Raw genomic sequence first — 144,179 nt, forward strand, 5'->3', positions numbered from 1 at the left:
ATCAGTAAATTGCAAAATGCAGCTTTACTTGGAATAGTTTACATCCTGCGCTGATACCTTTAACACAAAGAAACGTCAACATCTGCCTATTCTGGGTCCTTTGGAAGGACTCAGTAGGTTGATAAAAACGCCAAATCCAGTCTAAACATCTGGCTGATTGTGCAACTAACCGTAATAATAATGGAAATTATATTGGGGATTTTACTTGAATGTATTTAGTAAATATATTAAGTTCCTGCAAGAGTCTGTACCTCAGAAATGTTCTAAGTGGTTTTCCATTAATTGTTTACTCTTCACTTATCTTCACTTCACTTATCTTTTATAGTACTTTAGTCTAGTTTTAGTTTTCTGTTGTAAAAAATGATCTTCTGGTAATACTCTATTCATTCATTTAGCTTTCATTTTCCTATCAAAGTCCATGGAATAAGTGAAAACTTTAAACTTTGTTACATTTCATCAAAAACACTTTAGACCAGTGATGGTGAACCTTTTAAACACTGAGTGCCCAAAAAATGCCCCCTGCCCGCTCCGCCCCCTGCCCCACCTGCCCACAGGGCCACCTACCCCCTCTACGGCCCACTGCAGCAGACCACCCAGGCGGCCCTGCAGTGCTATGGTGGCCACACCCTCTGCCCACACCCCACAGCATCAACTGCGCGTAATGAGGCATGAGGGCGGAGTCTTGTCCCTGCTGCCTGGCTATCATGTCCTTGGCTGCACTGCTCCGTGCAGACTGTGCCCGGGGGCAACTCTCCTCCAGGGCCGCTGCTGGTGAGGAGGGGGCCGTGGGGGAGGCGGGGCTGGGATGATGGCTCGCTGCCCACAGAGAGGGTTCTGAGTGCTGCCTCTGGCACGCGTGCCATAGGTTCGCCACCACTGCTTTAGACACTTGTATTGATTTTTTTTTGCCAAGTTGTGATTGTCCTCTCCTAAATTTCCAGTTACTCACTTGATTTGATATTTATTTCTAGATGTGTAATGTATAAACTTTACACATACATACTGTGTCCAGTTCATACATGCTAACTGCAAAAAATCATTCTGGATGTTTTAGAGATCCCTGCATAGAAATTACTATCCTGAATTTTATTTGGAATAGTTAGAATTTCAACTTGGCTAAAATGGGTAAAGTAAACTTCATTCAAAAATGTTTTTTTCCTGGAAAATGCACATTTAGAAATGTCTTCTCTATAAATGAACTTTGGTTTCATTTGATGGAATTATATAGTCTGTTTTATTAGTAATACAATCTATTTTCAGAGAAAAAAGGGACCAGAGCATAGTAAGGCATAATATATGAAAGATTTAACCTCTTGGTGATGATTACTCCTGTTCATACAGTTTGTCAGTCATCATTTGCTAAGTTTCATCTGATTCATTAGCAGTTAGTTCTTTTGTATCCTGTTCAACCATCACACCCAAATAGCAAATAAGCAAGACCAACTTTGCATTAAAAGAAAGCTTAACCTGGGTGTTGCCTGTAGAGTGATGGAGCCTTATGCTTTCATGCCAAGGTTTGTCAGTCTTATCCATTGTCCAGCTTGGTTCAAAAAAACTGTGGCTGTGCTCTTCATTAATGTTTTAATTAAAGACTAGCCGGGATGACATGGAATCCTGCCTACATTTCATGATTGACACTTGCAGAGGTTAGAAAAACAGTGTACTATTGGTGCACATGTAGTGTTACCTGGAGACAAGGGAAATACATAATTTGGTTTTGTGTGTACCCTGAACCTAATAATTCATACATAAAAAGATATGTTCTACCTAGTACTTACTTAGTGTTTAAATACTACATTTGCTCTTTACTTCAGCAAACAATCCCAAAGTCCTATTTAAATTAATTTGTATTTAAAACAATAGTAGGGAATACATGGCACGCAGTCTAATTTCAGGTGTTCCAGAGAGTTCTTTGTGGCTCTGCTTTTCAAATCATATCAAATGGGATTAAGTATGTATGTTGGGTGTGATGGAATCTCTTAATGCATGCCAACTGATTCATACACATCTATTGATTACATACACATACCTATTAATGCATGCATGTTTTCACATTGTAAGCCCAAATATTATTTGAAGCAGCGATGAGCTTTCAGCCTGGATAGCCATGGTCTAGTTTTCTTGTTTTAGAACAAAAGAAAAGGGGACTACAGGCATCCAGCCCAAAAGCTTAGCACTGCTTCATTGATGCCAGCCATGAAATTTTACACCATCAGAAGTTATTTTTTTGGTTTTGCCTTAGTAGATTGTATGAATCCAACCATAGTTGCTTAATCAGTAAAATATAGGTAAAAGAAACATATAGCACATAGCATATTTTAATGTGTGAACCTGAATTACCGTAAATACATTTCTCTTAGTATTCTGAAATGCGTGAATAAGAAAATATGTACCAGGAAGAGGAGGGAATATCTGACACTGTCCACTGTTGGCATTTTGTTTCAAATAGTTTTTCTCTGAGGAGTAAAGACTTTTGATCCAAGGGAATTGATTTGAAGGCCTGTGCGCTAAAAAGATATTTTGAAGTATTTGTTTTTGTTTCTTTCCTTGTTAACAAGTTGCTAATGTCAGATGAGGACAATTTTGTTGACTATTGACTATATTATTAAAAGTAGTGGTAGCAACAAGTATGCAGTTCTTTTTTTAAGGAAACAGCTCCATCTACACTTCCACACCCAAACAGATCTGATTCTTTGTTATTGCTCTCTTGTATATTTCATTATTTTGTAATGGAGTTGTTTTTGGTTTGTTAATTTCAATTGCTTAGAAAAAGTGTGATTTTTTTTATAGTTTTGTAAATCCTGGTTTGAACTGCAAAACTTTATCATAATCTGTCTACAAGTAAACATTTTCCACCTCACTGATTTCCGTTTGAAAACTTTAACCATGTTAAATAGAATATGCCCAGTCTGTATTGCCAGCTCTCTGTAATTAGAGATATTTATATTATGTGATATAGCATTCAAAATATCCATTTTCTAGGGAGAAACTATTATATATGGAAAGTTTGACCACATTCTTCCAGAGGAGGCTGAATTTTACTTTGTTTACAAAGGATCAGTACAGAAACATGTGGTTTTTGCTAAGCAAGTTACTGAAAACACTCTTCAGTCTATCATTCCAGGTGAGTGGCATAGCTCTGCTACGTTGTCCATTTGTTTTCCTATTGCAGCATTTTAATCACTTTTGGAAGGGCTATTACTTATTATTTAATTATTATCACAACAGAAGCCAAACAGCAACAAGAGAGGGACAAAAATTCTGTATTTTTGTTTCTCACATACAGTTGCTGGGCTAGGATGTAAGGTTTGTTTCCAGATAACTGGCTGAGCATAGGAACAAATGGCATTTGAGTTCCCCAAAATGTATAACATTTTCTTAGGAGTACTGCGTTCTCCACATTGCTTAGTTTCTTCTTCTTCAAGTCCAAGCATTATTTATGATCCTCCTTAACATATACCATTTAAAGCATCAGGAATAAAAACCTTTTATTTACAGTATTTATTCCAATCTAAAGCCTCATAAAAACATAACTTATAAAATTTGCTATTTTTTATAGTTTTTATTAGCTATTTCTTCAAGCATTAATTGATTGATTTATGATGTGCTATTAAGTCATTCTTGACTCCTACTGACCACATTGATAGATTTTTCTCCTTGAAAAATCAATCCTATGTTGTTCTGATGCATTATCTACCCTATTTTTTTTATCTTCTAGTAAAGGGGATATAGACCAACCTGGATTCTGTGGTTATCAGGTGCATGGCCAGGCAGTCTCAACCTGGCTTACTATATCACACTGGTGATCAGATAAAGCTCATGTAATACAAACCTTTGTGTTTGTATTCATAACAGCATCTTTGCTGATGGGGCAATTCTACGTATGTTTTAACATAAATTCCAGAATTCCCAGCCAACATAATGTGGCATGTTCTTCTGGCATGTTTTTCTGCCTGGACCAGTTGGTGTTCTGGCTGGATATTAATAACATTTGCATCCTAGTTCAGGGGGACAATGCAAACTGCACTGAATAATGTAAGGCAGACATGTCAAACACAAGGCCTGGGGGCTGGATCCGGCCTGTGAAGTGGTTTCATGTGGCCCGTGAAGCCATCCTAGAAACAGTGAGGGAACGGTCCCCACTGCCTTGGCCCTGGCCCAGAGACCCTCCTTCTGCCAGAGACCCTCAGATCTGTCCCACTCCTGCCCAGGCTCCCACAGGCACCCTTGATGTGAACGATGTAGAGCTGGCCACGTCCACCCAGTAGGCCATACGCACTCTAGCCACGCCCACCCAGTAGGCCACACCCACCCTGGCCACGCCCACCCGCCCCCCTGAGGGCAACCGCAATGCTGATGCGGCCCTCAGTGAAATTGAGTTTGACACCCCTGATGTAAGGCAACTGACAACTTAAAAAACTATCAACCTCTGAAAAATATATCAACCTTTCTGTTACTTCTAATGCTACTATGCATTACCTATGTATTTTTAGTCAAGTGTATATAGTATGATGAATGCTATCAATTGCTTATTTTTTCCTGCACATATAGTATATGAGAATGGAATCTTACTTTAATTCCAATTTCTCATACTTTAAAAATGGCAATAAAATATATTTTTGTAGAGGCATGTATTGAATATATAACATTTAATTGTTATACTTTTTCAGCTCATAGAGAACAAGAAGATGTTTCTGTCTTTGTGGTTATGTATGGAAAGGAAACTGAATTTCTCATTCTGGGCTCCTCATCTATAACCTTCAAGCATGACATTGCTTGTGAATTAGCGTGTTTTTTGGTGAGCCACGCCAACTGTCTAACTCCCTCTAGTCATCACACACTTCTCAGTCAGTTTGATTTGATTGAAAGAGATTTGCAGTCAATGGATCGTGATCTTATGCTAGCCATGGCCTATGAAGAGATTCCATCTTCCTGGAACATTGTTGGGAATAGTACAGAAGATGGTAAGTAATTCTCATTTAATTTTTTTATAGAGTGTGTAATTAGAATTAGATCCTGCCTTTTATCCAATAGTTTGAAGTAGAATATACAACACTCCTTCTTCCCATTTCTTCCCATCACAATAACATTGTGAGGTAGTTTGGGTGTAATATCTGTACCAAAATCATCCACAATTGGGGTTGAACTTGAAGCTGTGCCTCTACTATATCTCTACTGTTATATCACTCTTTTACTTAAGCTTTGCTTATTATTTTCTCCTGTATTCTGATTCTTATTGTTTTGTATGTATTACCAGCATAAAGATCAAAGACTAGTACAACAGAAATTAAATTGAAATTGTAAAATTAAATTAGGCACCAGAAATTAAACTGAATATTCTAAACTGGTTTGTGTCCTATTACTGCTAATAAATGAAACAGCCAATGAGCTAGGAACATTACAAAGAGATCAGATTTTTTTTATAGTTTAAAAAAAGTTGTTTCCTTAGTACATCTAATTCAATTCATGAATAATGCTTCACAGCAACTGATGACAATTCAAAGCCTGCTAAGAAGATTAATATGGTGCTAATACGATGTTTTCACTTTGATTACTAGCAGGTGAACCTTTTTTCTAATTTAAAACTGTTATGTAATAATACATTCTTATTATATAAACAAAAGGAGACATCCTTTGCATTGAAGTGGTAAAAAGAATGTTGTAGTGCAGGAATTTTGGTAACCAACAACACATTTATTACAACTCCTAATGCTTTGTCATTGATTGATTTAACCTTTACTGGATATGATTTGTGTTTAATATAGGTAGTTCTCAACTTACAACAGTTCATTTACTGACCGTTCAAAATTACAGCAGCAGTGTAAAAAGTGACTTATGACCATTTCTTTATACTTATGACTATTGCAGCATCTCCATGGTGATGTGATCACAATTCAGGCGTTTGTCAACTGACTCATTTATGATAGTTGCCGTGTCCTGGGGTCATGTGATAATTTTTTGTGACTTTCTGAGAAGCAAAGTCAATGGGCAAACCAGATTCACTTAACAACTATGTTACTAACTTAACCATTACAGTGATTCACTTAACAACTGTGGCAAGAAAGATCATGAAATAGGGCAAAATTCACTTAACATAAATTTTGGGTTCAGTTGTGATTGTAAGTCGAAGACTACCTGTAATATCATCATTATGGCACAAAATATAAATGGTTAGGTTTGGATGTTGAATTCAATTGATTTTTGGCTTTTTGTTTACGTATGGGAATTCTTTAGCAAAAGTAGATTCTGGGTTATTTGTATGTGCTTTTTAAATTGTTATCTTGCACTTCATCCAGAACTGAAAGCAATATACATGGAACTTCTGTCTTCCTGTGTGGCAGGTAAGGCTGGGAGAGAGTGACTGGCCTAAAGCTAGTCAGTGATTTCCATGATTGACAGTGGAGTTGTCTCAGTTCTCAGCTCTAGTCTAATACTTTAAAAGTTACAGATGTTCTTCTGGATAGTCCCAAAGGTGCTTTTTCAAGAGGCAACTGGACTTTCTTGTTTTTCTCTGAAGATGTTTTGCTTCTCATCCAAGAAAATTCTTCAGAAAATTCTGACTGAATTCCCCGCCATCCAGTCAGAGTTGAAGAAGCTTCTTGGATGAGAAGGGAAATGTCTTCAAAGAAAAACAAAGTCCAGTTGCGTCTTGAAAAAGTATGTTTGGGACAACCATAACCTGGATGACTGAGAATCTCCACAGACGTTCTTCTGGATACTTTGAGATATGCAATTCACAAATTATGTGGAATCAGAAAGGTTACACAAAGAGATCTTATATATGACCTTCTGAAGCTTGACTTTAAGTTTCATGCCAAGGCATTTCTCAGAGCTGGGTTTCTTTTAAAGTGATAGCTGCTAGTGACATTGGGCTAAGAAAGCACTTCGATTCTCATAAGGGTCCATAATTATGTCTAGTGCCTGCCTTTGTAAGAAAGTAAAGTCCAGTTTATTTAGGATTATATTAGGATTATAAAACGCTTATTGTTACACAGTATGATGTGATGAATAATATGGCTCTTCACCTCCCCATCTTCCCAAAGTGCAAGACCATGTTACAATGCTTTCTTTCAATTGGTTTGCAAATCGTCTCCAGGAATGCTATGAAATGAAACTGGAGAAAATCTTAATTAGTTTTGTGACAAACATTAATAAAGGCCAAACTAAAACTCCCTTTCCCAATGGGTTCCCTTCATATATGTTAGACTGCTACTTTCATGTGTTCTTCAGCTAGCATGATCTGTGCATGCTGTGGAGTTGTTGAAAGCTGAAATTCAAGCATCTTAGGACCATCCCAGATGCTCTAGAGTTCTGGTAGTCTTAACAGTAAAAAATGCAGTTTAAGTACCGTATTTTCCGGTGTATAAGATGACAGGGCGTATAAGACGACCCCCTACATTTCCTGTTAAATTATAGGGTTTGGGCTATACTCGCCGTATAAGACTACCCCTCTTCCAACGCACACCAAATAAAAATTAAAAAACATCAGATTTGATTTTAATATGGTAATTTTAATTCAAATGCTTATGACATGCAGGTACTTAATAGGAAAACTGTCACTTATAAACATAAGGCTGTTTGTCATCAAACATGTAAACATAAAACAGTGCAAGTGAATTAAACTTAATAATAATAATAATAATAATAATAATAATAATAATAATAATAATAATAATAATAATTAGTAGTAGTAGTAGTTGGAAGGGACCTTGGAGGTCATGTAGTCCAACCCCCTGCTAAGGCAGGAAACCCTATACCATTTCAGACAAATGGCTGTCCAGTCTCTTCTTAAAAACTTCCAGTGTTGGAGCATTCACCACTTCCGGAGGCAGGTTGTTCCACTGGTTAATTGTTCTAACTGTCAGGAAGTTTCTCCTTAGTTCTAGGTTGCTTCTCTCCTTGACTAGTTTCCATCCATTGCTTCTTGTCCTGTTTTCAGGTGCTTTGGAGAATAGCTTGGCTCCCTCTTCTTTGTGGCAGCCCCTGAGATATTGGATCACTGCTATCATGTCACCCCTCACCCTTCTCTTCGTTAAACTACACATACCCAATTCCAGCAACCATTTCCTATTTTCCTAATTCACTTTTTCACTTTTCCTAATTCACTCTAAAGCTTTCCCTGCGCAGAGCCTTAAGTAACACCAGCTGCCTGCAATTAGTGCAGGTTCTCATCCCACCAGGCTCAAGGTTGAGTCAGCCTTCCATTCTTCTGAGGTAGGTAAAATGAGGACTCAGATTGTTGGGAGCAATAAGCTAACTTTCTAATAATGCTGCTTGGGGGGGGGGAGGTGAAAGCTCTAGTAAGTGGGCATATACATAGAATGAAGGCTATTGCTAAGCACATTGATTTGTGCTTTAAATTGTAAGCCGCCCTGAATCTTCAGAGAAGGGCGGGATATAAATGTGATTTTTAAAAAAAAGACCAAATGGGAGATCCACTCCAGGTTTTCCAGCCAGCCCACCCAGTTCCTGAGTCAAATGTGTCCTTAGAGCTAAGCAGCTGCTCTGGCTACAGCATTCCCCACCTGCCTTTCAAGTTGCTCTTGCAGTCCCCACCTGCCTACAGCTGCTCTTCAACTTTAGAAGGAAAAACGCCCAGACCCCAGCCTGTAAAAAATCACAGACTGCAGCTTCTACTCCAATTGGTCCCGCTTTCCCTGCGCAGACTAAATGGAAGATCCGCTCCAGGTTTTCCAGCCAGCCCTGTCCCTAAAGTTTCAGCGTATAAGACGACCCCTGACTTTTGAGAAGATTTTCATGGGTTAAAAAGTCGTCTTATACGCCGGAAACTACGGTAACTCTAGTCTTTCTTAGCTAACCTAAATTTACTTATGTTTTCTTCTCTTAGGGTTGCCTCTCTCTGCTCAGTGCTAAAGTACTTCACATTACAAGTTTTGCCTTAAAGCTAAGGCATGTTATACTTTTCATATATACATTCACTATACATTTCGTTCCGTCTTGTAACTAAGCCTGAGTAATCATGTGGACAATAAAATAGAATGAAATGTGGGGGGCTCACTGATGGGTTCTTTGATGCCAAGGTGATTCAGACATCTAGCTGGTTAGGAAAGTATGCTGTGTGAGATATCCATCTATTTTGATTAAAAAAATATTTATAAAGAGCAAAAATAATATTATGATCCTTTCATTCCTTTTGGGTCAATCCAAGGTATGTACAGGAAACAAGTATTTCAGAGAAACAAAATTCAGTGTACTTGTGGGAAAAAGCTGCTGCCACATACTCTCCATACACTAGAATAATTGAAATGTAGGTAAAACAATACTAGTAAATCAATGTAAAAAAGTATCCTTTATAGCAGAATGTTTACAAATTTAATAAAGAAATAGAAAGGATTTATGTTCCTTGGCAGATCAGGATTTTTGAGATGAACGGCAAATGAGCTTAGTTATAACTGGATTCTTCCTGCCTTAGGAGCAGCGAAGCAAGTCACTTAAAATTTTTGACTGTGATCTAAATTGGGATCCCTGAAATATCTGTCCAAATTAAGAATATGATTTGGATAAAGTCATAACAACCATATACAGATTTAGACCTTATGATAGGTCACAAAAGAAATGTCCACAATCCACTTACTTGCTCCTATTGGAAGCACCAAGCAAAAGAAAAATGAGCAGCATGTACTAGCTCCGTAGTAAATCAGAACCTTTGGAAAATTATTTTATGGTAAAAAAGGGCCAAATGGGATTGTTTCAATTTAGGTAAAGCCTAACGGAGGCCTAGAGAATTTTACAATTGTTTAAACCTATGTTCTTGAATCTGAATCCAAGAACCTTAGAGATAAGAACTATAAGGGTTTTATATATTTTTTCAGGAAAACTGTAATGAATTTTCTACAATTTTATTCACAATATGTAATATTATCCAAATGGAGCAGATACAAATGAAAGAGAAACATTCAGCAGGCTGTTTTTAGGGGTTTCTTCAGATATTCTTACCTTTAATGAAACCTAACACATTTCACTCCAGTAGTGGAATCTGATCATTTAATCCTGATTAAGAAAAGTGGCATTTGAAATGTGCCTCTATAAATACATAGTTTTTATGTACTGTTTTTATGTTTTTAATATTTTATTTGTACACTGCCCAGAGTCCTTATGTAAGGGAGATGGGTGGTTTTAAAATTTGATTAAATAAATGACTAAATAAATTATTGAGTGCTCTCATTAGGATATTAGCATCTGGACCAGTAGAAAAGTCCTAAGCCTCCATAGGCTTAATTGTAGGCATCAGAAATGTTTTGACATCCAACTCATTCCAATTTTAATCTTTAGAGACACTTTCAAAAACAGCCAATCTTAGGTTTGTTCTGTGAAGCTATGTTTCAAAGTAGTTTTTTGGGCCAAACTGTTAATGCCAGATGTTAATGATCTGTATTTAATGCTGATCTTTAAAAGTATCTGGTTAGTACTTGAATGGGAGACCACCAGGAAGTTCCAGGGATGTACATTTGTGTGGGTGGTCTTAAATATGTCACAATTTGAAAGCCAATATACAATTCATACTAGAAATATTTTTGTTAGGATTGGTGGACAAAAAATGAAAATTACATGGTACTGTAGCAAGTTGTTATATATGATAATATCAGCAAGATTTTTTATTTATATGACCCAACTTGGAAAGATTTGATCACATCTACAATGGAAGAGTGATTGGTAAAGCTGATGGAGTTGGTTGGACTGGTGTAAATGACTGTTTTGATTAGAGAAAAGACATTGATTAAATTTATTACAATTGGAAGCATCTTTTGGACTTTGTGTGAGAAATGGGAAAAAAATGAAATTACGATATATAGATTTGATGACTAGCAATATTCAGAGACTATAAAAATGGATGTTATTTTTTTAGAGTAACAGTTGAACTTGTTTTGTTTGCATTCGCTATAAAAGGAGTCATAAGTCATTCTTTTTTCTGTATCTTTGTTCTTTTTATATATTTTTATTTTACTGTAGCTCTGTTTATTTTTCTCTCTATTCTCTCCTCTACTTTTTCCTTTCTTTATCATCATTTTTTGTTCATTTCTTTTAAATTTTTTACTTTGAAAAACTTAAAGCTTCTGGGAAAAAGAATCCCCAGAACATCATGGAAGAAATCAGTGGCAAATCTAACTCTGTATTGGTTCTAAGAAAACTATATGTCCATTAAATCATCAGAAGTCAAACTTGATCTTAAAAGACTTTTTCTCTTGGTGCCAACTTCCCAAACCATCAGGCAGTGTTACATTGATTGCTGCTATTATCAATCAGTCAAGTCATCCTTGCTTTTTGCAGATACGATTTACCTAACAGTATTGTGAAAAACATGCTGCATTTGGTTCTGTTGTTCTGTGGCCCGCCATGGTGCTAGATTTCCCCAAATTCAAGAACCAATGAAAAACCAAAATGTGTATCCCCAAAGAATGAATTTAAAAACTTGCTTCCAGTAGATATACTTTCCCCCTTCTTGTGAGATAAGCCTGCTAAAGGTAGAGGGGAAATGAATGACAACAAAGAACAGCTGAGACCACGTTTGCTCTGGCCTTGGTGAAAGATCCTAATGGTAGAAGGTCTGGCACAATTCATCATGGGCCTTTATGAGCCCCTGTGCTTTTGGCAGATCCCTCATGTTGACCCTGCCAAAATCAGATGGCTCTATGTTAAGCTTACTTTACTGACTGCAACTGCTTAATAATTTAGTTCAATTAAGTTCAATTAACCCTTCATTTTCAGATGTTGAATAATGCTTTCTAGGAATTATTATATTATGAAATTTGATTTTTGCCAAGCTTTAACATTTGTTAGCATTAATTTTAGACTCTAATTAAAACTGCATGTAGAAAACTTATTTAACTTTCAGAAATAGGAATTATTTCCTGTTTTTATTAATGCAATGTAAAGATTTACTCAAAGTGGATTAATAGTAATTTATTGCCCAATATATTTGTCATAGGGTTCTGTTTTTCTGCACTAAACATTGTATTAGCTTTATTTTGTTTCAATATTAACAAAGCCTTAAGTTCCATTTTTCCATAGTACTGCATTGCCTATCAAAAGAAACACAGTAGGCTGCATTTAGCACATTGTGTTGCTTTCTTAAACACCCTGATAAGAATAGTCGTCTGGGTAATGTGTAAATCAGTGCAATAATACAGTCCAACTATAAATAGCACTATCACTGAAAAAAACCCCAAAAGAAACAATAACAACAAACAGAAGCAGAGAGCCAGTGTGGTCTAGTGGCTGTGATCTTGGACTAGGAAGCCTAATCTCTCCTAAGCCAAGGTCACTGGGTGACTTAGGCTCATCACTTCTTCTGAGCCCAAATGACCTAGCAGTAGTCAGTGTAGATAAAACTGCTGTGTTTGTTTGTTTGTTTGTTTGTGTGTCTCGGTATGTTGCTTTGAATTATAATAATAATAATAATAATATAATATAAAGTTGGAAGGGACCTTGGAGGGAAGGTGACAATTAAATCTGACAAGCAAACAAGTGGAAATGCAAAGTCATATGCATGCAGAAAAAAAACCTTAACAGTAAAACAGGGCAAACTTATGACAGTATTAAAATTATTTTTAAATGCTTGGGAAAATAAAAAGGAATTCACAAGGTACAAGGAAGTCTACCGTATTGGTGGCTGATGAGCAAATATTGTGATGGCACTCAGTAATTAGAAGTCACCCTAAAAATCATACGGTGCTTTCTCAGTCAGAAAAAGAGAAAATCGCCTTTTAATGACTACTCTTGCAAACACAATATTGTCAAAGAGTCTGCAGTGGTTTTCAAGTGGCAATTTTTTCAAACCCATTCAGAGAAAAGTAAGTTGTTTGCTTGAAACGCATCTGCCTTACTGTTGACTACGTATGATATTGCAGTTATGTATTGTTTTCTGCCAGATGTTTAATTTTTATGGTTGATTGTTTTATGTGGCCTTATATTCTTTTTGGAAAATATTTTCTAAACTTTACAGGTTTAGAGAGGAAGCTATCTGCCTATGTTCAAAACTAAGACATCTGAAACTTAACTTATATAGAGGTTCATCACACCTCAGTACTAGATGATAGTTTCACTAAGGACTATACTTCAATAGTTCGTCAGTTTAAGGCTATTGATGACTTTCCTTTAGCTTAAATTATTTTGAGGCATTTAGTAGCAAAAAACATGCATTGATTCAAAGAAGTGGACACATTATTATGGTGTGTAAGTCATAGGTTTTATGTTTTCCTCTGCCAGCATTAATAAACCTTCATTGTACGTGTGCCATAACACTTGTTCTTAGATATTTTCTCCCCTTGCAGTTCAGTTTGTTTTAAATAAATCAGCAAAAGATAAATAGAACTTGAATGTTATCACAAATGTTTCAAAATATGGGTTGTGTGCCAGCATGCACAATTGTGGTTTGACTCATGGTAAAAGCATATGCATAATTTGTTTGCTAAGAACAAAAAAGAAAGTTGGCTGCAGATAGTATGGTGTGATCAGTTTTCAAGCACAACCTTGGCTTTGCAGAGTTGCTAAAGGTAGGAAATTATCTGCAGTATTAGAATCTTCAACTGATTTTCACAGGGGGAAAAAGATACTAGGTATGACAGCTTGTCAACACATTAAAAGTTTAAAAGATTAAGCCTGACACAACTGAAAACTGTAAGCCTGTTCTGATGCCATGTCTTCCCTTCTAGACACAGCTAATATTTTCTGCTTCCTTCCTGAAAATAAATGAGCTGTATCATCCAGGGACAACTTAGTCACTTCTGTTATGAGAATATTTGTTTTGTTTAAATAGCTTTGAGCAAGGAAAGGGATTCAGATGCAAGAAAGAATAGAATATTCATGTAATCGATTAAACAGACTCGTTTTAGCTCTGATATTATCCCTCAAACATTATATTTTGACTACAAACTAGAGAAGTGAAGCAAATCAAGGTCTAGCCCTCTTTAAAAACTTGACTGCTGATTTTTCAAGAGACAGTTTGATGAAAAGTAGTTCTTTAAAACTGGGAATCTTTCAGTTCTCAAATGAATTTGCTTGCTCCTTAATGTGAGCTTTCTACTCTTGTCTCATTTTGTTTTAATCATCTGCTGAATTAGAACAAATGTTCTTTGTTCTGATGGTGTAAATTTGAGAATGGGTTATATTTTGCTGAAACAACAGGCTTGTTCAGCTATTTATATTATGGACTTGAAGAACATTGGAAGGGGTTAGTATATACAGGAACCTTATTGGCTGCACCCATTTACAGTACATGGCTTATATTAGTAGTAAACTAAAAGAAAGATAAATCTGGATTTAAAGCAGATCCTTTATAAAAAAGATAATAACAAAAGGGGTAAACTTGTCATTTATAGTTACCAACCCCCAATGAAAACCTGAAGTTTTTTCAATAAATGTGTGCATGTGAACAACCTATGCAGGTTGTGGATATATGCAGTGCTAGAACCCATGATCGAAAAAAAGGTTAGAGCCCAAGCAAAGATATTAAATGAATGTTATTTGAATTAATGTTCGTTGTTTAAATTTGATCTATTTGCATATATCTGTTTTCTCTCACATAAACTCCTGTCCTACATTCACACAAATGCACAAAAACACACATTTGACTAGAGACAGAGTAACTGTCTGGGTTCAGTGAACATAAACCTATGCCTTCTCATTCTCTAAGAAGTCCAACTGAAGTCAGTGACCTTTCTCCTTAGATAAACATAAAAGTACTGCTTGTGTTTATTCCAGCTTATTCCTTGAAAGTTGGCATGAAAAATTCAGGAACGTTTGGCGGTATTGAGGTGTTTTTTGCCCTTTAGTTTACAACAAAGAATAGTTGCTTCAGGGCTGGAAGGAAAAAGAAAATTATTCAGGCCTTCAGTTTAGTTCCTTTTATTCCAAGGTAAATGTGTCAAGACTTCTGGTCATATTCAGTCCTCATGCTAGTTGCATTCTTTCCTCCTTTCCTTTGAGGGGCAGGATGTAAATCTCTGCAGTGGAGAGTTTCTCGACCATGAACCTCTCCATGAGATGAGGATCCTGATTTTCTGATTTGCATGCAGAACCGTTACTGATCGAGGAGGTTCTCCATTGCAAATACTCATTGTTCTCATATGCATGACAAGGAAGAGAGGTTCACATTAGTATAAAGTTTCAATAGAATCTTATCTTTCCTGTTCATTCACACACTTTCAAGAGCCTCTGTCTCTCAGCACACTGTCAACCAATGATACGGTAGATATACAGAAAATATAGTATGCTTCACAATTAACTTTGCTCTTCATTTTCCAAGACTGCATTTGTAATATCAGTTTTTAAACTAACATATGCTATTCATGTGAGCAAATGTTTATGCTTATGATGTTGTTCCTGAGGTCAGTGTATAAAAATTTCCTCCTGTTTTGGAGGGTGACTTCTGATTTTCCAACTACATCATCAGAAGGAAACATGCAGTATGTATAATCTCACTGCTGTCATCTGCATTTGCATTTGCTTATATTGGCTGAGGAAATGCCTGGTTGTAATATAAAATGTGCTGCTGTCTTTGTCTTTAGGGAAGCCCAGATTGTTATTTGAAGTCACAGGAGAACAAACATAAATGTTATTCTGTACTTTTATTTTCATTTTTAATTTGCTTTTATGTTAGGCATAAAACATACTTATGTTAGACCTGAAACCTATGCAACAACATATTGAGATTTTTCTGAATAAAATAGGCAGTTATGTCTCATGGTAAAAATAGGAAAGATTCATTGAATGACTTTATGCTGCTTCCTTTTTTCAATTTAGCAGAATTGTTGCTTGGGGGACAAATGGGAATTGCGAGTAGATCATTTTGCAATCCTGAAAAAAAAATGCAGGCTATCAGTGTGAGAAACAGCCAAATAAATATTGTGGGAGTTCTTACTCATCTTTTATCATAGACTCTGTATTGATTTTGGGCACCTTTATTATAGGATGGTCTCATAGTGGGATGCTTTTCTTAAAGGTATGCCCATAGGCTTTGGAGTTGACTTAATTACTAATTCACTCTCATTTACTTTCACTAACAGAAATAATGTCTATGATGTGTACTTTAATGTTTGATTCTACTGTCAATCTTCAGTATAGACTGTGAAGATTGTGCTCTGGAGCCAGTTTCATTCTATAGTCACATTTGTATGCAGATTCAGTAATGTGAATATTTTTCATCTTCTCAGTCCTTTAAAGTGGTTGGGCTATTTTAAATGCAATTATATCGCTTGATCTCAAAGTTGAGCTGCTAATTAGTTGAGAGCTGCTATTGTGATGGTGATGGAAGGATAGAATAAAAGAGGACAGGACTGAGAGAGGTAAATAGATTTTCAGGAAGAGACCACCAGGAAGAGATCACAGAAACCTTGGAAAGAAAGAAAAATCACAAAATGAGAAAAAGCAAGTTTTCAGGAAAAAGAAGCTGAAGTCATTGTATCAGGAGACTAACATAAAACAAAGTATTTTAAAAGTAGGCACAGGTTTACCATATTGAGCCTGGCTGAAGAGTCCAGAAGAATGTAGAAGAATATCTGCAATTGGCAAAGAAGTAGTAGGAGCAGATGTTTTGTAATTTTCACTAATGTTACTGTGAGAAAGGAATTTAGTGTCCCAAGAAAGGTGTATGTTTCCAATGTTCACTTAGTATGTGCAAGTATAAGTCTGAGTAGAGAATATATGGAAACAGGGTCAGGCAATCTGTTTTTAGGCTGAAGATTATTTTGGAAGCACGTCTAGTAACACAAATAACAAAATAGGTATTTGGGCCAAATGTTTTTCAGCTCATGTTTGTGATTTTGGCAACTTTGGTCTTTGAAGTGGAAAAGAGATGCATTTTGCTTTGTAGAATCTTAATGCATCATCTTCTACCCTTAGTTTGTCAAAAAGCACACACAGTCATATACTGTAGTCATAATCGTCCATTATACTGTTTACATTATGGTAATGTGATTGAAGGGTATACGAGGAGGGGTTACAAAGTAGGGAGATGGGAAATAATAATAATAATAATAATAATAATAATAATAATAATAATAATAATAATAATAATAATGATGATGATGATGATGATGATGATGATGATGATGATGATGATGATGGAAGGGACCTTGGAGGTCATCTAGTCCAACCCCCTGCTCTGGCAAGAAACCCTATACCATTTCAGACAAATGTCTGTCCAGTCTTTTCTTAAAAACTTCCAGTGTTGGAGCATTCACTGCTTCTGGAGGCAGGTTGTTCCACTGATTAATTGTTCTAACTCAGAAAATTTCTCCTTAGTTCTAGGCTGCTTCTCTCTATGGTTAGTTTCCATCCGTTGCTTCTTGTCCTGCCTTCAGGTGCTTTGGAGAATAGCTTGACCCCCTCTTCTTTGTGGCAGCCCCTAAGATATTGGAACACTGCTATCATGTCACCCCTCGTCCTTTTCTTCATTAAACTAGACATACTCAATTCCAGCACCCGTTCCTTATATGTTTTAGCCTCCAGTCATCTAATCATCTTTGTTACTCTTCTCTATTCTCTTTCTAGAGTCTCAATATCTTTTTTACATAGTGGTTACCAAAACTGGATGCACTGTTCCAAATGTGGCATTACCAAGGCATTATAGAGTGATATTAACACTTCATGTGATCTTGATTCTATCCCTCTGTTAATGCAGCCTAGCACTGTGTTGGCTTTTTTGGCAGCAGCAGCACACTGCTGGCTCATATTTAAGTGATTGTCCACTAGGAATCCGAGGACCCTCTCACAGTTACTACTATTGAGCAAGGAACCACCTATACTATACCTGTGCATTTGGTTTTTCTTGCCTAAATATGGAACCTTACTTTTTTCACCATTGAATTTCATTTGTTAGATAGCGCCCAATGTTCAAGTCTGTCAAGATCCTTCTGTATCTTAAGCCTATCTTCTGGAGTGTTGGCCATTCCTGCCAGCTTGGTGTGGTCTGCAAATTTGATGAGTTCCCCGTCTATCCCCTTTCCTAAATCATTCATGAAGATGTTGAAGAGCACTGGGCCCAGAACAGAGACCTGGAGCACCCCACTACTCACTTCCCTCCATGTAGATACCGTTCCATTGAGGACCACATGCCGAGTACAGCTGGTTAGCCAGCTATGAGTCCATCTGATGGTGATGCTCTGTCACCTACATTTTTCTATCTTAACAAGTAGTAGATTGTGATCTACTTTATCAAATGTCTTACTGAGTAAATTATATCCACAACATTCCTCTGGTCCAATAATTTTGTCATCTGGTCAAAGAATGCAATAAGATTTGTCTGGCATGATCTGTTTTTGACAAACCCATGTTGGCTTTTGGTAATGACTTTGCCTCTAGGTATTTGCTGATTCGTTGTTTGATTATCTTTTCCAGAATCTTCCCAGGTATCGAGGTCAGGCTGATAGGTCTGTAGTTTCCTAGATCCATTTTTCCCCTTTTTTGAAAATGGGAACTACATCAGCTCTTTTCCAGTCCTCTCGTAGTTCCCCAGTGCTCCAGGATCTTTGAAAGATATAGTTCAGTGGTTCTGAGATCACATCTGCCAGTTCTTTCAGAACCTTGAGATGTAATCCATCTGGTCCTGGTGATTTGAACTTGTCTAGGGTGGACAGGTGCTCACTTATCATTTTCTTGTCTATCTTAACTTGTGTTTCTAATCTTTTTTTTTACGGTACTGTTTTTGATAGGTTGGACTGCTGTTTTTTCCCTTTGTGTAACTACCGGTGCAAAAAACGAGTTGAGTAGTTTTGCTTTCTCCCTGTTGCTTGTCACTTTCTTGCCACTTTCTCCCACTAATGGACAAATCATTTCCTTAATTTTTTTCTTGTTTTTTCCATGTTGAAAGAAGCTTTTTTTGTTATTTTTTACTTTTGTTGCAAGCCTTAGTTCATTTTGAGCCTTAGCTTTCCTCATTTCATCTTTGCAGACATGGGCTATTTGCTGATATTCTGCCTTAGTTATTCCACTTTTTATACTTGTCCTTTTTATCTTTCAATTTATCAGAGAGTTCTTTATGCAGCCATGCTGGTTTCTTTTAAGAGCTGTTATTTTTCTTCTTTGTTGGTACTGTGCTAGACTGGGCTTTTATAATCTCACTTTTAAAAATTTCCCAAGCTTCTTGAGTTGTTTTCCCCTTGGGGATTCTCATCCATGGAATCCTTCCCAAGCTCTCTCTAAGTTTATTGAAATTAGCTCTCTTAAAGTCCAAGATTCTAGTTTGGCTGTGTTATATTGTTTGTGCTTGCACAATGTTGAATTCCAATATTGAATGATCACTCCCCCCAAGGTTCCTATGGCTTCAACACCTTCTATCATTTCACCTCTGTTAGTGAGAATTAAGTCCAATATGGTTGATCCACTAGTTCCTTTATGTATATGGATGTAGGATATGGATTACATTAACCCTACATGGGAGAATCTATAGCCAGATTCATTCTGTGGATATGTCTAGACATATTTGTGTGGGAAACATATTGAACCTGCTACCCAGTTCATAGCATTACTGGACACTGCCCTAATAAGGGACAAATAAAAGTTTGCATTTCCCAAAATGTCTACCTTGCAGCAGGAGGAATCAAGAACCTGGCAGAATGAAAAGCACTCAGTGGTTCCATCTTCTGATTGAATAAGGGATGGGTCCCATGCAAGACTTTAATCATGGCTGCTTATACCTTCGGGCTCTCTCAGCCATGCAAGAATGTTTGCAATAGAAAGTAAATAAGAATATATCAACATCTGAATTTTAATATTACAGTTTTTTGTTTGTTGGCAAAGTAGCTTGCTTTGGCTAATCTTAAAAACTGAGCTGAGTTAGACTGGGTTAATGTTTGGAAAAGAGATCAGCAGGAAATCACAGGCTAAATGATGAGGCTAAAATAAATCTTCAGAAAAGGCAGGGGCAAACCACTTTCATACTATTGCCAACTAAACCAGTTACCGGGGCCTGAACTGTTTGTTTGATACAGTGGAAGGCTCCTGCAGAGAAAATCCCAAATCCACATTGTTTTGAAGTATTCCCAAATCTCAAACAGATTTGTGGCCTGCTGGGGAACATGAGACTTGTTCTGTATTTGCTAATGAAATTTGTGCTGGGTCAATTAGCTTAAAGATTGCATTGTTAGAATTTAACAAATTGAAACATGCTTGTATACATTTAAAAATTGGAGAACTAAATTAAATAATTGCTTTTTCCCAAATATGATCTCAAGCATGCCTTCCTTCCTTCCTTCCTTCCTTCCTTCCTTCCTTCCTTCCTTCCTTCCTTCCTTCCTTCCTTCCTTCCTTCCTTCCTTCCATCTCAACAAGTGACTCTGTGTGACAAACAAAAATAAATTAAGAATAGTTAAAAACCAGCAATACATAATTAAAATATGTAGCAGGGATTGCTATAAAATTTTATTATTCCATTGAAATAATCTTTCTTTTTACTACCCTGTGTTAATAATCAACTCTACATTGTTATATTAAAAGATGCTTATAGTCCAGAAGAATGGGATTGCTGATTTTTAATGCAAAATCTATATATGTTTTTCTTTTAGAATCAAAATGCCAAGAAACACTTCTCCATCTTGCAATGAGATTGGGTCTGGTTCAACTTTCACAGTTCCTGTTATTCCAACCAGGTGGAACAGTTGCAGTCACTTTACTTAACGAAGAAGGATTGACACCCTTGGACTTGGCTTTACAGAATGGACATTTCAATCTTGTTGAAATGTTTTCCAAGTAAGTAGTATGCCTTGATATTAAATAATGGGAAGAAATAATAATAATAATAATAATAATAATAATAATAATAATAATAATAATAATAATAATAATAATAATAATAAATGATGATGATGTTGGAAGGGACCTTGGAGGTCATCCAATCCAACCCCCTGCTCAGGCAGGAAACCCTAGACCATTTCAGACAAATGGCTGTCCAGTCTCTTAAAAACTTTCAGTGTTGGAGAATTCACAGCTTCTGGAGGCAGGTTGTTCCACTGGTTAATTGTTCTAACTGTTAGGAAATTTCTCCTTAGTCCTACGTTGCTTCTCTCTGTGGTTAGTTTCTATCTGTTGCTTCTTGTCCTGCCTTCAGGTGCTTTGGAGAATAGCTTGATTCCCTATGTGGCAGCCCCTGAGATTTTTAAACACTGCTATCATGTCACCCCTCGTCCTTCTCTTCATTAAATTCAGTGACTATTTTTGTTTGTACCTCTGTTAAATTCAGTGAATTATTCTTTTTTTTTTTTAAAAAAAAGGTTTAATTGGTTTTTCAAATCTACATATTTAGAAAGCATCATGATGACTGGGTAATCAGAGATTCAGTAACAGAGTTTTCAGTACATAATTCAGGTTACATTTTCAAAACATCCTTCTCAATTTCCCTTAACATTTCATACTACCAGTTTAAATTAATAAATTTCTAGAAATAGCATGGTCAGTTGAAAAAGTTGTCAATTCAATTTCATTGAAATATATCTATGTCCTGTTATTAAAGTTTACCTAATTTTAATTTTAATTATATTATTCAAATTTAGCCTTTAACATCCCAAATAATATTCACAACCCAAATTTCTCTTATTTCATTACAGCAAAAACTATAGCATCTAACATGTACACAGTGGCTGAGTAGTTATGTTCTACCTAATAAACATTGTTTCACATCCTAATACATCACACATTACTGACAGGACCACAGCCTATATTTATCAATCTACAACTATTTATACACAAGCAGATTCTGTTTTAAATTTTAGCTAATTCTTAATTCTTAAATAGAATAATCAAACATCTTTTAACATCAAACGTAGGATCTATAAACCAAATTTCCATTATGTCAGTGCACAAATTATAATGTCAAAAATAAGCCTAATAGACACATTCTAGTTCTATCTCATAAACAATTCTATTTTAGATCCTGATAGATCACTGATTACTAAAAGGATAACCTTAAATGGTTCTCTAAGAACTCACTTTTTAAATCTAACTCTGGCTTTCTTTTTTTGCCAATCAGGTTTCCAGACCAAGGCTTTTGAATTGCCAGCTAGGTCTCCCTTCGCTCCAATACTTATTATTTGAATCAAAGGAGGCCATCTAGCCATCAGTGATCCTCAAAATCCAAACCATTTGTAATCATTATGTTGTTGCCGTGTTAGTTCTAGTCTCTGTATTTGCTCTAAAAACTTTATCTTCAGTTCGGTCTGGATTCCTCTTCCATCTGGGTTCATCTGCTTTAAGTAAAGAGTCTTAACCAATTTTGTAATTAATGCTTGGCTATCCAGGCTTTCAGGAAACTGTCTTTGTTGATCTTCCACATCCTCTATGTTAGCATCACTATCTTGTACATAGTATACTTCTAAAATAGGCTCTTTTGATGGAGTCAAAAGTTGAGTATTAAGTTTTCCCATGGTTTGTTGTTGGTCCTTAAGGTTATTTTCCATAGTGATAGTTCCTTGTACTTTTAGAGTTGTCAGTTCTTTGGATAGTTGTTGCTTATATTCCTCTGTCTCAATAGCAATATCTTCCAATTTTGTTATATTCTGAAGTATAAATTCTTTAGTTGCAGTCTGGGTTTCAATTTGTGACTAAAGGTTGGCATGTAAATTATTAAATCTGGAGATAGACATCTCAGTGACTCTGTAGAATGTTTCAAGTATGAGGTTATAGTCAAGCGAAGTTTGTGGCTGATCCTTCTCCATTTCATAATAATTATAAATTGTCCTTGGTGGAGGCTATTTTTCAAACAAAAATTAGTAAGAGTCCACCTTCACAAGTCTAAGCAAAATTCATCTCTAGCTGTTTCAGGTTTTTATCTTAATGCCAAGGTCAGTCCAAAATATAAGCAAGCTTGTTTGCCAATGGTATTCACTAGATATCCCCAGAGTACTTCAAATCCTTTCCAGACAGTATCCTTTTATTTATTTCTTTTTTTGTCCCCTTTTTTAGACTAATAGGTAGAATAGTCCATTTCTGTAAATATAGGAACTTTGGGCCAAAAGTAGAAAGGTAGTAAGTCCAATAAATCAGTATAATTTAGTAGAAGGCTTTTTCTTTTCTCTCCCAATGTAGACAAAGGCTGCTCTTAAGGATGGTGGGGGAAAAAATCCCTTCCCTCTCTCCTCGCAGGGGGAAGCAAATTCGAGAATCTTTTAGCAGGGAAAGTAGACAATTAGTTTAGTTTAGTTTAGTTTAGTTTATTAAATTTTTATACCGCCCTTCTCCCGAAGGACTCAGGGCGGTGAACAGGGCATATAATAAAAATACAGAAATACAAAAGTTAAGAAAAAATTAAAATATTGCCCAGATAAAACAGTAAAAATATACAAATATTAAAACCCTAAGTTAACTCCCCATCAGGCCAGGCCAGCTTGTTCAAATAAATGGGTCTTTAGGCCGCGCCGGAAGGAGCGGAGATCCAGTGCCATCCGGAGCTCAACCGGCAGTTGATTCCACAAAGCCGGGGCGCCCACAGAGAAGGCCCTCACCCTGGGGGCCGCCAGCCGGCATTCCCTGACCGGAGGCACCCTGAGGAGGCCCTCTCTGTGGGAATGCACAGGGCGGAGGGGAGTAGAATTAGGAAAACAAGAAGGCAATTCTCACCCAGTTTTCAAGTGCTTTCAAGTGCTTTGTTGTGCTTTTGGCTTCGGCAGGAAACGGCTAAATGATGGGCCATGGGAGTGGCCGATCCTTTCTTTGTCAGTTTGGAGAGTAGCTCCAAGCCGATGGGAGGGCCGCCACCCTTCTACTGCTGACTGGAGAGACCTCTCCCCCGCTCATTGCCCCTCCAGGGTGACTTTTGACCCCTTTACAGGGGCCCCCCATGAAAAAATCCAGGCGACACGAGGAGCGATTCCCTTGCGCATCTGGCTGCACTGAAAATCCGGAACTGGAAGCCAAATTCAGTGAATTATTCTATTGCAGATGTTTAAATGGAAATAATCTATCATAGGGTTTTTCAATCTTTGCAATTGCTCCTTGGCTTTCACCATCCAAAATTTCCCAGCAAACAAGGCCATTATTTTATTTATTTATTTGTTTTTATTATTTTTATTACATTTATATCCCGCCCTTCTCCGAAGACTCAGGGCGGCTTACAAGCTTAGCAGTAGCCTTCATTCTATGTGTATGCCTGCTTATTAGGGCTTTCACACACACCCCAAGCGGCATTATTACAAAGTCAGCTTATTGCCCCCAACAATCTGGGTCCTCATTTTACCTACCTCGGAAGGATGGAAGGCTGAGTCAACCTTGAGCCTGGTGGGATGCGAACCTGCACTAATTGCAGGCAGCTGGTGTTACTTAAGGAGGCATTAGCCCACTGCTCCATCAAGGCTCATAATTTAGAAGTCTGGGAATTGAAGTCCATCTGAAAATTGTCAATGCTGGAAAACACTGCTCAAGGGGAGTACAATATAATTTACTTGTTTATGTCTTGTTATATATTATAATCTCATATTTGGTTTACTTAAAAGTTTTATGTGAACCTTATTCTTACGATTTATGGGTAGATAATAATTCTGTAAATAATGAGTAAATAGAAAAGAAATAAAATCCAGCTAGATCTAAAAACTGATTAAAAGGATGGGCAACCAAAAACAATCGAAGTGAGATAAACAAAACAATTTCAGGTAAAACTGATTGACGCCTCTGTTTATATGTTCTTAGAGACTATCCAAAGTATTTAGGAAATATGCAAAGTATTTTTCTCTCTAATGTGGACATGTATTCACTGGATTTGTTGTATCTCTTGCTCTTTTTATGAATTTAGCTTCTCAAAAGGTGCTAGTTTGTAAGAGGTTAGAATACACTCTTACAGCAAAACAGCAGTCTTCTGTCACTTCCTTTCTTCAACAATTTAATTATTACCATTATTTTTCCTTTTCCTTACCTGGCTTGCTTTTCAACTACATATAGATTTCGCTCTGTCATGCACAGACAATCACACACCCCACTCACAAAGTTGCAGTGAAATAGAATAGATTTTAAGCTGTTCAAGAGTTCATTTCCTGCTGAAGTTCTGAAGCAATATGTTGTTGCTGATTAGACGGCTTGGCTGGCACCATCTATTGTACCACAGACCTGCCCTGGAGATCCTCTCCACAATTGACTTAGCAACAGGCCAGTTGTCTAATTTTATTTTAAAGTTGCCATGAAGGTCGTATGCAAACAGAAAGAAGTAAGCAAGGAGACTTGTGATTTATTTTTAAATATCCCTTTTTGGGATATTTATTGGGATTTTTGGTTTGTTGTGAACATACAAGGACACTGTACCACATATGGGCAACATAATCTTAAAATGAACAAGAGGGTAGTTTGGAGCCAGGATTCTGACAGTTGTTCAAATGCACCCATTCTCATTATCTAGTCATCATAGTATTAAATAGGAAAGAAAGAAAATGAACAAGAAAAAAAATCCCCAGTTTAGTTACTCCCCTTCCTTCAAATCTACACTGTTGTTTTGTTTCTAGTTTTACACAATATTCAGTTTATGAATTTATGCATTCTTTAGTTATCACACTTATTATGAATGTCACTTTTTTGGAACATTCAAACAATACAACTCTCTGGAGACTATTTTGTATTGTGGTATGCTTATGAGCTGGTATGCTGTTGCTTTGCCTATTGAATCTGATTTGTGATTAAATAGTCTGCGTTTTTTTAAAAAAGCCACAGAAAAAAAATCGGCTGTATGTTCTTTTTTTTCCATCAGAATTCTTCCAAGTTGGAATTGTTGATTCATGGGCAAAGTTCTTCAGGAAAAACTTTGTTTAGCCTGAGCATTCCATAATATTTTTTACATGAAATCTTTGTAATTAGTCAGATTAGAGTCTGAAATTATGGAATGCAGTGAGAGAGGGATTTTGCATAGGTTTGTGTTCCATGTTTCATTTGTCTGGCACTCTTACTCTAATCTCATAAATGTGTTGTTTCAGAAGGCAGACCATCCATCCTTTTGAGATTTCTAAAGTGGAGCTTGATGAAAATGCTGTCCTTCAATTTGCTTATTCATCAGGAACTTTGTTGCTGACATTTAATCACACAACAGACCATTCGTTAGAATCTGATGTTCAGCTCTTTAGGAAATACTTCTGGGATAGAACTTTTACACAAGAGGTAAGGACCAAATTGTAGTATAGTGAAATGTTATTTTCTTTTCACAGTTTAAGAAAAATGCTATTTATTTACATTTGATAGTTTCATTGATCATTTCCAAATAGTCAACAGGTCTTGCTAATAGGAAAAACTATGGGGAAAAAAGGAATCCTGTGGTGCCTTAAATGCAAACAGTTTTATTGTAAAATTAGGATTGTGACCTGGAATTTAATTTAATCTTACACAGTTTAATTTAAACGGTGTAGTCTAGTCAAAAGTTTATGTGATATCTGCTATCTAAATTTAGTTTCCCTGAAATGTCTATAAAATATGATGAAACCAGGCAATCGGTTTGGTTACTAAACCAAGAATTGTAGCATTTCACATTTAAATTCAAAGCTACCAAATTGTGATTTTCAAAACAGAATGCTGATGGAAATGTAATTACCGCTTGATATTTTTATGTTTTAAAAGTTATAATTGTTCAGTTTAAACAGTGAAATAATGTGCTCAATAATGTATAGAAAAATGGTGAAAATAATGTACAAAAATGCATCATATTAGGAGCAGAGATTTGCAAAAGTGCATGTTATGAAAATGCTGTATTAAGAAACATGCATAAAAATCCAATTGATTTTTTTATGAAGCTAGTTTTTATTTAAATTGAAAAGTGATGTGGAAAATGTTAAAAACCACATTCTAATTAAATGCTGTGTGTATTTTACCTAGTACATACATGTACGTTGTGTATATGTTCAAGCAACCCTTACAGAAAACAGTTAAGTATATGTACATTCGAAGAAAGAAATAAGCTATTTTATGTATGATTCAGCAATAAGGCCTTTGCAATACAAAATTAGAAGGAAATGTCTGAAGGAGTGCATAGTCCATAGAATAAACAGGATGTCCTGGGCAGACAAATAGTACAGAGGTTGAACAGAATTTGGAAGACAGATTATAAACAAATCTTAGTATAGCTGCAAAAGATTAGTGTAACCTGCTGAAAATTAAATTGTTCTTGAGGGAAAGCTAAAATATGCTAGAAAATTCAAGATGAATCATCACTTAAGAATGAGAACTACAGAAATGTAATAAACTTTGAACACAAAATACTTCTATAGGATATAATGCTATATATAACAAAGGCACTGTATAAAACTAATTAGAGATTATAAAAAAAAGCTGAAGATTTTGCCCAACATGTCCATGGTTGCCTTGAAATGGAGAGTGAAATCAATAAGGCATCCAGGAACAATCTCTTTTAGAAATACTTGATTTCTAGTGATTCTCATAGGCTGAATAAATGCATGTTCTACTTTTAACAAAGAGATGTAATTCGTATACATCCTGAATTTGAAGGAAGCAACCTGACTGAAAAATGTCAGTGCTTCCTCTAGACTTCTCTGCAGCTGAATCCCCCCGTCATAGGCTCAATAGTGTGCTGTAAAAAGAAAAAGTTGGGCAAAGCACTGCTGGATCTGGGGAGGGCCATTTTAAGAAAAATGTGCAGCACAGCTTTCTTAAGACTGTTAACACCATCTCTTTTCTGAAGTAGGGAGTTGCTGGTATCCCAACTCTTGTTGTTGCATCCCTATAATTCCATATAATAGCCAAGATATGGAATCCCTGTAATTCCATAATAGTCATGTGCCTAGTTGACAAATGGCAGGGGTCATAGCAGAAAGTAGTCTAGGTAATTCCTTGGAATCCACAGGACAAAAGGAGTCCCTTGCAGAAAGATCAATGTTCTTTCCGTCTTTGAGTTTGGGGAACTGAAGAGAAATACGATGATTACCTTAAGAAAGGAATACAAAACTATTAAGAGAAAATAAACAACAACTCAGTCCTAGGGAAAGAAGGAGACATGAGACATTGATTCTGTTTGGTATAAGAGGGGGCAGAGGAAAACGAGCCTTGGTGGAGCAGTGGGCTGATGCCTCCTTAAGTAACACCAGCTGCCTGCAATTAGTGCAGGTTCGCATCCCACCAGGCTCAAGGTTGACTCAGCCTTCCATCCTTCTGAGGTAGGTAAAATGAGGACCCAGATTGTTGGGGGCAATAAGCTGACTTTGTAATAATGCCGCTTGGGGTGTGTGTGAAAGCCCTAACAAGCAGGCATATACATAGAATGAAGGCTACTGCTAAGCTTGTAAGCCGCCCTGAGTCTTCAGAGAAGGGCGGGATATAAATGTAATAAAAAACAAACAAACAAAAAAAACTAGCAGGCTTTCAAGATTTTGTTACACCTACAAGTGTAAAGTAGCATCCTAAAATCTTTCCTTTGTTTCCTAACACGGCCTACCTTGAAGGGCTGAGAATTGGACAAAGTCAGCAATATCACTGCCTTGCCCAGTCAGGTATCAGTAAAACCTGCCAGGTCCACCTTCTCATTCACTACTGGATTGCAGATAACCATGCTGTTATTATGAAGGAACCTAGAATTTACAAGTGGAATATAACAAATACCAAGATGAAAATCCAGCCAAAATGTCTACTGTACTACTAATCAGAAAAGTACCAACAAATCCAAGAACATGCCCATGAGTGAGTGAAGGAAATTTTAGAGGTATAGGCAATGAGGGATGCCAGAAATAAATCTGAGGATCGTATTGCTAAAATCTTCAAGACCAAGAATAACAATTAAAAGTTTTAAATACTTCAGAAGCAGAAAATCGGCTAGGGAGGCAGTTGGGCTGCACAGAGAAGGAAGTTATAGCTGTGCCAGTAGGGAAGCTGAGAACATTGCAGAGAACCTGAATTAATTCTTTGCTGCCGGATTAACCCAAGAAGCTCATAATTATGTGGGAAGAACTTGCTCTGCGGCTTTACTTCATACTGGCATAAACTAGTTTCTGGTGCTGATGTTGGCTTGGCAAGGCAAATCTTATGTGACCAGGGGCTTTCCATGATGCCAAGAAGAACCAGCCCAACATCATCCTCCCATCACCAAGATCCACACCAGCAGCCTGAGAAGAGGGCTAAGCCGCATTGCTAATCCTCAGCACCTGCTCCTTCCACCTGTCAGACCTTCCTGGAGGAGAGTAAGCTACAGAATATCAGTCCTGGAAATCAGATCTCGTTCCCTACCTCAGCCTTTGTTCCATAGAAATGCCGAACACTAACATGGGCTATTTATTTACAGGTAATCCTTGACGTACAACCATAATTGAGCCCAAAATGTCTGTGGTTGAGTGAGTCATTTGTTAAGTGAGTTTGCCCCCTTTCTTGACACAGTTGTTAAGTGAGTCACTGCAGTTGATAAGTTAGTAACCCAGTTGTTAAGTGAATCTGGCTTCCCCATTGACTTTGCTTGTGAGAAGGTCGTAAAAGGGGACCGTGGGACATAGCAACGGTCATAAATATGAACCAGTTGCTAAGCATCTGAATTTTGATCTCATGATCATGGGAATGCTGCAAAGGTGGTAATTGTGAAAAAAAGGTCATAGGTCACATTTTTCAGTGCCATTGTAACTTTGAATGGTCATTAAATGAATTGTTGTAAGTTGAGGATTGCCTGTATTGTTAGTGAAAGTGTTGATTTCTTTTTTATTTGACAGTGTCATTCCTCTACAATAGTGAACTTGAAATTTTATTTATTAATCAAACTTGCTATGCTGTCAAATCATCATGGACTTGCAACAGTGTAAACCTCAGTAGCTACAATGTCCAATAAAACAAAATTGACATAATTCACAATACCAATATATTAACAGGTATAACCAATACACAGAATGTATGTGGAGTGCATACCAAATTTGTACACTTTTAGTCTTTGCAATCTCTGGAAGGTTTTCACTGAAGATGTCGACTTAGCTTTTGGAAGGAGGCTGTTCCACAGTGTATTTGATAGCTTTCTGGATTCAACCCTCTCACTACATGAACATGAGGCACCTTGAGCAGTTTCTCCTGGGAGGATCTCTTCAGATGAGTAGAGCCTGAGTAGTACAGGCAGTCCTGAAACACTTTGGTGTCAATCCTGTACACTTTTATATATCACAATTACCACTTTATTAGTAACCAGTACAGGGTCTGCAAGATAGGTGTAATACAATCATAGAGACTAGAGCGAGTGAGAGACTGATGCAGTCAAAATGGAAGCTGCCACATTTTGGACCAACTGTAGTTTGTAAATGATCTTAACTTCTACTTCAGATGGAATGCATTGCAGAAATCTGTGTGGTTATAAGGCCATGAGTCATCAACTCCTGTTGTCCTTTGTTATATCTATATCTGGATAGGGTAGATCCTGAGGAAGGTCCTCAAGACCTTGTTGTCTTATCAGGCCTGGGGCTCCAAGGAATTGGAGATGATGCTTAGGTGGCTTCATTGCTGAGCTGCCTGTTCATAATCCTTCACCTAGGATTTGTATGTTTTTATAATATTTATTATTAATATGATTTTTGTATTTTTTGTATTTTTTTATATCTGGTTTTACCCATTTGTTGTGTACTGCCCATCTTCAGTGAGATGAGCAACTATAACTATCGTCCGGTCTCCAACCTCCGCTTTTTGGCGAAGGTTGTTGAGAGTGTGGTAGTGCATCAGCTTCCTCTGTTCCTGGAGGAAACTGATTATCTGGACCCGTAACAATCAGGTTTCAGGCCCGGGTACAGCACGGAGACTGCATTGATCGTGCTGATGAATGATCTCTGGCGGGCTCGGGACAGGGGTTGTTCTTCTGTCCTAGTCCTTTTAGATCTCTCAGCGGCTTTTGATACCATCGACCATGGTATCCTGCTGCGACGTCTCAGGGGGTTGGGAGTGGGGGACACTGTTTTACGGTGGTTCTCCTACCTCCTAGGCCGTTCGCAGTCAGTGTTGACGGGAGGGCAGAGGTCCACCCCGAGGCCTCTCGTTTGTGGAGTTCCTCAGGGGTCGGTCCTCTCTCCCCTCCTGTTCAACATCTATATGAAGCCGCTGGGTGAGATCATTCATGGTTTCGGGGTGGGGTATCATCAGTATGCTGATGATACCCAACTTTTTCTCTCCACCCCGAACCAACTCAGTGATGCCCTTGACGTGATGTCCCGTTGCCTGGAAGCGGTTCGGGTTTGGATGGGGAGAAACAGGCTCCGACTCAATCCTGCCAAGATTGAGTGGCTGTGCGTATCAGCATCTCGAGTGAATCATTCTTCTCCATCTTTAATGATGGGGGGGTGAGGTGTTACCCCTGCATCGATAGGGCTCGTAACTTGTATGTCTTCCTGGATTCACGGCTCAGTTTGGAAGATCATATTGGAGCCGTGACCAGGGGGGCTTTTGCCCAGGTTCTCCTGGTGCGCCAGTTGCGGCCCTATCTGGACCGGGATGCCCTACTCATGCTCTCACTCATGTGCTCGTGACCTCCCAGTTAGACTACTGCAATGCTCTCTACATGGGGCTGCCCTTGAGGACCACTCGGAGGCTTCAGCTGGTGCAGAATGCAGCCGCACGAGTAGTAATGGGAGTGTCCCGATACTCTCATGTAACACCTCTTCTCCGCGAGCTGCATTGGCTTCCAGTTGCCCTCCGGGTGAGATTCAAGGTGCTGGTGATGACCTATAAAGCCCTAAATGGCATGGGTCCGGATTACCTTAGGGAGCACCTGCTACCAGCATCAGTCTCCCATCGTCCTGTGCGTGCCCACAGAGAGGGCCTCCTTAGGGTTCCGCCGGTTAGAGATTGCTGGCGGGTGATTCCCAGGGGGAGGGCATTCTCTGTGAGTGCGCCCGCCCTTTGGAACGAACTGCCGATGGAGCTTCGGACTGCCCCTGACCTTCGCTCTTTTCGCTGGGACTTAAAAACCTGGTTGTTCGAATCGTCTGGCCTGGGCTGAGGGATTTTAAATTTTAAAGTATTATATTAAATTATATTAAATAAATTTTAAAATTTTAATTTTATTGTTATTAGGAATTGTGGGCCTGTACTAATTTAATTCCATTTTATTCTTTTTTGTACTGTTTTAATTGCCCTGTGAACCGCCCTGAGTCCTTCGGGAATAGGGCGGTATATAAATTCAACTAATAAATAAATAAATATATAAATTTGATTAATAAATAATAATAAACTCTTTTTTCCCCAGGTCAATAATTGAACCTAGGCACTGACTCAACTTAGGTTTACTTAGCTTCAGGCTATGCTCTAATTCAACTCTGAACATATGTAGCATGTTGGAATAGTATTTGGACACCCCAAATATATTTGGACATCTGCTCCCAAAACTCTGTTGCTCTTGATTGGCTTTGCTGGCTGTGAATGCTGACTGCTGCAGCCTGAGGACATCTGGGTAGTACCCTGTGAATTTGCTTTGTGCATCCTGTGTGAAAAATATAAAATAATAATAGCATCATGAACATAATAATTAAACCAATTTATTATTTTTTTTTAACTTTTTAAGAATCTTACTCCAAAGCAAGCTGAGACATTGGGAGGAATGCAGATGCCTTGCAACTCTATAACATCTAAAGAAGGTATTTTCATTCTCTATCGTTTGACATTATATACAATTCATTGTATTGTGTCTGTAAAATACATCAAAAGGCCTTCATCTTTCACTTGTATGTCAAGGCACAGTTTCTTTTCAACCAACATCTGCGAAGAGAACTGAAATATTATACCGTAATCTTTTTTAAAATACCACAATGATAAATATAATTCCAAAGTATTTAATTAAAAATAATATCTTTAGAAGAGGAGTTTGTGAATTTTAGAGGCTGTAGTCTAACTGAGAAAAAAGTAGCAATGGCTTTAACTTCAGTAGCAGTGTTTGCAAATATGGCTGATTACAGGTTTGATGGGTATCATTTGAGCTCTTGTTACTGCTCTCTTTTCCCTACAAGTGCCCAGATGGGTGTGAGCCCTGGTGCTCAATATGGTGGACACAAGCCAGTGATACACACTAATGCTTGTGGATGTGGGACAGATCATCCCACTGCCATGTCTCCTTCCTCTCTCAACAGCTCAGTGCTCACAGTAGTGGTTGCAAAAAAATTATCTTCCATTTGTTCCACCATTACTTATTCAGCTTGATGAAAGATTTGCTTCAAAACTTTCTTATTAAAGAAGAAGATTTTGTTGAAACTTCTCATAGATAAAATGTGGTGTCTTGTACTTACTTGAGTTATGAAGTTGCTAGGTTGTTGTATGAGAAGTTTTTCATTACGCAATTCTCTACCCAGACTCCCTGACTGCCCAGACTTTAATTAAAACCAGAGGAATTCCTCCAGTTTGGCTTTTTCCAGATTGGAAAGCGTAAGTATCCAGAGAAACTTCAGAGTACTGGAATGATATGGAACAGAAAACAATATCACCAGAAAGTGGCATTTTCCCCTAAATTATCCTGAAGGACTTTGAGAGTAAGCTAGAAAAGCAGAAACCTCTTGTGTAGGCAAACATTGCAAGGCAAATTTCAGCATGGCATTAGTCTGCAAATGTAAGCAAGTTGCTGAATGTGGATCATTTCACTAGGGCTACATTTTTGTGTAAAGTTAAATTACTGAACCAGGAAACAGATTATTTGGATATGTTTCAGCTGGGATTTAGATCTGAGTATGGGATTGAAATGGCATTAAGTTACACTTGTGAACAACAGAATAGGACAAAATGAGGATGATACATCTATTCTCGTTCTCTTTATATCCCAGAGGCTTTTGATACCATTAATAATATATCCTTCTGGATCAATTCAGGGGGTTGGGAATGGAGGGCACAATGTCGCCATGGTTCACTTTGCTTCAGGGCTAGATCTAGTTGATGTTGAGAGAAGAGATCGATTCTCCCCCCATTCTGTTAACTTCTACTTGAAGATACTAGGTAATATCATCCCAGGCTGACAAAACTTCTTTCTCAGTGCCTGGAGGCTTGAAAGTCTGCATGGAGAAGAACAGACTTCAACTCAACTCTAGCATAATGTAGTGAATTTGGTTTTAAGGCCCTATAGACCCATACATTTCCCCTCCTTACATCTTGATCAGGTTATGCTGCCTAGACAGATGTGGAATTACCCCTTTTCTGATACAGTACATTATAACCCCCCTCCCTCCCTCCCCAATATTTGTTTTGCTTTGTATCCTCCTGGCATTTTGTAATCCTTAAAAACCTGGAAATTGCTCCAGTCATGAGGCCTGCAAGTTGGCTGAGCCTATTAATCTTTTTTCTTTTCTTGACATGACTAGTTTACTTGACTTCAGATGCCATTGAACTGCTAATATGGCATTTTTGTTTGTTACTTTGTTTAGTACTTTTGCTATATTTGCTGCAAGATGGGTGGTTATATAAATAAAAACAGTTAGGTTTCTCTCTTCATAAGTATTGCATGAGTGGGTCTGAATATATACTTTTCATAGCCTGGGAGGCACATAAGAGAAGGCTCTTTCCACAAACAAAATGGTCAGGCTTTTGATAATAGGGAGATCTTTAAAAAATGCTTTCTTCCTGATCTGAGCAGCAGTACACGTTCATAGCAAGAGAGACAGATCTGCAAAAAATCAATCCCAAGCCATTATGAGATTTAAAGGCTAAGATTAGCAACATGTACTTAGAGGGCAACTGATAAACAGTGCTGATTTTTAGTACCATCCTCTTACGATTCCTGGATTCTGCCCCGGTCATCAAACCAATCACTGTGTTTTGTATCAATTGCAGTTTCTAGACACTTCTCAAGGATATCCCCATGTATGTTAAAGCAGGTTGTAACCAAGGCATGAATAATTGCTATTAAGTCTAGCTAGCTATTAAGTCTAGCTGTATATGGGTAATCTTACCTGTAGTTGTGCTTACCTGTAGTTGTGCATGACCGCTAGTGATGAAAGAATATTCATAAATTGTGACTATACTGTCGTGTAGTTCTACCACAGTCACACCATAATTAAAAAGCAAAAACAAAGCAAAGGTCCAAACTCCAAAAAAAACCTGCTTCCCCAATAAATGACATCACTCCTCCTTCCCAAAGGCTGTTAAATCTGGCTTTTGATTACAGAAAATAAAAGTTTGCATATTTCTTCTAAAGCATCAGATGGAAATTATAAAACAAGGCAAAGAAATGTAATCTAAAATATTTGATCATGAAACAGTTGTGTTTCACAATTCATGTTTACTTAGAAGCAAATCTCACTGGGTTTACTGTATACATAATCTGAAATGTTCTCATAAGAAAAAAATAATTTAAACTATTGCTCAAGTATATTCTAGATAAGCTTTAAGGTTTGATCTGTGGAACTGTAAAGCATAATAATCATTCTCTTTGCATGTATTACATTGGGTACATTAGCTATGGTGACATATCTGTGAATCTCTTTTAATTTAACTAATGTTCAGTAGTTAACTTCGAATTTAAGGAAATATCTTGTTTGTTATACGATTATTTAAAGAGGGAAAATTATCAACAGGCCGTTATTTAATAACGATCTCATTCCAGAATTGAAAATTTGGGAAGAAATTTCAGAGAAGAGGTTAGACCATCTTGGAAACTTCTAGACGCCAAGAGTTAATTTGTCTGGAATTTATAGTGTAGAAGTTCAGTTTATCTGAAAAACACTAGGTTAGGAGAGAACACATCAAACCATTTTCTGGACATTGTTTTAAAATTTCCATTCTGTTTACAATTTTTTTTTATTTTTTATAATTTTATTTGCTATTTAGAATCATTATAAATTACTGCATTGTTGTCTGCCTTTTATGGTTCTTAAAAAAATCTATCTTGATCAATATGGCATTGTAACAACCAAGAGGTGCATCTGTTCCTCTATCTGTCAGGTGGGAATGCCTGTCAGACTTATATTCTTTTATATTTCCAGGGTAGAAAGGCTCATGATGTTTTACAATTACTAAACTCAGTCTGAATATAGGGGAAATCTAGGTTTTCAAAACTGAGCTGCTATTGAAGGACGGGCTCATCTTCTAAACCTTTTCCTTTAAAAACTAAATGAATGTGTACACTGAGTACTCTGGCACCTAGAGTAATAGAATGGGGAGTTGAAATGGACCATGAGCATCTGCAGTGTATAGGAAGTCCTTCATCAAAAAGTAAACATAATCTGTTGCAGTTTAAATCAGAACATTGACTTTACTGATTTACTTATCCAACTTAACCAAAACCTATTAATAAAGTTGGTCTGCAGTCTATTAACAAGGTTCTTCTTTAGGACTCCTCAACAGATGTGATTTTAACTCTCTACCAGCCTCTGGAATAAAGGTTAATTCACTCAATGGGGGGAGGATTTTCCTAGTAGGATGCAAATAGCTTCCAAGGAGGAAAAGTCAAACTGACCAAGCATTGCTTTAGATCACGGGTGTCAAACTCACAATGTCACGTGATGTGTTGCGATGTATCGTGACTTTTTTCCCATTGCTGGCAATAGGGTAGGCGCGGTTTTGGTATGACGCATCTGGCCTGTGGGCCGGCAGTTTGACATCCCTGCAATGGTTTGATCAGTTGATTCTTGCAACACTTGGTTTAACATAAATCTGAATTTTACAAACTAGGAAGGCATTAATTTAAAATATCATGAGCAGATCTTTCTTCAAAGAGTTCTGTGTTAATTATGATAGGCTGTTAGTAGTCAGGCTCAATGTTCTGTCTGATCTTACTTTGTTTTAATTCTACTAAGGACTTTTCCCTTCAGCCCAGCTTTAAAAACTATGCTTTGGATTTACCTGCCCAAAGCCCTGAAATACAGAACTACCATAGGGAAAAATAAGGTTGTGTTAAATCTGAAAGGCAATGAATAGCTGTGTAACTCTACCATCTCCCAAATGGATAAGATTTTAATGTTTATTTTATTTTATTTTAATTCCATTTATATCCTGCCCTTCTCCGAAGACTCAGGGCAGCTTACAAGCTTAGCAGTAGCCTTCATTCTATGTATATGCCGGCTTATTAGGGCTTTCATACACCCCCCCAAGCGGCATTATTACAAAGTCAGCTTAATTGCCCCCAACAATCTGGGTCCTCATGTTCCCTTATTAAACCAATAAAGCCAAAATTGAAGTACTCATTGGATAAAGGGAAATAAGAAAAATATGAGTATATAACAATTACATATATGTAGAATTCCAAATAAAATCAGTGTAGCCAGCCTAGCTAAAGTATCACTTATTACTTGTTTATCTAAGGAAGTGAGTTTCAGCACATGTTCAAAATACATTGCAGAGAGGATAGTTGAAAGAAATTATTACTTCTCCTGCTGGGGATGCTGTTAGGTAGAATTTCCTTGTGTTGCTACTTCTCTTCTCACCCCGCTTAGTTTTATAGAATACAGAGGATATGGAAACTAGCATCTTTGGAGAGACCACCTGTTGCTTTATCTATTCAAGTAAAATACTTAATCCCAGGACTGGCCACTAAATCAGAAATGATCTAATAGTCAACATCTGTTGGACAAAATCGCTCGGATTCGGACCGGTTTGGACTCCGACTGGGCAGTATCGGACGATCAGGACACGAGTGATCTTGTCGATGTCATCTGGGAGGAGTTCGACCCTGTGACTCCGGAGGAAGTGGACAGGATCATGGGGAGGCTGAGCTCCACCACATGTTTATTGGACCCGTGCCCTTCCTGGCTGGTTTATGCAGCCCGGGAGGGGACACGAAGCTGGTTCCAGGCGGTTATAGCTGCTTCTTTGAGTGAGGGCAGTTTTCCCGCCGCCTTGAAGGAGGCGGTGGTGAGACCTCTCCTCAAGAAGCCTACCTTGGATCCGGCTGTTTTGAATAACTTTCGTCCGGTCTCCAACCTTCGCTTCCTTGCGAAGGTTGTTGAGAGTGTGGTGGCGCATCAGCTCCCTCTGGTCCTGGATGAAGCGGATTATCTAGACCCGTACCAATCGGGCTTCAGGCCTGGGTACAGCACGGAGACGGCATTGGTCGCGCTGGTGAATGATCTCTGGAGGGCTCGGGACAGAGGATACTCCTCTGTTCTAGTCCTATTAGACCTCTCAGCGGCTTTCGATACCATCGACCATGGTATCTTGCTGCGGCATCTCAGGGGACTGGGAGTAGGAGGCACGGTTCTTCAGTGGTTCTCCTCCTATCTCCTGGGACGTTCGCAGTCGGTGTTGACGGGGGGGGGCAGAGGTCGACCGCGAGGCCTCTCGCTTGTGGAGTCCCTCAGGGGTCGGTCCTCTCGCCCCTTCTGTTCAACATCTACATGAAACCGCTGGGTGAGATCATTCGTGGTTTTGGAGTTGGGTATCATCAGTATGCTGATGATACCCAACTTTTCATTTCGACCCCAAACCACCCCAGTGATGCCCTCGGCGTGATGTCCCGGTGCCTGGAGGCGGTCCGGGTCTGGATGGGGAGGAACAGGCTTCGTCTCAACCCCGACAAGACGGAGTGGCTGTGCGTACCGGCATCCCGGGATATTCAGGATATCCCATCCCTCATTATGGGGGGTGAGTCATTACCTCCTGTAGATAGGGCTCGCAACTTGGGAGTCCTCCTAGATTCACAGCTCTCTTTAGAAGACCATATTGTAGCTGTAACTAGGGGGGCGTTCGCCCAGGTTCGCCTGGTGCGCCAGTTGCGGCCCTATCTAGACCGGGATGCCTTGCGCATGGTCACTCATGCGCTCGTGACCTCTCGTCTTGATTACTGCAACGCTCTCTACATGGGGCTACCCTTGAAGACCACTCGGAGGCTCCAGATGGCACAGAATGCAGCCGCGAGAGTTGTGTCGGGGGTCTCCCGATACTCCCGTGTTACACCTTTGCTCCGCGAGCTGCATTGGTTGCCAGTTGTCTTCCGGGTGAGGTTCAAGGTGTTGGTAATGACCTACAAAGCCCTCCATGGCATGGGTCCAGAATACCTTGGGGAACACCTGCAGCCGGCGTCAACTTCCCTCCGCCCAGTACGCTCCCACAGAGAGGGCCTCCTCAGGGTGCCGCCGGTCAAAGAATGCCGACTGGTGGCCCCCAGGAGGAGAGCGTTCTCTGTGGGTGCACCGGACTTATGGAACCATCTTCCGGTAGAGCTCCGGATGGCGCCCGACCTCCGCTCTTTCCGGCGCGACCTTAAAACCCATCTCTTTAAGGAAGCGGGCCTGGCCTGATGGGATGGGGTGGGTTTGTTATTATGACTTTAATTTTAAATTTGTACTATGGGCATTGTTTAATCATGTTTTAATAATTTTAACTTTTGTATCTGTCTTTTACGTATTGCCCTGTTAACCGCCCTGAGTCTCTTGAGAGAAGGGCGGTATATAAATTAAATAAATAAATAAATAAATAAATAAATAAATCTAAATTCATCTTCCTAAAACCTATAGTGGGATGGTAAAGGCACAATCTAGTTTCTTTTAGGTGTGCCAATTCATAAAAGATTGCTTGGGGAAGCATGGGTTGAATTTCATTTATCCTGTTGTTTCAATATGGGTTCTTTTTTATGGGGCACCATTGTGCCATAGCAAAGGTAGAGGTTTCTCCTATTGAGTCAGAAAAACTTGAATATGGATTCAAGTATGTTTTGGTCTGTACATGTCAGGGCAAAAGATATCTGGCCATGTCTTTTGTTCAAAAGAATGATCAAACAAGTAGGGAAGGGAATCTGAACCTATCAAAAGCATAAAAGGAAGTATTAATGCTCAGAAACTTTTTGTTGCTCTTGATTGACTCATCACCTTAGCTTGAAGCACCTGCTGCAAGTGTAAATATTCAGCAACTAAAAAAATTGTCTATACTGATGGGAAAGTTATGATTGTTCTGTCCCAAATTCATAGTAGCCTAAATTATTTGTTGTCTGAGTAAGTTGCCTCCTTCCACTCACATTATGGGTAAAGTACCGCTAGAAGGATATCTGTAGTTGTTTTGATACCCAAGAGAGAAAATCTCTCTCTGGCAGTAAAAATACAAAAGAACAAATAAAAAACCCCTAATTTTTACTGTTTTGTGATTTCTAGAATCATCTCCTTGAAGCAGATGCTCCCTTTGGTTTCACATAAAGATCATTCTTTGCTGCTAGTTTTGAATATTTGGCTTTGACTTTATTCATGCCATGCCAACATGCCATCATGATATTTCTAGGTTATAGAGAATTATAATCAGATATAAATCTATTTACAACAGAATTCTGCTGTTTTTATGTTTGAGTTCTTAATAAACAAATGTCTACTCTTTGACTCTGATTTCTTGGCTATTGGCTGGTTAACCACAGTGATACTTTGCTACTGGACAGAACTTAATGTAGAAATAAAACAAATTGCCATAGTAAATGTTTAATTTGCTATAAATTAAACAGGCTAGAGAATTGATGCACATGGAATGACATTACTATGTAGGCTATATTTTGAAAGACAGTGATGGCTTCTACATTGTAGAAAATACTTTATACAGTACGCATTGTTTTTCAAGAAAGATTAAAATAAACCAGATACAGTCTTTCTCCACTCCGTCCACCAAAAATTTAATTTGCTTTTTTAATAAATTCAAGTTGTAGATGAGTACATTCTATAATGTTTTGTAAATCTTTGTGCAAGATCTTTGTGTGAAAGTTAGATTTGCTTTCAGTGTAATTTGTAAAGGAGAAATGTTCCCCTTCAGGTGGGCTCTGATTTGCAAAAGAATGCATGATTCACTTATGCTTCCTCCTCCTTCCCTGTTTTTATATAATATTTGAAACCCAACTGCAGTGTAAATTTGGAAAACAGATCTGCATCCAGTGTTAGAAACTTGATATAAAAATGGGCTAACGAAATACAACTACTGTAAAAGGAAAAACAATGCTCACAGACTGTATTCATTTCTTTTTGGCAAAAATATTGTTTTAGCTGAACCATGTAGGTTATAAGAAAAGATGGAGTTGTGCAAAGTGTGCTCAGGCACAAAATATTCATGCTTCTCTTGCATAATATTGGCACTGTTTATGATTGGGGGAAATAAATTAAAAATGGTTTTGATGCAGCAAGTCTTTATTCCAGAGTTTTGAAAAAGAGCCAGGAAACAAAATAATAACATAAATACAGTTGTTTCCTGTAGTTGAAAGAAAAGGAAGGGCAGTTTTTTTTAAAAGAAAATGAAATTGATACTCTTGTTTACAAAGTCAAAATCTCAGGTTCACTATAATTATGCTGCTAAAGAAGTATTAATAAGTAAAGATAATTTGGGATTCAGTTTGTGTACAGCATACCCCTTTAAGGAGAAAATCTTGCTTAAATTAACCCATTAAAATAGCACAAAAACTTATTGTAAAGCCTTCTAGCATTTCAGCTCTAGTCATGTGACTTGGAAGTGGTGAATATAGTAAAGAAACATTGTTTGGTCTTTGTATATTCTTCTGTTTTCCTCTTTCAGTGGGTGTATGGGAAGGGGAAAGAAAAGGAAGAAGTTCCCACTGTGGCAACCGAGGATTAACCAAAAACTGCCTTTTTTAAAACAGATCTTAAAGATGTTGCGTCTGAGAACCCACCTCTTAAAAATGAAGATTTGACGGTATAGTAGTCTAACCACCTTTTTATGAATTGCTAAAATCAAATGAGACTCCTACGTTATCATGCCTATATTGCACACTTTGCTTTGAGAGCACAACACTTCACAAAATCCCAGATGGGCTGATGACCGCTAAGTAATGCTTCCTTCTGAATATGTTCCAAGGCCAATTATAAAGTGTCTGAGATTTTACAAAAACATAGTCTTGCTGTCTGGTTTGCTTTGCTTCATGCCCAAACCATGATAATTGTGACCAGTCATTTACAGTAAGAAATCTGTATGGCATTATAGAGGGACAACCTCTAAGAGTAGATGGTTTGCATGGCTGCAGCCGTTTTCTGTGGCATTTCAGTTTTCGTGTGATTGCATAAAGCTAACGATGCTTTGCTAATAAGTCTTAGATCTGTGGAAGACCTGAAGAAACAGAATTGTTTTGGGATATTTGGGCATGTAAACTTCCTTATATTTAGTTGGATCACTGTGGGGTTTTACGTGGAGATATTTCCTTATAAAACCTCTTTTGATTAGCAATGGCAAGACTTACATTTAAAATCTTCAGCATAGCGAAGCATGCTTTTTTCCCCCCTTGAGCCTTTGCTCAAGGAATTCCTTGCCCTGGATGGACTTGTGGGCTATAGGGATTTAACTGTGACTCCAGATATCAGAGATCTTAGGCAGGACATAATTAATGTCTCCACCTATTTTCTGGTATGGAAATGACTTGTAGGCACGATCCCAAGTCTTTGAACTATACAAGAAATAGAAGGTAAGAAGTTGTTTTTGATACTTTTATGATCTGCATTGTCTGCTTCTTGATTTTTCAAAGTTGCTGGAAGTTCTGTTCCTTTATATGGTGGCTTTAAAAGCTGTGACAGCCAAAGTAGTTCCTCCCCCTCCTTCTTTTATAATGAGCTATCCTTGTTGCCAAACTTGCAATATAAATTTCTTGAATTTATACTACTTTCCTGAAGTATTGGATGACTCCTTGACTCTTGAGATATAAATGGTTTGTTATTTGAGAATCTTGGACAAGAGCTTATTGTAAAAGCAGATATTCTATTCTGAATGGCTAATTTTGCTTGACAGTTTAGAAAATTAATGTTACATTCTGAAATGAACCAGAACAGCAAATGCTTTTGAGAAATTTATTGCATTCTGAAATTTTTCACCACAATTTATTATAGATTACATACTGGAACATAGTATTATTCCCATTTTGTTTTCTAGTTTCACCAAGAACATATAATTCATGCACAGGAAAATGAAGATGAGAATGTACTATATTTAGGTAAGAATTTTTTTTAGCTGTGTGCCTGTATTTTAAAATCCCATTTATTATCACTTGTGAATGGAAATTTTTGTCTGATGGCCTGAAGTGATAGGTTGCAAGTAACATTGCTGAAACTGGTCTCCCCTCTGTCACTTCTTCTGCGCACAAGGATGCATCAGTTCAAGACTGGTGCTGGGCCACTTTGTCACACAGTGTCACAGATGTTGGGTAAGCCTTCACAAGTTGAACCAATTAACTGTTCATTTGTTGATACTCCAGGAGAAACACTGCAAATAATGTTTTTTTTGCACATCCTCTGTGTAGTTGCCTATGGGTGGTATAGCTATGCTGTGTAGTTGCCTATGGGTGGTATAGCCATTTTGCCCTGTCTTTTCATTCTTCAGAAGTATATCTCTCCATTTTAAAGTCAAGATGCCATGGCACCATGTTACTTTCATCCTCATTGCTTTGAAGAGTGGGGCTGACATTTCCCTGAAGAAAGAGCAGTTGATTTGTTGTTGTGTTATTTGTTGTTTAATTATTGATTTCATATAGACCCATGGTCACATGATTGTGATTTCCAACAATTCTTGCTGATATCCCACAAGCAAAGTGAATGGGGAAACTAGCAACTGTTACTATTTCTAGGCAGTATTGCTTACTGTGCTGATGTAGAATTCCAGGAGTTGGAATACCAGTATATCTGGAAGGCACTAGGTTAAGGAAAGTTGTTATTAAATGCAGAATTGAGTATTTCAATGCTTTTTACATATTTTTTGAACAAGTGTATACAGATAAGCATATACAGATAATCCTCGACTTATGATCACAATTGAGCTCAAAATTTCCTTTGCCAAGCAAGGTAGTTGTTAAGTGAGTTTTGCCCCAATACACAACCTTTCTTGCCTCAAATGTTAAGTGAATCACTGTAGTTGTTAATAACATGGTTGTTAAGTAAATCTGGTTTTTCTATTGACTTGGCTGGCCATAAGGCCACAAAAGGGGGATCACATGCTCCTGGGAATCTGCAACCTTCCTAAATACGTGCCAATTGCCAAGAGTCTTTTGATCACATGACTATAGAGATGCTGCAGTGGTCGTAAGTGTGAAAAATAGTCATAAGTCTCTCTTTTCAGTGCTGTTGTAACTTCGAATGGTTGTAAGTCATGGACTACTTGTACTGGAAAAAGAATAAGTTATTTTTTAAAAAGAAAGTTCTAAATTGGTCCTAGGTAATTTATTAATTATAAATAGTCCTTATGAGGATTTCCATTATGAAACTCTTATTTCAGACTGCTGGCATTCATTTCCACTTTATACTTGGTATATTTCTTCATTTAATTAACAGCAACATTTTGGTTGTTTATAGATTAAAGGAGAAGATAATCACATCAGTTTGAAAAACATGTTGGTATATGTTTTAGTAATGGAAAGCATGTAGAATTTTGGGTTTTCTTTCTGCTCTCACATTTATTTCTTTTCAGCCACTTTATATATTGGTCTTTGCATTTATACATTTACATTAATTCATCAAATTTGCATGAGCACAAACCCTTTATAGTTACTAGTTCTGTGGGTGAGGACAGATTTTGTCCAATATTCTTAAGAGTTTTTCTGCAATTCCTGATTTTAGCCTCACTTTCTCAGTGTTCCTCCTCGAAAGCTTTACAGTTTGGCTGTAGATCATGGGCAAATAAGTGGCAGCCAGAGACCAAATGTGATTAAATGATTTGCTGGGTTGACCAGTTCTAAAATGTTTGAAATTAATGATGCTGCATGACAACTTAGTGTTACTTTAAAGGAATATTATAGGAAAATGAGTGCTGTTCCTATTTTTGTTAGAAATGAAAGTAAGGAAGGGAGAAGAGTGACAAGGAGGAAAAGCAGAACACAGTTTAACTGAAGAAGGAAAAGAAAAGGAAAGGACTCCTTGTGGATTTTACTCGGCTAGTTGTTGCCCACTATACAGTAGGAGTGGTGCTCATCTCCGTTTCAAGGCTGTTGAGACAGTGCTGTCATCATGTAGCTAGCATGATGTTGTGGATCACTGTTTCCTCCCCACTAAAGTCATATCTATTTATCTACTTGCATTGGCATGTTTTAAAAATGCTAGGCGCTCACCCTGTTGTGTGACGCTTGGGTCTTGATCCCAGATTGTCGACTTTCCAGCTGACAAGCCCAGTGTCTTAACCACTGAGCCATCATGCTGCTCCAGTGAAGTGAAGAAGACTAAAGAAAAATTAGAGAAGAAAACTAATAATAGCTGGAGGTGGTAAAAAGATAGTATGATATGGAAATAAATAAGAAAGAAGAACAAGCTTTGGATGTTAATTAAGCAAGTCACACACTGGAGTTTGACCCAAATAAAGTAAGGGATTGATGAGACAGATAAAATGGACAAAAGTGGGCTTCTTTCCCACTGCAATAGCTCAGGTTGTTGCATTGGCCCAGTTTCCTAGGCAGTGAGGGGCTTTATCTTATGTTAGCTGGTTAAAAAGTAGTTGTTCAGATAGTAAATTAAATTCCAAACTGTAGCCAGATATTTCTGTTTCTCCTTAGCCTCTCAAAAACATTGCTTCCAGCCTCTATTATCTCTTTACAGAATGATTATCCATATTTCTGTGATGAAAGGGAGAGCTGTAGCTAAGTAAGTACTAAGTGTAAACCATTGCCTTGCACCAAAAAGGTCCAGATGTTACCTCTGTCATTTTTAGTTTGGGCTCTAGTCCTTGGAGCGTCTACCAGCCAGTGTAGTTACTACTGATTTAGATGGATCAGAATCTGTATAAAGGAGCTTTCCTAAGTTTCTATTCTAGATGACATTATCCTATCTGTTCATGTTAAATTTGAAGATATTGCTTATAAAAAACATTTGGCACTCAACAGCAAAGGAATATACAAGAAAAATTAACAGGTGTTTTGAAGTGGTGCACCTCACATTTATAATTGGTAATTATCTCTTATGTTGCTGCTTTATCACCCACATTTCAGAGAATCCCCACAGAAACATTTAGCTTAATATTAAAATAAGCTACAGAAAGAGATTTCACAAGTCAAATTCAGTTTCTGGTGACTCTGTGGACTGCAATTTTAAATAAGTCTGAATAAAGCAGTTACATTGTTCATGTGATTTGGCAGCCAATGTTTTTATTTTGCTGAGTTCCTTGGCTTATATTTCTGAGGAGGTGAGACATTCTACCGGCCACAGCTTGCTCTTCAAGAGATAAAAAGACAGAGGCCAGATTGTTGGCATCACTCACAGTGTGACCAGGGTAGCAAAAGAAGATTTTAAGGAGTCTGCTTTTCGGGTGGATTTTAGATTCTTCAGTAATTCCCATTTAATTACTCATCACTTTCAAGCATTGAACAGAATGATCTGTTGCATTTTGAGAACCACTTGGGTTAGACTGGAGTCTGCAAACGTTGCTTTCAATATCACCGTTCTTTAAAGTTAGTTTCTTAGTAGGATTATAAAGGACTTTAGTTAATCCCTCTCTCAGGAAAGTAGGTATGACAATAGAAAAGGGATTTGGAATAAACATTTGCATGCTTTGCTTTAGAGTGCCTTCTCCAATCAGGCCTCTTCCAGATATATTGGTCTACAATCCCATCATAACAAAGGAGGCTGATGGGAACAAGTCCAACATACTTGGATGATTTTGAATGAGGCAGATTTTGGAAATATGCCAAGCTAGGAAAATTAAACTAAACTCTATATGTCAGCCTTATTAATAGGATTTTGTCAATATTGAAAAATGTATTTCAAGAAATACTTGCAAATATAATTAGATAATCCAATACTATATTGTATCAATTTCCATATGAAAGAGCTATAGTTTATCATTATGATAATAAACTATAGAATATCCTTGTTCCTACCACCTTAAGCCATAGCTGAGAGTTTGAGTTTTAACATTTTGCTTCCATTCTTATTAGCCATAGTTCGACATTATCTTTGCATTCAGATTAGTTATGCTTGGTCTTAAGTAAGATGATCTGAAACATGTGAATGCCCAAAACATCGTTTTAGATGTGGCTTGTTTTAATTAACCATGATTAAAAGCAAGCATAGTTAGGCTTCTGAAAGTGATTTTGACAATGAAAATTCCCAGTGGCTTCAAAGCCCGTTAAAGGCTCTAGGTTGTATAATTTCAGAGCATTTCTGCAACATCTGTATATATCTCATTAAAATAGCTGTATCTTTTATATCTCTGCAGTTTCCTTCTGCTCTGTATCTTTTCTATTATTCCAATTCCCATTTTACACATAATAATATTTAAATAAAACTTATGTATTTGCCATATAAGTCCCTGAATTACAGTAATATACTGTAAATAGTGCATGCTTTGAATGTCAGGTGGAGCTGACAGAGTCTGTTAAATAAAGAATTATTGTTTACCCAACTCTGGAGCACTATGACTGTGGTATTTTGAGAATCAAGTCATAACATGTTAGTGTTTTCAAAGTGATAAAGGGTGTTTTGTATTTTAAAATATAAGATTTTTATTGGAAGATTTATAGATCAACAAATACAGGAAATTGGGTTATGTTTTAGATGAGACAGAGTGATAGGAGAATTGTTTAACTGTCTGAAATGTATTTCAAGAAAAATGATCAAGTAGGCAGTTTATTAGGTCCATTTTCCTTTAAAATTTTCTTTAAAAAAGAAAGATAGCAAACATAGATAAAACTGTACATACAGTTTGCATACTATGGATTCCATACCTGTATACTTACTTCCATGTAACATTAAAACATTTCTTTTTCCAAATACTTTTTGGCTTCTTTTTTCAAAAGGTGTGTTCTTCTCTCACGTGAGCATATGAAAATACTTTGCTTGAGAGTTTGTGCAAAATAAATTCTCGCATATTCCAGGAATATGAATTCAGATAATATTGCAACTAATGGAAACACAGCTTGTTCCTTCTTGGACTTTCTTGCATTTTCAGCGTAGCACTGTTTGCTTTGATGTGTGAATTATTACTTGCCCATCATAATGGGAAGCAATGCTTTGAAGTGGGCTCCCAGTTGTAGACATGTGGTAATATTAACCATAATTTGCTGATCTAGACACCACAGAAAGTTAAGAACTAAGCTACAGTCAAAAAGTGGAACCATAGTATGGACATGTTTGAACAAGATGACATGGCAAGATGACAAATCCATCTGGAGATTCCCTCACCCATCTTCCTTCTGTCTAAATATATAAATCAGAGAAGGAACCTCTGATTTCTTTTTAAGCTTTTTTGGATTTGATGTTCCAGTGGACAATGTGACAATATCAAAACAAATGAGTGATTTACTGCATTTCATATGCAATATATCTCTGGGCATAATTTTAACTACCATAAGATATGTTATTCAAACATAATTGGAGAGCAAAGACTAAAGTTTGGTGTGATTGTGATTAATCATTAATTTCTAGAGTTTGGAAGTTTGTTTGAATTTAGCTTGCTGGTGGGAAGGGTACAAGGTATATTCTTTTGCCTTTTCTGGAAAAGCGGCTCTTGGTATTAGCTTAACAAGAAAGGCTCTTGTGCCATTTTAAACAGTAGCAAATATTTCCTAGACTAAATCTTTGTAGGCAAGATACTACTCTTCAAAATTCAGGAATTTATATATATTGAATATTCATGGTTCTTTTTTTTTGGTCAGTTGTGAAATTGTCACCCTCTCTATTGCAGCAAATGTTTCAAGAGGTGAGGGTTAATTCTTTGAACTGTGCAATCTATCCCATGATATGGCCAATTCCCTATGATCAGTTTCTAGGCAACTTGGGATGCTTCTTTTTCTCTTTTGGCTTGACATGAGAAATGAAGCAAGTTGCTAGTTGGAAGAATGTTTGGGTTGCTTGGCTATTCAACAAATCTTCCCTATCTTCCCATGCTTCTTTTCGATCTGCAGAGTTTGTAGAATACCATTGAAGTGAATTAAAAAACAACAACAATTGGACTTTTCTCTTCCAGGTAGAGATGGGCTGTGATTTGAAATTGTTTAGTTTGCTAGAACTGTCTGTAGCTGTTCCTTTCCCCCCACAATGCATACCAGTGACGCTGTTTAGCTACATAGCCTTTCATTGGCAACTTTTCTGATTGCCTTTTGATTTTTTTTAAGCATTTCAAAGGGCTTTTCTAGTGACTCTTGCCTTCGTGTTATGTCTCTAAAATATATGTCTTGTATTCAATATTAGCACTGCACTGCTTTTACTTCATCCAGTATTAAATAATTCAAGTTATTCAGTCCAAAGGATTCTCAACATTTATCCAGTGCCACAATTCCAAGGCATTCGTTTTTCTTCATTCACCCTTTGAGCTTTCACAGCCATATATTTCGATTGAGAAAGCTGTACTCCCGACAATACATAACTTTGTTGGCAGCATTAGCTCTCTGCACCCTACTAAGCTCGTCATGCTCTTTTTTCCAAGAAGCAAATGTCTTTTTAACTCATAGCTACAGTTTCCAACACTGTGAATGTTGAGCCATGAAGATAAAGATGTTCTTTCATACTCCATACATCACATTTTTTCCGCACATGGTTGGCATTGCTTGTAGACACAAACTTATAGGCTTATTCTCTTTTTTTAAAACACTAAGCAACAAACCAGCTTTTGCACTGTCTTCTTTCACCTTCAGCAAGGCATCCCCATCAGACATCAATGCTATTATTTTTTCTCCTGGCAATTTTAATTCCAATGTCTACTTCTGCTAGTTTAGCATCTTGCATAAGAAAGTCTTTGTAATAGTATATAACTTGGCCCATTCTATCTCCTGTTTTGAACTATTTGGTTGCTCCATATTCTGTTCTGATTGTTGCTGCCTGATCACCATACACATTTTTCCACAGAGAGATGAGGTGACTTGGTACAATCAATTTTTAAGGACAGTCTACAGCTTGTGGTTTAAATGAAGTGTTTAAAGGTAAACTGTAGTTCATAATCTTTTTATAAGCAGTAACTGTCTTTTTATAAGGGTAAAACGGGCATTTTTTGACAACTCTTGCTTTTTCCATTACCCACCAAATGTTAATGTGACTTGGGGCACTCTTGCTTCTTCTGAATCCAACTTGAACGAGAACAACTTGTATGTAATTCTCATTCTGTGTGTTGTTGAAACCTGGATTACAAAATCTTATTCATAATCTTACTAGCACATGCAAGAAGCACAACATTTCAACAGTTCTCTCCTTTGATCCTCTCAGTGATGTTAAGATGCATACATTCTTTTAGAGACTAGATTCCTAGCCATAATCAAAATAAGAAAAAGTGGCCCATGAAAATAAAATAGAATCCCCCCAATATATTACGTCAGACAGTTGGGTTTTTTTTTAAAAAAAACTTTATATAAATTTAAGTTTGTCCCCTATCTTAAGTTTGGACCCTGGACCAATTGTGCCCCCTGTCCTCTCCTACTTCCTCTGGGTTCTGTGGTCCCATCTCTACAATTCTGCTTAAATATCTGCAAAGATACAGATAAAAGGGTAACAATGGGACAAATACTGAAAATATGGTAAGTTTAAAATGTTTTTAATGAACTGAAATAAACACCAATAAGAACTATTATTCATGGTATAGGGTTTCCTGCCTGAGCAGGGGGTTGGACTAGATGACCTGCAAGGTCCCTTCCAATCATCATCATCATCATCATCATCATCATCATCATCATCATTATTATTATTATTATTATTATTATTATTATTATTATTATTATTATTACAGTCAGCCAGATTTTCAGACTGGATTTGGCATTTTTGTCTACTTATTGAATCCTTACCAAGGACCTGAGATGTTTGATGGTGTTACAGATATTGTCACAGGATGGAAGCAGTTCCTAGTAAGGCCGCTTTTGCAATTGACTAATGGCGAATTTGTCAATGCCAATGGTGTATCATCATCATCATCATCATCATCATCATCATCATCATCATCATCATCATCCAGTAGTAATTGGCAGATCTATCATGTCTACTCTATCTGTAGTTATGGCCTAGAAATATCTAATACAATAATTTTATTTGTCCAGAGGCAGTTTAAATAGGGTTTTTTCTTTAAAAAAATAGGGTAGTCATTCTGCAGTTTTGCTAGGATTTTTAGTTTATTTATAAAAAAGTTCATGCCACTTTTATCTTTAATAAATAGAAAGTTACAAAACAAAATATCAAATAACCCCCAAAATTAAGACCTTAAAATCACAAGGAGAGGATTTTTAATGTGGCTACGGTGGTCCTGAAGAATCAGTCTTTAAATGGTATAAATCAAGTTTGTTTTGGAAATTTGGGATTATGTACTTCTTTGAAAGTCTATGGATAGAAGAAATATTTCATATGTCCTGGGTTCAGGCTTTGTAAATATTAGTGCCTAGGAACAAATTATATCAGTGCAGCAGCATGGTTATAAGAGCATGTATCATCAGGGAGAAGTTTAGGTGTCTCAGTCTGCATCAGCTGAGCTTTCTGAACACTTTTCAAAAACATGCCAGTAGAAGGCAGTAGTAAATAGCCAGTGTTCTCAAAAAGCAAGCAAAACTCAGATAGTTCTTACCTTATGGGATAAATGTAAGTAGGTAAATGTTATGAACTTGACACAGATCTCTTATGCAACTGTGCGCTTAATGTAAAATATTACATAATCTAAATGGAATGTGTAAATGCTTGTTTAAAAATGCTGACTAGGTAAATGGGGATTCTTAAGCTTGAATTTGTTTCATAGAAAGGGGCTGACAGTCACTGGTAAAGTCTGGAAAATAATCTGACACAAAGCTTTGTTTAAGGTAAGATCATCTACATGCATGACACTATAGTTGAATAAAGTGTTCTTATTTATCTCTCACCTTGTAATACAGGAGTGAGCCCAAGAAGCTTGCTTAAGCCCTTTTTTTCAGCTCCCAGAGGCATCCACATGGCACTGAAATTGGGCCGCAATCCGCCTAGTTACAGTCGTGCTTAAAAGTTGGAGAACCCTTTTGAAAATTCAATAATTTTTTGCATATTTTGCAATATTTTCAATATTTTTTGCATGATTTCTTCTTCACACAAGTACTAAAGCTATACAAAAGGAATCCAGTTAAATAAAAACATTATACTTGTTCATTTATTTTATTGCAGTGAAGACCTGGATTTTTATCCAGGCTGTAAGACCAGGATGTTCATGGAGCTGGTACAGGGTGGGTGCTGAATTAATGAGACTTCTACCTCAACATTGTTTATTGTTGTAAATGGTCTTTTTAGTGTACAGGTAATCCTCAACTTACGACTACAATTGAACCCAAAATTTCTGTTGCTAAGTGAGACAGTTAAGCGAATTTTGCCTCATTTTATGACCTTTTTGCTACAGTTGTTAAGTGAATCACTGCAGTTGTTAAGTTAGTAACATGGTAGTTAGGTGAATCTGGCTTCCCCATTGACTTGTTAGAACAGACATGTCAAACACAAGGCCCGGGGGCCAGATCCGGCCTGCGAAGTGGTTTCATGCGGCCCGCGAAGCCATCCTGGAAACAGTGTGGGAACGGCCCCCACTGCCTTGGCCCCTGCCCAGAGACCCTCCTCCTGCCAGAGACCCTCAGATCTGTCCCACTCCTGCTCAGGCCCCCATAGGCACCCTTGATAAGAACGATGTAGAGCTGGCCATGCCCACCCAGTAAGCCATATGCACTCGAGCCACGCCCACCCAGTAGGCCATGCCCACCCTGGCCACACCCACCTGGCCCCCTGAGGGCAACCACAATGCTGATGCGGCCCTCAATGAAATTGAGTTTGACACCCCTGTGTTAGAAGGTCCCAAAAGGTGGTTACATTATCCTGGGAGCCTGCAACGGTCATAAATTATGAGTCACTTGTTAAGTATCTGATTTTTGATCATGTGACCATGGGTATGTGCAGTGGTCATAATTGTGAAAAACGATCATGTCACTTTTTCAGTGCTGTTGTAAGTTCGAACAGTCACTAAATGGAACTATTATAAGTTGAGGATTACCTGTATTACATTTTTATTTCATCTTCCACTCAGATTTCCTTGTAATAGAGGTGGCTATTTAAGTTTAACAAAGCAATTTATGTTCTCGTCATGTTTGCATGCTCTATAATTGATTCTCCCTTCTTGCTCCCCTAAGCTTACTAGTTTTATTATTTGGAATTTCATATTTAAACTCAAATCATAGCATCAGTTTGCTTGCTTTTGAGAAGTGTTAAACTCATTTTCATTTACTTGGGAAAAGCAGGCAAATATGCTGACCTCTGTCATCTTCATCAATAGAAATAATTAAAACAGTGATGAAGATCTTCAAGTACTAGAGTCATGCAGAATCCTAGACTATCATGCTATTTCATACTCTTATGCTTGCAACATTGTTTATTAGAATCCTCAGAGAAATGGGCAGCATATAAATTTCATATATAAATAAATAATAAATATTTTGAAGATTTGCAGTCTGCAGAGATTAAACTGACCAGCAGTGGAAGTTAGTGATAATAAGGAATGTGTGGTGGCACTTACTAGATTAGAATTATGTATAAAGCTATGTTAAGCAAAATAATCAGCATTATTGAGTTGAGTTTATATAATTTGCTACATACATAATTTCTAGTTTAGTGAATCATATTGTTGCAAGCACAAAGATGGACACAGTCATTACTGTAACAATGCCAAGTGGGACTAGATTGCCATTCTTATGTGAACCCTATAAAATTCCCATTACACTTATTAAACCTAAGAGAGAGGGAATTTCCCATTGGTGTCAGTATATATTTCAACTAGCTCAAGGGAATGGTCAGTTTATTCATGTATATTATGATGACTATTAGCTTTGGTATATAGATAATATGCTTTTCTAGAAAAGTTGCTTGAGATTATGGTGGGAACACTTCACCAAATATAATGTGTGGTTTCTATATTTGTCACAATTTTTAGTTTCTACGGTTATTTAGGAACAGAATGGTAAATCTGATAGAACTTTATACTTATCTAGCATATATTTTTATTTTAGAAAGTTTAGAATTAGATTTAATAGTCCCTAATAAAATCTTTATATGTAAAATGAAAAGAACTAATGGAAAAATGGTTTTGCACATACCTAGTCTGTTAAAAAAAATTGAAACTTGGATTTTAAATAATTTTAATTGGCCCAGTTTTTACACACATTATTTTTGATGAATTTAATCTGGTTTTTTTTCTTGGCAGGACTGTTATTAATCTGTAACTGATTACAGATGGGTGGGTTGGCTAACCATCTGATTTATCAAGAAATCCAGGAAATCATTTGATCTATTATGCTGTAATGGATCTGTATATTTCACTGGTTGGAAATAAGACTGAGGAAAGATAAGCTCAGATGCTGCTCTGTTTCTTAAACTGATCATTTTGTACACACTTCCTTCCCCATTGAGTAAAGTGCAAAAATAACGTATGCAAGATGTTTTGTACAGAACTTTGGTTAAAAACTAGTAATCACAAATAGGTTAGTTTTGTGTTTACAAATGAAACCTTTAAACAAGAAAACTGTAGTTTGTGTAGTGTAATGATAAAGAAAGGATAATGAGTTTTTGTTGAATACTAATAGCCACTGAGTTGTTCAGGGAGATTGTATAAGAATGAGAGACTTGTAAATTAGTCACTAGTTCTATTGTACATTCAAAGGAGGGCACGACAGCTTTGTAAAGGTGCCAACCTTACAAATATCTTTATGGTAGCTTGTGAATTTCAGACATAATAACTGAAAAAAGTGTTTTTATAAGTAATGTATCCAAAAGGACCATAATAATATGGTGGTTGCGGTGGGAATAGCATGCCGCTTCTTCAAAATTAATGGACAAAGTATTCTTGTCTGCCAAAGTTATAAATTATGAGAGAAATCTTGAAACAAAGGAACTCAGGAATGTGATTAGAGTCACCAATTATTAGTTTAAATATTGCCCAGAGTTTCATGTTTTTGATGGCTCATGCTTTAGAATAACAGGATTAAATATTTTAACTTTGAAAACACAGTAAATGAAATAATTGCTCTAGTTTTCTATATCATTCTGAGACAATGCAAAAGTTCTTTTCTCTAACAACCCTGATTATTCTTTACTTGAGGTTTGGAAAATGAAAAGGCAAGTTAATGATTAATTGGCACACGGTGACCTTTCCAGTGACTGTAGACCAGGATACAGCAGTCTCAGTCCTGGGTGCACATCTTATTTTAACTTGGCTCTGTCCGCTTTCATGTTAGCCCATGTGCATTAATGCAGGGAACAGACTCCTATTGCCTCTCCTGGGTTTAGAGAGCAATTTGTTTCTGTATGGTTCAACTTTTTCATTTCCTACTGCTTACCTTGCTGCTCCATACAACAGCTAGTACCACTTGAAACGGGTGTTTGATTAGCAAGAACAATGGATTCGGATTCAGATGCACCTTTTCATTATTCTTGGCCATCCTTACCTAAAATGAAGATTCGAAAAAGGACATCCAAACCAAAAGGTAGAAAAAAAAGTCTGTCTTTAAATTATTCCTCTCCTTTGTTCGTTTATTTTGTTGGATAGGTGCATACAGAAGAAAGTTGATAGTTCTGGTGGTTTTTGTCAATTCAAAAATATTTAAAAAACTTTCTTATGGATGCCAAAAAAATTGAAAACCAGATATCCCTTTCTTTTGACTAATGTATGGATGATCTTTGTCTCTTTTAAGCTAGTTTGGTATCTTTTAATATGCATGCATTCAAGTTCTAAATCATTTTATTTAGTAGAAGCTATGATTTCATTAGAGCTTACTCTAAGCAGTGTTGAACAAATACATGAAAAGCTTATGCCAGATATATATTTTAAAAGAAAATAGAAGTGAACGACCTATCAGATGTGATCTGTAAATAGCTCTGTTTTTATTTTGCTTTGTTTACCCATGAGTGACTTTAATTATATCCCTAGAGGTTGTTATAGTGAAAGCCTATTGGCTCATTTACAGAATCTTAGATATATGAGATTTAAACAAAAGGAAAAAAAACCCTTTCCTTCCTCTATGAGACTTGGTCTTTGAGGGTTATTCTAGCAGTTTCAGACAGAAACAAGGACATTTTTATAGGAAGAAATATTTTAAGAAGCACTGATTTAGTAAGGCAGTCAAGATTGTTAAGAGAGATTCAGTGTTGTACCAGAATTATGGTTACGCTTCTGTAATCAGCCCTGGCTTTAAGCCTGTTTCCAGTGCTGCTTTAATGCCCTTAATGCTTTTGGTCAAGGTTATTGAAGGCCATCTTCTGTGGACTTTCTTTGGGTGACTTTTTTATCTGAGTTGAAAAGAGGAGGAATGTTTCTTCAGTGTAATAAAATTTAGTACTACAGTTACAATGCTACTCCCAGTGTGAGGTTTGTCTTGTACCCAAATTGTCTTTTCAACACCATGGATTTTTTTTTCTTTACTCAGGCTTGCTAGTTTTCCAGTTTTATAACTTGTTCTGTTTTTCAATCCTTGCATTACTTATATCTTTTCTTCCTTGACTTCTTCTGTTTGTGGACCAGCTTTAACTTATTTATATGTCTATATCTTTTCTCCTTACATTAATTCGTTGAACACTTCAGAGGGCTTCAGCTGTTCTGCAGTATAAATGATAAGGAGTCAAAATATTGCCAAAGAAATCATATATAACTGTGGTAAAATGAAGGTGTGCAAACTGAAAATTTGAGTTTTAAAAATATAACTAATAACAGATTATCATGAAAGGAAACCTGAACACATGCATGTGCACATTTGTCCATTTGTCATGTGTTACTATAACAGATGTAGACTAAAAATTATTGAGAAAAATTGACTCAGATGTTCTGATTTTTGCTTTTAGAAATAGTGTGATAGTTCTTGGGATCATGAGAGATCAAGAATCTATTGCTGAAACAATATTTCCCATATTTTCTCCACAGACAAATTCAACAATGAGTGTACATTTAGAATCGGGATTGTTCCATTACTTTTCCCCTTGCCCTTTTCCCATTAAATTTGTCCTTCTCTTCTTTCAGTATGTATTGCAAGACAAAGATCTAGCCAGCAATCTACTGATCTGAATAGGATCTGAGAAAGTAGCGAGAAAGACCCTGTTATCACTGACTTTAACTCAAATTTACTCTCATTCTTATTGTCTACTATGACTCAAGTTACTGTAAAACAAAAAACCATCTGGAGATCCTATCACAAAATTATCTGCCGTCTGGAAATCCTACCACAGCTGCTCTATGTATCAGTGTGTTCCTGAGGATATTTCCAGATCAGGTGTTTATTGTGCATTGTGTCGCTTATGAACTAGGGTTTCAGGTATCACCAGTGCTTTTTTTGTAAAAGAAAAAAGTGCCGGAACTCACACATGTCATACAACCCGCCTTGCCTATCCTACAAGGTACCATCCAAAAAATGTGCCGGAACTCCGTTCTGAGCATTCTATGACAAAAAAAAGCACTGGGTATCACTGTAGTCTATTTTTGATTTTCCTGTTATATTTCTTTATTGGAAACAGATTAATAAGGAAGCACAGAATAATCAGATAGTGCTTTTAATTAGTAGTGATAGTCTTGAATTTTTATCTGAGCTCAAAGCTGAAGAAAGGAGATTTTAGAAATTCTACTAGCGTGGAAAGTGATAAAAGCATAAACAATGTAGAAGAGTATAAGCTGCATATATAAAATATTACATATGTTCTGTCAGCATCATATTCTTCCAGTTACAGTCCCTGTGCAGTACAACATCATCATCATCATCATCATCATTTTAAATTTATTTGGTTTTCAGATGGTTTTCTAAGGCTCACAGCATGCAAAGTTGGAGATCCCAGATTCCAGAAATTCTAGGCCTTCATTCTCACATTCTACATCCTGCTTTGGGGTAGCAGCTTGGTAATTCCTTGGGGGATTTGGGGTTTCTAGTTTGAAAACATAAGTACAGAGTGAACATGACGAAGGTTATAAAATTATACATGGTGTACAATTTTATTATTTTTCCTATTTTAAAAATACTAGAATCTTGGATAATAGGTAGGAGATCAAAAACAGATGAAGGCAATATGTCTCCTGGCAAACAGATTCAATATGTTTTCACATTTCAGATGTTGTGATAGGTACAATAAAAATGGGTTAAATACATTTGTGGAGATAAGGCTTTGAATGGCTATGAGTTGTGGCAGATAGTTTATTTATTTACTTAACGTTATCCCTAGTGATTACTGAGGGATTTCTTTCTCAAAATTGGTATTTATGACTCAGAACTGAAGAAAAGGTGTGCTTCAACACTTTCCATATGATTTATTGAAGAGCTTAGGAATACTTGAGTAACGATAAAGAAATCTGGCTGATTCATAGTAAAAGTGTGTAGAACCTGATCTGTGTTGGAGACAAAAATAAAGAAACCCTTCTCAGCCTTGGGTAGTAGAGTTGTAACTGAAGAGGCCTTTCCAAAGACTTTAGTTGATGACTTACATACTTTTCCGATAAAATCATTACCGTATTTTCCGGCGTATAAGACGACTTTTTAACCCATGAAAATCTTCTCAAAAGTTGGGTCGTCTTATACGCCGGGTCGTCTTATACGCCGGAAAAAAAAAAAATCCGTCGAGCGTCCCCGTTCTTGCAAAGCCAGGCTGCCCCACACAACCGAGCTATCTCTGGGCGGCTGTCCCCACGCGAAGGCGGCGCTGCCCGTTGGCTCTTGGGCTGAGGGGAGGGCCTCGTGCCCACCGGACTCACCTGTCACCAGCACCGCTCTCCCCCCCGTGGGGATGCGCTTCCGCCGGGTGGTGCTGGCCGAGACGAGCCAGCAGGCAGCCGCTGTGAGCGTGGCGCTGAGGGGCAGCAGCAGGACGGCCTGGCCCAGTGCCTGCAGGACGGCCAGCAGCCCCACGCGCAGCAGCAGCCGCCGGCTCAGCAACAGGTCCGAGCGCAGGAGCCGCACCACCAGGCTGCCCAGGAAAAGCAGCCACACCGAGAGGCTGCATGCCCAGTCCAGCTCCATGAGGGGCAGGGCGGGAAGCTGGCTGGGAAGAGGGACCGGGAGCCCGGGCCGAGCGCGCCTCGGCCGACAGTGAGAGGGAAGCGGCACATGAGTTCTAAAAAAGAGGCTGCGGGCGGAGCTGCCCCGCCCTGCGCCCAATGGGAGAAGTTCAAGGCCTGGGGGGGAAGCAGGAGGGGCGCCGGCCGTGGCGGGGTGGCGGCTGCCCTCCGGCGCTGCCTGCCACCCAGGAAACGCTGCGCCTCGGGGGCCGGCAGAAGTGCGGGAGCAGCGGGAGGGCCGGCGGGGCCAGTCGGGCCTTCACCTCCTCTGCGACGGACAGGGAGGGCAGGGCATGTAAGTATTTTCCGGCGTATAAGATGAAAAACCTTGAAAATCATCTTAAAAGTCGGGGGTCATCTTATATGCCGGGTCGTCTTATACACCGGAAAATACTATCTATTCTGGTGGGATGGTTGAGATAGTTATTTGTTCACTTCTTAAATTGACAGTGTGAGCAGTTTGCTTATATGGGTTAAATCAGCACATATCATTTAGACTTCTGCCTGTCCTGGCTAAAAAGAATTGAAGGTGAGGTGTTGTCTATGTATCTGATGAGCTACATTTCTCTTCATCATATAACTTAAGTACTTGCTATGCCATTAATAATGCAAGTTTTCTGGTAATGTTTATAAAAATACCAGGCTGAATAAAAATGTCAGTCATCTATGTGGACCAAGTTTAATGACTATATCCAAATTGGTGCTGAGTCTCTTTTAGTTTCACGAGCATGGTGATATGTTCAAAGCATTTTCACATACAGTAATTCTTTGGAAGTTAGAAGCATGAGTATTGCCAGAAGAAAGTTTTGGCTTCTCTCATTAGGCTTAACAGAAAGAAAACATGTGGAACACAATTTTGAACATCTGTCCTTTTAATCCCGAAATTCAAACATAAATTTTTACACGGTATGAAGTTGTACACTTTATCCAACATAATTTATACTGCAGATATTTTCCCTTTTTGGTTTCATAGCTTTCATTCTTTTAAGTTATAGATTAACTTATGTTAACTTTGCTGGAGGAAATTCTGGGAAGCTATTTAAAACTGTTTGCTATTTTCTCTAGGTGATCATTATTCATTTTCCTCTCTAATATATGTCTAAAATAAATGAAATAAACTGGAATGTTACTAAATGGTGTTTAAGCATTTTAATTGCCCTTTGAATGTTCATATGGACATTACATTCTAAACATAGTAAACAATCCAGAATTATTAGCCTATGTTATTTATTTAATATGATAGTTGCCTTTTTATTTATTTATTACAAAGATGTGCATGCAAACTATTTTATAGATTCTAAGCAGGTTATAATCAGTAAGTCCTTGTTTCTTTATATATTGACATTACTGAAAAAGTTGAAATGTTGGAGTGGTATATGATGAAAGTAAAGCATGAGAAAGACTAAACAGAAAACTTAACAAATGGGTCAAAAATGAGCAGAGAGTAAACCCAGCATATGTGGTATCACCATGCCTACTAAATATATTTTATAGATGAATATATGGAAAATACATGGATAATATTTATAATGCCACTTACTATACTGTATGTTTATTGGTAAAATGGAAATGTGTACTTTTGTATGCAGATGCTGTGATGTTGATGTTCGAGAATCCGAATTATTTGCAGTACATGTTACATATATTGCATGATGGAATGATATGGATATGAAATTAATATAGAGGGAAATATGCAAAGATGGCTACATAGTATAATCCACATTATTATATGAAAGTGAGAGTTGTGTACATCAAGAGAAAGACATAAGAATAAGTTGAATGCAATGGGAATAGTTTATTTAATAATTTTAAGTGAAAAAACAAGGACAGATGGACTCAACAATGAAAGGCCAATGTGAGCTGAATATAAAAATGAGTTGAGCAACAAAAAAAAAATACTGAGGTAGTTTAGTCTTATAGAGATAATGAAGACTGAATTACAGAACAAATGTTTACTGCAAGAAAGAATGGGTTGAGAGGAAGGAAAGAGAATGTCATAATTAGATCAAGATGATAAAAGAGAGAAATGAAAAGTCTTAATATGTGAAACAATATATGAACTGATAAATGGGTTCAAGAAAGCAACAGTGGTTCACAGTTATAGAAAAGTATGAAAAGGTACAATGAATTAGGTTAGTGCAAACTAGATTTAATTAGATTTCCTTTCCTTTTTTTTTACCTTGGTCTTGTTTTTCCTTATTGCTCCTGACATTTTCTATGCTTTGTTTAATGTTGTTTGCTTGTAAGGAAATAGATTGATTGTTATGTATGTATGTTTATAAGTAAAAAGTTAGCTTTCTAGAGTATTCTGTTTCTAGGGTGGGAATACATCTTACCTTAAAGAAGAGACATTTGTTTTAAGAACTGTTCAGTCCAAATTTAGTTTAATGTTAAACACATGAAAGGAAAACAGGATCCTTTAGCTGTCCATCAAGAGTTAACTCCTAGACATCAGAGAGGGCAGACACACAAGCCGTAGGATCACAGTCTTCACATTGCAGTGAGATGTTTCACATTTCTATTTAAATTACAAACTAACAAATGCAAATCTATATCCTCTTTCTTTAGGTATTGTGTTTCCTCTTTTTGGACAATGCATATTATTATATTTGGTACACATAATGTGCCAAATTGTGTTTTGGAAGATGATAGCTGTGCATATGTATGGGGCAGATTCAATAAGCATAAAATAGGGGGTACTTACTGTTGGTGAATTTGTAGAGTTCTAGCTTTTGAATACAATGATGTGTACAACAAAATCTAGAGGATGCAGATAGTTCTTGCCAACTTGCAACAATGTCTGAAAAACATAACATTTTTCTTGTCTTGTTAAAAAAGACCAGAATCACAAAATAACAAATTTGGAAGGGACCTTGGAGGTCTTCCAGTCCAATGCTCAAGCAGGAAACCTTATACCATTTTAGACAAATGGTGGCCCACTCTCTTCTTAAAAGCCTCCAGTGATGAAACACTTATGACTTCTGAAGGAAATTCTCACTGTCAGGAAATTTCTCCTTTGTTTTAGACTGGTTCTTTTCTTGATTAGTTTTCCTCCATTGTTGGTTGTCCTGCCTTCAGGTGCTTTGGAGAATAGGTTGGAACTCTCCTCTTCTTTGTGGAATGCTGCTATTATGTCACCCCTAGTCCTTCTTTTCAGTAGACTAGAGTTACCAAGCAGAATTGATATGGTTTCCAGAAGCTGTTAATTAAGATTAAACTCCAATGGCTTAGGCCAATGGCCTGTTTCTACAATAGTCTACAAGGTCTGGCTACCCACCATGAGCTGCCCAGGTTATATCAACCACGTCTGGGCAGTTGTGTGAATGGGGAGGGAGTGATCTGTCATGGCAGGACTAGAAAGTTTAAAAATGAGACAATGCAAAGTTTCTCCTATTTAGGAAAGTTCAATCTGGGTTTGCTGGCTCTTCCTATCAGCCCCCTAATTTCATCCCAGCTTAGATATCAAAGTATATCTGGGCTAGAATGTTAAAAGCATGTCCCAAGAACTAATACAAGCATTGAAACTCCTTTTAAAAAATGATTTAAAGTAACAATTTTCACATGTGTGAACTTGGATTTTTGGTTAGGAAACCGAAATCTTGATCTCTTTCTTGATTTTATAAGCGTCTACATAAACCACAGTCAATAAGTTAACACTTTGCCATACTTGTGCTGTAAAAAATGCATGGAACTTCAGGAATGTGATTTATCATCTGCACAATAGATATTGCTTTGTCATTTTTAAACTGGATTGTTTCTTCTAGTAAAAATAAATAACTAATGGAGTCAATGTGTAATTAATTTTCCTGTCTAGTGAATTAGAAGTCTTGAAATACCTTTCCTATTACAGTAGTCTAAAGTATGGATGAAAATAGAAAACTGATGAGCTATTCTTTTATAACACTTTGTTGTAACAAAGTCTAAGAGTATGCTATAGAAGAAGGGGACGACAGAGAATGAGGTGGCTGGATGGAGTCACTGAAGCAGTAGGCGTGAGCTTAAATGGACTCCAGAAGATGGTAGAGGACAGGAAGGCCTGGAGGAACGTTGTCCATGGGATCGCGATGGGACGGACACAACTTTGCAACTAATAGATATTTGATTGCTAAATCCATTGGAATTTTCAAATAATTTTCAATTATTAAGGACTTATGAAAAGCATAACAAAACGTATACTTTAAAAAAAATGCTTTGGATGGTTCACACCCTGCTGATGTTTTCAAGACCTGGCTGTTTTTCAGGCCTTTGGCAAGGGTGACCAAAACTTATTTTAAACAAGGTGGGCTGCTTTCCTTCCAACAGTTTCTGTCATCCTTCTTTTTGCCTCTTGGTGTTTTTCTTTTTTTTAATGTTTTAAACAATTTGTAAACTGCCCAAGTTGTTTATAATCAGGCAGCGTACTTCAATTTGATTCACAGTCTGGGACTGGTAAAAACATAACAGTTCAATATTATTATTATTTGCACAAAAATGTTAAATCACAGCTGCCAGGTCTCTAGCTGGTGTTTGCCTTCATATGCATTGAGTTTTTCAAAAGAACATAGGATATTGTAATGAATCTGTGTAGTATATATGCCAATCCAAGCAGTGTCTAAGTGCTATCCAAGATTTTTTGGTATGTATTATTAGTGTGCCGATAACCACCAGGACAACCATATCTTCAATTTTTTAAACTTTATTGACTACCCTTGATCTTTTGTAGAAATTGACCATGTAATGTTTTTCTTTGCCAGCATTCTAGGTTTTTTTAAAATTACATTTTCATATTCATGTTTTGTTTCCTGCACATTCAATAAGCTCTAATTTTTAATTTGCATCAATGCTTGTTCCTGTCTGTCGTTTATGTAATCAGCCAATTCCTGCTTTTCTTCTTCAACAGTTTGTTTGACTTGAAGTAAACCTCTGCCTCAATTTTTGCAGGGCAGGTATAATCTATCAAATGCTATTATTGTGGTTCATCACAGAGTCTGTCACATGTTTAGACTGGATTTGGCATTTTTATCTACCTATCAAGTCCCTCCCAAAGACCTTGCATAGGCAGACATTATTATTATGGTTGGTCACCCAGTAAGCCAATATTAGTATTGGTATTAGTATTGGTATTTTGGCCAAATCTTTTTTGCAGTTAAGAATCACAGCCTATCAACTTTCCTTCAAAGAATATTTTGATTAGATCTCAACTGTAGGATAATGCAGACATTTATAAAAGATATTAACTTGTATTAACAGTCATTATATGTCATCATTTTTACTTCTTATAGCCACAGAACAAGAATGCAAAAAAAGAGAAAGATATTAACTTGTATTAACAGTCATTATATGGGATCATTTTTACTTCTTATAGCCACAGAACAAGAATGCAAAAAAAAAAAAAGAGAAAGAGAAGAAGCTTGATGTTTTATACTTTGGCTTGTTTGAAAACTACCGTATTTTCCGGCGTATAAGATGACTAGGCGTATAAGACGACCCCCTACATTTCCTGTTAAATTATAGGTTTTGGGCTATACTCGCTGTATACCCCTCTTCCAACGCACACCAAATAAAAATTAAAAAACGTCAGATTTGATTTTAATATGGTAATTTTAATTCAAATGCTTATGACATGCAGGTACATAGTAGGAAAACTGTCACTTATAAACATAAGGCTGTTTGTCATCAAACATGTAAACATAAAACAGTGCAAGTGGATTAAACTTTTCCTAATTCACTCTAAAGCTTTCCCTGTGCAGACCAAATGGGAGATCCACTCCACGTTTTCCAGCCAGCCCGCCCAGTTCCTGAGTCAAATGTGTCCTTAGAGCTAAGCAGCTGCTCTGACTGCTGCATTCCCCACCTGCCTTTCAAGTTGGGATAGACTGCAGCTGCTCTTCAACTTTAGAAGGAAAGACGCCCAGACCCCAGCCTGTAAAAAAATCACAGACTGCAGCTTCTTCTCCAATTGGTCCCGCTTTCCCTGCGCAGACCAAATGGGAGATCCACACCAGGTTTTCCAGCCAGCCCTGTCCCTAAAGTTTCATCATCCGGCGTATAAGATGACCCCTGACTTTTGAGAAGATTTTCATGGTTTAAAAAGTCATCTTATACGCCAGAAAATACGGTAACAAAACTATGTATAAAATTCACTATTGACCGATCTGATTGGGGATAATGAGGAAGAGATTGAAAGCTTCAAGTTAGTGTTTTTCCTATAGTTGGTGGGGATGGGGTGTAATAGTATATGAGAATAACCTTGGGGGTCATGAGAAAGACCCTTGGATGGAACAACTGGTGTGGAGAAAATTTGTCAGCCCACAGAGAGGGAAGGATTCTCCCTAGTTTTCTGAGAGTAAAAAGAGAGAATGGGAGAAATATTTTTGATCTTGCAACATTTTGTTAATGTAGAATAAATATAGAGGTAGTAGTCAAGATTATGCTCCTTATCTGGACTACCTTAAAAGGCTAATGTGGGAAGAGGCAGGAATTTCCCTGGCAGTCTTCCAAGTAGATCAGAAGGAAACACAACAAGATGAACTTATTCTACTTTTATTGTAAAGCTACAGTAACAGAATATTGGACATCTGAAAGTACAAATCTCCCATCATTTCTTGTACGTTAGGGAAGACCCTCTCTAAGTTTCTTCCTCTTATTAGTTGTAGGTTCCTCCCCCTATTATCTGATCCCTAAGCACCTTCGCAAATCCTCTCTCTCCCCCCAATCTTCCAAGGTCATTTGCACATTCCATTACACTCCAGTAATGACAAAATGGAGCTGCAGCTCTCTTCCCACAGATCAGGTTCACTACCTACAGCTATGCTGCAGCTGAGCTGGAAATAAAGCAGTTCAGACTTTATAGAACCCTGTCATAGACTCTTCGTATAGAAATGTGGCAAATTTAGGGAAGCAGAGAAATAGTGAAATTATTTTAATGTGGGCAGACAGTGAAGTCATTACATAGCATTTCTTCAAATACAAGCAGATTACCAATTTTTAATTTCTATTAAGACAAATAATATAGCCTCAGGAATGTGGTGGCTCAGTGGGTTAGGATGCTGAGCTTGTCGATTAGATGGTCAGCAGTTTGGCGGGTCAAATCCCGAGTGCTGCATAACAGAGTGAGCGCCTGTTACTCGTCCCAGCTTCTGCCAACCTAGCAGTTCGAAAGCACGTAAAAATGCAAGTAGAAAAATAGGGACCACTACCGTGGGAAGGTAACAGCGTTCCGTGTGCCTTTGGCGTCTAGTCATGCCGGCCACATGACCACAGAGACGTCCTCAGACAAGCGCTGGCTCTTCGGCTTTGAAACGGAGATGAGCACCGGCCCCTAGAGTCGGAAACGACTAGCACGCATGTGCGGGGGAACCTTTACCTTTACCTTTAATATAGCCTCTAGATCAGTGGTTCCGAAACTTTTCCCTACCCTGCACCTCTAGAATGCTTCTGATATATTCTCGTGCCCCTTAGAAAAGTTTGAAATAATGGCAATGAATTATGCATATACATTATAATTTTGAAAACCCAAGTTTTTGCACCCCCTGGAATATTGTCTTGCACCCCTGTTGGGAACCCCTGCTCTAGATAATTCACCCTATGGACTTGTCTGTAATCTGGTGAAGCACTGAAGAAATCCTTAGCTGGTGTGGTGGTATCTAAATTTCTAAACCTGACTTTGGGCCAATAAATATGTATAAGGCAAGTTTTTGGTCTTATGAGGGAGAGATGTCTGTCACTATGGCATGTTAATAGCTTTTTAAATTAATCATTACAATGAAGTAAAGAAAAATGCAGGCCCTTCATTTCCAGACTTTCAGTGTTAGTTGAAATCTCAATTTACTACAGTTTTTAGTTCCTGCTAGCTTATTAACTGCATCATCGCTCTTCTAAGAGAACCATTAATGTTGTTATTTCTATACTCCATGTGATATGGTGGTTTTAGTCATCTTTTTATAATATTAGTCATCATATACAGTGTATCAGATGGAAGAAACCTTACAGGTCATCTAATCCAATCTCCTTTATCAATTGCTGCTTATTCCATTAGATTGCTCTATTGTTTACAGCTGTAACCATCAGGACATTTCTGCTAACATTCTACTGAAATTATTTTCTTTATATTTCAGACAGTGCAATATTAGATGAAACTACTGGGGGAGGTAATTCATTGGGTTGTGGTATCAGTATGCTGATTATAACTCGCTATACAGTTCTACTCCAGGCTGAGCAGGGGGTGCTGCTTAATTGCTGACCCTGTGTCTAGAGTCTGTGCTGGTCTGGATAGCAAGAATGAGCTCTGGCTCAATGTTAGCAAGAAAAAATGGCTTTCCCGCCACCCCAACACAGATCCAGAGTCGTGTCAGTTCTGATTCTTCACAGGGTAGCAATTCCCAAACAGCAGGTGGCAGCCAAGGCTAGGTGGGGCACTTTACACAGAGCCATTCTATGCATTGGTTGTGCCAGTTCCTGGACTGGATTATTTCCTGATTGGATTACTTCAGTGGGACTAAAAGGGGTGAGAGAGAAGGGTAGAGCTATGTGTGTTTCTCCTCATGGAACTATTAGGAGTATTAACACCCTTAATAGTTCAGGAAAGAACATTGGAGGAAAGAGTTAATCTTTCGCTCTTCCAGTTCCACAGTTGATTTAATTTATTTAGTACTATTGGCTAGTTGATAACCTCTAATTTCTGCTACAATAAAACAATGTTTTCATTATCCAGTTTGGTTAGCTGCTTGTTTATTTGGACAGATTATATCCTGAATGAATAAACTATGAGGAAACAAATCTGTTGGCAGGCAATGGAGGATAGACTGAGATTTCAATACTTACCACTTAATATTTTACTTCCTTTTCTTTCTCTCTCAAATGATTCTACCTGCTGTCTTCAATCCCCATTTTGAAATGTTATAGTATAAACATTAAAAAATAATAAGCAGCTGAGATACTGTTGCATTATTGAAACTCCTTCACAACTTGGCATAATTGCAATGTGTCATGCAGAGAATAGCCAGGTTCAAGGACAAACAACTAACCAAGATTCAAAAACATACCCTGGAAACAATTTTAGTCCAGCAAAAACATTTGTGTTGCCCCAATAAGGGAACAGAGGAAGCTTAGTAAGGTTAGAACTGGAACTTGTAGCTTTTGTGGAATTCTTTTAGTTTGAAAAAAACTGCTGGTCAGATTCCTCCTGTTTTAAAAAATCTCATTTGATCTTTAAAACAAAATACAAAATCATGTACTGTATTTTTTGGACCATAAGATGCACCTGACCATAAGACGCACCCAGTTTTTAGAGCAGGAAAACAAGAATTTGGATTCTACTTTTACGCCCTGGGAGCAGCTTGCCTTTCAAACCTCCAATATATAAAAGAAGGGGAAACATGCTACAAAGGCACGTCTCGCGGAGTCTTTCCCAAGCAACGCCTGCGCTCCACCACTGCAGAAAAAGAAGTGCTGCATTTCTCACCAGTGCAGGCAGCGCGGGTCCTGTGAGAGGACGAGTGGGAACGAAGCAGCCCTCGGGTCTGTGCTGCGGAAAAGCCACAAGCGCCAGTGTCGCCTGGGCTCCTGCCTGGCTCGCTTGCGGAAAAGAGGCTGCTTGCTAAATGAGCTGGGCAGCAGCCCGGGATCAGCGTTTCTGAGTGGGATTTCTCAGCGTGACTCAGCTGATCCTGGGCTCACTTAGCAAGCAGCCTCTTTTCCTCAAGCAAGTGAGCCGGGCAGGAGCCCGGGATCAGCTGAGTCGCACTTAGAAATCCCATTCAGAAACACTGATCCCAGGCTCCTGCCTGCTGAGACTCCGGATTTGAGCTGCGGACCAGAAGAGAACACCGCTAATCAGGTGGGAGGCTGGGAGTCCGGATCCAACGCCACCAGCCAGCTGAAAGTCCCGGCGGGCGGCCCCACTGCTGCTGAACAGCCGGGAGCATCAGCAACCTTCCCTCGTGGCTGCCAGTCACCTGGGAGTGCTGGTGCTTTTGAGCAGGAGCGGCCATCAAGCCCCGGGCTCCCAGCTGACTGGCAGCCCCCAGAGAAGGTTGCTGATGCTCCTGGTTCGGCGGTGTCGGGGCTACCCGCCGGGACTTCCAGCTGGCTGGTGGCGTCGGATCCAGAATCCCAGCCTCCCACCTTATCAGCGGTGTTCTCCTCTGGTCCGTGGATAAAATCCGGTGTCTCAGCCTCCCAGCAGAGTGATGGGAGAGGAGCAGAATCTGGGGTACCATACCTTCAGACCATAAGACGCACCCTCGTTTCCCCCTCACACTTTTTGGGGAAAAAGTGCGTCTTATGGTCCGAAAAATACGGTAATCCTCCCTCCCTCCATCCCAGAAGTAGTAGACCCAGATATGGGAATATGTGGGGAACACGGCTCTAAGCCCTTATGCTAATCTTAATTATGCCCATATTGATAGATTTATTAATGACAGTAATTACAGTGACAGCCTTCTGTCATGTGATTGAAATGATAAGGAACCTTTCATACTATTACTTTATAAGAATTAGTTCTTATTGGAAAAGTTAAAGCTAGAAAGAGTTGATCTAATTACGATAGGACAAGTGAACAGTATTTTGGTGCCAATGGCTAGCTAAGGACTACAAAATAGATAGGCCCAGTTTACTTTTAAACTATGGTTTCATTCTTTCAAGACATATAGCCCAGAGTCTTTTCGATATGAGATAGGTGGCAAATACATTTAATCAATTGATCAATTAAAATGTACAGTAGTTGTCCATTCTCCAACACTAGATGACTACAAACTATAGTCAAGAAGGGCTGTAAGTTGCCCATCGTTATAAACCCCATCCACAGCTAATTCTAGGAACAGTTCATTCCTTCTTCTTTATTTAACTTACCAATCTTCAAATATGATGGGGTTACAACTTCTAGAATTCTAAACCAGCAATGACCATTAGTATATCTGGAGGCCATGATGTTCCATGGGTACTAGAATGACCCTTTTATAGAGGGCTGAATGTGACAACAACATAGTAGGAAGAGGAGGAAGAAAAAAATGGCAAAGCTTTTTGTATGGACTGATAACTCTTTTTATCTCAATTGCCCTATTCATGAAACAAAAACATGAATAACTTCATCTCAAAATTATAATATTTTTCTTCTGAATTACAATGGAAAAAATCAATTCTATTATTTTATTCCAGCTCAGCAACATTCCCCGTTTGAAGCTTACAGGAGAAGACCAAATCCTTCCACCTTCTTTGCAGCAGCCAAACTTTCTGCTATGCTAAATGGAAGTGATGAAGTGTATGCAAACCGCATGGTAGTAGATCAGGTAAGATTGACAGGTGTACATTGAGATTAGTTACATATGCTATTGAAAGTATGTGATTATATCAAGTAATGAATTGCACAAGTAGTATTTGTTTATTTTATTTCAAGGGAAAGCAGAAAGAGAAATGTTTATCACTTATATCCTAAGCGTGTTAATACACACAAAGAAACACACACACACACACACATATACACACACTGCACACATACACACACTAACAAAAATGTGTTGGCCAGAAATGAACTGCTGAAGTCCCACTGATTTCAGAGGAGCTTTGCATAATTCTACAACAGTTTGTGGACTCTTCTTTTTTTCCTCAAACTTGTATAGTATTGATACTTTTTTAAAAAAGTTTCTGGATTTAAATGCTCTCTTTTTTAAAAGATGAAGGGTAAAATTAAAAACTTTTGTTTAAACAGGATACCAAGAACCTTGCACTTAATTCTTCTGAAATGGCTCTTAATCTGTACTAAGCCATGACATTTCTTTTGGGGGCTGATTGGTGTTAATTTTTATCAGTTATAAATTCAACAAAAATATTTTAAAAGTTAAAAAACATGAAAGACCTGCAAGCAATGGTTTCAGTTTGCAAATCTCAGCCTCCTTCCTTCCTTCCCCTTAACTACTGAGTGAATTGTACAAAAATATCTACTGTGTCCCTATTTCATCGCCTATGTGCTGCCCATCTCTTTCCTGCACCATTTATCCCTTCTTTTATTTTTGTCTATTTCATGCACCCATCTGTTTTACGTTGTTATCTCTTTTATGTGCATCTCATGCACGTATACCTCTCTCTCTCTCTCTCTCTCCTGGGCCAGATTTGTCCCTCCAGATGTTGCCGGATTACAGTTCTCAGTAGTTCTATTGGGAAAGGCCAGTGATGAGGCTGGAGTTGCTGTTCAGCATCCTCCAGAAGACTGTATTTCTTCTTCCCTATCATAGACTAATAAGAATCCTTGTCCATGGAGTTTAGTGTGATCTTACAATTAGTGTGGGGAACTACACTAAATAAATGCATACGTTAAATAAACAGTATACATTTTATTTGAAAGTTTTAGGTTTGATATAACAATATTAATATAAAAAGTTTAGTTTTTACTTATTTATGCTGGCTGGTATTTGCTTTCTGAGGAATTACTATGTTTCCTTGTTGCAGATACTTTTATTTCATTTTGATACCTGGTAATATCATTATCTTCTGCCAACCTAGCAGTTCGAAAGCACGTAAAAATGCAAGTAGAAAAATAGGGACCACTGTGGTGAGAAGGTAACAGCGTTCCGTGCGCCTTTGGCGTCTAGTCATGGCGGCCACATGACCACGGAGACGTCCTCGGACAAGCGCTGGCTCTTCGGCTTTGAAACGGAGATGAGCACCGGCCCCTATAGTCGGAAACGACTAGCATGCATGTGCGGGGGAACCTTTACCTTTACTTAATATCATTATAGATACTGAATGAATTCTTGGAGAATAGCATTGGAAGTTTACTCCGCTATTACTGTGTTCCTGATCCCACTGAACTGTTTTGTTGGGATACTCTTGATGATTCTAATAGCTGAATTTAGCTTTACATCATTTTGCATTATTTTGTATTTAACATTAATAATTTTATTTCCATACTTTAGATGGAAGATGCTGGTGTCAAGTACATTAATAACAGCCACAGTGCTTCTGATTCAAATAAAGATCCAGAAGTGTTGGAAAATATTCCAAGCAACAGAAATCTATCATCACTTATGATACCTAGCTTGGATACAACAGATTCTTACATGCCATTAAAGAAGACACATGCTCTTAGTAATCTACGGAATCATCGTTATCCCTTCATTAAAAAACGAAGGTATGCGATAGCTTTTGATTGCATTGTTATAAAAGCAATAATTCTTTTCATGATTGAGCCAAAAACAGAGTAAAAACTTAATGAATCACATTTTTAATAAAGGAAATAAAGTACCAACTAATAAGATTGTACCTAATTTTTTTAAAAAAGTTTTGCTAAAATTACAACAGAGTGAGAATTTTATGGGTCATTTTTATAATTATCACGTTAATACTGCTTTTTCTGGTCATTTACTTATTAGATTAGTAACATGCCAAAAGAACAGTGCAAGGCAAATAGGGATTTTGTTATTCTTATGTTTCTTTGTCCTATAAAACAAATATGGGTTGCACGGGTTTGGAAAGGAAAAGGAATGTGTTGGATAGGGTTCCAAAACTTCCTGCATCTGTTCTGATGCACCGTGTTGGTTTTAACATGCTTTTTGCTTATCTGGTCTCTAAAAACATAACACATAGCAAAAGTGGTCAAGAATGACTTTTACAGAATGTTCTTCCTTTCCCCTCTCCCCTACCCAGAAAGCATATTTAAAATCTCTTGTCACTATTTTTCTGTTTCTGAATTCATGCTGCCAGGGCAAATGTGGGCTTTGCGATGTGTTTGTTGATATATTGTCGATCTTTGACAGACAAGGTTATATTTCGACATTTGGGGAAATGTGGCCCTTTTTCTAATGCATGCCTCTAGTTTCTTAGATTTTTCAAGTCTTTTAACAATTTTTAAGAGTAGGTAGGGTGGATGAAAGGACAATATACTTTACTTATTGTGTATAACTACTGTAAGCTACTCTCGTAAACCAGTGTATGTTTGTGTTCCTTTGCTCCCAGTTCCAGTCTTGATGACTTGGATGTTGACAATGGAGATGAAAGAATGTCTAACCGGCCCCATAACTGCTATTCTTCAGTGTCCTACAACTCTTCTGTAATCTTGCCTAGTGATAGGGAGCGGTTAAGTGCTTCAGAGTCCACCACTAGATTATTGGATGGTAGTATGAACAGAGCTGAATCTCTTCCTTTATCCAGCAGTTTACAGTCCAAGGTATCGTATTCTTTTTCCTATAAAAGTAATAACAATTATTCAATTGATGGGAGAATGTATCTATACTTACATTTTTTCCAAAAATGCCATAGTATCATTTTTTTAACATTTGGAATTTACTAGTAAATTTTAGTAAAAGGAATTTTCCATAAGAAACAATTGTTATAAAAGAAGTGTATATTTATCTAGTTTTGCAATTGAAACTTTTGTAAAAACTTAAAAAAGAGATAGGAACATTTCAAAATATGTTGTTTGTTTTATATGCTTAGGAATCTCTACTTTCAGGAATTCGTTCTCGTTCGTATTCTTATACTTCGCCCAAAGTCTTATTAGGCAAACCACAGTGTGCCCAGGAATTTATACAATGTGATTCAAATGATGGTGAGCACTGATATTTTAATATACTTAGAACTTTGAGAGTAAGTTAACATGGCTTATTCAATCTAAAATTAATTTTTATGTAGGGTATTAAGTGTACTTTTCATATAAGAGGAAATCTTTTTTTCTAAGTGGGAAGATTCAAATCAAGGACCACTGATATTAAAGATATCATTACAGGATATAAGCTGTTGTCTGCAATTTAGTATTATAATATAATAATAATTATAATTTGAAATCACAGGTGCCAGTTCTAGGATGTTATGATGTATCAGTGTATATTCAAGCTGTGTGGCCTTTTGTAACTGACATATTGAAATTTTGTCAACATGTATATTTGCCTGTCCAAGTTTTTTCGTATGGCACCTGAGGAATTAGTAACCACTGGGAACGCATAAACAGTGGGTTTATGCCATAAACTTTCAGCTGTTGTTATTATTATTATTATTATTATTATTATTATTATTATTATTATTATTATTATTGCTTCATGGATGTTAGTAAACAATATTAAGTTTTAAATGGAATGAATACAAATGAATTTTTAAATGAAAATCTTATGCTGTCAACAATTACTGGTTGCTAAAATATAATTACTTTAAACATTATTATTGTGTTACAGAATCACACGCATTCAGCTTGCATGAACACTCAGAAAAAAGGTATTTTTTAAAGGAAGTGTATGTGTGTCTGTGTGTTTGTGTGTGTGTGTGTGTGTGTGTGTGTGTATCAGTCAGATATGTTATTTGAAATTAATGTGTGATGGTTGGATAAAATGCAGAAATGCATTTATATGGAGTTTTCCACTGTTAAATAAGATATAAGAATGCAATTATTTATTTTCTTGTATTTTATGACTTCTATAATAAAGTCACATTTTATTAATTATATGTGTTTACTTTATAACATGCTAAGATATTTCCTGGTATTGTTTTAGGATCCAAGAAGAAGAATGGGATAAGTACATAATACCAACAAAATCAGAATCTGAGAAATATAAAGTTAGCCGAACATTCAGTTTTCTAATGAATAGAATGGCCAGTACACGAAATAAATCTAAGGTAATTTGTGATCAATGCACTATAGCAAAAAAAGAAAACAAAACAGAACAAAGCAAAAAACCTTAAATATTATGAGTGTTGAATTGTGCTTGCAATAAAAAGATGGTCACTAAAATGGAGATTTTATAACTTGGAAATGAGAAATATGTCTTTGGACATATTGAATAGAAAACATTTCCCTGTTGCAAGAGGTTTTTTTTTTTTTAAAAAAAAAAGCATAGGAGAACCATTGACCTACAGTGAAACGATAATATCCTCTATATTAGTTTAGGATTTATCATTACATTGTCTGAAAATGCTTGAGTAAATTAATTAAAAAGGGGGGAAAGGGACAGAATTCTATAGAAGGAGCAAGATCAGAGTTTTTTTTTGAAGTATGCTAAAAATTCCCCTTCTGATTTTGGGACACTTTTGGAACATTTTTTAAAATTGATTCATGCCAATATTTTTCCAATCTGCTGCTGTTTTGGTTCCATTCTGATTTTTACAAAATCTTATTTTTGGAAAAAGTCTCATACATAGTCCTGTGTTATCATGTGGATATGAAGATATTCAGAACTATCTTAAGATGATTCCTACATCTCTGAATGATGTAGCCTTCAGAAAGTGCTGACCGCATTCTTAGTGATTATGCATTTTTGCTTCCTTTTTGTTACAATATCCAGAATTTCCAAAAACAAAGATTATTATTTATTTTATTTTGTTTAGATTTTTTTTATTCTGCCTTTATTATTTTTGAAAATAATTCATGGCGGCAAACATACTTTTTCCTTGTCTTCTTTTCCCCACAACAACTCTGTGTTGTTGGGTTGAAAGAGTGTGACTGGCTTTCATACCTAAAGTGGGGACTACAATGCAGAATCTCCTTGTTTTTAGTCTGGTGCTTCAGACCAAATGTTATTTGAATGAGGTTATTTTGCTATGGTTTGTATAAACATGTAAGAATATGATATCTATGGAATATTGTTCTACAAAATGGAGAGGAATGAAAAGATGATTCGTTGCTTCTTTTGAGTGGTGTGGTTGACTGTTTCTGGAGATACTGATGCTGTATCACTCTGAAAACTAAATTTGTATTTGTATTTCCCCTTTTGGTTATTAAGGCAAAAAACAAAGATGCCAAAGAAAAAGAGAAAGCCAACAGACATCACTTTGTTTCTGGAACTTACGCTGGGGTAATGCCATGTTTCACATGTGAGAAACCACTTTTGGGTAAAGAATCATTACAGTGTTCTTGTAAGTAACTATACTTACTGTTCATAAAAGTTGCTTTTTCCATCTCTGTGATAGAAAGTTGCTTGTATTTTGTACAACTTTGTCATGCGTAGAACAGACCCAAAGCCACAACTTACTTAAGTTCCTTAACTCAGGGCTTTTCAACCAGTGGTATGGGTACCACCTATGGTACATTGGCACCTGGCAGGTGGTACGTGACCATCCTAGAAAAGTGGTAGTGGGGGTGGGGAATGACCTGAACCGGTGGCAGCACCACACAAGCCTGAGCGAGAGATGGCTGGAGTTGCAGGGCTGTCAGGGCTCAGCGGAAGCTGCAGGATCAGCGCTTCTTCAGGGCTGTCAGGGCTCAGTGGAAGCGCCAGGATCAGTGCCAGGCTCCAGCTGGAGCTCAGTGCTGATGCTGGTGCTTCTTCTGAGCCCTGAAGAAGCACCAATCAGCCGGAAAGCAGCACTGATCCTCGCACTTCTGCTTAGCCTAGAAGAAGTGCCTATCAGCTGAAATGTTGCAGCATCTCCAGGGTCTTGTGATTTACATTCAGATGCTTGGCAAGTGATTTTTATGATGGTCACAGTGTCCCAGGGTCATGTGAAGTGACCAAAACCTGCTGCAACCACCCAGCAGAGGGGGGGAAAATAAAAACCAAACACCCCCCCCACCCCCGCTGCCAATCCTCAACAGAAATGGTCACAACAATGAAAACCTCAGACAGGAGGAAGAGTGCCGCCGGGCAGGCATATGTCTTGCTCAGCTGTGGCTTGGGGAACACTTTTTTCAGTGCCATTGTAACTTTAAACAGTCACTAAGCGAACTGTTGTAAGTCCAGGACTACCTGTACTTCATCACTTTTTTCCTTTTTTTGTTTTGTTTTTGGTCATCAAGTTTTTGACACCTTGCTAGGCGACTGGTGGTACTTGGATATTGCCAAATGTGGGTTAGACAGCATCACCACCAGATGGATTCGTAGCTGGCTGACAGGCCATACTCAGCATGTGGTCCTCAATGGAACTGCATCTACATGGAAGGAAGTGTGTAGTGGGGTGCCCCAGGGCTCTGTTCTGGGCCCAGTGCTCTTCAACATCTTCATCAACGATTTGGATGAGGGGATAGATGGGGAACTCATCAAATTTGCAGACGACACCAAGCTGGCAGGAATAGCCAATACTCCAGAAGATAGGCTTAAAATACAGGAGGATCTGGACAGACTTGAATACTGGGCGCTATCTAACAAAATGAAATTCAATGGTGAAAAAAGTAAGGTTCTACATTTAGGCAGGAAAAATCAAATGCACAGGTATAGTATAGGTGGTACCTTGCTCAATAGTAGCAACTGTGAGAGAGATCTTGGGAGTCCTAGTGGACAATCACTTAAAAATGAGCGAGCAGTGTGCTGCAGCTGCCAAAAAAGCCAACACAGTTCTAGGCTGCATTAACAGAGGGATAGAATCAAGATCACGTGAAGTACTAATACCACTTTACAATGCCTTGGTAAGGCCACACCTGGAATACTGCATCCAGTTTTGGTCACCACGATGTAAAAAAGATGTCGAGACTCTAGAAAGTGTACAGAGAAGAGCAACAAAGATGATTGGGGGACTGGAGGCTAAAACATATAGGGAACGGTTGCTGGAATTGGATATGTGTAGTTTAATGAAGAGAAGGGTGAGGGGTGACACGATAGCAGTGTTCCAATATCTCAGGGGCTGCCACAAAGAAGAGGGAGTCAAGCTATTCTCCAAAGCACCTGAAAGCAGGACAAGAAGCAACGGATGGAGCTTCCGGGTGGCAAGGCTCTGTCGATGGCGGTCATTTTGACCGTCAGCCCCGTTGATTCCGTTCAAACCGTGAAAACAGCGACAATCAGCTGTCTCGCGGCTTGGGAACCCCCCCTCGGGAGAAGAGGGGAGGGTGAGCATTCAGGTAGAGATAGAGCTCCCCTAGATCCCCAGAATGATTAATCTGGGGGCCGAAGGGTGAGAGCTCCCTCGGAGCCTGAATTTAACTCCGGACTCAGGGACTCCTCTGTTTTAAACAGAGCAGGACGCTGCAACCATCCCTGCACTCAATACTGAACTTTGGATTACTCGGATGCAGGCAGAGCTGAGCAGGAGAATTTTGAAATTGCAAGTACATGATCTTTAACTCTGGGGAGTTACCTTTTTTCTTCTCCAAAGCTTAAATTAAAAGAAAAGCGTCGGAATGAACATTTAGGAAGATGGCGTCGGAATGAACATTTAGAGAAAACGGGGGGGGGGGGAATGAATTGTTATGGCAAAAAATACAAAAAGAGTTAGATAGTTGGAGAAAACTACAATTGTCTTTATTGGGAAGAATTGCAGCAGTGAAAATGAACGTTTTACCAAAATTTTTATTTTTGTTTCAAATGATACCTATACTTAAAAAAGATTCAAATTTGGAGGAATGGCAGAAAGGTATTAATAAATTTATCTGGGCAGGGAAAAGACAGAGAGTAAAACTTAAGATAATGCAAGATATACGTGAAAGAGGTGGTCTTAAAATGCCCAATCTTAAATTATATTATGATGCTGTGGCTTTATCGACAATTAGCAACTGGTTTAATTTAACAGAGGAAAGAATATTGAATATTGAGGGATGTGATTTACTATATGGTTGGCATGCATACTTATTGTATGATAAAAAGGTGGATAATGTTTTTAAGACACATATATTAAGGTATGCCCTGTTAAATCATAAAATACCAATTTGGACAATACCTAAACATGCGATAAAAAATATAAGTTTGGGATTCAAACATGATGTGATTACATATAAAGAAATTCTTAGATTGGAAAGGAATGTATGGCAACTAAAGCCATTCAATATTTTAAAAGAAGAAAAGATAGTACAAACTTGGTTTCAGTATGGGCAGATACAAGCTAGATGGGAAGAAGATCAGAAAATTGGTATTACAACAACTGATGAAAATTTGGTAAAACAAATTAGAGATCAAAGTCAAACGCATATAAAAGGATATATAATGCATTGATAGAAATAGATTCAGAAACGGAACTTGTTAAAGACTGTATGATAAAATGGGCCCAGAATATTCAGGAGCCAATAATGATGGATACTTGGGAAAAAGTCTGGGTCAGAAATGTTAAATTTACACAGGCACAAAATTTAAGAGAGAACTTTTTAAAAATGTTTTATAGATGGCATTTAGATCCCAAAAAATTAGCATGTATGTATCCAAACTATCAACCTAAATGTTGGAGGTGTGGTTCTGACGATGCAACGTATTATCATATATGGTGGACTTGTAAAAAAGTTAAAGCTTTTTGGATTAAAATTTGGTGGAACATTCAGAAGATATTTAAGAAAAAGATAAAGTTTTCTCCACAATTATTTTTGCTGGGTATTACTATAGACTCTACTGCTATAGAAACTAAATTGATGTTGAATTTAATAACGGCAGCAAGACTCTTGGTAGCGCAATATTGGAAGAAGAAGGATTTGCCTAATATAGAAGAATGGACTTTAAAAGTTTCGAACCTGGCAGAAATGGCAAAAATTTCAGCATATTTGAAAGATCAATCGCAGTTATTTCTGTTGGGTATTATTACAGATTGTACTGTTATAGAAACTAAATTGATGTTGAATTTAATAACGGCAGCAAGACTTTTGGTATCGCAATATTGGAAGAAGGAGGATCTGCCTACTATAGAAGAGTGGACTCTAAAAGTTTCGAACCTAGCAGAAATGGCAAAAATTTCAGCATATTTGAAAGATCAATCGCAACAAAGATACATTTCGGAATGGAGAAGATGGATTGATTATATTCAGAATAAATATGGGACTAAAAAGTTTTATTTAACATATGAATGAGTATTAGAATTTAATAAGATGTATTACTTGATTATGCTTAATGGGAGTTAAAGTGCGATAGGACCTAAAGTGTATTCATAGATAGTTAGCATATTCTAGCTTAAGTTTGTTAGATGCAATACCCTGTATTCAGCTCTGGGAAGTTGGGGGGGGGAGGGTGAGGGTAGGGCAGGGTTTCCATGGGGAGGTGGGGGGAAGTTGGGGAGGGGGCGGGAAGGGTGGGTTTTCGGGGGAGGTGGGGTCAATTTATGTTTAAAATGTATTGTAAAACTTTTCAATAAAAAAAAGAAGCAACGGATGGAAACTAGTCAAGGAGAGAAACAACCTAGAACTAAGGAGAAACTTCCTGACAGTTAGAACAACTAACCAGTGGAACAACCTGCCTCCAGAGGTGGTGAATGCTCCAACACTGGAAGTTTTTAAGAAGAGACTGGCCAGCCACTTTGAAATGGTATAGGGTTTCCTGCCTGAGCAGGGGGTTGGACTAGATGACCTCCAAGGTCCCTTCCAACATTATTATTATTATTATTATATCCTAAAAGTGGTACAATAAGTGAAAAGGTTGAAAAGCCCTGCCTTAACTAACTTACAATTTCCTTAACTTAAGTAAAATTTTTGTGGGATTAGTTTAAACATGACTAAATATAGTTTCAATCCTATTTCTTGATTTGAGAATACTTTGCTTAGTTCAAGATACAGCGTTTGTATCATAGGTACTACATTTAAGGATTCATCCATAGACACATTGGAGACTATACTATCCTCAGTATATGCTTCCTTGAGTGAGGGGTGCTTCCCTGCCGCCTTGAAAGAGGTGGTGGTAAGGCCCCTCCTCAAGAAACCTGCTTTGGATCCAGCTATTTTAAATAACTTTCATCCTGTCTCCAACCTTCGCTTTCTTGCGAAGGTTGTTGAGAGTGTGGTGGCATGGCAGCTCCCTTTGGTCCTGGAGGAAACTGAGTATCTGGATCCGTACCAATCGGGTTTCAGGCCCGGGTACAGCACGGAGACGGCATTGGTCGCGCTGGTGGATGATTTCTGGCGGGCCCGGGATAGGGGTTATTCCTCTGTCCTGGTCCTATTAGATCTCTCAGCGGCTTTTGATACCATCGACCATGGTATCTTGCTGCGACGTCTTGAGGGGTTGGGAGTGGGAGGCACTGTTTTACGGTGGTTCTCCTACCTCTCGGGCCGTTCGCAGACGGTGTTGGCAGGGGGGCAGAGGTCAGCCTCTAGGCCCCTTAGTTGTGGGGTGCCTCAGGGGCTGGTACTCTTGCCCCTTCTGTTCAACATCTATATGAAGCCACTGGGTGAGATCATCCGTGGTTTCGGGGTGAGGTATCATCAATATGCTGATGATACACAGCTTTTCATCTCCACCCCGAAGCAACCCAGTGATGCCCTCGATGTAATGTCCCGTTGCCTGGAAGCGGTACGGATTTGGATGGGGAAGAACAGGCTCCGACTCAACCCGGCCAAGACTGAGTGGCTTTACGTACCTCATTTAGTCCAAGAGGTTCCATCTTTGGTTATGGGAGGAGAGGTGTTACCTCCCATTGATAGGGCGCGCAATTTAGGCGTCCTCCTGCATTCACGACTCAGTTTTGAAGATCATATTGGAGGCATTTGTCCAGGTTCGCCTGGTGCGCCAGTTGTGCCCCATCTGGACCGAGATGCCTTACGTACAGTCACTCATGCACTCGTTACCTCCCGTATAGATTATTGCAATGCTCTCTACATGGGGCTGCCCTTGAAGACCACCCGGAGGCTTCAACTGGTGCAGAATGCGGCTGCGTGGGTAGTGATGGGAGCATCCCGATACTCCCATATTACACCCCTCCTGCGTGAGCTGCATTGGTTACCGGTTGTCCACCGGATAAGATTTAAGGTGCTGGTACTTATCTTCAAAGCCCTACATGGCTTAGGCCCGGGATACTTGCAGGACCGTCTGCTGCCGGGAACGACTTCCCATTGCCCCGTGCGCTCACACAGAGAGAGCCTCCTCAGGGTGCCGTTGGCTAGACAATATCGGCTGGCGACCCCCAGGGGGAGGGCCTTCTCTGTGGGAGCGCCAGCCCTATGGAACCAACTCCCCCTTGAACTTCGGACAGCCCCGGATCTCCGGTCCTTTCTCCGCGGCCTCAAAACACACCTTTTCCATCAGGCTGATCTGGACTGATAGGGATTTTAATAATGTCTTAATTTTTAACTTAATTTTAATTTTTTCTTAACTTTTGTACTATTGTATCTTATTGTTGTTAGCCGCCCTGAGTCCTTCGGGAGATAGGGCGGCATATAAGTCCCAATAATAAATAAATAAATAAATAATAAATATTGACTAGCAGCGGTTCATCATGCCTTTAGGAAAAACATTTCTAGCTCTGAGCGGTTAGAGCCTGAATTTGGAACTCCTTCCACAAACCCATAAGATTATTACCCCACATGTTTTAGTGATCTCTTAATTAGATGTGACCAACGTGATAAAGCCATATTAATAAATTAGCATATTAAATATCTAATGTTGCCTCTGCCTAGAACAGTTGCTGGGTTTATACAGTTTTGTATTAGTTAAATTAATTAAATAAACTTTAGACTTGTAAATATTTTCTTTTAGTTATTCCACAAAATGAAGCCAGAGAGATCTGTTTAGAAATTATAAAGTGAACACTGGTGAAAGACTGTCAAAAAATCAGTTCTACCCCCAACCCTCCTCCTGGCCTAAACTTAAACTTGCATTTATTTTTCTTCTTCCTCATTACTTCCAGTAAATGAAACGAGCTCAGAAATTGAAAGAAAAACAGCTTGAGGAGATATGTAAAGGAGCTATGTGAACAGGATTTAGTAAAGTTCATTCATGCTTGTCTGCCTTCTCAAATGTGGATCACTCAGTCTGAACATGGTTGGGGCTGATGTGAATGTAAACAGTCAAAGACCTGTTTCCAAATCATGGCATATCTGAGGGATCGCCTTTCTCCAAATGTTTCTGCCCATTTGGTATGTTTGGGCAGAGTGGATAAATCCCACTTCCTCTTTATTAAATGCTATCATCTGGTGGGATTAAGGAATTATATCTGTCATAGCCCTTGCCTGAGGTATGATAGATGGTGTCTTCCTTGGGATTTTGGAAAGCCCTTACTACCCTGGTTGGGAGTAATGCATTTGCATAGTCCTTATCAAGCTTGTAGGGACGCGGTGGCTCAGTGGGTTAGGATGCTGAGCTTGTCAATCAGATGGTCGGCAGTTTGGTGGGTCAAATCCCGAGTGCCACGTAACAGAGGGAGCGCCTGTTACTCATCCCAGCTTCTGCCAACCTAGCAGTTCGAAAGCACGTAAAAAATGCAAGTAGAAAAATAAGGACCACTACGGTGGGAAGGTAACAGCGCTCCGTGCGCCTTTGGTGTCTAGTCATGCTAGCCACATGACCACGGAGATGTCCTCGGACAAACGCTGGCTCTTCGGCTTTGAAACGGAGATGAGCACCAGTCCCTAGAGTTGGAAACGACTAGCACGGAAGTGCGGGGGAACCTTTACCTTTACCTATCAAGCTTGTATTGTTATGGTTTTTTTAAAACTGAACTGTCAGTGTTTTTGTTTTCAATGTTTTTTTTTTAATTTTGCAAACCGCCCAGACTCTATTGGGATGGGCAGCTATAACAAATTGAAATCAATCAATCAGTACACTTCCTCTAGTTTGATTCTCAGGGTAATTCTTGACAATAATTGATTTTCATAATATAAACATTAGATGGGGCTGTTTTGTTGGTGGCAACCTCCTGTTCTATATGATGTGTAGTTTTGTTCTTAAGTCTAAGATCCAAGACATACTCTACTTTTTTTTATCTTTTCAGTGAAAATTAGCTGGGTCTTCGCCTATTTATATACTTTTTTCAACTCTTTTGAATGAACTGGTCATCACAGTTGGAAAACATTACGACAAAAATTACTTCTAGGTGAAAATTAAATATTTAAAAACTGAGATTGTAATTGAGAGAACCTTTTCTTGCTTACTTGCAGATTGCAACGCAATTGTGCATAAAAGTTGTAAGGACTATGCTCCTGTGTGTACAAAAGTAAGTTTTAAAGTGAATACTTGGGGATATCATTGGTCACTGTGGCACTCATTAATGTGTATTTTGTTGTTTTCCGTAGTTATATATGAGAAAGCTTAGACTGTAATATATCAAGAATATGTTTTATCATGACATATGAACCAGAATCCCTCATTCATTTCTTCCAGAGAAAATCAAAATTCAGGATAAAAAGAATGGCTTCCAAGTTTGACTTATAATATGCCTTTTTCCACTTCATGTAGAAAACTGTGGGTCTATTTTTTTAGTTGATCCCACATGGCAAAAGGTATAAGTTAGTGACAACTAATTAGTAGTGTACATACTGGTCACATGATTAGCAACTACAGTAAGCAATATACTTTATTGGGTGTACAGGGAGTCTTCTCTTAACAATGGTAGTTGGGACTATAACTCCACCACTGAGCAATGCGGTTGGTAAGGTGTCATGTCACCATGCCAACTTATGGCAGCAGTTCTGGCACTCCCAGCTATGGTCGTTAGGCAAATCATGGAAGATAACAGCTTTCCACGATTATGAGACCACCATTTGTGGCCTCCTGCGGATTTCCTCATTTACTTTGCTTATCAGAAGCCAGCAGTGAAGGTCACAAATGGCAGCCATATGATTGTGCAATGTTGCAAGGTCATAATTGTGAGCTGATTGTCAAATGCCTGAATTGCAGTCACATGGTTATGGGTACACAACGATTGCTGTAACTATGAGGACTTGTTAGTTCCACTTGTTCAGCACTGTCATAACCTCAAATAATCGTTGACTTTGAACAATCCCTCAATGAGTGGACTTTAAGCAAGGACTACCTGTAGTTTAATGCTAGAATAATAATTTCAGCTAAGCATTTCAAATGAGTAACTATTGTTGGCCTATAGAAAAAAAACCAGGCATTACTTGTGGTAATAAAGTCATTACAAATAGGTACAGAAAGAGTAACTAATGTTTATATTTTCTTAAACTCTCTTGCTTAGGTTTTTGCTTTGTTTCTACACTGAATGTTTGAGTCTTTTTGTTAGGCTTCCTTATTACAATGATTTGTCCTTTTTATAGCTATGTTTGCTTATTGTGGTTGCTAGTCATATGACTAGTATGTACACTACTAATTAGTTATCACTAACTTATATCTTTTGCCGTGTGGGATCAATTAGAAAACTAGACCCAAGAGTTTCTACATGAAGTGGAAAGAGGAATGCTGGCTTATTATAATAAGTCAAACTTGGAAGCCATTCTTTTTATCCGGAATTTTGATTTTCTCTGGAAGAAATGAGCAAGGGATTCTGGTTCATATGGCATGATAAATAAACAGTCACAGGAATTTGGCCACAATTTGTTCATGCCCATGATTCAGACTTGCCCCATCTCTCTCTGTTTCTGTTTCTCTTCATATCCCTATTAATTCTTGAGAAAGGGTGTGAGTTTGGGTGGATGGTTTGACTGTCTTTGGGATTTGGAATTGGCTTCTCAGGTGACTGTATATTAGACCAGTGAATTAGCCACTTCAGATCATTGCAAGAGCATAATAAACTGAGAATTCAAATTCAAATAGAACAATGGTATGAATAGCATCATCTTCCTGTTTTATTAAATCCAGAGGCTGTTTACATTATTAGGTAGAACAAAGAGGAATAGCGTCCCCTAGTGTACACCAGTTAGAATGACATAGGTTCAATGAATAGCATCAGTTCAATATTATTGACTTTTCCCAATAGCATTAGTTTTTTAAAAAAATATCTGTCAAAAAGTCTAAAATACATAATGATTTATAATAATTATTGTGCCTGGTACTTTAGCAAAATTCTAGCAATTTGCAACTTGACTATTAGGGTTATGTAAAAAATGGAGCATTATAGGTCAAGATAAAATCTTTCAATAAAATATGATCACAAATGCATAGAAATATTAAATCATATCTTATTTATTTAACTAATTAAATAAAGTTTATATTTAATATATTTAATAAAAATCATATTAATGAAAACATTCTTCCTTACCAGAAATTGCAAGATAGAAGTTATATTAAGAACAAGATACAAACTGTCCAGACAAGTAAGTTAAACAGTAAGAAAGTTAATAAGTGTAAACTGTATTTCTTCTGTTCTGTTTCATATTTTGTTATTATTAGTGGCTGCCTTTGGGAGAATGGATAGCTTTGGTTGATTTTTCCATTTCCATTACAGCCTTTCTTAGCTTATAAACAAAGTTGTCCTTGAATATCAGATTCCTTTGTTTTAGAAGAGGAGATAGTTCGGAGAGCTTCAAACAAACATTGGCAAAGATTCCCTCCATCCTTCCATCTTCTTTATGGGTCTCCACTATCTCTTGATCCATGAGTAGTATGTAGTACACTTCTCAGAATGAACCGAACACATTCAGTCTAATCCAATATTTTTAACTTGCTTCACTATCAACTCCAAGATTTTCCTTCAATAGTTTACCAGAACGTCTGATAGTATATATTCAATAGTTAAATTAATTAAATTAAACATTAAAAAGCAGAAATACCCAGAAATACCCAATCTATGACCATATTTATTGGGCCACATGTAACGTTCTAGCTATTTAGTGTGGTCCTTGTAAACTTCTCAAAAGTTCTTGTTATTTTTAATGTGGCAGAAAGATGAAATTATTAAATATAATAATATTAAGAATTTTAAGTTTTATTTATTTTAAATCAGATATAGTTTTGGCTCTGGCTTCTTTCATTGAGTGGTTTGTAACATGCAATTCAGAGGCTAACAGTGGCCCTCAGCTCATTATGTACCTTAGCTCTAAATTATGACTTGGAAAATTGGACTTTCCTTCAGATTACAGATTACAATCAAACGTTGAATTTAAACACTATTTAATCTTTTTGAACAACTATTAATTTATAAACTCTTCAGATAATCTGACATTTGTAGAAGTTGATAGAAGTATTAAAGTCATTTTAAAAATATTGAAGTCGAATGCTGAACTTGCAAACTTATATAATATGTTTTAGTGATCACAGAGATAGGAACAATATTCTTTTCATAAATTTAAAATACTGCAACATTACAATAATATTTGAAAATTTCATTTTGAGAAATAATTATGCTCTGTGTTGAGACTTCAAAGTTTTATTTCAATTTGATATACATCTACTTATATATATAAATCTTACTAAATTCAGTGGGATAGTTATTAGTACATTAGATTTAGACAGTAGTTGCAAAGTCTGTTTATGATACGAATGAATACCAATCAAACAATGGAATGGGTTAGTAGAAACATTTTTTTATTATCTAAGCTATTTACTGGCAGAATATAGGAAGCAGCTGTATAGTCATAGGTTTGCCCACCAAGTACAATATTATTTAAATAGATTGGCAGTTCTCCACTATTTCTGAGATGAATCTGATCCTGGGATGTTTCATGCATCTCATGAAGTGAGCTTTAGTTCACAAAAGTTTATGGCTGTTTAAATATAATTTGTTAGATGCTACGAGACTTCTCCTGATTTTGGGGATCTTTGGCATACAAGATAGGTTTCACCATGACTGTTTCTAATACATGGATAGAATAAATTGCTAAAATCTTAACACTGTATTGTTTATTTTCCAGATCTATCATTCAGAGATACTCCACAGCCAACATTCTCGGCAACTCTGCCTTCTACTACAATTCCCATTGGAGTATCCCTTATGAAAAAAGAAGCATTACAGCAACAACACTCCTTATCCAGAAGCGTTCCAAGTACCACTTCTGAAAGGTAGACAGTAGTCTCTGATGTAGTTAAAAAAAAACTTTCCAAGTGAACCACTACATTCATATGATTTTGTTTTATCCATAGAAAGAGTATGTCCTCACTGGAGCCAGATACTAATACCAGCAGTTGGAGATCTAGGTCATACTCTGAAGAGCTGCTACAAACTTTAGGGTCTGCTTCATCTGTTGACTCTTTTATAATTGAAGGTAAATTGGGAACTCAGTGTAATAACATTCACATGAAAAAATAGTGCCATTATTAGCAAGCAATATCGAATTACACTACATTAAAAAAAAGGGATTCATTGGTGGTCATGTTATTTTGAGAAACATGGCTCAAAATTTAGAGATCAGCTTTGTGCAGCTGATCTAAATTCCTTTTCAGATACATTAAAATGTTGGAAAAATTTTAAGTGGTGCCATCACTGTATTCCTTTAAGATGTCTTTTTAAAACTGAACATGCATTTGCTGGTACTCCAGGATTATTGTGCTTCTTGAGCAGGAAGCGAATGAATAAAGTGTTAGTTCCTTCATAGGTACTCAGCAAAACTTTCCAAGCAACACCAAAGAGATTTTAAGGTAAAGAGTAGTGAAACTGGAGAGGGTTTATCATATTCTTTCCCTCTTATCTTAATAGGATTAACCTTTTGCAAACTCAATGACACTTAAGTTTTTCCTTATAGAATATAACACTCTTATTCATTTTGGGATCCCCATTTTTAAAGTAAAGTGCATCCCATTAAATGCTATCATTTTTAAAAATGGATTTTATACTAAAGATACACAGATGCAAACATTATAAGAAATTGATAACTGTATCACCAGATTCATTGATGCATTAGTAGTCCTTGGGACTTTAAAAGTCAGCACACAAACCAATCCTGGAATACATTTTAGTTATTTTATTGGTATCTGAGTTTAACTTGGCTATTTTTTTATGTTTAAGAATGACTTTTTATTTTTTTGCTATAGATGATGTTGATGCCTCTTTATGGAATGATCTCAGCTCTGATAGACTGGAATTCGAGGCAGAATCTTGGAGTCTAGTTGTAGAGCCTTGGTTTTGTAGCCAACAAGAAAAGCATGTTATCAAGCGACAAGATGTAATCTTTGGTTAGTTTGCTATAGTATCCTCTATGTTTCAATATAGATGGTTGGACATGAAAATATAAAATAGCCTTCTTTAATTTAGTGCTCACTAGATGTGTTGTATTCTGCCAGCAGGATTTGATAATAGGAATTGTAATCGAAAATATATGCTGGAATCAGTAGTGAAATAAAATAAAAAATGTGCACTAGTCTAGAACTTATATTTTATTTTTGTCTTTGTAATATTCTGAAAAAGTGAGAGGAGCTATGCTCCATTTGTATTTAATGTGATCTCAGTTGTGCAGTTATCTGATAAACTGTTATTTAATATTCTTAATTGATTTTTTTTAAAAAAAACCTTAAATACTTTTTAAATCCCACTTTTATCATTTCTTACAAATAACTCAAAGCAGTGAACATACCTAATATTCCTTACCCTTCTGACTTTCTCCACAACAACAACATCTGTGACGTGGCTGGGCTGAAAGAGAGAGATTGAACCGAAGTTATTCAGCTGGTTTTCATGACTAAGGCAGGACTAGAACTCACAGTCTTTTCTAGCCTGGTGCTTTAATCACTACATCAAATTATTCAAACATCAAAGTGCCTTAACCACTAAACGAAACTGGCCCTCATTTAATAAGAGTATTTGAAGAGAATGTTAGGACATGATGAATAAAGATACAGTGCAGAGCACATTTGTTTAGGATTACAGGCAGACAGCCATGACCTTTTCCCCCCAGTGCTGCATTCTGTTTTTCCTTCCCATGTCATTGTTTTGAGTGTATACTTAGATTCTATGGGCTTTAATCCCCACCTCCTCTTTTCAGTTTGTTTTCTTGTTAAAGATGCATTTATACTTCTGTAGACTTTAGATGTTCCCTAATGTCCTGATAGCCTCCTTCATTTCGGAATGGATCTTCAATAGGCAAAAATCAATATAGAGAGAAAGAATCTACTGTAATTTATATATTATGTTTTCTTATGTAGAACTAATGCAAACAGAAGTGCACCACATCCATACCCTGTTCATCATGTCCAAAATATTCAGAAAAGGAATGAAAGAAGAACTACAGCTGGACCACAGCACAGTGGACAAAATATTCCCTTGCTTAGATGAGCTGCTAGAACTTCACCAGCAGTTCTTCTGTAGGATGAAGGAAAGGCGACAGCTCTCAAGTCAGGAGGGAAGTGACAGAAATTTTGTGATCAGCAAAATTGGAGATGTCCTTGTGCAGCAGGTAAAGCACTGAATAAAATTATACTTTCAACAAAGTGTTTGTGAAGATATAGTCATTGTAAGGGAAACCATTTTGCTCAGCAATTGTTCAAAGTTAAAATGTTGCTGAACCATGGGGATTTATGACTGCCCCGTGGATCGGCAGTTATGTGATCATGAGGCAGGCATTCAATGTCCAGAGCGGTCACATGATCACCATTTCCAACATTTCCTGCTGACATTCCACAAGCAAAGTTATAGGAAAACTGGCAGGAAATTGCTTCCATCACTTTTTTTGCCTGCCCACACACTATAGTGCTTGTCCACAGCACCCCCTCCCACTACAGCACTCATACATGTGCCCATGGTCCAGAATACCTGGTTGTGACACTCCCTGCAGTACCCATGTGCACTTCAGGACTCAGCCTATGGCACCCCCTTGTCCACCTGTATCTCTCACCTGTTTGATTGGAACTCCCATCCTTTACCACTTAATGACATGTGTGGTCCTGGGATTAGGACAACAGCTGGAATTGCCAGGATTGCCATTCCTAAAGGATGAAGTCACGTGATATTACACTTTACTATTGCATTGCTTAGTGATGAAAATTGTGGCCCAAATTGCCTTTGTAAGCCAATGACTACATATATATCCATTTGTTATGATCCTGGTCCAACAACATCTCCCCTAAACAGATGATGAAACTGAAAGAGGAAGGCCTTAACCTTCCTTTACCAACATTTTCAAGGTATTTAAGATCACATAGACAATGCTTCTCTTTCTCCAGCAATTGTGTGACAACTTTTAGTCCATAATGCTTTTCCAGTGTATCAAATAGATTGGTGATGAAGGGAAAGAAATCTATTTGGTGAGTGGGAGAACATATTCATTTGTGCAGCATAGTGATAATTCTACCAGTACTCTAATGAGTTTCTACTATTTTTCAGTTTTCGGAAGAGAATGCAAGAAAAATGAAGACAATTTATGGGGATTTTTGTAGTCACCAGAAAGAAGCAGTTAGCCTTTTTAAAGAATTGCAGCAAAACAAAAAATTCCAGAACTTCATCAAAGTAAGTTGATAATATCTATCTCAGTTGCCTTTATCTACTTTAGGAGAACTGTTAACATGAGACATGGTACAGCTCATTAGCTTAGAATTCTAATAAATGGTTCAAAAATGGTTTTCCTATGTATGCCACAAGGAGGCTCTATTTAGTGCAATGTGGCTGATAAGACTGACTTTCAGAATTGTAAGAACTGCAGCCAGTATATCCTGTGTCACATAAGAGGCTTCCATTTATACAAAACAGTTTTCTTAATTTTTTTTTACTTTTTCTTAAGATTTTCAAAGTGGAGAGTGAGTCTCTTAGGAAAGGGAAAATCCATTCCTATAATAGTATCTTATTCTGTTGTGGATAAAACTCATTAAATTTCATCCAATGTAAAAAAAAAGCCATTGAACGTTTTAAGGCAGAGGAATTGGACGTTGGACATTATACAAATAGAATAAAATGAACAAATAGACACACAGCTCTTTTATAGAAGTTGTCTTTATTTTAAAATATAATAATTATAGACACAATTATTTTCATTCCAAAAAAGGGCTTATAATTAAAGCCTCATGAAATTAAAAAAAAATGAACTTCAGTGTTTCTGATTATTTAAATAATTTTTTAAAAAAAACAATTACATGCATTGGCTTATTTGCTGTTGGCTTATTTGTTACAAATAAGATAATAAATTACCTAACCCATTCTAATGTGAGGGATCCACAGTGGAAATAAAGGTTTTTTAAAATTTATATACATATAACAATGTACTTTGTTAGTATTTTATTTCTTTTATTGTTTCTTCTGAATGTTCAGACCACCTACAGGCTTTTGTGATTCATTGGAGTGGGGGGACCAGCAATATCCATGAGGAGAGGCAAAAAAGTCAAAGTGAAAATCACAGCAGCACAATTGAAGCCCAACCCTTTGTGTGGGAGTGCAGCATTGCTAAACATACAAAAGAGATGGGTTTTTGATAGTCTTGCTATTAACACCATCTTTTTTTTACCATCCCATGCCACTTACTTTGGCACTGTAAATAACTTACTTAAAATTATTATAAAATTCCTTAGTCTTTTTCCTGCATCAGCCATATAACATGGCAAAATGAAATAAATAATAGCTTAATATCAGATGGATTGAAGCAAGAAATAAAATATAGAGAAGAATCTCTTCCACCACCCTAGCAGAGACACTAAAATCTAAGTGACATTTTATATCTAGCAACCCTGAAGATTGTATATTAAAAGTTAAATCTCTTCTTAAAGCTGCGGAACAGTAATCTTTTGGCCCGACGTCGAGGAATCCCAGAATGCATTTTGCTAGTCACTCAAAGAATCACAAAGTACCCAGTTCTAGTAGAAAGGATATTACAGTACACCAAAGGTAAGCAATATTTTTCTACCTGCTTCATGAATAATTCTTATGGTGTGCTTAGCTAACTAACATCAAATCATCATTATTTTTAAAATTTCCTATAAAATATTTATTTTAAAAAATGTGTAATACTTTTTATGTTTTCAGATAGCTTATTTTGCAAATAACTTATTTTGTTATAAATGAAAAGAGGGGGAGGAAGAATCTGCCATTGATCCATCAGTATAATACGCTCCTCTATTTTATTGGTTTTCTTATTGTAAAATTGCAACAAAGTAAACAGAGTAAACTCCTAATCTTGTAAAAAAAATTGCCTGAAACATGGTAAAGATTCTAGGAACCCAAGTAGCTGAAGTCCAAATAGCATGGGCATTCGGGCTGGGGAAGGTTGCTGTAGTTAATCAGTGGCCTTTTGAATTCCTAGTCCAGTAAAGAGATAGTGAATAAAGGAGTGTGCAGAGGAAGAGACAGTGGGGGAAAAAAAAGAAAATGAAGCCAATCTGATTATGGTTCCAGGTTCTATACTCTAAGACAGGGGTCTTCAAACTTGGCCCTTTTATGACTTGTGGCCTTCAACTTCCAGAATTCCTCAGCCAGTATGTCTGGCTGAGGAATTCTGGGAGTTGAAGTCCACAAGTCATAAAAGGGCCAAGTTTGAAGACCCCTGCTCTAAGAGCTCATGGTCTAGCACAGGGGTCTGCAACCTTGACAACTTTAAGACTTGTGGACTTCAGGTCCCAAGTCCACAAGTCTTAAAGTTGTCAAGGTTGCAGACCCCTGCCCTAGCAGTACAATGCACCAAATTTAGCATTACTTCCACATGATAATACTGGGAGATTAGTGTGGCAACACCATGGCTGGTTCTTTTAAACAATAAAAGTTGCTAAATGAGGAACACTAACATGACTTTTCAGTTTTATGCTTTTTAAAGCAGCAAAGCATGCATTTTGATTTTAGAATCCATGAGTCATGAACCATTCACAAAATAGATTTGAAAATACTCTGATTCTTTCCATTCTAACTATTTAAGAAGGGTTTGCTAACAATACACACATCTTTGTTTTTATGCAGAAGGAACTGAAGAACACCAAGATTTATGTAGAGCCCTTAACCTTATCAAGGATATGATTGCAGCTGTTGATTTGCAAGTCAGTGAATACGAAAAGAAACAGAAGTTGCTGGAGATTCTTAGTAAAGTTGAAAACAAAACCTATACCAAACTGAAAAATGGACATGTTTTTAGGAAACAAGATTTGATCAAGAAACAGAGGACGCTTTTGTACGAAGGCTTAGTCTACTGGAAGACTGCGACAGGACGTTTCAAAGGTTACTGAAATTCAAATTCCTTGTTTATTTTATTTTTGCATCATGTTCTGTACTTTTCTAAAGAAAGTCAGTTTTTGTTACAAATGTATAAGTTGCTAAAATATCTTATAGATAGGATAGCAATATGTTGATTAAGTTTATGGCATAGGCATTTTTTCTCACCAATTTTGCCCAGAGTTAAGTTTCTCTAATCCTTTATTTTCTGTCTTAAAAGTAAGAAATCAGTTGATCTGATGGTAACACACCCAACACTAGCAATCTGTTTTCTAATATAGTGTTAAAACACATTAGAACATTAAATTAGTTCAAATGTTAATTATATCTTCAAGTTAAATTTATTTCATTAGCCTAACAAGTACACTGTAACAAAAAAAAGAAGCACAAAATTCAGAGAATAATAAAGTCCAAGTACATAAGTTGACTCTGAAATGGCAACCTTATGCTCAAATTATGTACTCAAAATCATTCTAAAATTAAGATGCTAAGGTGAATGGGCACCTAAAAAAATCACAGGTAGCCCTTCCGAACGAGAAGTAAATGTCCCCTGCACTCAGTGCACCTTGAATATTGAAGGACACCTGGGAAAAGGTCCAAATAAATATTTTAATAGATAGACAGACTGAAGCAAGTGAAGGTAGTCCAACAACTAGATGAACTAATTGTATCACCCTGAGTCTGGTACAAGTAATCCTCATTTAGCAACCATAATTGGGACTGCTAAGTCAGTCATTAAAGGAAGTGGTCGCTAGGCAAAGCCACAACAACTTATGATTTTACTTCAGCTTTCCTTTGCTTTGCCGACCTGTGTAGCTTGTAATTACGAGAATTGGTAATCCCTGAGCATAACCGTGAATGGTAAAGTTACTTTTTCATTGTTGAAACTGCAAATTCTCACTAAATGAGGCAGTCACTAAATGAGGATTCCCTGTATTAAAATATAAAATGTAAATCACATTTTTTTTACTTAAAGTGAAGAAATATATTAATAGCTATATTAATTGGTATTGTTTCAAAACATTGCTGGTGGTAAATCTATGCATGCCACTGAGGTTCCAGTCTGCAGCCTCAGAGAGAAATGTACCCACCTCATCAATTTAACTACATGTTTTCATAGGATATGCTATCTTAATCAATGCACCTAGTGAATCCTTGTGTGTTGTACTGTGATGTGAATGTTTTTAAATAACTGAATTTATTTTCATTCAATTTATTTGATATGATATAAACTATTGGTTTGTAATAGCAATTTTCTTTTTTTAAAGATATTTTAGCTCTGCTTCTAAATGATGTGATGTTGTTTTTACAAGAAAAAGATCAGAAGTATATATTTGCATCTGTTGTAAGTATAAATGTTTAAAATGTTGGATTATCTTAATTGGGAAACTGTGTCTTTTATAAAAAGTAATAAATGTTGGGATCTTATTCAATAAAAATGAAGCCTTTTAGATGACAATCTTGAGTGTGTGTAAATTTGGACAAATTTCTGTTCCAGTCATTGAAAGAAAATAGATATTTAGTAGCAGATTTTCTTAAATTTCTAAAATGATAAATGAATTTGAAGATTGCCTTAATGATTCATACTAATGATTTCATAGCAGGTTAGGCAACATATAATTACACTCTTTACTAAATAGTGGGGGGCTGCTGTAGCATTCCTGAAGTTGGTTTTGTGGGTGGGCAGATTTCCAAGGACCTGAATTTTGTTCCCATGACTGCATGGTGCTGCATGACAGTAATTGTAAAACCAAGTCATAAGAAGCTTTTCGGGGTAGCTTTCATAACTTTGAATAGTTGATAGTCATAAGTTGAGGTTAACCTATAACTTTCCTCAAATTGCAGCTTATATATTGCAGTATGCAGTATACATGTTAAGCATTATTCCAGATAATATAATGGATAGATTTTAAATGCAGAACAGATTGAGGAATATTTAGACACAGTGCACCTTAGAAAGTCTTTAGAAGAACAAAAGAAAGCTCCTAATAAACTAATTAATGAAGAGCAAACAATAGGAGCAATACAGATGTTAAAATTCAATAATCAGGACTAGGTGGACTTTTTATGTATTATAAGACATTTTATGAAATTCTGATTAAGCCATTAACTTGGGTAATGAATGAGATTCGACAGTGTCAAGCATTTTCATCCTCCTGCTTTAATTTCTGTGTTATTCAGTGAGGAACATTACAGACTGTTCAGAGTCATACAGACCTATTTTGTTAATGCACATAACAAGCTTTTCAACAGCAAGATTTGCAAAAAGACTAATACGTTTCTAACTGAATTGATACATCCTGATCAGGCTGGATTTCTCCTGACATGAGGGATAATGATTTGTATATATTTTGAATGCTGTTATAGTGAAAGAACAAGCTTGCTCTTTCTCACATTATTTTCTTTTGTTTGCAAATAAAATAAAATAAAACAATAAAATAATCTTCCAGAAATAGCTGATTTAGTGTTTTACTGAAATGATTTAATTTAGATGGTCACTCAGATGCTTTTACTCAGAATACACTGTTATTTGCAATTTCTTTTGCATAGGACCAGAAGCCTGCTGTTATAGCTCTTCAGAAACTTATCGTCAGAGAGGTAGCCAATGAAGAAAGAGGGATGTTTTTGATCAGTGCATCCTCCACAGGACCTGAGATGTATGAAATTCATACTAGTTCCAAAGAGGAACGCAGTCACTGGATGAGGCAGATTCAAGAAGCAGTGGAAAGGTACATACTGAAACATTGGTTATTGCTTACTAAATTTTTCTTTAATGTAAAAAAATTCCTTAGAAATGCTTGTAAACTGCATCGTACCAAAATATCATATGGCAAATCTTGGAAATATATAAAAATTGAAGATACATCCACTGAGATTTGATCTAATGGACTCATATTGCTTCTTGCTGTCATAAAATAAAGTCATATGTCTTCCCAGGTCAGGCTATTTGGGATAGTTAAATGGCAGTGTGAATTGGGATCTGACTTGCAAAGAAACTGTTCTGCTAGGGCGGACAGGAATACTAAGGCACCATCTTTGTTGCAGTTTAGTGTCATTAGTAAGCATGTCATTTATGATGTCATGTCCAGCCTGCTTTTTAAAGTAGATGGTAGCCAACTGCTTAAATGCAATCTTTATTTCTGTTCAATATTTCTTAATCAGTGGACAAAATGTGGAAAGAAAATATATCTGCTAACCTCATCAAATTATAAATATCTCTACAATAACCTCTTTAATGAAGAGCAAACAATAGGAGTCTATTAAATTAGTATGACTGAAGTTGACATTTCCAAATGGATTTTTGTATATAATGTTTTATGAAAAAAGATAAGATTGCTTTAATCTGTTTTGCTTATATGGAATCACTGAAGTTGTCCGGAAGAAGAAGGCAAAATAGGTGATTCTGATGAAGACCGAAAAATAACTGAAGCCAGAGCGGCAAAAATTCAAAAATGTCAAGGTATAGTGTAATGTTTTTTGGCACTTTAAAACTAATACGTTCATCCATTAGAGTGGACGTAATATGAAAGAACGTCCCTTCCTCCATTAGACATTTTTATAAACATGTCTGTGCATTTGGATTTCCTGCCCAGCGCTGTTTCCTTATTGTGATGTAACTATAATGTGTATGTGGTTGCTTCACTAGGTGGGATTGCTTCCAATTCATAATAGAAATACCAAATTTTAAATGAAAAAATAATAATGTGGATAATTATGGTTCCAGCATAAATAAATAATAATTACAGTCACCATAGCTTTTAATCTTAATAGTACATTATTTTTTTTGGTATAGTACTCTTGAATAATCAAGATCAGCAGATCTGTAACTACTTAGAAGATAAGCTTAATATCTATGCAAAGCTTGGAAATATGAGTGGTTTTGAAGAAGTTCATGCAGAACCACACCTACTTATTAAACCAGACTCTGGAGAAACTCCTCAAGTGGCTTCACTTCTGGCGGCAGCTCTTAAAGAAGGTAAGTCTGTGTCTACATAAAAAGTATTCTTTCCAAGGACATCTCCTCCCCTCTGCCCCTCGTCACACTTCTTAGTATTTTAATTAATTTCAGATTTAAAAAGTTTGAAAGCAGGCACTCAGAATTCTCCCCAACTGTGATCGTAATAGATCCAAGGTAATTCTAAGTCTCTAACTTCACTAACCTTTTGAGTGGGCACTTCCAAAGTCACTGAGGAATCTGTCAACACAGACTGTCTCCTTCTGAATGAGCCAGTCACTATGGAAAATAGCATGGTTTTCTTTAAACCTTATTGTATAGAACTCTTAAAAGGATTTTTTTTATTAATTAGGAAACTCTATAAGTGACTCTAGGCCTATGCTGGGGAAACCAGTTTGGGCTTTGACTACTGCATTGCTCTCCATGGCTTTCTGTCTGAAATTCAGAAGCCATAGGCTCCATGTGCCCTGTGACCCTTTTTTGAGCCCCTTCAAGGGAACTCAAAAGCCTTATTAATTTGTGTATCTAAAAAAAGAGGAGAAAGAACATATTCCAAATTAAGGCCTGTTGTTGTTGTTGTTAGCTGCGAAGTCGTGTCCGACCCATCGCGACCCTATGGACAACATTCCTCCAGGCCTTCCTGTCCTCTACCATCTTCTGGAGTCCATTTAAGCTCACACCTACTGCTTCAGTGACTCCATCCAGCCACCTCATTCTCTGTCGTCCCCTTCTTCTATTGCCCTCGATCTTCCCCAGCATTAGGCTCTTCTCCAGGGAGTCCTTCCTTCTCATTAGGTGGCCAAAGTACTTGAGTTTTAGCTTCAGGATCTGGCCTTCTAAAGAGCAGTCAGGATTGATCTCCTCTAGGACTGACCGGTTTGATCGCCTTGCAGTCCAAGGGACTCGCAGGAGTCTTCTCCAGCACCACAGTTCAAAGGCCTCAATTCTTTGGCGCTCAGCCTTTCTTATGGTCCAACTTTCACTACCATACATTGCAACTGGAAAGACCATAGCCTTGACTATACGCACTTTTGTTGACAGGGTGATGTCTCTGCTTTTTAGTGTGCTGTCTAGATTTGCCATGGCTTTCCTCCCCAGGAGCAAGCGTCTTTTAATTTCTTGGCTACAGTCTCCATCTGCAGTGATCTTGGAGCCCAGGAAAATAAAATCTGTCACTACCTCCATTTCTTCCCCATCTATTTGCCAGGAATTGAGAGGGACAGATGCCATGATCTTGGTTTTCTTAATGTTAAGTTTCAACCCAAGTTTTGCACTCTCCTTCTTCACCTGCAACAAGAGGCTCTTTAGTTCTTCTTCACTTTCTGCCATTAGAGTGGTATCATCTGCGTATCTTAGGTTGTTGATATTTCTTCCGGCAATCTTAATTCCAACTTTTGATTCATCTAGCCCTGCCTTTCTCATGATGTGCTCTGCATATAAGTTAAATAGGCAGGGCGACAGTATACAGCCTTGCCGGACTCCTTTCCCAATTTTGAACCAATCAGTGGTTCCGTGTCCAGTTCTCACTGTTGCTTCTTGACCCGCATATAGGTTTCTCAAGAGACCAATAAGATGGTCTGGTACTCCCATCTCTTTAAGAACTTGCCACAGTTTGTTATGATCCACACAATCAAAGGCTTTAGCATAGTCAATGAAGCAGAAGTAGATGTTTTTCTGGAACTCCCTAGCTTTCTCCATGATCCAGCGTATGTTGGCAATTTGATCTCTAGTTCCTCTGCCTCTTCGAAATCCTGCCTGCACTTCTGGTAGTTCTCGATCCACATACTGCTGAAGTCTAGCTTGTAGGATTTTAAGCATGACTTTACTAGCATGAGAAATGAGTGCAATGGTGCGATAGTTTGAACATTCTTTGGCACTGCCTTTCTTAGGAATTGGAATGTAAACTGATCTTTTCCAATCCTGTGGCCACTGTTGAGTTTTCCAAATTTGCTGGCAAATTGAGTGTAGCACTTTTACTGCATTGTCTTTTAAGATTTTGAATAGCTCAGCTGGAATACTGTCACCTCCACTAGCTTTGTTGTTGCTCAGCTTTTCTAAGGCCCACTTCACTTCACATTCTAGGATGTCTGGCTCGAGGTCAGTGACCACCTCATTGTGATTATCAGGGACGTTAAGCTCATTCTTGTATAGTTCTTCTGTGTAATTTTGCCACCTCTTCTTAATCTCTTCTGCCTCTGTTAGGTCCCTGCCATTTTGGTCCTTTATCATGCCCATTTTTGCATTAAACGTTCCCTTCATTTCTCCAATTTTCTTGAAAAGATCTCTGGTCCTCCCTATTCTATTGTTTTCTTCTATTTCTTTGCACTGTTCATTTAAGAAGGCATTCTTATCTCTTCTAGCTATTCTCTGGAATTCTGCATTCAATTGGGTGTATCTTTCTTTTTCTCCCTTGCCTTTCGCTTCCCTCCTTTCCTCAGCTATTTGCAAAGCTTCCTCAGACAGCCATTTTGCTTTCTTGCATTTCTTTTTCTTTGGGATGGTTTTGGTTGCTACCTGTTGTACAATGTCACGAACCTCTGTCCATAGTTCTTCAGGCACTCTGTCTATCAGATCTAATTCCTTAAATCTATTTGTCACCTCTACTGTATATTCAACAGGGATATGATTTAATTCATACCTGACTGGCCTAGTGCTTTTCCCTACTTTCTTCAGTTTAAGCCTAAACTTTGCAAGGAGAAGCTCATGGTCTGAGCCACAGTCAGCTCCTGGTCTTGTTTTTACTGACTGTATAGAGCTTCTCCATCTTTGGCTGCAGAGCATATAGTCAATCTGATTTCTGTGTTGACCATCTGGTGATGTCCATGTGTAGAGCCGTCTCTTGGGTTGTTGGAAAAGAGTGTTTGCTATGACCATCGTATTCTCTTGACAGAATTCTATCAGCCTGTGCCCTGCTTCATTTTGCACTCCAAGGCCAAACTTGCCTGTTATTCCAGTTATCTTTTGGCTTCCTACTTTAGCATTCCAATCCCCCATGATGATAAGAACATCATTTTTTGGTGTTAGTTCTATAAGGTGCTGTAGTGCTTCATAGAACTGGTCAATTTCATCCTCTTCAGCACTGGTGGTTGGGGCATAGACTTGGACTACTGTGATATTGAATGGTTTCCCTTGGATTCGAACTGAGATCATTCTGTCATTTTGAGGATTGTATCCCAGTATTGCTTTTCCTACTCTTTTATTGACTATGAAGGCTACTCCATTTCTTCTGAAGGATTCTTGCCCACAGTAGTATACCTGATGGTCATCTGAATTAAATTCACCCATTCCTGTCCATTTTAGTTCGCTGATACCTAAGATGTCAATGTTCAGTCTTGTCATCTCTTGTTTGACCACGTCCAGTTTTCCTTGATTCATGGATCTTACATTCCAGGTTCCTATGGAGAAAAAATCTTTACAGCATCGGACTTTCCTTTCACCACCAGACACATCCACAGCTGAGCGTCCTTTCGGCTTTGGCCCAGTCGCTTCATTCTTTCTGGCGCTACTAGTACTAGCCCTCTGCTCTTCCCCAGTAGCATATTGGACGCCTTCCGACCTGAGGGGCTCATCTTCCAGCGTCATATCGTTTTGCCTTTTGGTACTGTCCATAGGGTTTTCATGGCAAAGATACTGGAGTGGGTTGCCATTTCCTTCTCCAGTGGATCACATTTTGTCAGAACTCTCTGCTATGACCTGTCCGTCTTGGGTGGCCCTGCACGGCATAGCTCATAGCTTCATTGAATTACGCAAGCCCCTTCGCCACGACAAGGCAGTAATCCATGAAGGGGAATTAAGGCCTAGAAAGGTCTATTTATGTGATAGTAAAATAATATTATTTTACTATTGTGCCCCTGGATTTGAAAATAATACTCAAACAAAACCAATATTAACTTTGAGATAGCTGATTTAGTCAAACTAAGAATTTAAACTCCCCCCCCTCAAACTTATATTCTTGATGATGCATCCGCTAGACAAGGACATTTCCTAATTAATAAAAGATGCATTTCTTTTCCTTTGGATTGCATTTATATTGAGATTATAAATTAGGATAATCTTCATAGGGACCTCTAAATATTTTAGGTGATGGCATATTTATTCATATTTGTAAACTGCTTTTAAAAATACTTGTACATTGTGGCCTGTCATTCTATTTGCTTGTAGAAATAGTCTATCCTTCATACTTCACGTACCTCCTACAAGGCCAGAATGTTCTAGTCTTGTTTAATTATAGATGACAGAAAATAATATTTCTAAGCCACTTGTAATTATTACATTTACTTCAAATAAACAGGCATGATATTCTGGTTTTGTAATGTTGTCTCCCCATGTTCTGATTAATATGAGGTAAACCTAGAAAGGAGAGAGAGAGAGAGAGAGAGAGAGAGAGAGAGAGAGAGAGAGAGAGGGAGGGAGGGAGGGAGGGAGGGAGGGAGGGAGGGAGGGAGGGAGGGAGAGAGAGAGAGAGAGAGAGAGAGAGAGAGAGAGAGAGAGAGAGACCCTTTTTGCGTCATTATATTTTTACTTCCAGATTCAAAGAATGGTTAATCTGATCATTGACCACAATAAAAATCTCATTCGCCTTCTTTCTACTTCTTTCTTATAAGTGATATAAAAGTTATTGTTTACTTTGTAGATACAGTAAACATCTAAATATTTCCTTTTTTTACAGCTGAAAACCTTCATACAACAGTAGCATTATTGCAAATGAAAGACACAAACTACTCAAAGGAAGAGAGTGTTGGTGACTCATGTTTGACAAATCTTAGTGAAACTGAAGTCTGTGAACCTTTCACTGATTGTTAGTAAGAACTAATATTTTTAATCGTCCCCTGCTTAGATATATTTACCATGATTGTTTCAAAATACAAACATATATAAAATACAAAGATATTTCCTAGAAAAATTAGATACTTAACTGGTACTTAAATCTGTCCTTGAAATCTATAAGTGTGTTATTGCAATTATTTTTCTGTAACAAAAAGGACACTTCTATATTATAACAATACTCCATTGGAAAAAAAGTAGAACAAAAGTGCAATTTATTTGATTTTTAGCTTGGAATGGAGAATGGAAGCACTAACTAAAAAATTTGAAGGCAAGGTGAAGTAGGTCTTCAAAACGTAGACCTTCCACATAACTACACTGATGATGGTTGATTCTCCAGTACCAGTTAAAATAAATGTTCTGTCAGAAATTAGACATGGGGAAAAGGTCAGGAAAGAAAGGGTTGAGAAAGAACAAGAAAGAACAAGAGAGAGGAAGAAAGCTAAGTAAGCAAAGGGGGAAAAAACAAAGCTAAGTGAGGGGAATGCTAGAAATAATATATCCGATCCAAAATAATTAAAGAGAGACATGCATTTAAATGTTCAATTCTAAGTCATATTTTTCCTGTTGGCATTAATCTCTAGGTACAGAACTGAAGGTAGAGAAAGAAACTTGTAATTCTGATATGCATGAGGAAAACAATGTAGCAGAAATGGATATACTAGACCAGGTACTGTACGTTCATATGCACCTTGCATGGCATTATCTAGGCATTGAATTTAATCTTTTTCCTATTCTCTGTTTTTGTCTGTACTTTCACTTTTATCTAGTCTTTGTGCCCTTTTGCCCTCAAAGCTGCCATTAAATAGCTGCTTAATATCAAGAGCATGACATGTCAAACTCACCATGTCATGTGACGTTGCACAACGTATCGGAGCTTTTCCCCCATTGCCGGCAATAGGGTGGGCGTGCTTTCACAATGATGTGTCTGGCCCGTGGGCCGGAAGTTTGACACCTCTGTACTACACCATATTTGCAAAAGTTTAAAATAATTTCCTAGGCAGACCAGACGATGGCAGCACAGTGCCACAAATAGTCTAATGTAATTATATGTTTGTAGGAAGAAAATGCCTGCTTTTCTGCTTCTGCACAAACTGAGGTAAGATGGTTCTCTTACAGTAATCTATTAATATTCCCTACTCTAAGTTTATTATGTTTTGTATCTCATCCTCAATGTTTCCTTTCTTCCTTAGGTTGTGCAGACTATCCAGAATTTAACACGGCTCTTATACAGCATCCAGGTGATTATTGCTTTGTGAATTTAATTGTTTTTTGTAAATTGTACATTCAAACAGCTTTTCCAGTTTTCAAAGCACTGTTAACAGTTTGGTGGCCTCTTAATAAAAATATTCTCTGAACATTATCCTATTCTTTGAAAAAAATAGTTTGTTAACTACAAAGGGTTGGAAACTACCATACAGTGGATTAGTTAGGAGTTAGTATTTAGTAGAGACAGTGCACCAGCATCGATTGTCTTTTTGTGCTGTCTTTGTTCTTGGATATCACATTTGGGGAAAACATTAATATAATTTAATGTAGCATCTATTTTATCCTAAAGTACATGATTGATTGACCATGATTGAGGTGACAGGCCCCTGAATTGTCTCTACTACAACTCTGAAGTCTGAAGTTAGTGGGTTCTCCTTGAAGAATGTTTATAGAACATTCTGAATAGATATTAAACATCGTGCATGTATTTATTGTCTATATGAAAATAAAAAAATATGCAATAAGACTATAAAGAGGAAAACATTCTATAAAATGTAATTCAGGATTATAAAATTAAGCATACGTAAATTCTAGCCAAGCAAATTCATCTCACGTAGACAGAAAGAATGATTCAAAGATAACCGTGAATTCCAAAAATCTTCAAAATCAAAATTATAGGACACCTTTGTTAAAGCTGGCTGAAATGGTGGGATAGTGAGCAAACGTCCAGGTTTTTTCACTGTTGGAAGTTTGATTCTTAGGCATCAAGTCATTTTCTATTCCTGGCAATCATATAGAAATTTGGTTGATTGGAAATTTGGCCCAATTCTAATATAGGCATAATTGAATTGTGGTTTGGGGAATAAAACATTTTCAGAGCTCATCTGCAGCCACTAACAATCATTCTGTATTTGTCGCTCTGAATGGGGTTGTTTGGAAAGCTCCGTGTGTCTAGAATCCACAATTCTCACAGTCCTAACTAGATTGTCCGAATGTTAATGTCCTGATCTTAGCCCTTAAGCAAGTGCATATGGGTGCAAGCATCCTTCACATAATGTGATCCCCAACCTAAATTTTTACTGTAAAAGGTGGAGGAGATTTTGAGATTACAGCTAGGGTGTGTGTGTGTATAGAGAGTGTGTGTGTGTGTATAGAGAGAGCTCTGTTCAAAGCACTTCCTGTCTCACTTAAGAATATCTTTATTTCCAGATAAGCCAGAATTTGTAAAATTGTAAGGTATAGTGAGCCAAAACCCATAATGTTAATCATAGAATTAGTGCAGAAAATGAACACATGTTATTATCTGAAAATGGAAACAGTATGTTAAATGAATAAAACAACAAACATTATCTTAGACTTCCATGTGGAATTTTTCTTTTTAAGGCTATTATGCATTTAATGTTTTGATATTTTATAAAATGAATAAAATAACTGAAACAAATTGTTGCTGCATTTTGTTTTGATGAAAAGGCAGCCTTGACCATCCAGGACACTCACATTGAGATCAATAAGCTGCTTCTGCAGGAACATGAAAGATGCAGCTTGAGCCACAGCCCACGGAGCACTTTCTTTCTCGAACAAGAAAAACACAGAAACTTAAAAGAGGAATTCGCAAATATTCATAAACTCCAGCAGCAGTTTCAGCAAGAGCAGCAACGATGGCACCGTGAGTGTGAGCAGCAGCAACAGGTGCATGAGACAAGAGAGAGCAGGTTGCTGGAGAAGGAAAAAGAGTGCTGTGGCCAAGAAGAGTTGCTTTGCAAAAACCGTGAAGAGCTGGATGGCCAGTTGCAAGATTACCAACAGAACCTAGAGAGACTCCAAGAGAGTCAAAGGATGGTGGAGAAGGAACGGGAAACTGTCAGGTTGCAGCAAAAGATTCTGCACCACTGGAAACACAACCATCAAAGCAATTTGCCAGCAGTTATCTCATCGGGAAACAATGAGGTATGCAGCATTTCCAAACATTACCGAACTTGGTGATTGATCTCCGTCAAGCCCTACCTGAGGTAGTCCAGTTTGATGAGCTAACACATGAGACTTAGGACTAGTAAAGAACCCATTGAGTTTATGGCTGAGATAATATCTGAATCCCTACCTTATTTATATTACCGAGAAAAAAAGAGATAAACATTGATGGGAGATTAATAATTTGGGATGAGCTTAATAACTTATGGTGATTGCTTTAAGCTTCAAGCATTCATACTACTATTTACTAGAAGTACCAAACTCCAGGCATTACCACTGAAAAGCCATTGTACCATTCTGATGGACAATTCAGGGTGATCAGGAAGATCTAGGAATTGAAAAGATGTGAAGGAAGCCATTGACGGTGGAGTACTACGGAGGGAAAACAAGGACCTTATATTTAGAGTACAATACAGTAGAGAAGGGACGCAGTGGCTCAGTGGGTTAGGACGCTGAGCTTGTCGATCGGAAGATCGGCAGTTTGGCGGGTCGAATCCCGAGTGCCACATAGCAGAGTGAGCGCCTGTTACTCGTCCCAGCTTCTGCCAACCTAGCAGTTTGAAAGCACATAAAAATGCAAGTAGAAAAATAGGGACCACTACAGTGGGAAGGTAACAGCGCTCCGTGCGCCTTTGGCGTCTAGTCATGCCGGCCACATGACCACGGAGACATCCTCGGACAAGCGCTGGCTCTTCAGCTTTGAAACGGAGATGAGCACCGGCCCCTAGAGTTGGAAACGACTAGCACGCATGTGCGGGGGAACCTTTACCTTTACCTTTACAGTAGAGAAATGCATGAAGTCCTCACTCTAAATGGGCCTTTGGGGGTCTTTTCTATAATATGCAGTCGGAAGTGAGGAGTGCCACTTAGATTGTTAGGATTTCTCTATCTATCCACGGGAAGTGTCAGCCGGTAGAATGAAGATAGCAAAATTTGTTGCTTTAGAGTTTTTGCAGTTTATCGACTATAATTTAAGTATTGTGCTTTATCATTTACAGGTGTCATTTACAGGTAACATAATGTGAGAAGCAGGATAATCTAAAAATTAGCTTCTTTTTAAACAGCAGACAAAACATAGACAAGTGATAGCAGTCTATTCTAGTGCTCACTTGGAGAAAAATATAGCACATATCTTTAAGAGGAGAAAAAAAAACCTATTCCAAAACATGCCCCCTCCGCTCCCTTCTTCCCTCTCTCCCTTTCTTCATCAGGTGAATTTGTTTAAGTGTTAAATTATTATTTTTTCCACAAATTGTGCATTGCATGAACTTGCTACCCTACTCTTGATTCTCATCTTGGCAACAGATGAATAAGTTGAGGGGTTTTTTATTTTTTGTTCAAAGCTGGTTAACTATTTCAAGTTACAGGACAGAGATTTATACTTTTCTTTTGTATTTTTGTGTACAGATAATGGGACCTCTTCATTTGGACAGTTTTTGTGGTGAGAATTCAGCCATCATAAAAGAAACTCTAGTACAGATGTCATTAAACCGCCTCAACAGATCAAATTCTCTAGCTTACCAAGACTGTGGGCTTAGTGTAAATTTAACAGATTCAGAGTTACCGAGGAGAACTGAAAATCAGGCCAACTTCAACGTGGATATTTCTTGTCAGCAAATGTCCACTGCTGATCTCTCAAAATCGACGGGAGCCTGCCATCATACTTCTTCCAACACAAATCAGTCAGATGCTTGTAACAATCGTAAGTTATAATTCAATATATATATATATCTAGTAAATAACATAGCAGATGTAAGACCTATTTTTTAATTTAGCTAATACAAATTACTGCATTGAATATCTGTGGTAATTGAGCGATTTCTGTATTTAACATTCAGCAAAATAGTTCTGTAGCAAGGCAACTGATGAGCTTTTTACTGTTTACTTCATGAAGAGAAGGTGCAATTCCAAATCCTAAAAATTGCTTCTTGAGCAGATTTGTATTATTTTCTGTGTCCAAATCCTAAAAATTGCTTCTTGAGCAGATTTGTATCGTTTTCTGTGTGCCTTAGGGCAGTCTAGTATTGACATTTTATTTTAAACAATGTTGGTGAAAGAACTACAATTAATCTTAAAGAACCATATTTTCCCTTCTATTGTGCAACAAGCAAGACTTCCTAATGTGCAACATATTTCAAAATAATAAAGTTCATCTTGCAAGATTATTATTATTTCATAGCAGAGGGTCTTTTCCAGAAGATTTATTTTTTAATATAAAGTTATTAATTTTGATAATGTTTACCGTAAGATTTAAATGTGTGGATTTACACAGCTTTTAGAAAAATATTCTGTTTGGTATATAGGGGGAATACACAATATAAACAATATACAAAAAGCTTATCTTGTAAAGATAAAATGATAACTTATGGGTCTACCTGATGTCAGTCCTATATCTATATGCAACTAGATTGCCAGAGTTTTTTGAGCTGTGATCCAGAATGGGGAGAAGATTGAAAACTGTTACTTTCACCCTGCAATTCACACAAAATAGATACATTTGCTTTGGAAACTCGAATAAGCATATATGTATATGCCATATAAGTATTTTTTTTTCTGGAGGAGTTTTCTTCTATGTATGAAATCCATACATACTGGTATGAATTCTAATTTTTCTCCAATGTGTTTTGATTTGAGCGTCCATCTGATTTCCCCCAAAATATGTTTCTGCCTTTCTCATTATTGCTGCTTAAACACAACAACTTTAAGCAAATCAACAGTAGATTATTTCTGCTTCCTCATCATCACAAAGAATTGTGTCCTCCAAACATGGACTCTTGTTGATCTGTGCTAGCTATCAGTCAAATAAAAGCCCAGTTCAAATAAAGAGCAACACATAATTTATATACTTGATTTTTATCAATTAAATGAAATGTGCATACCTTGTTATAAGGTTCTGGGCCTGACTGTATGTACAAGAAATTCTGGACTATTTCTATTCCAAAAGAATAATACAGAAAATGTTTGACTATCTCTCTCCCACTGTTTCTGCCCACCCAGTTATGTTCTGGCAGCATGGGTGTGCTCTAGGTCCCTCCAATTAAATATTGTCATCTTATGGGAGGTAGGAAACGTGCCTTCTTTGTGGTTGCCCCTACCCTTTGGAACAGCATCCTTCCCAAGTTAAGGACAGTACCCACTCACCTGGGATACAGCCCACTCACCTGGGATACAGCCCATAAGACCGGACTTTGGTCCCAGGCCTGATGGTGACAGGATTCCCCATCATGCTGTGTTTTAAGAGTCAGACTGTTTTGTCTTGTCTGTATTTCTAATTGGTTTATATTAGTATTAGATTTTGTAAGCTGCCCAAAGAATATAGGAATGGGCAGCTACTGTATAATAAATTTAATGAAATAAATAATAAGTGAACAATAATAAATAACCTTATGTTGCCTGCAGTGGGAATTTTCAGACTGTTTTCCCCATAGAATCCTGATTTTTCAAGCCTGAAGATTACTGTCAAGCTTCTTGGCAAATCTAAAGACAATTTTGCTCAAAATACATGTTTTAAAACTGAACAGTGCTCAGACTTGTAGGTGAATGTCTGGTTGGTAGAATAATATTAGTAATACTTATGTGCAAACTGCAGAAAATGGAAGTCACTGAATTATTTATCAGGATAACATATTTGAGCCAAGTTCCAGTCTGTGGATTACAGAGTTTCATGTACAACTGTAATGAAGTTTTCTTTGCAGGCTTCTTAACGGAAGTGAATTATGCCTTTGGGAATAATATCACCATTTGTTTAAAGCATATGGCAAATAAATAAATAAAAAGTTATATGACAGTGTAATATCAAAGAAAAGAGGAAAAAAGTTTCACAAATGTAGTCAGCTAAATTATTTTGAAATGAGACAATTGAAAAAAAAACTTTATTTTTATTTCTCAGTGGAGGAAAATCCAATCCATACAGAATAATTGTTTTTTCAAAAGTATCTTTGCAATCTTGCCAATTGCTGTCCATGAATTTGGACAGACGATTAAGTGTTAGTTTTAATAGATTATATAAGCCATGGCGGCGCAGTGGTTAGAATGCAGTACTGCAGGCTACTTCTACCGACTATTGGCTACCAGCAGTTTGGCAGTTTGATTCACACCTGCTCATAGTTGACTCAGCCTTCCATTCTTCTGAGGTCGGTAAAATGAGGACCCAGATTTTGGGGGGCAATATACTGACTCTGTAAATAAATAAATAAATAAAATAAACAATATGCATTGAATCCATTATATTTTCTATACAGTAATAGAATGACAGCCTGAAATATATTTTGTCTCAGAACAAAACATAGTCATAATTTGAGATTTCTTCTATAGTTATATTAAAATGCTGTCAGGATATTGCCCCCAACAATCTACTAAATATTCTAATGCTTTCTCATCTGTCCAAATTCATGGACAGCAGTTGGCAAGATTGCAAAGATCCTTTTGAAAAAAACACACAACTGTTCTGTAGTGGATTGAATTTTCCTCCACTGAGAAATAAAAATAATGTTTTTTCTCAGTTGTCGCATTTTAAAAGAAGATGAGAGCACTTAATTAATTGCGTTAGTGGCTGCAAAAGTAAGCACAGTTCATATGTCTTTTTTTAAAGAGTTTATAGGCTCACAAAAATCTAAAACACAAGGTGATTGCCAGAATATTCCCTCAGCAGGACAACTATTTCTCTTCCCCCTCATGGTAAATTCACAGAGATACCTTTAAAAGCTCTATAGTCCCTTTTCATTACAGCTGTGTTTAATGCATTGGAGAAGAAGCAAGCCAATAAAAGGTATGTTGATGGTTAGAAGAATACTGAATGAATCATGTGCATGTGTATAATTATACTGCAAATCTTCAAAAGCTGAAAGGAAAAGCAGCTTTAATACTATGAATTTGAGAGAACAATAGAAGTGAGCTAGCAAGCACCATAAGATGAGGCAAAAGGTAAGTAGTAAATGGCAGAGGAAAGCTGTGTGTTCTTTAGGAAATCCTAATTTATTCAGTTTAGACGCTGCCCAACTCCAGAATAATGTAATAATTATAAATGTATATAACAATGGACTCTGGGAAGTTCACAGTATAACAAAAATGAAATTTAAAAGGCCAAAGTTAGCAAAAACAAAGACAAGATAAAGAACAAGATGGCAAATCCAGCCAACAGCATAAATAAACATACGTTAATAAAACAATTGACTCCTATCCAAAGGCTTGAGAGTACGGCCAGATTACAAACAATTAAGTAGATGGGAAAGGAATAAGTAAAGGATTAATACTGAATAGGAATGAGACGCTTTGCCCTAAAAACTGCAGTTCATATTGATCTGACCAAGAGATCTATAATAAGTACTCCAGATGTCTCTTCTGGCACTTCACTTCCCTTAGTTCGTAGAATAACCAAGGGGAACACACTATGAGAGACCATGAAGCAGTGTTAGAAATATTTATATACTTGAATAATAATTGCATTAGATTACTGTAACTATTTACAGCTAAAATGATATATCCCTTTTCTCTCATTTTTTCACTTCAATTTTTTTTAAAAAAAGATTTGGGTATGATACATTCAGATTTTGGATAAGTTGATCATAAACACTTTCTATTTACAAATATGGCATAATTTTTCAGAAATAGATGTAAATAAACATATTTTCTGATTTTACCTGTGGCTCTTCTTCAAAGGTTGTTTGCTTTGGGACATTATGGCAGTATCATTGTGACTCTTAAAGATAATTGCAGAGTTTTTCATTTCCCTCCCCCACAATGCATAGCTGTTAGCATATGAAATTTTTATTGTAACTGAAGAACTGATTTCCAGTTCCTGGAGATTAGAGATCTACACGAAATGAAAATATGTTTTGTTGAAGCATTGCTTTGATTATATTGTTTCAAACAAAAAAAAAAAAACAACTAGAGCAGTGTTTCTCAACCATTGCAACTTGAAAACATATGGATTCTATAGAGAATTCTGGGAGTGAAGTCTACACATTTTAAACTTGAGATTGTTGAGAAAGTGATCTAGAGGATTCCTAGAATGTTTTACTGAGCATAGAGGGCAAAGGTGATGTAAGCTGCCCCTTCTTTCCCCAGTCTTTTAGACTGTCCAACACTGACCTTCTTGGTGTCTTCCCCTTGTCTCTGCTTCCATCTGTAATGGTGACCCAGCAAGCAAATCCCATCAGCTGACGGTGCCCAATCTTTCCTTACCCACTTTTATCAGTCAACATCAGTGTACTGACTTGTGTGCCTGTTCCTTAGAGCAATGGTCTCCATAATAAAGAACAGGCTTCCAGGTACTGATGTCTACAGATGCCATCAGTAAGGAAATCCTGTAGCATAATTTCTTCCCGACCCCTTCTGTTCAGTGCTCCACTTTTTTATGGAGCAATGTCCATCCATATCTAGAAAAATAAACCATCTACACAAACCAAAACATCCAACATCCATGTTTTAGTTCAGGTACAAACCACTCAAAATAGCTTTTTTGTATATTGAAATTGTATATTTCTCATGACATGTATATTGTATATTTCTCATGACATGTAAAAGTACAATGGATTTACTTCCACTGTGGTATTTTAGCAATCAATTTTGCCATCTGTTGTGCCCTGGATGTGTCTCAGAACTGTGCCACTTTCAAGATGAACTTTGAAAGCATGCAACAGCAGGATTTCCTGTTCCACTTTCAGAATGATGGTATCACACATGGGAAAAATCATGCTTTTTGTCAGGGAGACTGAAGATATGCCTGCTTACTTAAATAGCAGCCAAGGACTGGTGCTTTCCACTTTCTTCTAAATACTTTCTCATTTATGGAACTTTCCAATACAAATCTGTGTTTTGCTCTCTTATCAAAAAGGCTGCCACTAATCATTGCTCATTGGTACCGTACATAATGACTCTTCCACTAGAATTTGTATTCCTAAACTTCTGTTATTTCATGTTTTGCATATAGAATGAGAATAAATGTATTATTGCTTTCTTTGTAAGATACTTGCTTAAGTCCTCACCTCATTCCAAACTGTTAAGACTGTACATTCCCAGTTCACTCAGTCCCTTCTTGTAAGGTCAGTGGTTGATGGCCATGATATTGAATCCCATATCTTTAAACAACTAAGAGCATAAAAAAATTGAAACAGTGGAGAACTGCCTTTAAATTATGCATTATTCAGAATAGTGCTGTCATGGCAACCCTGGAAAAGATAAAGTACATGTTTTATAGGATCAGTTTTTCTGATGTATATGTACCCTATTGAGTTGTTCAGAAGGTACATACATTATATTAACAATTCATTTTGAATTTCTCAGAAAACATAATCCTGTTGGATGATACTGTACCTTAAAAGACAGTGAGATATATATTTATTCCAAAGTAAATATTTTGTACACTTTGAATATATAACATAGTCCATATATATTATGGACCATAAATTCTCCGAGTATAGTATAAACTCTATTGAGGCATTAACTTTTCTTGGACTTCTTGTATTGGGAGCTAAATACACTGTATTTAAGAGGCTTTTCAAATGCTCCTGGCTTGTTCTCAAGAAGACTTTGTAGCCAGAAGTGAAGATATGTTCAGTGACTAGCAATAAAGAAAGTGCTAGCAAGTGACATCTCCCTGGGTCAGACATATCTGAAAAAAGTTCTTAGGCATTTGAAGCTGGTGCTACTAAATGCAAATTCAGCCTTTACCAAAAATTATTACCCTTCAGGTTTATGCTATGTAGGCAGCATTTAGAAACTTAGCATCTTTTCTGCCTGGCCATTTAAAAAGTTGCTTATGCTAAGTCAAGTAATTGGGCCATACATTTTGTACTGTTTGCATTAAAAGCAATCCTTAGACTCTGAAGAAAGGCCAGTGTCCTTACAAAGGCACCAACTGCTCAAAATGGTTTTTTCCTTATTTCCAAGATCTTTAAAACTGCCAGAGACTGCTACCTTAAGGTCTCTTCATGAGGAGCAACTTGTGGGTGCTCTCGAGTCCTCTCCTTGTCCAGAAAGGAATTATTGAGGAACTGGTCTTCTTGCCAGGTGTTCATTGCCTTTTCATAGAGCTGGTTTCAGTCTGTCATTTCTTCCTGGAAGTTCAAACATGGAATCTATAAGATTCACCCAAAAATATTTAGAAAACATAATTTATCAGTCAGTTCCTAGGTAGTGCCCTTCACTGAATAGGCATATTCTCTGAGGATTGTGGGAGATGAATCTCAAAGTTGTTGGGGACAAAGGCTACATATGTGCTGCTTTACATTGATTGTAAATATTCATATTTTTATATGAATATTTTGTGTTCAGGAAGTACATTGAAGAACAATACTTTCATTTGTAAGTATTAATAGTATTGAATATTTGAAAGTCTCTTTAGTCTCAGAGGGGGATTTTTAAATCCCTTTGAATTTATTAGTCACCTAAAAAGCTTACAGTCACAGGGAAAGCGTTAAGAATAGGTTTCCTTTGTTTTTTTACTGTTTCAATCCAAAGCATTTAAATGGGGCTGAAATTTGCCCTCCTTTCAAAAAGTTAGTTTTGAACATAAACACATTCGTGCTGTGCCTGTTTTTGAACATAAATACACTCACGCTGTGCTTGTAATGAAGGCATTCAGTCCTTGGGAAGACAATTCTCTGGTATAGAAGCGCTCAGTCTCAGCTTGATAAACTTTAAGGATGACAATGGGAGGGTGATAGGAGGTGAATAGGTTCCCCCCACCCCAATTTTTTTTACAGTATTTGTAGTTCTTCCTGTTAATTGGCTTTTAAGGAGATTCTCATAGCCAGTTCAGTGGGTGAACAGCAGGGTCTGATTGGATTGGATCCAGAAATAGGCATTTGTAGTCTCTCTATCTTGCAGAAGTGTTTCCAGATAACTCGCTGCACATGTTAATTTAAAAAATACAGGTCGTTCCCATTCCCAGAATAAATGGAATCCCGTGAATCAGGATTGTGAGAAACACCTGGAATCATAACAGTCAAGTTTAATAATTACAGCACATTCAGGCCACAGACAAAGTTTTAAAGTGGAACCAGTCTAATTCTTGCTAAAGGCTCATGGAAAACAAATTAAGCAATAAGCAGCACAAGAATTTGTAACTCAGCTCTTGCATTTCACTCAACTGGCCAGTCACTGGATTATATTTTTTAAAGTTTATTTAATATTTGTTAATTTTGATATGTTTTTATTTGTTTTATTTTCTTGTGAGAAAATAAAATATTCTTTTATTTTCTTGTGAGAAAAATATGAAATGAATTTTATTTTTATTTTTTATTTTAATTCCATTTATATCCCGCCCTTCTCCGAAGACTCAGGGCGGCTTACAAGCTTATCAGTAGCCTTCATTCTATGTATATGCCTGCTTATTAGGGCTTTCATACACCCCCCCAAGCGGCATTATTACAAAGTCAGCTTAATTGCCCCCAACAATCTGGGTCCTCATTTTACCTACCTCGGAAGGATGCAAGGCTGAGTCAACCTTGAGCCTGGTGGGGTGCGAACCTGCACTAATTGCAGGCAGCTGGTGTTACTTAAGGAGGCATTAGCCCACTGCTCCACCAAGGCAGTGGTGGACACTACATGTTTCTGCAAATTTGTTATAGGGAAATCAGTTCAAGAAACAGCTGCCCTAGGAAAATAAATCACACAAGTCTTAAATTAGTGATTTAATTTGTTATTGTATAATTATTGTCAAAGTGGGAAACAGACATGTGCAAGATATTTTCACATGCCAAAATAAATTAATACTGGATACTTTGCACTTTGACTTTGGTGGATGATGGTTCTATTTGGTTGCTTTGTTTTAGGCAGTGAAATATCATGGGATGGTCCCACAAAGTAGCCATTAAGAAAATTTTTGAATATAATTATGTACCAGGATTACATGCATAGTGCAAGCCCAGAAGTAATTTTAACCTACCTATGCTTTTACGTTCTAGATATGAATGCATTGCAGAACCAGTATCCAAGATTACAAGATTTTGATTCAAGTCATGGCAACCTTCAGTTACTTCACCCTTCAGATGTTCTGCTTCATAATTTACCTTGTGACATGGAACAAGATTCAGAAAATGGTGGCATGGAAGAAAATATTGTTTATCTCTAATTCTTCATTTGTAATATTAATATAGTAGCACTTTGGGGTAGCTTTTCTAACTGTAGTTACTCTGTATTCAAATTGCTTTGCCAGTATATTATTTATTTCAAAATACAAATTTTCCTTATCCATAGGATACAAATTAAGTTATTTTTTAAAATATACCTGTAATATTTAAATTGTCATATTTGAAACATTGATGGGCTCTAAAACTAGACTTGGTGTATATATGTATATATACATATGTATTTGTATGTCTGAAGTAAGATTATCAACATTGGACTAGGTTAAGTGGAAAGATTTTTGCTTTAGATGATGTACACTGTCTATAATTTGAGCAGCTAAAATTTAAGTGCAACTTCAATTAAAAAAACGCACCAAGTAATAACAAATGATGTAATGGAAACAGAAACAAGAACCTCAGTATGTTACGGTTGTACTTTCTGAATGTACTATGGTGGATTTAGTATAGACATTTATAACTATCAGTCCAGTCATTACCTCAGGTTGCTTCCCTTCAGATACACTGAACTTCAGTTCATGTATTCCACAAGCATCAAGTTGAAGAAGGCATTGTTCTGAGTTACTTTCCAAGTTACATGACCATAGTATGTATTTCATCTTAGTTTCATCATAGCATGTACGCATTATCCTGTCCTGAAATAGTTATAAAAAAACTAGAAAACTTTGTGCTGATAATCTAGTTTAATTCAGGTCACATGTCTCTGGGTGGGGATGAACACCTATTCGCTTGAAATAAGACTTCTGAATCACCATATCTTTTCAATTGAATTATCACACAAGGGCCTCTGCCATTATAGTTTAGTGGGTTATTTTTATCTTGTTTCAGTTGTGAACCTTTTGATCTATAGTCTCATGTGGTCCTAATATATCTTAATAGCAAAGAGTTTTAATAAATAAATAATGGCCACATATTTGTCACTGCAAGCTATATTTGTTTATTATACCATTCCTTAGTAGATATTTTTTGTCATCTACCACGTACATTTTTTTTTGTTTTCCAGAGATCAGTTTTATGTATTGCCTTAGAATTTGTTCTTGCCTATTGAGAGTGCCCTTTCATATCAAAAACGGCAAAATGCGTGACATTTCTCTCTCACATGAGGTATAAGACTAGGAAGTGGAATAAAAGCAAATGTAGGATTTTTCCCATTTAAACAATAAACCAGGATCCACTGATGTTTTTTTCACATACATGGACTGTGATTCAGCATATATCTTTCAGAATGCAGAGCTTTGATGCACTATAATAAATAAGGATCTTTTCTGTACATTTTGCAAATGAATTGTATACTTTTTGAATGGAATTAATATTTTCAATCTCCAAATGTGTGCTTCAGTGTATGTGCTGACTGTATGTATGTAATTTCCATATGATATTAAAAAATTCCAGCTGAGCTGAATACAATTCCTAGTGATCACATGGGACACATCATTGTACTTTTATTGATGTTAATCACAAAGTGGTATCCTAAAACTGGAACTTCCTTCCTTCCTTCCTTCCTTCCTTCCTTCCTTCCTTCCTTCCTTCCTTCAGTTAACAGTTGTAGGATTTCAGGGTGGGACTGCTTGTTTATGAATCTATCCAAAGATCAGATCTGACTTCATTTAGCTTTTTCAAGAATAGCCAAGATGCCATAAATCAACATAAAACTGTAGATGGTTTCATTTATGGTCACTAGAGTGGTGAGTTATAATTCTTGTAAGCAAAAAGGGTCTGCCATAGGATTCAGTCAGTAGTGTTAGTAAGTGCTTGCCCTCTCCTTATTCCTACCATTCAATACTTCCTTCAGAGAACTCTCTGTAGCTATGAATGCTATCCCCAATTTCCCTGCCATCTCTATATGATCACTTAATTTAAACTTAATTTAAGCAATTTTCAGAAAACCTGTATTAGTACTGTATGTTGCAAACTTCTAAAAACTGCTTCCTTTCCACTTGGTGAAAACTACATGTTTCATGTCCCCTTCCCCTTCCTTTGTTTCAGCTGTAAATGAAATGTTAATCCTCTATTTGCAGGAGTTGTTTTTCTCACTGGATAGATGGCCTCTCAAGTGTCCCATTTTGTAGATCCATTTGACACAGTCTAGCTCTGGAAAAATACCCTTGTATGCAGCTTGGTTAGCATGCTGAATTTTCATAATTTACTGAGATGGGACATTTCACAGTGCATGCTAGAATAGCACCATAGTGAACTGAAGGTTTGTTGTGAAGGAAGAGGGAGGGCTTGATTGTTGATTCATGGAGAACTAAAAGGGAGGGGAGAGTTAACTTATTGACCAGTGGGTTTGAGATAAAATTTGCAGATAGGCTGAGTTCTCAGAGTTAGCTATTGGTTTTCTACATTTGAGCAATGATTAGCTTAATTTGTTCTCTGTAAATTCCAGGGCCATGCTAAATCAGTCAAGTTCAACAGAGGAGAGGAAGATAAAATGGGGGCATTGCAAACTGGGTAATAATATTTTGAAATATATTAAAATGGATAAGCATTTCAAATCTGTAGCCATGCAACAATGAAACATAATGGAAACAGCAATGGCTGTTACAGGTAAGGTAAAATGTGCACAACCAACCCATAATATATTGGAGTCCATTTATTACTGTGTATACTGCACAGTATTTGTGTACCACATACTGTATTTTCCTGGAAAAGAACAATTGCCTACAAACCTATTTCCTGGATTGCACTGTGCCCGTGGAAGAGAACTCATGGCACATCTTTATTTACAATACTTTCAGTGATCTTCAGACCTTTAACATTAAGTATTGTCTATTTTGTTTACCCATATTCACAATAAAAGTAAATTTCATCAGTTTATAGCTTGCCTCTGTACTTATAGGGGAAAGAAAGATGTAAAACATAAACCAATGTGAATCTAGGTGGTCTTTTAAGCAGTCTGAATTCTATAAGTATCCATCATTTAGACATTTTTAAGGTTTATTTGAATTAAACATGAGCTTTTAGAAACATTAAGAATTCATTAGCTCAGTATTAGAGACTTAATTCCTTTCAACACTAAGAACTGTTACAGAAGAAAATCTCAATGTAGTTTCAGATATTTGGGGTATATGTAAAAAAAGTCAAAATCACAACTTTGCTGGATCGCAGCCATTATCGTGACATTTTTTTAATCACTACTTTGCCCCTGGATACCCCAGCACAGTGGATCTGGCACAGGATTCATGAAGAAATCTCTTGCAGACCACATACGTATTAGCTACTATCAGTGTTTGTGACACTTCAGTGACATTTCTTTAGACTGGAGATTTTCAGTATAGCATGTTCATCTGATTCACTTCAGGAAGAGGCAGATGGAGAAACTCAAAGAAGCACAGAATGGAATTTAAAAATGAAAAGTTAGCTTCTGAGCTCTGTTGCCAGCTTACAGATAGATTTTACATCCAGATAAGCAACCTTTGTTTTAGCTTTAGTTCACACGCACCCACCCCCTGCCCGTGCCAGCAATGTAAGATACTTAATGCTGTCTTCCAGGTCAGTCTAAATCTGTCTATCACTTCTTTTCACTCAGAATGACTCTTCTACTATCTTCCACTTGTGCAGAGTCTGCTTTAGAAAACAACAGCACTATACTGTGAGGCAATTGATGCTGATGGAAACATCTAAAGGGAAAGAGTAAAGAGCCTAAATGGGGAAATAAATGCATATCTGGAAATGTATTCATAAGTCTCAAGTTATTTTGAGGAAACAGCTTGTTCTAAATTTTATGGTCCTGAGGATTCCAGAAAGAATAAACTCCTGCTTAGATTGAAACTGGACAGTGAGATGGTAGTATATAAATTTAATAATTATGTGGTGGGGATAAAACAGTTCCTTGCTGCATTCACTTTACTATGCTGTGTTCAATTGTAGGAAGCAACAGCACACCCTAGATTAGGTCTGCCCAACTTGTAGAGGGAAAGATCCTTGCAGGCTGCAAAGGAGTACATGACACGTTTCGTGGTTGGTGGATGGCAGCAGTGCTAGAGCTGGTGGCAGCAAAGGCTTGGAGACCTCTGGCAGCATACCTTGGTGGTGGAAGCAGTGAATTTATTACTTTTTTTTAAAAAATGCTGGTCGGCCATGGAAGGCTGCTTGGTGAGCCACTTGAAACCTTGGTCCGTATGTTGTACAGTCTGGCTTAGGGTATAGGATATTATAATAATTACAGTACCAGAATTCCCTCAGAAAATTAATGACCTTTTCCATCTGAAATGATCCTGACTCCAGTTGGAACCCCAAGTATATAGCACTAATAGGTTTCAAATAATTCATCTATTATAACTACCCACCGTTAAGAGAATGATGAAATAGTAGTGGGCTGCCTCAACGTATACTGATACTTATGACAAAATTAACTTGCAGCAAAGGCAGATTGACTGTGACCACAGCAGTTCAGTCCAGAAATGACCACAAATGGTGCACGAGCTGGATTTGTGGAAAGCCTTTCTTGGCCAGGACTGCCAAGCTGGAACCATGAGGATCTCCATGGGATCATTTTGGGGAATACTATCCTAATCAAAATCAACTATAGAACAACTCCAGATCTGGTGTACCTAAGCCCAGGACCACTCAGTCTGGCTAAGGTTGAGTTAAGTCCAGTTCTATCCCATCCTATCCCCCATAGCATGCAGGCATTAAGAAAGATAGTTGATGCTTTTGCTTGGGAAATCAGGAATAGAGATATACAGTTCTGTATCATCTCCATATTGATGATAGGTAGCTCCATGCCAATAAATTGCCTCACCTAGTGACTTTATGTGTTGGCTAAACAGGAGCAGGGAAGGAGTTTAATCTTGAGGCACTTGTAATATAGGGTCTAGAACTGGATCTCTCCCCTTCCCTTCTGCCAGCTTCTAGAACCAACCCACCAAGTGGAACCTTCTGTCTCAACACCAACATGTACTGGTAATAGTATATCAATGGCCTCTAAGGGAATGGCCAGGATTCCAATTCCATCCCGAGTCTGCCAGAGATTATCAAGCAGGACAATCAGTGTCATCTCAGTGCTATAACCTGGCTGGAAACCAGACTTAAAGGGATCTAGATAAGACTACTTCATTTCTTCTTTCTTCCAAAACTAACAAGTCAGCAAAATCTGATACGCTAAAGGTAGGAAAAGAAAATATTTCACTTTGCAGCAGAATAGTGCTGCAACAAGGTTGACATGAGTTCTTTCTAAGTCTCATGATGCTGGCTTTTTTATTTTGAACAGAAATCCAGTGATATTCAACTCTTGTCTTGGACTCTGATTTTGGACTTTGCCTGGTCCCATTTTAGCCAGCTAAAAGTCTACAAATCTTGCTGATCTGTAGAAGAATAAATGATCTAGGCTAGTGCCAGTCAGCCAATATTTTGGCAGTATTTTTAGTAGCTGCATAACTAGTGTTAGCAATTTGGTGCTTGAGACTGTCTCACTATAATGCATGTTGTACATATTTATGAATGTGTTACTATGTGAATTCCTGAAATGTATCCGGTTTTTGGCAACATTCCTCATTCCATTAAGTACAGTGGCAAAAGCTAGTACTTGGACATTAGACAGAGTACGAGCCAGCAGTGTGCTCCAGCTGCCAAAAAAGCCAATGCAATCCTAACTTTCAGTAACAAAGGTATAGCATCAAGATCACTAGTAGTGATAACACTGCCTATACAGCACCAATAAATCCCAACTTGGAATACTGCTTTCAGTTCTGATAAAGGTAAAGGTTCCCCGCACATGCGTGCTAGTCGTTTCCGACTCTAGGGGCCGGTGCTCATCTCCGTTTCAAAGCCGAAGAGCCAGCGCTTGTCCGAGGACGTCTCCATGGTCATGTAGCCTGCATGACTAGATGCCAAAGGCACACGGAACGTTGTTACCTTCCCACCGTAGTGGTCCCTATTTTTCTACTTGCATTTTTACGTGCTTTCGAACTGCTAGGTTGGCAGAAGCTGGGACGAGTAACAGGCGCTCACTCTGTTATGCGGCACTCGGGATTCGACCTGCCAAACTGCCGACCATCTGATCGACAAGCTCAGCGTCCTAACCTACTGAGCCACCGCGTCCCCTCAGTTCTGGTAGCACAATACCAAAAAAATGTGCTGAGATCCCAGAAAGTATGCAGAGAGCAACAAAGACAATTAGGGTCTGGAGGCTAAACTGTATGATGAATGGTTAAGGAAACTAGATACATCTAGCCTAATGAAGAGAAGAATTTGGGGTGACATGATAGCTGTCTTTGAGTACTTGAGGCGCTTTACAGAGGAGAAAGGTTGACTTATTCTCCAAAGCACCCGAGGGCAGGACAAGCAGCACTTGGTGAAAACTTGTTAAAGAGAGGTCTTACCTAGAACTAAGACATTTTCTGTAATCAATGGAACAGTTTGGTTCCTGGAAATGTGAGTGCTTCATTGCTGGAAGTGTTCAAGAAAAGATTAGATAACCATTTGTCTGTGATATGTATAAGGTCACCTGCGTTGGTCAGGGGTTGGACTAGAAGACTTCCAAGTCCCTTCCAGCCTTATGATTCTGTATTCTATAAGATTGACATAGCAGATATCAGACTACCTTAAGCTCATGAAGCACTGATATACAAAGGAGAGAAAAATGACTTTAAAAAAACTCACAAATTTGTTGCTCGGTCTTCAGAATGTTTTATATCCAAGTGACTTCTGGTAGCACATCTTTTTTTATTTTGTTTTATAGAAATAAAACTAAAACGTAATTGTAAGCAATGAGAGGGAATAAATTTAGAGATGCTCTTAAAATGGAGAACACAGGAGATCTCAGAACCATTTAGCTCATTTCCATCACACTCCATAGGTGGATATGTTTGCCACTTTGAATTGTTTGTAAAAATAATAAAGGATGCAAATAAATGAATACAAACTGAATCAGGAATTTTCTGATCTGTTGTGTCTGGTTTGTAAATTGATAAAGGATTCATCACTGTGGATTTTACTCTGCTAGTTGTTGCCAGCTAATGGGGGCTGTGCTCATCTCTGTTTCAAGGGCCATTGAACTAGTGCTGTCCAAAGACATTTCCACCAATTTGTGGCTCAGCATATCATGGAGCACTGTTACCTTCCCACTGAAGTGTTACCTATTTATTTACTTGTGTTTGCATGCTTTCAAACTGCTAGGTGAAGATGGGAGCTCACCCTGTCATGTGATGTTTGGGTCTTGAACCTGGGCTGTTAACTTTCCAGCCAACAAGTCCAGTGTCTTAGCCACTGAGCCATCACACCACCCACAAACTGTAAACTGGAGGGAAGTGACACGGGGCATCCCATTTTGAAATACTCCACTTGAAAGTGGCAGGTGTGATTGCTTTCTGATTTCAGGACAAGGAAGAAGTCTACATGAGTCGTGGCTCTTGAAATGTGATCTCAGTTTCCAGAGGCCTGCACTCTGATTAAGATTACTGCTTGATTGATGTAAGCAACATCAAGTATTATAAATCCTGAAGAGCATTAGAATGGGATAGATCAGTGTCAGACACAACCAAAGTAAGTTTGAACCTTTTTAGATTATTTATGTCAAAAATCAATGATGCTATCCCGCATTGGAAAATGAAAAAAAAACAATTAAAAAAACCCTCTTTTAAAGTACAAGTATTACCATCCTCATAATAGATAGTGAAAAATAGAAACTTTATTGCAATCATTATGATGTTTAATTTTTAGGCACCTCATGAAATTCAACAGTTGGGTTGGTTAGAGGCACTTGCCTGCTCAACATCTTTTGCAAATGATTTAGAAAAACCAGTGAAACACAATTAATATGGAGTGGAATCTTCCTGATTTTGTCTTCCAGAAAACCAGCTTATGACTTTGTGCTTATGTAAAATGTTTCAATAACCACAAGGCATCTTGGGAAAGAAAATTCCAGAGACTTAAGTAATGCTCTAAATAAATTTAAAAATTAATAACAAGCTAGCAGGCTAAAAATGAGGAAAATCCCCTTTCCAACTTGGTAAGGCATTTGTGAATACTCTGCCAGGACTAGAAAAGAAACAAAGGCAGGCGGGAAGGTAGATCAGACAATTTCTACTATAAGCAAAAACAAATGTCAATCTCTTATATTATTTAGAAAGAATTGTTGGTTAAACGGCAAAGCAAATGTTTTGCTTTCAGCAATTCCAGTTCAATCCAGTGAAAAAGAATACTATTTCAGAGTTCTAGAAAAGACTAGTGAAAAGCTACTGCCAGTCAGGGTAGAGACGCTCCAGGACAGATGACTAAGGAGCTGAATATGTCTAAGCAACTTACAATCATCTTAGAAACTAAATAATGAGGGAGAAGATACAAAGAAGAAAACATTTTTATTTTTTTAAGAAATATTTTTAATACTGTATATCAGTGTTTCTTAGGTTTGGCAACTTTTAGATGTATGGACTTCAATTCCTAGAATTCCCTAGCCTGGGGATTAAAGTTGTATATATAAATTACAAAAAGAGAAAAAGGGGGCATGTATTTGTATGTGTGTGTGTGTGTGTGTGTGTGCGGGGAGGGCTTTACCACAAAACTGTCAAGAGGTATAGACTCATGGAGAAACAACTTATATGTGTTCATCACAAATGTGCAACAGCTGCAGTAGGATTTGGTAGCTCCTAGTTTTGACCCATGCCAGTTACCAGGGCTGTTCTTGATATATGTCAGTAGTCTACTAGTGCATTGTCAACACACCTCACAGTGACAAGTCCCGGAGTCTACCATTTGACTGTTGAACATGGCCAGAAAGCGCCCCCGTAATTTAGACACTGCAACGTTAACTTGCAGGATGGTGTTGCCAGGCATGTGTAACATTGGAGAAGAAGCTCTTTCAGTTGTAACTCTGAGGATATGTGAGTCTTCTATGTGAACAAGTGGGGTTTTTTTGCTGCCAAGATAATTGGCATCAGACAACTATATTTTTTTCCTCCTCTGCTCTATATGCTTCTGCCATTTACAGAGGAGAAGGAGAGATAATGGGAGAATGGCTCCTTCACTGATACGTCACTGATCTTCAGAGCAGTTAGGAACTAACAGCAGAACACCCTACTTTTCTCAGGACATTTGCTTTATATTTATCACTTGGTATATCTTTGTGTTAGCAAAAGTGGGGAAACAGAGGAAGGAAGGGAGGGAGGGAGGGAGGGAGGGAGGGAAGAAGGAAGGAACAGGGATGAAGGAAAGGAGGGTGGAGGGAAGAAGGAAGAAATGTCCCAGGGCTCGCCCTGGTTCTGTCCTCCTCCGCTGGAAACCCTCAGATCTGCCCCAATCCTGCCCAGGCAGCCCTGAAGCGAGTGATGTTGAGCTGGCCACACCCACCCAGTAGGCCACACCCGCCCAGCCCCCCCCAGGGCAACCACAATGCTGATGCGGCTGTCAATGAAATTGAGTTTGACACCCCTGCTCTCGTTCAAAGTATGTTTTGGCCTGAAATTACAGTTGTTTTTGTTTTATATATATCTGATTTCCTGCCTACTGATATCTGAATAACATCCTTCAGTGTTTTTCTACTAAGTCACTGAAAATTCCCTCCAAATTGAGATAGGAAGTAATCCTAAAAAGTATATTGTAAAAAGTAAAGTTCTGAATATCCTGTTATTCAGGATTACAGAAATAGCAATATGGAAGTAACTATTTCAAAATCTCATAGTTCTTCTTATTTACATTTTTTTCCAATACATCCTTTATCTGATTCCCAAAGAATTAGAAGTGAGAAAAACAAAACAAAATGAAATGAAAAAAACCCAATAAGTAAAATATATGATCCTAAAACTCCCAACATTATTAGAATATTTAGATCCGAAATACTAGAGTATGACTAGAACTGATTTGAACTGATTCACATAATCTAAAACTTACATAAACAAGCAAAACTGCCAGTTTAAAACACTGGATTCATTATTCTACTTATTTAAAAAAATCAGAACAAAACACTCAGCCTATCCAAGGAATAACATTTGAATGGAGAATGTTATTTTCAACAGTCTGCAGGCCTATTTTATTGAACACTACATGGAGGCCTAAGCCCCAGCAACAAAGAGTCGTAATCAAAAGGAACATGGGAAAAGCTAAAACAGGTCTCATTTCTCTGCCATTTTCACTTCAAAGCCCGAGAGGGAAGATTATACTTCAGCTTCTCTTTAGAAAATAGAAGTAATCCACCTTTCTGCTCCTCTTTTAATTTTTCAGTACATGGCTTGGCTCAAAGAAGTTATGGATGTGGAGTCACCTTCTGGCAACGCTTCTGGCTTGCCTCTCCTTTCAGCTTCTGGCACCATATGTGGTCTAGACTGAAGTCTGTGAATTGACCCAAGGGAGAAGGGAAGTGATATGTGGTGTTGATGTCTCATTGCTGGGGAGGAAGTGTAATGATTTCTTAGTCCCATCTGAATTAACAATAACAACACCCCCTCAGTCTGGTATATTCCAGATGTGTCAGTCTAGCAGTATTATAATTTCTCAGTCAGATTTTGAATAGGAAATTATAGGATCTGAATTTCAACATATTTGCAAGGCAATATATGTATATATAGGTTCACAGTGTCATCTTTGTAAGATTCCAGCAAATTCTTCTCCATTGTGATTTTTATTACATTCTCAGAAGTGAAGTGATAGGCAACCAAAAGAAAGAAAACACATGGTTGGGGGGAGGTTGATAGGAGGGAGCTGAGAGCCCAAATGGCTGGGGGGTTGCCTGGCAATCAGAAATGTTAACAGTGTTGCCTTAGCACCAATAATAGCCTTCTGGTTTCCCTTCAAAGCCACACTGGTGGGGAAAGAGTAGAAAAGTCTAGATTCTAATCAAGGCCAATGTAGACCCTGTTTACAATTAACATCTTTGGATACCTTGTCCTCCCCTCCCCTTCTCTTTCTATAAATAAATGGTAAGCTTTGCAAGCAATCCTATGTATTTAGCAAAGAACACATTCTTAGAAAATAAATATGATAAGGGGCTGCAGCTCAGGGCTTATTTGGAATGCATTCACTTCAGAAAACAAAAAAACAAACAAAAGATAAGCATCCTATGAAGGCTGAAGGGATTATGGGGAGCAATCATCAGCTTGTCTTCTGCTAAAGTGATGTTTTATGATATCCATGGTATGCATTTTATGTATTAATAATTCAAAAATAATTTGGGATCCTAAGGAATGAAAACAAATAACTAACTGTAGAGCCATTCTGCCTCACTCCTAGTGTTATGTTTACAATGGATCTCATTTCCCGATCAAATAATAGGATGTACTATTTTTACTTCTGGGGATTCTGTTGCAAAGATTGTGAAGACAATTATAGTTTGCCTCATTTCTATATAAGTCCCATGGGAGATCAGTCAGTTTTTATTAATGCATCCAACGATGTTGGGAAGGGAGGGAGGGAAAGAGAGAAAGACCTCCTGTACCAGTAGACAGAAAAATATATTTTGCCGCTGAATTGTGCTGCCACTAATTCAGTCTTGGGAAACATGCAAACATTTGCACCTAGCACTCCATTTTTAAGTTGGAGTATATAAGCAAATGAAAAATAAAATTTTAATAAAGACAGAAAAGTGTCCCAACAACCAAACCCAACACATTAACAGCATGTGACTCATTTAATCTTCAAAGCTTTACCCTGAAAGTTTTATAATCCATTTAATCAATATTGTTTTGCAAGGAAAAAAAATACCCCACAGTTCAGATTAATGCTGCATTTCTACTTATATTTGGAATAGCAGTTTTGTATTATTGAAGAAGAGAATAACATTTTTTTCAATTTCATGGTACAATTGTACTTGTTTAATAATTTTTAAAAATAAAAATTCTTTCTCTTACTCTCTGAGCCCATCTGTGTGCTGTTGTACTGTAGCTTATTAGAAGATCAGAAATAAAAATTTAAATGTGTTAATTTTATAAGAGATTTACACTGGCTTCATTATATGAAATTAGCATTATATTAGCTAGTTATAACTTAAAAATCATTCACAAATGCAACTTCTGATGTGGAATTACTGCTAAACAAACAAAGGCTAATTTAGTGGGTGCCCCAGGGCTCTGTTCTAGGCCCAGTGCTCTTCAACATCTTCATCAACAATTTGGACGAGGGGATATATGGGGAACTCATCAAATTTGCAGATGACACCAAGCTGGCAGGAATAGCCAACACTCCAGAAGATAGGCTTAAGATACAGGAAGATCTGGACAGACTTGAACATTGGGCGCTATCTAACAAAATGAAATTCAATGGTGAAAAAAGTAAGGTTCTACATTTAGGCAAGAAAAACCAAATGTAAGGTATAGTATAGGTGGTACCTTGCTCAATAGTAGTAACTGTGAGAAGGATCTTGGAGTCCTAGTGGACAATCATTTAAACATGAGCCACCAGTGTGCTGCAGCTGCCAAAAAAGCCAACACAGTGCTAGGCTGCACACAGTGCTAGGGATAGAATCATGTGAAGTGTTAATACCACATTACAATGCCTTGGTAGGCCACACGTGGAATACTGCATCCAGTTTTGGTCACCACAATGTAAAAAAGATGTTGAGACTCTAGAAAGAGTGCAGAGAAGAGCAACAAAGATGATTAGGGGACTGGAGGCGAAAACATATAAGGAACGGTTGCTGGAATTGGGTATGTCTAGTTTAATGAAGAGAGGGACGAGGGGAGACATGATAGCAGTGTTCCAATATCTCAGGGGCTGCCACAAAGAAGAGGAAGTCAAGCTATTCTCCAAAGCGCCTGAAGGCAGGACAAGAAGCAACAGATGGAAACTAATCAAGAAGAGAAGCAACCTAGAACTAAGGAGAAACTTCCTGATAGTTAGAACAATTAACCAGTGGAACAATCTGCGGTGAATGCTCCAACACTGGACGTTTTTAAGAAGAGACTGGACAGCGATTTGTCTGAAATGGTATAGGGTTTCCTGCCTGAGCAGGGGGCTGGACTAGAAGGTCCCTTCCAACTTTTTATTATTATTGTTATTATTGTTATTATTGTTATTATTGTTATTATTATTATTATTATTATTATTATTATTATTATTATTATTATTATTATTATTATTATTATTTATTATCACAGTCAGCCAGATGTTAAAGACTGTATTTGGCATTTTTTTCTACCTATCGAGTCCTTACCAAGGACCTGGGATAGGCAGATGTGGATGTTTGATGGTATTACAGATATTGTCGCAGGATGGATGCAGTTCCTATTATTATTATTATTATTATTATTATTATTATTATTATTATTATTATTATTATTATTATTATTATTATTATTATTATTCCTCTAAGAAAGAAGACTTCCTTTTCCCCCTCTCTGATATGACTGATATGAAAGATAAAAGGTAAAGGTAAAGGTTCCCCCGCACACGCGTGCTAGTCGTTTCCAACTCTAGGGGCCGGTGCTCATCTCCGTTTCAAAGCCGAAGAGCCAGCGCTTGTCCGAGGACATCTCCATGGTCATGTGGCCGGCATGACTAGACGCCAAAGGCGCACGGAATGCTGTTACCTTCCCACCATAGTGGTCCCTATTTTTATACTTGCATTTTTACATGCTTTCGAACTGCTAGGTTGGCAGAAGCTGGGCCGAGAACAGGTGCTCACTCTGTTATGTGGCACTTGGGATTCGACATGCCAAACTGCCGACCATCTGATCGACAAGCTCAGCATCCTAACCCACTGAGCCACCGCGTCCCACTGATATGAAAGATACCAGGATCTAAATGAGGTTGGATAAGTACTTAATATTTGGGAGAATGAAGGCCTCACTGAACAGAAATTAAAAAGCTGGTGGCACCATAGGTTGGCAGATTATGGTTTCTAAACTGTATAATAATGTTTGAGAGCCTTAGGGCAGTAGCCCCCCCCCCAACCTTTTGAACACCAGGGACCAGTTCCGTGGAGAGAGGTTTTTCCCTGGACAGGAGGGGGTGTGGTTTTGCATGCTGCCTGCATCCCATGGATGGGGCTTTGCTTGTTTGCATGGCCCAGTTTCTGGCATGCCACAGACTGGTGCTGGTCCATGGACTGGACTTTGGGGATCCTGTCCTAGGGAATAAATGGGTGCCTTAATAATTACAAAAGCAACAATTTATGCTTTAAATCCTGCACACTTTTGAATGTGGTTTTTGACATGCTATGCAAAGCTGAAGTGGTCTTCAAACTGTCAAGTAGTGTACTTCTAAGTATGCCATTTAGATGCACTTTGAGACCTTTGTTTCTCATAGAAATCTGTCTCTGAGCCCATTATCTAGGATATATTTTAGAAAGACTATAAACATACTACATAGGTTGGCAAGTCAGCATACCACCATGCTGGTCTGGGCTTACTGTGGTAACAGCACCATCCAAAAAATACATCCCACTTTCTTAATACATATGTAGGCTCTATATCTATTCATTAATGTAACTACATTTTACTAGTTAGTATAAGAGGAAAATAAAGAGAAAAGATTGCTACAACAGGAACACTTATTACATTATGCAAACTATGGATTTGCTCAAGCGATAAGTTCCCTTATTTGCATAATGGGAGTCATCTGTCTCTGGGAAAGTGCCCATGTCTGCCCATGTCTCCAGATTAGGCAATGCTTTCAGACAGTGTTTTGGACAATGGTTCACAATGAAGAAAAGAAAATCTAAAACCCTGTTTTAGATTATTTCTGCAATATAACTCTAAATTGTATTGTTAATGTCTTACTTGACTAATATCTGCTACTTGATTAGTACTTGACAAATATCTTCTTTCCAGCCTTAATATATATATAAAGTCAGGCTTTTAGGATGACAGCTATTGCAGTCTTTCTACCCATTCTTTTACGCCTGAAAGAGCTAAACTCAGCTAAACTCTATAAGAGTTTTAGACATCACCCAGCAAATTCATTTGGATGTTGTTGCCAACTCTCAGTGGTTGGTTTCAAATCAGAAACCTTTTACAATCAAATCAAATCAAATCTTTATTATGGTTATAGATCAACCCAAACCTTTTATATTGGGAAATGATTTATTCAGCTTGTTTGCGCAGGTCCCTGTAGGCTCATTCACCCTCAGTTGTATTAGATGGAGGTACAATTGGACTCCATTCACTGAAAGATGATATCCTTATATCCAAATGAATCCAAGATGCTCTTACATGTATTTTTCCATTTCCTTTTTTACACCAGTATATGTACAATCCTAATTTTACCACCATTTAACAAATCTACATTTTGTATGAGGGAGAAACAATCCATTTTCTACTTGCTGATTGAAACCTATCATCAACAATAGAGTTGTTAAATTTCTATCTGTTGCAATTCACATAAGACAACATAAAATATTCTAATCTTGGAGCAATGATATGAAATGTCTTTACTATGGTAACTCTATCTTATTCCTATTCTTTTTGTTTCATTGTATTTTATTTAACTTTTCTCTACTCTGGTTTTAAATCTAAAGTTTTTACAACACTGTTATACTAATTTTAGCTGCATTCTGTCATATGTTTTTGAGTTTTTCTTTTTCTTTTGCAGGTCATTGGATATACATATGACAACAATATGGAAATTGAATTAAGGTCTTAACCAATGTTGCAAATGATGCTTTTATAATTTAGCTTCCTGCTTGTAATTAGTATATGTATATGAACAGGAAGTTGTGAAAACCTTATATTTTTCATCCACTTTCAAACATCTGAACTGCCTGATTTTTTAAAGAAAAATATGAGTTCCCAATCAAGCTGAGTCAATTGAAAGTGAAATTGTCTTCTTTGTCCTATGTTTGTGCTTGCTTGAAGTAGATGGAGCTTTAATATTACCGCTGGGCTTGTAATAAAAATGGGAAAGTGTCACATTTTGATGAGCTGTGTCACACTTGGAGCTTTTTCTCATTTTCATGTGATAACTACGTCACTAACATGTCCCAGGAACCTCTGTTACTGTTTTCATGACTTGTCCTTCATCTGATCCATAGCCCATGTCTAAAGCAGCCTGAAGTCATTCTGATCTCTACCAGTGTTGATGTACTGTTTCTCCCCCACCCCCGTAACTAATGCACAGGGTTTGCAATGTATACACTCTTAGTTTTATTCACTGGAGTTACATGACCATTTCATATAAGTGATTATGGTGGCTAACACACAAAAAAAACATTATTTTTGCTATATCAGCCATTTGGTCAGTGATGCAGTCTGAGGATTTCTGTTGTCTCCTTAGCGCCATCTCCTCTGATTCCTGGTTCCTGTCTTCTAGGCCCATTCTACTTTGGGCAGTAGGAGAGCCTTGTTATTTCAAATAGGATTCTCTCCTTGTACCTCTTGTTGAAAGAAAGGTCTTCATCATGGTTCAGTCCAAGCCGGGAATAAACAACATGGCAACTGCTTTAGAAAGAAGGTTGCAGTTTATTGAAGAGGAGAGCCAGACAGAAAGATGACTCTGGAAGAAAAGAGAGAGTACATATAGAGAGTGGGTTTTTATAGCCTCTGGCACTTTTGTTTGGAGTTGTTTCCTGTTCCTGTTTGAGGCTTTGTATTTCCTGTGTCATGTATTCTGACCTTAGTCTGGGTGTGCCCCTTTGGCATCTCTGTGTTAATCCTATTATGTCCTGTCTTAGAGTTTGGGTGGGGTATGTAGATTTTAGGTGTCTTTGTCTTCCTAAACTTCTAGCTTCAACCTTCCTGAATGGTTTACATCTACATTTCTACAGAGCTGATTTCTGCTTGGGGGAGGGAGACTTGGACTATTAAGAAAAAACTGGGTATGCTTTTCTGTCTCTTTTAAGATTCTTTGAGGAAACATAATATTCTCCCTTTTAATATTTCCTTCTCTGGGGGGCTGACTTCCCACACTCTTAAATCTCAACTGATCTCAGATTGGATCTGTTTGAACAACAGCTGACTAGAGATAGTAATGAGAAGGCTGCATGATGAAGCAAGAAAGAGAAAGTGAGATAGCATTCTTTTCACAGCTTTATTGCATGAAATTCACTGTACCTACTGTTAAGTCGTGGGCTCTGGTGAGCAGGAATGATGACACAAGGCTGAATACAGAGAAACTAATTCTTTTATTCTGCCTCCTTTGTTGTCCTCACCATGCGTTCGGCTTGTCCATTCGAAGAAGGATGAAACGGTGCAGACGTAGAATGTCTGATGAGGTTAGCTCTAAGAAAAGCCTGAAACTCAGCAGCAGTGAATTGAGCCCCACTATCAGAAACTAAAACGTCAGGCAACCCATGTGTTACAAAGAGATTTCTCAGCACCTGGATGGTCATAGAAGTAGTCATATTAGGAACTGGAATTACTTCCAGCCATTTTGAGTGGCTATCCACTACTATCAGGAAAAGCTGTCCTTGAAAAGGCCCAGCGTAGTCTATGTGAACCCTAGACTGGGGGGTATGCGTTTCCTCCCACCTGTGAACTGGGGCCTGAGGCATTTCAGGCCTAGATTGCTGGCATGTATAGCAACCATGAACTTGATCGTCTACAGCCTTATCCAGGCCAGGCCACCAAAGGTAGCTTCTCGCTAAGGCTTTCATTCTGACAATGCCTGGATGTCCTTCATGTAAAGAGTGTAAGACTCTGTCCTTCAATGAAGTGGGAATTATGACTCTGTTGCCCCATAAAATGCAGCCCTTGTGGGCAGACAACTTATGTCTCCTGACAAAATAACTTTGAAATTCAGAGCCTGGACTTTTTTTCCAACCAGCCCATGTACACCCATGACAACACTCTACTCAGAATTTTATCTGTGGCAGTTTCAGTAGCAATATCCCCTGCGTGGAGGGGAAACTCAGGTAAGTCCTGAATGGACAATATTTTAGCAGCAGGAGCTGGATCAGGATCCATTAGTGGCAGTGGTAGTCTGCTGAGGCCATCCACATGGCCCATTTCCTTTCCTGGTTTATGAATTAACTTAAATTGTAAGCAGACAAAAATATAGACCATCTCAACATTCTTGGAGATAGTATGTGGGAAGTTTGCTTGTGTGTTGTGAACAACCCCAAGAGAGGTTTGTGGTCAATGTAGACAGTGAAATCCCTGCCATATAAATAGTTATGACATTTTTTAACTCCAGCCACTATGGCCAAGGCTTCTTTATCAATCTGTGCATAATTGCACTCAGCAGAAGATAAAGTCCTAGAGTAAAATGCAATAGGAACCTGTTTCCCATTTTTCTCTATGTGGCTTAAGACTGCCTCCACCCCATAGGGAGATGCATCACATGTAAGACATACAGGTTTAGACTCTATTTAATGAGTTACAGTGGACTTTTCTGATAGAAGGGCTTTCAGATCCTGGAAACTTTTTTCATGTTAGTCCATTTCCAAGGGGCTTTTTTTATCAAGCAGCCTGTGGAGGGGCTCTGCTATTGCAGCCTTATGAAGTAGGAATGTGTGATAAAAATTTAGGAGGCCCAAAAATGCTTGCAGCTCTCCTTTTGATTTTGGCCTTGGAGCCATTTTGATGGCCTTCACTTTTTTTTATTGAAAAGTTTTACACTACATTTTTGAATACAAACCCCCCTCCCCTCTCCCCAACCCTCCCCAACCCTTCCCTCCCCTCCCCCCTCCCCGACTTCCCAGAGCTAAATACAGGGTATAAAATACAAACAAACATAATCTAAAATATGCAAACAACAATAAAATATTAAATTCTATCGCACTTTAACTCTTAGTAAAATAACTACAATGGCCTTCACTTTTGAACCAGTGGGGTGAATTCCATTAGCATCGATATGGAACCCCAAGAATTCTGTTGATGAGACCCCAATACTACGTTTGTTTTTCTTCAATTTGAGACCTGCATTGCGGAGCCTCTGCAAAACAGCCCTGAGCCTACTGGCCAACACTTCTGGGGATTCCCCAGCAATGAGAACTTCATCAAAATAAGGGCAGACACCCTGAATACCCTTAAGTGTGCGTTCCATAATCCCCTGGAAAACACCCGGTGCAACACTGACTCCAAACTGTAAGCGTTTGACTTTGAATGCCCCTCTGTGAGTTACTATTGTTTGAGCCACGGCTGTGGCCTCATCAGCTGGCAATTGCTGATACACCTGCACTAAATCAAGTTTAGCAAAAATGGTTCCCCCTTGCAAGGAGGCTAAAATATGGTTGACTACAGGAACTGGGTAAGCATGTTGATTAAGGGCCTTATTTAGTGTGCATTTATAATCAGCGGAAATGCAAACTTCTCCGTTGGACTTCAGTGGGGTGACAATAGGAGTTTCCCACTCCCCCCCATCAACAGGCTGTAATATGCCCTGTTCTACTAGCTTATCGATTTCGGAATCAATTTTGTGCTTTAGGGCAAAGGGGACCCTGCGAGGCTTAATCCTAATTGGCACAACATTAAGATTTAACTTAAAAGAAATTAGTGGGCCAGTGTAAGTCCCCAGGGTTGAATCAAAAACATCCGCGAATTCTTCGCAACCAGTCATGAGGTCTGCAGTTTGTGTCTGGTTAATGCCTGTAATTTGAATGCCTAAAGCATCAAACCAATCAAGTCCAATAAGACTCGTTCTTTGGCCCTCTACTACTATTAAATCCAGGTGCCCCAAAAACCCTTTAAATTTTACCAATAATGTGGCTTCACCCTTAACTTTAACATGAGCATTCTGAAAATCCGTTAAAATGATATCTGAGGGTCTTAGTTTAGCCCAATTGTTACTGCGCCTATACACAAAGTTGAATGTGTCTTGTGAAATGATCGATACTGCCGAGCTGGAGTCCAACTCCATCTTACATGGAACTCCTTGTAGCTCTACCGAAAGCTTGAGTTTAGGCTTGAGGGGGCGATGAGCCCTGGTGTGGCAAATGCTTCTCCGGCTTCTGAAGAACCCCACACTCACTGGACCCTGAGCCCCAGTGCCTTTCCTAGTCGGTTCCTCTGACTGGTGTTTGGGTGGCCTGTCTCTCTGGTGGGCTCTGCAAAACACCGTGATGTGGCCGGTCCTTCCGCCAGCTCTACATGTGGCCAAGTGAAATCTGCAATTGGTGCGAAGATGGTTGCCTCCACATCGCTTACATCTAGGTAAGAGAACTGCCTTGTAATTGTTCTCTCATTGGTGGTTGCCACGGTTTTGCACATTTGGTTGCCTTTGGAGCTTGTTGATTTCAGGTTCTTCATCTTCTGATGATTCTCCAACACATTTGGCGACCTCAAGATGGATGGAATCTTCAACCTTTGAAGGTTTGGTGGGCTGAACTGTCTGCACTGCACCCCCGGCAGCTTTGTCGGTCATGACTTCATCCTGTGCCTCGGAGAATGTGAGATTCGGTCTAGCAAACAGTCTCTGCTGGAGGGTTCTGTCTCGAAGGCCACAGATGAGCCGGTCTCTTAGTTGTTCCTCTAAGTTCGAGAACTTGCAAAGGCATACAGTCTGCCTTAGGCCCGCGATAAACTCTGAAGCTCCGGGTAGCTGCACTCTTTGGTCGAATTTAAAATGCCACGCTATCTCCGACATCTTGGGCTGAAAATGCCCAGTCAGCTTCTTCTTAAGGTCTGCAAACGATACTGCTTCGATGGGTGTCAGCGTGAAAAGATTCTCTGCTAGGTCAAAAGTTGCTGGTCCACACACGCACAGCAACATGGCGGCTTTTAGGCCTTCCTCTGCAATTTGGTTTGCTCGTAGATAGTTCTCCACTTGTGAGAGGTAAGACAGCCATTCTTCTGGATGCTTTACATCGCACTCTCTGAGTTTGCCAACCTTTGGCATCTTTCTCGATTCCTGCGTTCTTGGATCCTGCTTCTTAGGCTCAGGGAATGCATCCGCTGAGCACGCGGCCGCTAGTGTGGCTTTACTAGCCAGCCAAGAGAGGGGAGGGGAAATGCCTCTTCCCTCCAGAGTGGACTGCCAACCCCTCGTTGACTTCAGCCCTTTAAGCAGCGAAGCAGGATCCCATCCTCGTCGCCACTGTTAAGTTGTGGGCTCTGGTGAGCAGGAATGATGACACAAGGCTGAGTACAGAGAAACTCATTCTTTTATTCTTGCTGGAACTGTACTTGAGCTTGGGCCACACCCAGCCACAAAATATAGGCTAGCCCTAAGGTGGTAGCCAATAGGTTTGAACCCGTGCTTGCCACCTGGGGCTGACCAATTGCAGGACCGGAGACGGCCTGTCTGGGTTGCTGGAGAGCCGTTAGCTCTCCAGCAATGCACGTGGTGTAATACCACAAGCCCAGTACATAACACCAACCAATTGTTGTTTGGCCAATTTTGAACATGGTTTAGTACTTCTTTTTTTTTTTTGGAATAGCACTAAACTCACTCCAAAAAAGTTGATAGTTGTGCTCTTTTTGAATACACTCATGCAAAATGCTTGCACAAAACCACCTTAGTTCTAATAGATGGTTTTATCTCACTAGTTCCATCCCATATAAGGTGATTGGTGAAAAATTTCCTGTTAGCACAAAAAATAGTGAATAGCATATTCACTTGGCTTTGAGAAAGAGGTATTGGCATCTTTCTGTCTAAGTTAGTTTTTTTGTTTCACTGAACTAATCATTATTTTTAAGCCAAATCCTAATGTCCTTCCCTGTTCAGAGTTTCTGTAAAAATTTTCAGGAAAAGTACAAGGGAAAATTTCCAAACAAGTCTTTCAATTATTTCACTTTAAGATAAGGTGATCTCCCCTTTTCTTCTTTACAAACTGTGACAGGAGTTCGAATCTATACAATTTCTCTTCATTGCTTTTAATTTCTATTCAGCTTTCATGATCAGACCAAATTAAATGGGAGATGAAGGGCTTGATTTATTGTCATTATTTGGTATTGTTGTTGTTGTTGTTGTTACTACTACTACCAAGCATGAAATTTAGTAAAACAGAAGAGGCAACTAACTGAACCAAAAATTGTTTATAATTCTCCTCTATGACAGTTGTGTATGGATGGAAAATGTCCCACTGGTACAAATTCTGAATGTAGAAACAATTTCCAAAACCTCCAAACTTTTCTGTTTCATTTCTCTTCTCTTGGAAACTGTAATGCTAAACTAAAAAGAATTTGTTTAGGTACCTGGTAAATAGATATTGACAAGGGCTTCAGCATTCAAATCATATCTGTTTATGGTCTCATTCTAAAACCACTGCTGATTATTACTGTTGTATTGAAAAGAATGGTAGCTCCTGGTAAGGGTTCTAGGAAAACCCTTATCCTAGATCAAGCATAGTTTTGTATTCTCCTATCTTCTTGTTTCATTAATGGTGACAGTTTGTTTCAGGAATGATATATACATATCAATGTTTGCAATAGTGGTAAAATAGTGGTAAAACTCAATGTATCATTTTTGCCCCCCACTCATGTCTTTCCATAAAATCTGTTAGAGATATTTTGCTATGGCCACTTATTACTTAGGTGATCAAGAGACTTTGCATTTTTGTCTTTGCAAAATCTGCATTTGCTATTGAATTTTCATTATGGCATTTATTGCTGGTACTTGTGCTGCAAATATTAATTCTTTCATTTCATTCTTGATGGATCCAGTCTAAAGCTATTGGCAAGTTTAGCTACTTTTCATTTTGTCTTTGGTTTTTTTAGACTGACTAAACAGACGTTTCCTTCCAATTTTTCATTCACTGTTGTAACATTTTGTTCTCTAGGTCACCTTTGATTCAGTCACATTCAAAATACTTTCCTTGCAGATATTTATTAGCATCCTCTCTTTGTTTACTTTTATGTAACCATTTAAACCACATATTTCATCTTCCACTGACTGCTTTACTTGTAACAAACCACAAATACCTGCTTTCCTCAGTAGATACAAACGATTCAGTTCACATTTCAGTGTAGTACATTGTCTGTTGTCGAGTATTGTAATCTAAAATAACTAGTTCAGTTGTGCCTAGCCAATAATGATTGCTGTGAAGTGTGTAACAGGGATAGCTCAAATAGTAATGGGTTTGCTTGTATTATTGCCATTCCACTTCAAATTTAAAAGTTTTCTAATTTGTTTTATAAGTTCAGAGCTTTTCTTTTTCACCTGGGCATGTCTAAGTCTAGTGGCTTTTTATTAAAAATTATTATCAATGGAATCAAAGTCATATTGAAATGGAGGAGACAAAAAAAATCTCAATTTTTTTTCTTCTTTTGTTGACTTCTCTAAGTTCTTCTGTGTTTGCCTCATCACATCTCCTTACATACCTCAACTTATTCCTATTTTTATTTGTATTAATATATGAAATCCAACTTCTGTGCCAATCCTTAATTTTCCCCCTCTCAATATGTAAAGATATATTTCTTACAACTCAGTCTATACTGAGAATAGAATAGAACTCCAAGAGTTCCATTAAGATGATTGACAATGAACTTTGGTTCACAAAGGTATTTATTTCTACTAGTAATAAGGCCTGTACACTAATTCATGCAAAGTATGGCTCCTGAAATAAAAAGCATCTTTCAATGTTATTTTTTTTTGGTTTCTGCCAGTTTCAAATTGCTTTCCAGAAGTCATCTGGTTAAAAAATGGACCAATACATTTTATAATTTTCCTTATTCTGCCATTCCAAGGATCTGTCTAAGTAGAAATGAGACAATGAACTTAGTCTATTCTTTCTGGTCAAGACTGGGGCTTTATTGTCTTTGAGCTGCATCTGAAAACCAATACCTAACTATTTTATTTGGCCTTTAGATGCTTTAATGAGAAACAAATATCTGTCTACAGAGTTTAACAGGCTGGCTACGTTCAATGCCTATTGGGGAAATGAAAGCCTAATAGTTGTAGGTAGTATTATGTCTTCTTATACAGGGCGTCTGTTCCCTGAAGCTGCAGAATAAAATCCCATGTAGTCTGACATTCTCTCAATAATGTTAACTCACATGTATCTTTTTCAATATGCTTTCAAATTTGTACCTGTGGATGTAGAATGGTTTGGCTATATATAATATTTAATACACTGATATTTAATACACTGAGGTTGGCTTGGATGGAAAGTGTAGTCTTTTGCACAAATTATCCCTGTTGTAAATATTCTTATCAATTATCTGTTTGAACATTTTTGTTTTATTTTACCCATAACTATTACACAAGATTAGTAGTAATTAAATAAGATGAACCTACAAACAGCAACATGTTTAAAACATTAGGGCATAGGGAAAAAGTACAGTATACAACTTAAGCAGCAGATAAAAGAAGCCACTGCAAATTAAAAGAGACCCAACAGCCAACTGCCAGACCCAAACAAGCATCCAATATCAAGCCCAATAGGATCAAAACATATTCAAAAGTCTAACGTACAACCCTCGCCTTACTTTTAAATTTACAAAGTAGTATGATAAAGAAGGGAGTGTAGATTGAACATGAACATCCATGAAAGAGGGCAAGGAATGAGAATGACATCTCATATATGATGACTTAATCATTTGATTATAACATTGCTCACAAATTATTGTTTTGTGTCACCATGGTTTATTAGTTTTTCAAACAGAACAGAACAGAACAGACCTGAATAACAGTATCTCTCCCTCACCTTATTTTTCCTCTCTCCCAACAATAAATAAGCTTATAAATACTGTATGACTAATATATATATATATAAGAATACTGATTATACAGTTAAAAAAATCTCAGTTTTCTTGTGGTAAAAAAAATATTATTGGAATTAAAATTAAAATTAAAACACACATTTTAGTATAGTATTAATTTCAAGTTGACACTTCTTTGTATGTACTTGCATTTATTTTGGATCAACTTTAAAACCTGAAGCTGTAGAGACAGAGTGCTTATTCATTCTTCATTCATGCCTCTGACTATGCCCTCTTTATGTTGATTTAAACTTCACTTAGAACAATTAGAGTGAGGAAGTTCTTAGACATCAAGATTGCTCCTTGGAATTGGATGACAGAGATTTGTAACTCTCAGAGGATTTAGCCCCAGTTGAAACAAAGCAAACAGTTTCAAACAGTGTGCACTGATCTATTTCCTTTGTTGAGATATAAATAAAAGCCAGCTGTTCCATGGGCCATTAGATATCTTCAATGTCTTGCTGTAAATTTTTGTGCACACACCTGCCTTGATCCCCTTTGGGTTTTTTTTCTAACTCTGCATCCTATTTAATAAACAGATGCAATGTGATTTTGGTCTCAGAGAGGAAGTAATGCAACTTTACAGATGGAGCAAAACATTTATTTATTTTCTATGGCTGCCTATCTCAGCAAGTAGGCAATGAACAGTCTTAAAATAAATTTAAAACAATTCTGACCACGAATTCACAAATCAAAATAAACAGCAGGTGAGGAAGATATTGCAATCAACAGTTGTTTGTACTACCAGGCGATGGAATCCTTCATACATTGAAACCCCCTGGCCTGGGCATCAACCCAGCTATTCAGGCCTTATAAAAAGCCACCAGGGTAGGGACCATCTAATTCCCTAGAGGAAGAGATGAAGGTGAAAATGTTGCAAGGCATTTAATATATGTACAATTTCTGTCTAGATTTCATTGTAATAATGAAAGATATGGCATGGAAATAAGTAATAAAGCACAGAGGAAACCTGAACAGTAAAACTTAAGTTGAAATAATGTGGCAATTCAGTAAAGAAGGAAGAAAGAAAGGGTCTAGAAAATGAAAATCATTAATTGCCCTGGTAAGCCTATTATGTATCTCAGTTTCTCAAGAAAGGAATTGGGGTGCAGAGCCTTAGTACAATCTTGCATTATCTAGGCTGGTAGTGTTTAGATCAAGAATTACACTCAACTTGATTATTATGAGCCGCGGTGGTGCAGTGGCTAGAATGCAGTACTGCAAGCTACTTCTGCTGGCTGCCAGCAGTTCAGCAGTTTGATTCTCACCAGCTCAAGGTCGACTCATCAACTTAGCCTTCTATCCTTCCCAGGTCGGTAAACTGAGGACCCAGATTGTTGGGGGCAATAGGATGGATCTGTAAACCACTCAGACAATGCTATAAAGCACTGTGAAGCAGTATATAAATCTAATTGCTATTGCTATTATTCCATATTTGGGGAAGTTAATTTTGAACCTGAGTAGTGAATCCTCAATATAGTACAAGCGAGTAGTGTATCTCAATTCGGCATCCTCCAAATATTTTGAACTACTTACAGTTTTCTATAAAGGTTAAATTTTATCTTTGATTTGGAGAAACTGAAATATAAAACTCTATTCTATTAATAAACTAGAATAACAGAATAACAGAGTTGGAAGGGACCTTGGAGGTATTCTAGACCAACCCCTTGCTCAGGCAGGAGACCATATACCATTTCAGACAAATGGTTGTCCAATCTCTTCTTAAAAACTTCCAGTGTTGGAGTACCCACAACTTCTGGAGGCAAGTTGTTCCACTGGTTAATTGTTCTGTCAGGAAGTTTCTCCTTAGTTCTAGGTTGCTTCTCTCCTTGATTAGTTTCCATCCATTGCTTCTTCTCCTGCCTTCAGGTGCTTTGGAGAATAGCTTGACTCCCTCTTCTTTGTGACAACCCCTGAGATATTGGAACACTGCTACCATGTCACCCCATAATGTTTTCACTTCATATTCCTTATAACATAAGGGAAGAAGAACTATGTAAACCATCTTCAATTTCTTAAAGGAAGCATGGGATATCAATAATAGAAATAATTCCCTTAAATATTGAGATACATATATGTGAAATTTCCACTCCTGAGCATTTTAACTATTTTTATTTGATTTCTAAACTAAATCAGCTTCAGCTTTCTAAACTATATCAGCTTATCTAATTATTAATTATCCTAGGATGGAAACAACTATTGTAGCACCATTTTACCTGAGCCTTGAAACAAATCAACCAAAATATGAATTTTATGGGTAATAATAAATACAGCTACAATCAGCTACAATAATACAGCTACAATCTACAAAGTCTGAAAGAAACTCTATAAACCTAAATATCAAACAGTAGACCTATGGCCAGTCTTCTATAATGGACTACCTTTGCATACATATTTATTCTCTAGCACAATGCTTAGTGCACCGATTCATCTACTCACATTATCAGAGAAAGCTACTTTAAATATTCTGTTCCATATAAATGTATAATTGTAATAACAGAAATCCATAATTTATTTTATGTAAATTCAAAGCAGCTTGCTTAGTTCTTTGAAGATTATTAACTTTCTGAGTGGTTCATCTTCTTAGTTACAATAATGACTACCATGATTTATCCATGGCTTTTATACCAGAGATAATAACTGTTGATGTCCTTGGAAAATACTAATATTCTTAATATAAAAAGTTTCTTTATGAAAAAGAAAGAAACTTGTAAAATATAACCTATTCCGTTATGCCTTCTTTTTTCCTGAAAAATAGGATTACTATAATCACACAATTACAATAACAACAAATTCATTTTAATTAATATTGCCAATATGTGACAAGTAAATCATTAAAGCATGAAGGATATTAAAGCTGCTTATGTGCTGCATGCTGTTAGTATTTCATGCTCCAAATTTATTCCATATATTTTAAACTGAAATATGCAGAGACTGTGTCATGCTTGAAAAAATGTAATGCCTTCATAAATATGGCCCAGTGTATCAAATTATTTGAAATATATGTTGAAAATACAGGAAAATAGATTCATGGTTTATCAGCAGGAAATATTTTGTTTTTTATACAAGGAAGTGAACAGTATAATATTATTTCATCATGTGAAATGTGTTCTATTAATCTTATATTCCCTTCAGAATAGTTTTAAGCGACATTTGACAAATGTAGTTGAAACAAAACTAGATTTATAAAATTATTCCTGCAAACTAGCAGTTAAGCTTTTATTCACAGATGTACTGAACACCTATAGAGATAATACTACAAGGATTTATCTAGTGTCCTCCAAGACATTTCAGCAGACTGCTTTAACTTCAAATTTGCTTCTCCTTCCCCATGAGAACCCCCTTGCTCTCGTTCTCTTTTTGAAAAAGAGACCAGGTATGTTTTTGTTTCAGAGTAATAATAAATCAGAGTTCCAGATTTTCACTATATCTATGACAATAGGCTAAGCTGTGCCAAGTAACTCTGTTGAGGATCAAGCTAAAAGTCCTATCAATTTGTACTGTACACAAGCCAACTGCCTCTGTGTGCAGAATGAAAGCAAGAGTTGAAAACTGATTTTTTAAAAAAATAAAAAATGGAAAGGATTGTGTGAGGTGAACTTAGCCAGTTCTATAACACAGTATAATAATTTCAGATAAAGGAGACTATTGACAACAACTAATTAGAGCTATTATCTATCAAATTATATTGATAGATATGAATTGGAAAATATATTCATTGGTCCTGCTGAAAGAAAAACCATATTAATGCCCCACTGTATTAAATATCTGCTGTAAATTAACAGAGATCTTTCCAGAAGTGGCCACCTAAATTGCATGCATAAATCTTTTTGGCAGGCTTGTGAAGGTATAATGAAATCAGACCTGTTATTTGTGGTTGCTTAAGTGCCCATCTGTGTAAATAAATTTGTAGAATTTCTTTGAGTTATTGGAGGAGGAAAATAATTCTGCAGATGAGTCCCACTATCAATGAGCAAAGGAACGTAATCATCACCTGGTGGCCCAGGCGTATGAACTATTGCTTGTGTCAATTCCTAACACTATGAGGATATGCAGTTAAATTCTCTATTAGTTGGCCACATGCCCTGATAGCATTACTACAATTATCTCTGCAAACTGTGTAACAGCACAGCTAAGAAAGCTTTTGCACTCTTTATGTTTTATGCTGAATGTTTGGAAGATTGATTAAGATTATTCTTTTCTACTTACAGTAGTTTAACACTCTCAGAGAAGCATGCGTGCAACTCTTTCTCTACTGCATTTCTGTGATTTCCAATTATCTTGTGAAATTGTATTTTATTTTAAAATAAACTTAAAATATGGGCCACCACCACCACAAGGAATTACATATATAACATTACAAAAAAGATTATGAAAGAAATAAAGAAGCTCATGATTTTCATTCTTTGCTTAATATGCATATGTTTATGGATTAACAGAATTTAAGTA

General features: G+C 37.6%; 1 protein-coding gene across 1 annotated transcript; it reads left to right on the plus strand.

The window, feature by feature from the left end:
* The first annotated feature begins 2,990 nt into the window (after positions 1 to 2,990).
* On the plus strand, positions 2,991 to 116,694 carry ARHGEF28 (Rho guanine nucleotide exchange factor 28). Its single transcript, XM_083355527.1, has 34 exons — positions 2,991 to 3,124; positions 4,671 to 4,964; positions 20,523 to 20,706; positions 25,902 to 26,082; positions 32,438 to 32,510; positions 41,408 to 41,460; positions 42,685 to 42,745; positions 69,856 to 69,986; positions 71,610 to 71,824; positions 72,649 to 72,859; positions 73,129 to 73,240; positions 73,860 to 73,899; positions 74,175 to 74,298; positions 75,402 to 75,534; positions 83,393 to 83,448; positions 85,456 to 85,507; positions 87,044 to 87,191; positions 87,273 to 87,394; positions 88,161 to 88,301; positions 89,268 to 89,518; positions 90,445 to 90,567; positions 91,815 to 91,932; positions 92,995 to 93,249; positions 94,512 to 94,588; positions 95,794 to 95,972; positions 96,615 to 96,703; positions 97,037 to 97,219; positions 101,868 to 101,996; positions 102,607 to 102,692; positions 103,083 to 103,121; positions 103,216 to 103,263; positions 104,702 to 105,178; positions 106,607 to 106,901; positions 115,108 to 116,694. The coding sequence occupies exons 2-34, from the start codon at positions 4,709 to 4,711 to the stop codon at positions 115,272 to 115,274; spliced, it is 4,809 nt and encodes a 1,602-aa protein (XP_083211653.1). The 5' UTR covers positions 2,991 to 3,124; positions 4,671 to 4,708; the 3' UTR covers positions 115,275 to 116,694.
* The last annotated feature ends 27,485 nt before the right edge of the window (positions 116,695 to 144,179 follow it).

Source organism: Vipera ursinii (assembly GCF_947247035.1).
Source record: "Vipera ursinii genome assembly, chromosome: 2".
Classification (NCBI taxonomy): domain Eukaryota; kingdom Metazoa; phylum Chordata; class Lepidosauria; order Squamata; family Viperidae; genus Vipera; species Vipera ursinii.

What these genes read in the sequence shown, in the direction of transcription:
- ARHGEF28 (XM_083355527.1), top strand. Translation starts at nt 4,709, where the DNA reads ATGTATGGAAAGGAAACTGAATTTCTCATTCTGGGCTCCTCATCTATA. An exon ending in AAATGGATATACTAGACCAG is followed by an intron (nt 102,693 to 103,082) that starts GTACTGTACGTT and finishes ATATGTTTGTAG; the next exon opens with GAAGAAAATGCCTGCTTTTC. An exon ending in TCTCATCGGGAAACAATGAG is followed by an intron (nt 105,179 to 106,606) that starts GTATGCAGCATT and finishes TTTTGTGTACAG; the next exon opens with ATAATGGGACCTCTTCATTT.